Source organism: Ranitomeya variabilis, chromosome 1 (genome assembly GCF_051348905.1).
Source record: "Ranitomeya variabilis isolate aRanVar5 chromosome 1, aRanVar5.hap1, whole genome shotgun sequence".
Lineage (NCBI taxonomy): Eukaryota > Metazoa > Chordata > Amphibia > Anura > Dendrobatidae > Ranitomeya > Ranitomeya variabilis.
The window spans coordinates 1140749876-1140894054 of NC_135232.1; the positions used below are offsets into that span (position 1 = coordinate 1140749876).

The 144179-nt window shown below is 44.9% G+C and overlaps 1 protein-coding gene across 1 annotated transcript; it reads right to left on the reverse strand.

The window, feature by feature from the left end:
• Positions 1 to 23671: 23671 nt before the first annotated feature.
• LOC143800681 (vomeronasal type-2 receptor 26-like) lies at positions 23672 to 81755 on the reverse strand. The gene is made up of 4 exons (XM_077281204.1): positions 81528 to 81755; positions 36247 to 37140; positions 34755 to 34833; positions 23672 to 23781 (listed from the first exon to the last, which is right to left on the reverse strand). Exons 1-4 carry the CDS (start codon positions 81753 to 81755, stop codon positions 23672 to 23674), a joined length of 1311 nt encoding a protein of 436 aa, XP_077137319.1.
• Positions 81756 to 144179: the final 62424 nt, after the last annotated feature.

Sequence of the window (144179 nt, forward strand, 5' to 3'; positions counted from 1 at the left end):
GTCTCTAAGCTGGATACATGGCCAGAGCTAAGCCAGTATGCATTGGAGGTGCTGGCTTGCCCTGCAGCTAGTGTATTATCGGAACGCGTCTTTAGTAGGGTTGAGCGACTTTTATTTTTATAGGATCAGGTCGGTTTTCACAAAACCTGACTTTCTCTGAAGTCGGGTCGAGTGAAATCGGCCGATCCTATAAAAAAGTCGGGGTTGGGGTCGGCCGAAACACGAAACCCAATGCAGTGCAATGTGATACTATGGTTCCCAGGGTCTGAAGGAGAGGAAACTCTCCTTCAGGCCCTGGGATCCATATTAATGTGTAAAATAAAGAATTAAAATAAATAATATTGATATACTCACCTCTCCGGAGGCCCCTGCACCTTACTGCTGTTAACCGGCAGCCTCCTTTGCTTAAAATGAGCACGTTTAGGGCCTTCCATGACGTTACGGCTTCTGATTGGTCGCATGCCGCTCATGTGACCGCCACGCGACCAATCACAAGCCGTGACGTCATTCTCAGGTCCTAAATTCCTGCGCCTGTGCAGCTGCGCTGGACGAGATCCCGCCTCGCAGTGTCTTCTGATTTAATCACACTGCGGGCCTGGGATCCATGGCCATGCTGTTGTGAATTAGACTTTTTGGCTCCCCCTGTGCCGTTAGACGGTACGGGGGTTCTTGAATAATCAAGCGTGGAAACTTTGACAGGGTTTTTGCTGACCGTATAAGTCATCTTCCTATATTCTGCTATTAGTTAGTGGGCCTCTCTTTGCTAAAGCCTAGTTCATTCTTACGTTTGTCTTTTCTTCTTACCTCACCGTTATTATTTGTTGGGGGCTTGTATCCAACTTTTTGGGGTCTTTTCTCTGGAGGCAAGAAAGGTCTATCTTTTCCCTGATAGGGTTAGTTAGTTCTCCGGCTGGCGCGAGACGTCTAGAATCAACATAGGTACGTTCCCCGGCTGCTGCTATTTGTGTGCTAGGATCAGGTATACGGTCAGCCCAGTTACCACTGCCCTATGAGCTAGTTTTTATGTTTGCAGACTTGGCTATAACCTCTGAGACCCTCTGCCACTGGGGTCATAACAGTATGCCAGGCCAAGGTGAATAGTTAATGCATTGCAGAAGTGGGATTAAAAGAAAGGGAATTCTGAGTTTGTTTGTTTTTTTTTTTTCCTTCTTTCTTCCTCCCCTTAATCTCTGTGTGGCTTTGAGCTTTGCTGCAGACATGAATGTCCAGACTCTGATTACTAGTGTGGGTCAGCTTGCTGCTCGTGTGCAGGGCATTCAAGATTTTGTTACTAGTAGTCCTATGTCAGAACCTAAAATACCTATTCCTGAGCTGTTCTCTGGTGACCGATTTAAATTTAGAAATTTCAGGAATAATTGTAAATTGTTTCTATCTCTGAGACCCCGTTCGTCTGGAGACTCAGCTCAGCAAGTTAAAATTGTTATCTCCTTCTTGCGGGGCGACCCTCAGGATTGGGCCTTCTCATTGGCGCCAGGAGATCCAGCATTGGCAAACATTGATGCGTTTTTCCTGGCGCTCAGATTGCTCTATGAGGAGCCCAATCTTGAAATTCAGGCAGAAAAAGCTTTGCTGGCTATCTCTCAGGGCTAGGACGAAGCTGAAGTGTATTGCCAAAAATTTTGGAAATGGTCCGTGCTTACTCAGTGGAATGAGTGTGCTCTGGCCGCAAATTTCAGAAATGGCCTTTCTGAAGCCATTAAGAATGTGATGGTGGGTTTCTCCATTCCTACAAGTCTGAATGATTCCATGGCGCTGGCTATTCAAATTGACCGGCGTTTGCGGGAGCGCAAAGCCGCTAATCTTCTGGTGGTGTTGTCTGAACAGACACCTGATTTAATGCAATGTGATAGAATTCAGACTAGAAATGAACGGAAAAATCATAGACGTCAGAATGAGTTGTGTTTCTACTGTGGTGATTCTACACATGTTATATCAGCATGCTCTAAACGCTTAACAAAAGTGGTTAGTCCGGTCGCCATTGGTAATTTGCAGCCTAAATTTATTTTGTCTGTGACTTTAATTTGCTCATTGTCTTCCTACCCTGTCATGGCGTTTGTGGATTCAGGTGCTGCCCTGAGTCTTATGGACTTGTCGTTTGCCAAGCGCTGTGGTTTTGTTCTGGAGCCTTTGGTAAATCCTATCCCTCTGAGAGGTATTGATGCTACGCCATTGGCGGAAAATAAGCCGCAGTTTTGGACACAGGTGACCATGTGCATGTCTCCTGAACATCGGGAGGTGATTCGTTTTCTTGTTCTGCATAAAATGCATGATTTGGTCGTTTTGGGTCTGCCATGGTTACAGACCCACAATCCAGTTTTGGATTGGAAGGCAATGTCTGTGTCAAGTTGGGGCTGTCAGGGAATTCATTGCGATTCCCCGCCGGTGTCTATTGCCTCCTCTACTCCTTCAGAAGTTCCTGAGTATTTGTTTGACTATCTGGATGTATTCAATGAGTCCAGTTCCAGTGCTCTTCCTCCTCATAGGGACTGTGACTGCGCTATAGATTTGATTCAGGGTAGTAAATTTCCTAAGGGAAGGTTATTCAATCTGTCTGTACCTGAGCATGCCGCAATGCGTTATTATATCAAGGAGTCTCTGGAGAAGGGGCATATTCGTCCGTCCTCCTCCCCTCTTGGTGCGGGATTCTTTTTTGTGGCCAAGAAGGACGGATCTTTGAGACCTTGTATAGACTATCGGCTTCTGAATAAAATCACTGTTAAATTTCAGTATCCTTTGCCTCTGTTGTCGGACTTGTTTGCCCGGATTAAGGGCGCCAAGTGGTTCACCAAGATAGATCTTCGTGGTGCGTACAACCTTGTGCGCATTAAGCAGAGAGATGAATGAAAAACTGCATTTAATACGCCCGAAGGGCATTTTGAGTATTTGGTGATGCCTTTTGGGCTCTCTAATGCCCCTTCAGTGTTTCAGTCCTTTATGCATGACATCTTCCGGAAGTATCTGGATAAGTTTATGATTGTTTATCTGGATGATATTCTGTTTTTTTCGGATGATTGGGACTCTCATGTAAAGCAGGTCAGGATGGTGTTTCAGGTTTTGCGTGAGAATGCTTTGTTTGTGAAAGGCTCAAAGTGTCTCTTTGGAGTGCAGAAGGTTCCCTTTTTGGGTTTTATATTCTCCCCTTCTGCTGTGGAGATGGACCCAGTCAAGGTCCGAGCTATTCATGATTGGACTCAACCCACGTCGGTTAAGAGTCTTCAGAAGTTCTTGGGTTTTGCTAACTTCTACCGTCGTTTTATCGCTAACTTCTCTAGCATTGTTAAACCTTTGACGGATATGACCAAGAAAGGTTCTGATGTTGCTAACTGGGCTCCTGCAGCCGTGGAAGCTTTCCAGGAGCTGAAGCATCGGTTTACTTCGGCGCCGGTTTTGTGTCAGCCTGATGTCTCACTTCCCTTTCAGGTTGAAGTGGATGCTTCAGAAATCGGTGCAGGGGCAGTTTTGTCGCAGAGAGGCCTTGGTTGCTCTGTAATGAGACCATGTGCTTTTTTCTCTAGGAAATTTTCGCCTGCTGAGCGGAACTATGACGTTGGGAATCGGGAGTTGTTGGCCATGAAGTGGGCGTTTGAGGAGTGGCGTCATTGGCTCGAGGGTGCTAAGCATCGTGTGGTGGTCTTGACTGATCACAAAAATCTGATGTATCTTGAGTCTGCTAAACACCTGAATCCTAGACAGGCCCGTTGGTCATTGTTTTTCTCCCGTTTTGACTTTGTGGTCTCGTACCTGCCTGGTTCTAAGAATATGAAGGCTGATGCTCTTTCTAGGAGCTTTGTGCCTGACTCTCCTGGAGTCTCAGAGCCAGCTGGTATTCTTAAACAGGGAGTGATCTTGTCGGCCATTTCTCCTGATTTGCGACGTGTGTTGCAGAGATTTCAGGCTGGCAGACCTGACTCTTGTCCACCTGACAGACTCTTTGTTTCGGATAAATGGACCAGCAGAGTCATTTCCGAGGTTCATTCCTCGGTGTTGGCAGGGCATCTGGGAATTTTTGGCACCAGAGATTTGGTGGACAGGTCTTTTTGGTGGCCTTCCTTGTCACGGGATGTGCGGTCATTTGTGCAGTCCTGTGGGACTTGTGCTCGAGCTAAGCCTTGCTGTTCTCTTTCCAGCGGGTTGCTCTTGCCCTTGCCTGTCCCGAAGAGGCCTTGGACACACATTTCCATGGATTTCATTTCAGATCTTCCGGTGTCTCGGGGTATGTCTGTCATCTGGGTGGTATGTGATCGGTTTTCCAAGATGGTCCATTTGGTGTCCTTGCCTAAGTTGCCTTCCTCTTCCGATCTGGTTCCTCTGTTCTTTCAGAATGTGGTTCGTTTGCACGGCATTCCTGAGAATATCGTGTCTGACAGAGGATCCCAGTTTGTGTCCAGGTTCTGGCGATCCTTTTGTGCTAAGATGGTCATTGATTTGTCGTTTTCGTCTGCCTTTCATCCTCAGACTAATGGACAAACGGAGCGAACTAATCAGACTCTAGAGGCTTATTTGAGGTGTTTTGTTTCTGCAGATCAGGATGATTGGGTGACCTTCTTGCCTTTGGCTGAGTTTGCCCTTAATAATCGGGCTAGTTCCGCTACTTTGGTTTCGCCATTTTTCTGCAACTCTGGTTTCCATCCTCGTTTTTCCTCGGGACATGTGGAGCCTTCTGACTGTCCTGGGGTAGATTCTGTGGTGGATAGGTTGCAGCAGATTTGGAATCATGTGGTGGACAACTTAAAGTTGTCACAGGAGAAGGCTCAGCGTTTTGCCAACCGCCGCCGCGGTGTGGGTCCCCGACTTCGTGTTGGGGATTTGGTATGGCTGTCTTCTCGGTTTGTTCCTATGAAGGTCTCCTCTCCTAAATTCAAGCCTCGCTTCATCGGTCCTTATAAGATTTTGGAAATCCTTAATCCAGTGTCCTTTCGCTTGGATCTTCCGGTGTCGTTTGCCATTCACAACGTGTTCCATAGGTCTTTGTTGCGGCGGTACGTTGTACCTGTGGTTCCTTCTGTTCAGCCTCCTGCTCCGGTGTTGGTTGAGGGCGAGTTGGAGTACGTGGTGGAGAAGATCTTGGATTCTCGTCTCTCCAGGCGGAGGCTTCAGTATTTGGTCAAGTGGAAGGGCTATGGTCAGGAGGATAATTCCTGGGTGGTCGCCTCGGATGTGCATGCGGCCGATTTGGTTCGTGCCTTTCACGCTGCTCATCCTGATCGCCCTGGTGGTCTTCGTGAGGGTTCGGTGACCCCTTCTTAAAGGGGGGGTACTGTTGTGAATTAGACTTTTTGACTCCCTCTTGTGGTCACTAGTGATATGACTCTGGGATTGTCTTTCCCCAGCTTGGCACCCACCTGTTCGTTAGTCCAGGGGTGTTGCTATTTAAACTCCCTGGATTCTCAGTCTGGTGCCTGGCATCGTTGTAATCAGTTCCTTTCTGTTTGCTCCTGTCTGCTGGTCCTGGTTCTTTGCAAAATAAGCTAAGTCCTGCTTCCTTATTTTTTGGTTATTTGTATTGCTCTTATTTTTGTCCAGCTTGTACTAAATGTGATTCCTGATATCGCTGGAAGCTCTGGGGGGCTGATATTCTCCCCCCGTGCCGTTAGACGGTACGGGGGTTCTTGAATAATCAAGCGTGGAAACTTTGACAGGGTTTTTGCTGACCGTATAAGTCATCTTCCTATATTCTGCTATTAGTTAGTGGGCCTCTCTTTGCTAAAGCCTAGTTCATTCTTACGTTTGTCTTTTCTTCTTACCTCACCGTTATTATTTGTTGGGGGCTTGTATCCAACTTTTTGGGGTCTTTTCTCTGGAGGCAAGAAAGGTCTATCTTTTCCCTGATAGGGTTAGTTAGTTCTCCGGCTGGCGCGAGACGTCTAGAATCAACGTAGGTATGTTCCCCGGCTGCTGCTATTTGTGTGCTAGGATCAGGTATACGGTCAGCCCAGTTACCACTGCCCTATGAGCTAGTTTTTATGTTTGCAGACTTGGCTATAACCTCTGAGACCCTCTGCCACTGGGGTCATAACACCATGCACAGTGCATATCTTCACTTCCGCCTCTCACTCATCTCGCTCCACCTTCTTCAGACTGTGCGCCGTCAGGTGATCCCTAATAGCATGCCACGGCCGTGACACCGCACAGTCTGAAGAAGCTGGAGGGAGGGGAGTGAGAGGCGAGGATATGCACTGCGCATGGCCACGGATCCCAGGCCCGCGGTGGGATTACATCAGACGACACTGCGAGGCGGGATCTCGGCCAGCGCGGCCGCACAGGCACAGCCAGCCTGACACCAAATGATGTCAGTAGACGGGCACCGCAAAGTGCGCCTGGCCAAGGGATAACATAACAGCACAGGCTCTGGGACGGAATCAAACAACGCTGAGGAGGCGGCGCATGGCACCAAGGGGGTAGGAATGACGGCTGGGCTGCGTCACATTACAAAGGAAAGTCCCTCCTCCGGGATGGTTTTACGGTATCAGTGGACACACTTTAAAAGTGTTTAGTTCTGTGTTTGCAAGGAGCATAATGAAAAGAGCCACCTTTTCCTTTGGCATCCTTTGTGATGCAAAAGCTGGCTCTTTCAGCTACAAAGGCCTTTTGGAGTGGGGGTTAAAGGTTCCCTTTCGACTTGCTCCAATCAGGCTTCGGCCTAAACGGTGTTCCTCTGCACCTCCTGCTGTCCCTGGGCTCCAACACCGCTAGTTGGTGCCTGGAAGTGCTGTCCGCACAGTCCGCACAGTCAACAGTCACTCCTCTGTTATTGGGGTTCAGTAACATCAGCTGCTCCCCTGCTGTGTGTGCTGCAATACCTCCTATCTGCTCCTCCTGCTGTCCCTGGGCTCTAACACCGCCAGTTGGTGCCTGGAAGTGCTGGATGCACAGTTAACACTTACTGCCATGTTATTGGGTTTCAGTAATGTCAGCTGCTCCCCAGCTGTGTATCCGGCAATGTGTCATGCGACCGACACGCTGGCACAACTAACAGACATTTACATGCCTCCAGTGCAGGCTTCGGCCTACACTCTGCTCCTCCAGCTGTCCCTGGGCTCCAACACTGCTGTTTGCTGCCCAGAAGTGCTGTTTGCACAGAGCCAAACACCTTGCCAATGTGTTAGTGGGGTTCAGTAACGTCAGCTGCTCCCCTGCTGTGTATCCGGCAACGTGTCATGCGAACGCCACGCTGGCACAACTCAAATTTAAGGGAACCTGCCCACCCCCACCCCCCAGGTGTTTGTTACTGAAAGAGCCACTTTGTGCAGCAGTAATGCTGCAGAAGGAAAAGGTGGCTCATTTAATTATGCTCCTTTCAAAGGCTGAACTACACACTTATGAAATGTGTCTCCTCACACATCCTGGAGGTGGGACTTTCCTTTGTAATGTGATGCAGCCCAGCCGTCATTCCTACCCCCTTGGCGCTGTGCGCCACCTCCTCAGCATTGTTTTATTCTGTCCCGGAGCCTGCGCTGTTATGTCATCCCTTGGCCAGGCACAATTAGCGCTGCCTGTCTTCTGACATCATTTGGTGTCAGGCTGGCTGCGCCTGTGCAGCCGCATTGGACGAGATCCCGCCTCGCAGTGTCTTCTGATTTAATCACAGTGCGGGCCTGGGATCCATGGCCATGCGCAGTGCATATCTTCACCTCCACCTCTCACTCATCTCCCTCCACCTTCTTCAGACTGTGTGCCGTCAGCTGATCCCTAATAGCATGCCACGGCCGTGACACCGCACAGTCTGAAAAAGCCGGAGGGAGGGGAGTGAGAGGCGAGGATATGCACTACGCATGGCCACGGATCCCAGGCCCGCGGTGGGATTACATCAGACGACACTGCGAGGCGGGATCTCGGCCAGCGCGGCCGCACAGGCGCAGCCAGCCTGACACCAAATGATGTCAGAAGACGGGCACCGCAAAGTGCGCCTGGCCAAGGGATAACATAACAGCACAGGCTCTGGGATGGAATCAAACAACGCTGAGGAGGTGGCGCACGGCACCAAGGGGGTAGGAATGACAGCTGGGCTGCGTCACATTACAAAAGAAAGTCCCACCTCTGGGACTGTTTAACGGTGTGAGGGGACACATTTCATAAGTGTCTAGTTCAGCCTTTGAAAGGAGCATAATTAAAAGAGCCACCTTTTCCTTTTGCATCATTAGTGCTGTACAAGATGGCTCTTTCAGCAACAAATGCATGGGGTGGGGGTTAAAGGTTCCCTTTCAACTTGCTCCAGTGCAGACTTCGGCCTACACTCGGCTCCTCCTGCTGACCCTGGGCTCTAACACCGACAGTTAGTGCCTGGAAGTGCTGGCTGCACAGAGAAAAACACCCGCCAATGTGTCAGTGGGGTTCAGCACCGCCAGCTGTTCCCCTGCTGTGTAGCTGGCAACGTGTCCTGCAAAAGCCATGCAGACACAAAGTTGCCGCCAGTGCAGGCTTCTGCCTACACTCCGCTCCCTCTGCTCCTCCTGCTGACCCTGGGCTCTAACACCGCCAGTTGGCGCCCGGAAGTGCTAGCTGCACAGAGAAAAACACTAGCCAATGTGTCAGTGGGGTTCAGCAACACAAGCTGTTCCCCTGCTGTGTAGCCGGCATCGTGTCCTGCAAACGCCACGCAGACACAAGAACTGAAATTGAAGGGAACCTGTCCCCCCCCAGGTGTTGGCATGTATAACAGCCACCTTATACAGCAGTAATGCTGCATTTGTACAAGGTGGCTCATTAAGTTACTCTCCTTGCACACACCAAACGAAACACGTCTAAAATGTGTACCCTGAGACCATTAAACCGTCCCTGAGGTGGGACTTTCCTTTGTAATGACACGCTGCAACCCCCTTGGTAGCGCTGCCCGTCTTCTGACATCATTGGTTGGCTGGGTGCGCCTCTGCGGCCGCCCTGCCCGACATAATGCCCCTCGTTGTCTTATTTATTTTGACTGTGAGGGTGTGATTGACGGGCATGAGCAGTGCATATCTTAGCCTGTTGTCACTTATCTCCTTCCTCCTTCTTCAGACTGTATGACTTCATGGCTGTGGCATGTGATAAGGGATCAGCTGACGCCGCACAGTCTGAAGCAGGTGTAAGGACCCGAGCGAGAGGCGAACATATGTACTGCGCAAGGCCATGAATCCCAGCCCCGCAGTGTGAATAAATGAGAAGACACTGCGGGGCTGGGATTCATGGGCATCGCAAACCGCAGCAGCCGACATTAAATGATGTCAGAAGATGGGCAGCGCTAACAGCGCAAGGCCAAGGGATAACACGACAGCGCAGACTCCTGTACAGCAAATATCAACGCTCAGGACGCTGCGCCCAGCACCAAGGTGGGATTTTTGACAGCTGTGCTGCATCTAATTACGAAGGGAACTCCCGCCTCCAAGACAGTTTTGACTGCAGAAGGGCATAAATGTTGTACGTGTTTCATTCAGCGTGTGCAAGGAACAAAATTAAAAGAGCAACCTTTGACTTGGGCAGCATTACTGCTGCCCAAGGTGTGGCTCTTCTAGTTTGCAACACCTGAGGGGGGTTAAAGGTTACCTTTAAAATTGGTTCAATTAGGCTTCGGCCTACACTCTGCTCCTCCCGCAGAGCCTGGGCTCTAACACCGCCAGTTGGTGCCCGGAAGTGCTGGCTGCACAGAGAAAAACACCCGCCAATGTGTCAGTGGGGTTCAGCACCGCCAGCTGTTCCCCTGCTGTGTAGCTGGCAACGTGTCCTGCAAAAGCCACGCAGACACAAAGCTGCCGCCAGTGCAGGCTACGGCCTACACTCCGCTCCCTCTGCTCCTCCTGCTGACCCTGGGCTCTAACACCACCAGTTGGTGCCCGGAAGTACTGGCTGCACAGATCAAAACACCCGCCACTCTGTCAGTGGGGTTCAGCACCGCCAGCTGTTCCCCTGCTGTGTAGCTGGCAACGTGTCCTGCAAAAGCCACACATACACAAAGCTGCCGCCAGTGCAGGCTTCGGCCTACACTCTGCTCCCTCTCCTCCTGCTGACCCTGGGCTCTAACACCGCCAGTTGGCGCCCGGAAGTGCTAGCTGCACAGAGAAAAACACCAGCCAATGTGTCAGTGGGGTTCAGCAACGCCAGCTGTTCCCCTGCTGTGTAGCCGGCAACGTGTCCTGCAAACGCCACGCAGACACAACAGACCTAAAACTGCCTCCAGTGCAGGCTTCGGCCTACACACTGCTTCCTCTGCTCCTCCTGCTGTCCTTGGGCTCTAACACCGCCAGTTGGCACCCGGAAGTGCTGGCTGCACAGAGAAAAACACCAGCCAATGTGTCAGTGGGGTTCAGCAACGCCACGCAGACACAAGAACTGAAATTAAAGGGAACCTTTCCCCCCAGGCGTTTGTATGTATAACAGCCACCTTGTACAGCAGTAATGCGGCATTTGTACAAGGTGGCTCACTAAGTTATTCTCCTTGCACACGTCTAACCCAACACGTCTAAAATGTGTCCCCCGAGACCATTAAAACGTCCCTGAGGTGTGACTTTCCTTTGTAATGACACGCTGCAACCCCCTTGATAGCGCTGCCCATCTTCTGACATCATTGGTTGGCTGCCTGCGCCTCTGCGGCCGCCCTGCCCGACACGACGCCCCTCGGTGTCTTATTTATTTTGACTGCGGTGGTGTGATTGATGGGCATGAGCAGTCCATATCTTTGCCTGTCCCTCATCTCCTTCCGCCTTCTTCAGACTGTGCGGCTTCATGGCCGTGGCATGCGATAAGGAATCAGCTGACGCCGCACAGTCTGAAGCAGGTGTAAGGACACGATTGTGAGAGGCGAACATATTAACTGCGCAAGGCCATGAATCCCAGCCCCACAGTGTGAATTACTGAAAAGACACTGCGGGGCTGGGATTCATGGGCACTGCAAACCGCACCGGCCGACATGAAATGATGTCGGAAGCCAGGCAGCGCTAACAGCGCATGTCCAAGGGATAACACGACAGCGCAGACTCCTTTACAGCAACTAACGACGCTCAGGAGGCTGCGCCCAGCACCAAGGTGGGACTTTTGACAGCTGTGCTGCGTCTCATTACGAAGGGAACTCCCGCCTCCAAGACATTTTGACTGTATAAGGGGCTAAATGTTATATGTGTTTCTTTCAGCGTGTGCAAGGAGCAAAATTAAAAGAGCAACCTTTGACTTGTGCATCATTACTGCTGCCCAAGCTGTGGCTCTTCTAGTTTGTTACACCTGAGGGGGGATAAAGGTTACCTTTAAAATTGGTTCAATTAGGCTTCGGCCTACACTCTGCTCCTCCTGCAGAGCCTGGGCTCTAACACTGCCAGTTGGTGCCCAGAAGTGCTGGCTGCACAGAGAAAAATACTTGCCAATGTGTCAGTGGGGTTCAGCAACGCCAGCTGTGCCCCTGCTGTGTAGCCGGCAACGTGTCCTGCAAACGCCACGCAGACACAAAGCTGCCACCAGTGCAGGCTTCGACCTACACTCTGCTCCCTCTCCTCCTGCTGTCCCTGGGCTCTAACACCGTCAGTTGGTGCCCGGAAGTGCTGGCTGCACAGAGAAAAACACCAGCCAATGTGTCAGTGGGGTTCAGTAACGCCAGCTGTTCCCCTGCTGTGTAGCCGGCATCGTGTCCTGCAAACGCTACGCAGACACAAGAACTGAAATTGAAGGGAACCTGTCCCCCCCCAGGTGTTTGTATGTATAACAGCCACCTTGTACAGCAGTAATGCTGCATTTGTACAAGGTGGCTCACTAAGTTATTCTCCTTGCACACGTCAAACTCAACACGTCTAAAATGTGTCCCCCGAGACCATTAAAACGTCCCTGAGGTGTGACTTTCCTTTGTAATGACATGCTGCAACCCCCTTGGTAGCGCTGCCCATCTTTTGACATCATTGGTTGGCTGCCTGCGCCTCTGCGGCCGCCCTGCCCGACACAACGCCCCTCGGTGTCTTATTTATTTTGAATGCGAGGGTGTGATTGACGGGCATGAGCAGTGCATATCTTCGCCTGTCCCTCATCTCCTTCCGCCTTCTTCAGACTGTGCGGCTTCATGGCCGTGGCATGCGATAAGGAATCAGCTGACGCCGCACAGTCTGAAGCAGATGTAAGGACACGAGTGTGAGAGGCGAACATATTGACTGCGCAAGGCCATGAATCCCAGCCCCGCAGTGTGAATTACTGAAAAGACACTGCGGGGCTGGGATTCATGGGCATCGCGAACTGTGCCGGCCGACATGAAATAATGTCAGAAGACGGGCAGTGCTTACAGCGCAGGGCCAAGGGATAACACAACAGCGCAGACTCCTGTACAGCAAAATGTGATGATCAGGAGGCCGCGCCAAGCACCAAGGTGGTTTTTTGACAGCGGTGCTGCACCTCATTAAGAAGGGAACTCACGCCTCCAAGACAGTTTTCAGTCACGTGACCGCTCAAGCGACCAATCACAAGCCGCGACGTCATCTAAGGTCTTTCAAGCGCTCATTCTTAGGAACGGAAGCTGCCAGTTACATCGGTACGTCGGAGAGGTGACTATATCAATATCTTTATTTTACACATTAATATGGATCCCAGGGCCAGAAGGAGAGTTTCCTCTCCTTCAGACCCTGGGAACCATACAGGATACCTTCCGATACTTGGTGTCCCATTGATTTGTATTGGTATCGGGTATCAGTATCGGCGATATCCGATACTTTTCGGGTATCGGCCGATACTATCCGATACCAATACTTTCAAGTATTGGACGGTATCGCTCAACACTAGTGATCAATAGAACGTATCTGCACTAAAATGGTATCATTAAAAATGGCAGGTTGGCATGCAAAAAATAAGCCCTCACCCGACCCGAGATCCTGGAAATTGCCTTTTTTTTTTTTTTTTTTTAAGCAAAGATTGGAATTTTTTTCACCACTTTGATAAAAAAATAACCGAGACATATTTGGTGTCTATGAAGTCTATGAACTTGTAATGACCTAAAGAATAATAATGTCAGGTCAGTTTTAGCATTTATCGAACCTAGCAAAAAAGCCAAACAAATGTGGTATTGCACTTTTTTTGCAATTTCACCACACTTACAATTTTTTTCCCATTTTTTAGTACACAACATGGTAAAAGTACACCTCATCCCTCAAAAACAAGCCCTTACATGGCCATATTGATGGAAAAATAAAAAAGCTATGGCTTTGGGTAGAAGAGGAGCGACAAACGAAAACACAAAAACAAAAAAGGGCTGCGGCATGAAGGGGTTAACTTTTAGATTTTTTTATAATATTCTAATTTTGTGAGATACACCTGTAAGTACATAGAATAGATAGATATATAGATGTCAGTGACATGTACATTTTTTTGAAAAAAATGGCGTAGCTTCCACGTAATTTTCTTAAATAGCAGAGGAAAAGCCAACGGCTGGGGGCCAATGTTTACAGCCTGGGAAGGAGTTAATACCTTGGAGCTTACTAGGCTATTAATATCTGCTCACAGCTGTGTACTTAGCCTTCGCTGGCTATTAAAATGGGGGAACCCCAAAAATAATAACGTAGGGTCCTCCTATAATTAATTACTAGCAAATGTTAAGCATACAGCTGTGGGCTGATATTGGTGCATCTAATTGATGGGTGGCTGTGGGCTGCAATTTTTAGTCTGGGGGTGGTCAATATTTATGGCCCCTTACCAACTTGAGAATATCAGCCCCCAGCTGTCTGCTTTAGCAAGGCTGTTTGTCAAAAATAAGGGGAAACCCACATCATTTTTTAAAATTATTTATTTAAATAATTAAAAAACAGTGTGGGGACTGCTCTGTTCTTAATAACCAGCCTTGCTCAAGCTGACAGCTGAGGGCTGCAGGCCCCAGTTGTAAGTTTTGCCAGGCTGGTTAAAAAAACAAAGGGGAACACAAGCAGTTTTTAAATACTTGAAAATATGTCATGGGGACCATTCAGCAGGTGTAGGCTGATGGGAGTAATAGTCCCAAAAACGTTCGCCTGCTGTCATTGTTCTCACTTAAGTGCTACTCTCATTATTCTCCCCTGCTCATGCTGATCACCGGCAGAGCAGGGGAGAATGATGATGGTCGTCTTCAGCACCCAGCGCTGGGGAAGAGCACTTAATGTACTGCTGCTTCCCTGGCCCCCGCCGTGTGGTACAGATGTGGCACACAGTTGCCATACGTGTGCAACATGTATTACACACACGGACATTGACATCTCCGGTACCATTTTTTTCTGGTACTGGAAAAATCAAAAAGTGTGAAACCAGCCTTAGGATGTAAATCAGATACTAAGTGTTAAAAATCGGATTGTACTCACATGAAAAACCCATGACACTTGCATTACGCTTGTCTGACTTTGCAGGAGCAAAACTGGACCAATTTTAAAATCGCTAGTGTGACTCCAGCTATACATGTGTGTGACTTGCACCCTATTGCAAGCCTTATCTGTGTGCTCTACTCATACTGGGCAATCACTCCCTTCATGAACTGGTAGGTTGTGAGCTGTCAGTATTTTACATATGTGTTACCTCTACCTTTATTATGGGGGTTCGCTTCATCTCATCCTGTTTGTTCATTAGTTTCTGTGACTTTGGCTGACAAATACCATTGTCTTTCGTGCAATGTTTATATGCTGGGAACTGTAACTAAACATTGCACTAAAACTTCACTCAGATGTCCGTTTTTCATATAAGTGTTCCGTCTGATTTTCAAGGAGAGAAACATGTGCCCAAATAATCAATGGAGCTGTTAACATGTGCTTGTTTTTTTTACAGACTCTGTGTCTGTAACAATATCCCAAAGATATGTCTCCTTTTTTTCAAACTTATCTATACAAGTTTATGCATCTGAGAAAATTATGGATGGCACAAGGATGGCATCATTGTGCTAATCATGTGCTTATCATGTCTAATGGACTTGGGATTTCAGTATGAAGTCACTTCATGTGATTGTAGAGTTGTGAATCCTCACAGCTCGCTCATTGCACGCTATCACGATCCTCCAGTGCCGGTGACATGAGCGGGTGGTCATGTGAATGCATCCTGTAGACTGTATGCCCACAAGGATAAGGCCCTCTCCCCTCTGTACCAGTCTGTCATTGTTACTTTCTTCACCATATTTTATATTTTTACCCTGTATGTTTTTATCCTTCTCATGTACAGCACCATGGAATCATTGGTGCTCTAAAAATAAATAATAATAAATAATAATAATTGGGAAATTTGCATACTTACAGCTGCTTTTCCACTATGCAATTGCAGCCTCACTCAATTCTCTTATATTGAACGAGGCTACACATATCTAGGAGGTAAGGGACCGCAGGATGCAAATCACATTCATGCAGTCTCATTATCGCTTGCTCCCGGCACTAGCACCGGAGAATTCTGACTACAGACTCGAACACCAATCACATGACCTCTGGCTACCGGCACTGGCACCAGAAATCCTGATAGCAATCTTGAAGCTATGTCATTTGTTATATATTTATTTGAAGCAAAAAAATTGCCAATAAAAATTGATCGTAGAAATTAACAAAGTGACTAAGCAGTGATGAAATGAACAGTTTATAGAGGCCTAACAGATCAGGATATTTTCTCTATCTTGACATTCCTACGATGCATAAGATTACAAGAGATAAACTATAATCTCTAAGCTGGCTAATTTGAATCATCAGAAGTCATACAATACATCACACATGTCTATCCACATCTAAAAAATGCTGGGGATATCATAAAGAATCAAATTCAATCATACATATATTTTTGCCAGGGCTTGCAATGCCAAGTGGGCCTCTGACGTGAAGACATCCATTTGACGTTACAACATCAAAACATGGTGCCAACAAGGCCTAGTGAGTCATGATATTGGAAAAGTCACAACTAGTGATGAGCGAGTGTACTCGTTGCTCGGGTTTTCCTGAGTATTTGTTACTGCTCGGAGACTTAGTTTTCATCACCGCAGCTGGATGATTTACAGCTACTAGCAAGCTTGATTACATGTGGTGATTCTCTAGCAACCAGGCAACCCCCACATGTACTTAGCCTGGCTAGTAGCTGTAAATCGTCCAGCTGCCGCTATGAAAACGAAATCTCCGAGCAGTCATAAATACTCGGAGACCACCCGAGCATGCTCGGGAAAACCCGAGGAACGAGTACACTCGCTCATCACTAGTCACAACACATGAAGTGATCTCAAAATGAGAATCAATATATCAGAGAACACACAAAGAGCAGACCAGAGGCCAGATGTAGAAGAGATGAGGATGTAGGACTACAGCGGTGGGACCTTTGAGACACTCTGGAGCATATTTGATTCACATTTAACAACTTTGAGACAAATCAAATTTCCTTTCCAAATTCGGATCCCAGCAGATTACTTAATCACTATTAATGACACACTTGTTTGCAGCTGCTAAGACACTAATACAGTTTCTGGGTCTTTGGGTGGTATATGTAGGAAAATTCCAGACACCTAGAAACCATGAATTTCATTCATTTACAGAAGAAAGTCTAGAGAATAAAAGACTCTCATTTTTTTTTCAAAATCTTATTCTTGTTAACATTGGACAATTCAATTAAATTAATGCTTCAACTTTGAAGACTTTTGCAAACCTCAAATGAAATGGTTTTCTCATCATCTCCTTTCCTAACCATGGAGCTCAGCGCACTTCAGAATGGCTCAACATCCACATAACTTAAATGTTCAAATCTCATTCTTCACACACAGTTAAGCATCTCGCCCCCTCTTGCGAATTTCCATTAATTAACCCAAGATGATAGAATAAAACCAGCATAGATGTTTCTGCAGTAACACAACTCACCTGTGAGTATCCGAGAACACCCAATATCTGTGCTAAGGTTAAAGATATGCCTGGATTCAGATCTCCAATAACACCAACCAAGTTTCCAAACTTCTTACAAAAGTAATTAGGAATTGGATCTCCAGGACCAGACAGAATCTGTAGAACACTATATACAGCATTATTTACAGAGTTACAAGAGTCGTACACATGGTATCCCAGAGTCACATTTGGTAAAATATCAGGGTTCTTGTTAATTTCATCAATGGCAAAAATAAAGGCCATAAGATATCTGTAGAAATGAGGCAGAGGTCTGTAGAAAGTTAGAAAAAAATAAAATTTTATTAGAACGAGAAAGAGAGAAAGGAAAGAAAATGCAAACATAAATAATTTGCCATTCTAATAATTCAAGAGTGCTGCTGATGGCCTCCAATGATCAGGTTTGTCTGACAAGTGACCTTTTAATGAATTAGGCTTTGTGCTTTACCAGAAATCTAACTCTATGGTGAGCTGTGGCGTTTCTCCCCTGTCTCCCACCTGCTCTCTTCATTTTGGTGGAGATGGATGAAATTGGCGTGAAACGCAGAAAGTTGTAAAATCTCTGGGCAACCTCGAATTGCACAAAAACTTTCCAAGATGTCAAAGTATTGTATCCGACCCAAATGTTAAATCAGTGTTCATTCTGGATATGAACAAAGAATATCCACGTTCACTGACATCAAACATTGATCTTAGAATAATGGAGTTTTAGAAAGATGAACAACTCTCATTATGCAATGATTAGGATGCATTCACATAAAACCGGAAAGCTTTGTTTAATGGGAACCGTTCACAACCCAAAATGCTTTTGACTTGCAGATATAGAGCTAATTTGCAGGTACAGTAAATATCATTACCAACCTGACCTTTCTGAATGCACGGCAATTGGGAGAAACTGAACTTTTTCCATTCTAGGACCTTCTGGCTCTCAGTCAGAGAGTTGTGCCCTAAATGTCTACAGTCATTGTGAGCCATGGTTGTAATCATGCCCCGATACATCTGATCACTCAGTCTGCCATTTTCTGTCTTTGTCTATTGACTATGGCCGACCTGCCTGATGCCAACATGATCATTACCATCTTAACCTACATCTAAAAAATAAAACTGCAGCAGACAATAAGATACAAGGTACTTACATGTCACAGAAAGATAAAATATCATTTAATTTCCTATGTAAACTTTTCTTTGTAGAACTCACAGTAAATATCCCCCCGATGATCAGATCTCCATTCTGCACATATTTTGCATTAAATAAAGTCACTCTTCTCTGTATAGAACATTGGGGACTTGAGCCAGTTATTTGACACTGAGATAATGAAATGGTGATAAGATATAATATTCCTATAGCTAGAAATGTGTCCATCATCGCTGCATTAGACATATTGGATTCAGTAATTTCAAATAGAAGATCGAGCGCAGAACGTAACGTGTCTGTTCTTCAGGGAAGTGTGCAGCGTTCTACCGACTTATATAGGCAATACAAGAGAGATAGGTTTATTCATAGATTCTCTTATTGTGTTTCTATTCTTTTGTTATTTATTAATATATTGAATTGAAAACCAGATGCATATATCTGTTCAAAGCTAAAACTTGTCAGTATTTTATTTAACATTATATATATAACATAACATATATAACATTTATAACATTATAATTTTTATTAAAAAAAAAAAGTCATGTAGTAAGAGACAAATATTTCAAAGTGATGAGACATCCTGTCATTGTACCTTACATCAGCATGTTATCACTTCCTTTAAAGTATATATATTTTGTTGCTTTATAGACTAGTTAACTTTATCTTTTGATTACTCTTTGGTGCAAATGTAACAATTTTCTCTTATTCTGCCTCATGTTGTATCTAATTTCCCTTTCCTAAATGTCTAAATTGTCAACTTGTTTTTTTAATCCACCTAAAGGCTTGAAAATCATTATAATAGACTGACATACATGTAACTATGAAATCTATAAGCCATTTTAGTATTTTAATAGTTGATTGTGAATACTGAAGCAAGTCTATGACCTCCAGATTTCCCTAGAGACCCCTGATGTGAACAGGTAATTAAAGATTACCTGATGGATCACAGACCAGGCCAGCCTGACACAGAAATATGGGGATACAATAGCTGTTTGAGATTACTTAATACTAGTGATGCTTTGTAGTTTCCATTATTAAACAATGAGTGTTGTGGTTGGCGGATTGCAGTAAATAAATTTAATAGAGAAGAGCAATCGCAACACAGGGTCCACTGTGCAGAGATGTAAAACTGCAGCTAATGTGAAAAATGGCAGAACACACAGTGAGCGATTGCTTGCACTCACAGACTTAAACGTCGCTTAGTGAACAGCAGAAGCAGGTGTGTCACTCACCCACAGTAACAAAATAGATGCTCTGCAATTGAGCTGTGTCACTCGCACACAGTAACAGAATAAATGCTCTGCTATAGAGCGCTGTCACTCGTACACAGTGGTGGAATAAATGCTCTGCTATAGAGCTATGTCACTCACACACTGTAACGGAATAGATGCTCTGCTATACAGCTGTGTCACTCGCACACAGTAACAGAATAAATGCTCTGCTATAGAGCGGTGTCACTCATACACACTGGTGGAATAAATGCTCTGCTATAGAGCTATGTCACTCACACACTGTAACGGAATAGATGCTCTGCTATAGAGCTGTGTCACTTGCACCACGTAACGGGATGGGAATGATGCTAGATATGATCTCTGTTAACCTCACAGGGGATCGAAACCCGCTCATGGGGTAAGACGCAGAGAGTGGTCACACAGTCAGCAAAAGCACTCAATCAACTACTCTCCGGAGGTACTGGAATTCTAATGGCTAGACGCCAGCCCTGAATTAATTCAGGCAAACTCCTCTCTGGAGAGCCAGAATTCTGGAGAGCACATGCTGACAAAGACCACACTGTTGCAATGTCTCATGCACACAGGTAAAGTGTTTGATACTAGCGTGTCCGCGGGTGTCGTTCACAGCCTTTTATACCCAAAGCTCCACCCCCAAATGCTCAAACTGACATCCCCGTGGACCAATCTGGAACTGCCACATCACGGACATGCTCAATAGGATGATTTCTGGGCTTAGTCTCCAGAGCGTTTGCTCGTTGCTGCCTACCACTGGTTACCATAGGCTTGGCTGAAGAGCCAGCAGTAACCAGATGAACAGCACGAGCCTGAGTAAGATGCTAAGACTGACGTCTATGCTCAGCAGCACCTGCAGAGGCCAAAGATGAATGGGAGACCACTGATGCAGGCAAGACTTGAGATCTACCCTGTGCAGCAGGCGAATCACGGTGCCTAACATTACCCCCCGCTAACATCCCCTGGTGATGTTCACCATGCTTAAAAGCTGCAATTAACCGGGGAGGGTACAAATGTGCTCTATAGGCTCCCAGGTCCTGTGCTCAGGCCCATGACCCTTCCAGTCCACCCCAAAACATTTTTTGCCATGTACCACCTTGGAACCAACAATGGCATTGACCTCAAAAGTGTCTGAGGACATATCCTAGCAGCCCCTGGCAGGAGTCCCAGAAGACCGGGTCATATATATGGGTTTCAACAAAGACACATGGAAGGTGTCGGTGATATTAAGATGTGGTTGAAGTCTGAGATGGTAGACTACAGAGTTCACCTGTTCCATGACATTGAAAGGATCTCGATAGCCTGGAGCAAATTTAGTGGACTCCACATGCAGCCAAATGTTACGAGCTGAGAGCCACACAAAATCACCAGGGGTGAAGACCGGAGCAGGACAACGATGCGTGTCGGTGGAGACCCTCATTCTCTCCTTAGAAGTCCTAATGGCATCCTGCAGATGTCACAAAAATATCATTGATGAAATGTTATTGGAAGACTGTGGGAGTATTACAGAGACCGAATGGCATTACCAAGCACTCATAATGTCTGTCCCAAGTATTAAACACAGTCTTCCATTCGTCTCCCTCTCAGATATGTTTTAAGTGATAGGCGCTATGCAGATCTAATTTAGAAAATATCCTAGCACCTCACAGTCTGTCAAATAACTCAGAAATGAGTGGCAAAGGGTATTTGTTCTTAATGGTGATGGCATTCAAACCCCTGTACTCAATGCAAGGATGAAGTTCCCCGTTTTTCTGGACAAAAAAGAACCCAGCTCCATCAGTAGACACCGACTTCCTAATAAACCAGCTTGCAAGATTTTCCTTGACATGCTCTGATATAGCCTCAATCTCTGGAATGGACAAAGGGTAGACACACCCACGAGGATGCTCAGCCCCCGGAATGAGGTCTATGGGACAGTCATATGGGTGATGAGGGGGAAGAGTCTCCACGGCCTTTTTAGAAAACACGTCTGCATATAGTCAGTAGTGCTTAGGAAGAGAAGTTAGATCTGAAGTGACCTCAGAGAACTCAACCTGAACTTGGGCCCTAAAGACACTGTCCCTCACATGATCTACTCCATCCCAGTATGCTCCCAGTAACCCAATCAATGTGAATTGAGTGGCCGAAGCAACCAAGGTATGCCTAACAGTAACTTATCAATACCCTTGGGGATGACCAACAAAGAGATAATTTCCTGATGTTTTGAAGCAAATACCAGAGTAAGCGGGATAGTCTGATGAGTGACTTGAGAGGATGGTGCAGAAACATTAACCACACAGATGGTAACTGACTTAGTGAGCATCACTAGGGGTATTGCGTGCCGTTGAGTGAAGATGGATGACATAAAGTTACCCTCAGCCCCAGAATCCATGCAAGCCTCCATAGAGTGAGAGGTTGACTCATAGGACAGGGTCAACATAAAGGTCAACTTCGAGGATACCTTTGCCGTGTATAGTGAGCCTCCTTTGATAGCCACTAGACGCGGTTGTTTCCCTAATGCTTGGGACACTTACTAGTATAATGACCCATCTGCCTACAAACATAGCCGATTGGGCGTGGACAAACATAACGGGACCTAAGTTCCATTCGAGATACCTCCATGGACTCCACAGGCTCGCTAGTCTGAGACGGAGATTCCAAAAGATTGGAAAAATATGGGGCTAGATGAATCCTTTGCCTACAATGAGCTTGTTACAAACTTCGTTCGGCATGCCGAAGACCAATGCGAGTGGACACCATTATTAAGTCCTCCAGTGTAGTAGGAATCCCCCTTGTTGCCAGTGCATCCTTTACATGGTCAGCAAGGCCCCTCCAAAATACAGGGATAAGTACCTTATCTGACGGCTCCAGCTTGGTTGCTAAAGTCCGAAAATGGATGGTGAACTGGAGTGAGCCATCATGGGTAACATGAGGTCCCAGAAAGATCTGTTTCAGAGAGCTCAGAAAGTTAGAGGCATTCTGAACCACCTGGTTATTACGCTCCCACAGTGGTGTATCCCATTCCAATGCCCTGTCTGTCAATAAAAAGACCACAAATCCCACTTTGGCCGTCTCAGAGAAGAAACGTGAAGCATGTAGCTCCAACTGAGTAGCACACTGGTTCACAAATCCCCTGCAAGCCTTGCTGTCGCCCGACAACTTATCGGGTAGCAGGAAATGCGAAAAAGACAGAACAGGGGGTGCAGCAGAAATCCTATAAAACAGCCTCGCTGGCTGCTCATGCTGCTACTACGAAAAACATCCACTGCTGAAGTCGTCCGCTCAAGAGCGGACAAACTACCCTCCAGCTGCTGGATATGAAGCTGTAAATGCTGCTCATCTGCCATTGCTTTCCAGATTCAGGTGCTAGTATACTGTTAGGGTTGGCGGATTACACAAAATAAATGAAATAGAGAAGTGCAATTGCAACTCGGGGTCCACCGTGCAGAGATGTAAAACTGCAGCTAATGTGAACAATGGCGGAACACACAGTGAGCGATTGCTTGCGCTCACAGAGTTAAACGTCACTCAGTGAATAGCACTAGAAGCTGTGCCACTTAGTAACTAAATAGATGCTCTGCTATAGAGCTGTGTCACTCGCACTCTGTAACAGAATAGATGCTCTGCTATAGAGTTGTGTCACACACTGTAACAGAATAGGAATGGCGCTAGATACGATCCCTGTTAACCTCACAGGGGAAGAAAGTCCGATCATAGGGTAAGACACAGATAGTGGTCACACAGTCAGCAAAAGCACTCAATCAACTCCTCTCCGTAGGTGCCAGAATTCTAATGGCTAGATGCCAGCCCTGAATTCAGTCAGGCAAACTCCTCTCTGGAATTGTAATGGCTTAACACCAACCCTGAGCACATGCTGACAAAGACCACACTGTTACAATGTTTTATACACACAGATAAAGTGTTTGATACTAAGGTGTCCATGGGCATCACTGGGGCTTTTATACCCAAAGCTCTATTCCCAAACACTCATGCTGACATCACCCAGGGAACAATCCGGAGCTGCCACATCATGGACATGCTCAATAGGGTGTTTTCTGGACTTAGTCTCCAGAGCGTTCGCTCATCCCTGCCTACCACTGGTTACCATAGGCATGACTGAAGAGCCAGCAGTAACCAGAGAAACAGCACAAGCCTGAGCAAGATGCTGATACTGATGTCATTGCTCAGCAGCACCTGCAGCGGCCAAAGATGAATGGGAGACCACTGATGCAGGCAAAGCTTGGGATCTACCCTGTACAGCAGGAAAATGCTGCATTACCCCCCAGCTAGCATCACTCCGTGAGGTTTGCCATGCTAAAAAGCTGCTATAAGCTGGGGGGCACAAATGTGCTCTATAGGCTCCCAGGTCCTATGCTCAGGCCATGACCCTTAAGGTCCACCCAAAAAAAAAAATTGCCACATACCACCTTGGACCCAACAATGGCATCAGCCTCAAAATTGTCCAAGGATATATCCGAGCTCCTGACAGGAGTCCCACAAGACTGGGCCATTTATACGGGTTTCAACAAAGACACATGGAAGGTGTCAGTGATGTCAAGATGTGATGGAAGGCTGAGATGGTAGACTACAGGGTTCACCTGTTCCAGGACCTTCAAAGGACCTAGAGAGCGGGGAGCAATTTTAGTGGACTCCACACACAGCCAGATGTTACAAGCCAAGAGCCACACTAAATCACCAAGTGCCATGGGAGGGTCTGAGAAAAGTTTCCCAGAACTTTGCCAGTGTTCCCCTGCCTCTGCTGTATTTGAGTTGTGTCTCTCTCGCCTATACTCCTTGGTTGTCCAATAAACTGTGACTTCTGCAACCAGCGTTTTCAGATGAGATTTTTTTAAAATAATTCCTCAACCAGGGCCTTCTGGCACTGCCCAATTTTAGTAGACCTGTCCACCTCAAGAATAAGAGATAGCAAGTTCTCCTTGTAGAGTGGGTCTAGAAGTGTCACTTACCAGTAATAACTGTCACCCAAAATTTGGAGAATGCTAGGGTCACCGAAAAGGCAGCGTAACATAAACTCAGCCATGCTTGCCAGACTGCTAACAGGCAAGACTCCCGTGTCCTTAGAAAGAGGACAACTGAACTTGCTCTCCTCCTCATCCTCCCTGTCCTCATGCCATCCATGCTAAACAGATGGTATGACAGTTTTGCAGGTAGCAGCATCTATAGTGCATGAAACTAGCTCCTGTTCTTCCTCCTCCTCTTCCTCTTCCTCATTGTCACCCAATCCACATTGGGATGAGATGGGGCTGGGCTGTGTGTAATCACCCTTTATGGTTCCTTGCTCCATCTCATCGTGCTCTGCCTGCAATGCATCCTATTTGACTGTGATCAGAGAGTGTCTCAGAACACAGAGAAGTGGGATTTTGATGCTAATTATGGCATCATTGCCGCTCACCATCTTGGTGCAGTCCTCACAGTTCTGGAGGATGGTACATATGTCTTACATTCATGTCCACTCCTGAGGTCTTATGTGTGGAGTGTGAACTGAATACCATGGCGTTGTTGATGCTGGAAGTCAACAACTGCCCTCTTCTGCTCAAATACTTCCCAACATCTGCAGTGTAGAGTCCCAACACGTGGGGACATCACACAACAAACAGTGAGCCTGAAGCTGCAAACTCTGCTGAAGAACTGCAAGTGTGGTGAAAGCTGTTGCTGATTTTCTAAATTGGGCACACAGGTGCCATTTTTTCTCAAGCATATCTGGCAGCTCCGGGTAGCTTTTGAGAAACCTTTGAACAATGAGGTTAAGCGCAGGGGCCAGGCATGGTACTTGTGTGAGCTCGCCTCGCCTCAGAGCTGCCAACAGGTTCCGGCCATTGTCACATACAACCATGCCTGGCTGTAGGTTCAGCAGTATCAGTCACAGATCTGCCTGCTCTTTCAGACCTGTCCACAACTCTTCAGCATTGTGCGTTTTGTCACCTAAGCATATTAACTTCAACACAGCCTGTTGCTGCTTGGCTGAGGTAGTGCTGCAGTGCTTCCAGCTTGTGAGTGATGTGGTCATTTCAGAGATGAAGGCTGAAGAGGAAGAGGAGGAGTCGCATGAGCTGTAGACTGTGGAGCCAACGCTGATTGACATAGGGCCCGCAACCCTTGGCGTTAACAGGATGTGTTCCATCCCAAGGTCAGACTGGGTCCCAGCTTCCACTATGTTAACCCAGTGTGCCATCAGCGAGATGTACCATCCCTGCCCATAAGCAATGGTCCTCGTGTCTTTGGTTAGGTGGACTTTCCCAGTAAAAGCAATATTGAGGGCACGACTAATGTTGTCAGACACGAGCTTGTGTAATGCGGGGACGGCACAGCGGTTGAAATAGTGATGGCTGGGGACCGAGTACCTGGGGACGGCTGCCGCCATCAGGTTGGGGAAAGCTTTCATCTCCATGAGCCTGAAAGGCAACATTTCGAGCGCAAGCAGATGAGAAATGTGTGAATCTAGTAGTGTGGCTAAGACCCAGCAAAAAAAAGTTGATTGGAGCACAAAAATGCCCCAATTTTTAACCCACAAATAGATGACGTGTGTGACGAGAATACCAAACTGGCCTGTATTTTTTTTAAGCAAAATTGTGGCGCATCTTGGCACCATCCAGGTTGAAAACTCCTCCAGACATGGATTACGGCATTGGGCAGAATGATAGACAGGTATGGTATATTTTTGTTTTTTTTATTTTAGGCTTATTACAGGAGAACGAGGGCTTTGGTGGAATTAGGCATTTAAATAAAGATGGAAAACTGTGTTTAGTCTTATTTCAAATAAGGGACTTTATTCTGGCTGTGTATTTGCCATACAACTAGAGGATTATTAATAAATAGGTGTCTTATAGACGCCTCTCAATTACTAAGTCATGGGCTTGATGTCACTGGACAATACAAAGGTGACATCAACTCCACAAATATGAACCCCACTTGCCACTGCTACAGGGCAAGTGGGATGAGCTGGGCAAAGTGCAAGAATTGGCATCTCTAATAGATGTGCCTTTTCTGGGCAGTTACAGGCTGCTATTTTTAGGCTGGGGAGGTCAATATCCATGGCCCCTTACCAGCCTGAGAATACCAGCCCCCAGCTGTGAGCTTCAGCATGGCTGGTTGTCAAAAATGGGGAAGACTATGCCTTTTGTTTTAATTATTTATTTAAGTAATTAAAAAACACTTCCCACTAAAGGATGGTGGAGATGTAATTTCATCCTGTGGGAAATGATGTAAAAGAAACAGAATGTGAGTAAATCCACAGTTGGCTGTTTTGTGGCATTTTACAAGGAAGAGGGCAGACCTGCAGTTGAGAAGATGGAATCTATTTCCATATTTGCACCTAAGCTGAGTGGCAGAGCTAGTACCTATATGACTGAAACTGAAATTTTTAATTTTTTAATATACCACGATTCCAAAGTTTAGGGTCACTCAATTTTGTGTTTTCCATGAAAATGCATACTTTTATTAATCAAATGAGTTGCCAAATGAATTGAAAATCTCATCCAGACATTGACAAGGTTCGAAGAAAAGATTTTTATTTGAAATGACAATTTTCTCCTTCAAACTTTGCTTTCGTCAAAGAATGCTGCCTTTGCAGCAATTCCAGCATTTCAGACCTTTTGGAATTATAGCAGTTAATTTGCTGAGGTAATCTGGAGAAATTTCACCCCACGCTTCCAGAAGCCCCTCCCACAAGTTGGTTTGGCTTGATGGGCACTTTTTGCGCACCATACGGTCAAGCTGCTCCCACAACAGCTCATTGGGGTTGAGATCTGGTGACTGCTCTGGCCACTCAATTACAGATAGAATACCAGCTCCCTGCTTCTTCCCTAAATAGTTCTTGCTTAATTTGGAGGTATGCTTTGGGTCACTGTCCTGTTGTAGGATGAAATTGGCTCCAAGCAAGCACTGTCCACAGGGTATGGCATGGCATTGCAAAATGGAGTGATAGCCTTCCTTATTCAATATCTGTTTTACCTTGTACAATTCACCCACTTTACCAGCACCAAAGTAACCCCAGACCATCACATTACTTCCACCATTCTTGACAGATGGCGTCAGGCACTCTTTCAGCATCGTTTCAGTTGTTCTATGTCTCACAAATGTTCTTCTGTGTGATCCAAACACCCCAAACTTGGATTCATAGTCTATAACACATTTGAAAAGTCAGTCTTAAGATATTTCTTTACCCAGTCTTGACATTTTATCTTATGTTTCTTGTTCAAAGGTGGTCATTTTTCAGCCTTCCTTACCTTGGCCATGTCCCTGAGTATCAAACACCTTGTGCTTTTTGTTAATCCAGTAACGTTGCAGCTCTGAAATATGGCAAAACTGGTGTCAAATGGCATCTTGGCAGCTTCACGCTTGATTTTCCTCAATTCATGGGCAGTTATTTTGCCCTTTTTTTGCCCAACACGCTTCTTGCGACCCTGTTGGCTATTTGCCATGAAGCGCTTGTTCAGTGATCACGCTTCAAAAGTTTGGCAATTTCAAGACTGCTGCCTCCCTCTGCAAGACATCTCACAATTTTGGACTTTTCAGAGCCCGTCAAATCTCTCTTCTGACCCATTTTGCCAAAGGAAAGGAAGTTGCCTAATAATTAAGCACACCTTATATAGAGTTTTGATGTCATGAGATAACACCCCTCCTCATTAAAGAGATACACATCACCTGATTTACTTAATTGGTAGTTGGCTCTCAAGCCTGAACTGCTCGGAATAGGACAACATGTATAAAAAGTATCATGTGATCAAAATACAACTTGCCTAATAATTCTGCATACAGTGTATTTTTCAATCTGTGTGTTATCCGATCCTCACTGATTCATAGAGGAAGGTGGGATTTTTTTCTCATTAGTGGGGATAAGCAGCCCTTGGTAGTCCAGATTCTGGTACTCAACTTGAAGTTTAGTCCAAAGTTCGGTTTGAGTACCAGAACTTGACCCAAACTTGAACCTGAAACCATTGAAAACAATGGGAACCTGAACTTTGGACTTGGAAAATATTCTCTCTCTCTCCTCCCAGACTTTCCCCGGAACTCCGAACATTAAATCATATTCCCTGAAGAAGTTTATGTTTGTATTTCAGCGCCGGGCCCTAACTCTACGGTACGAACCCCAAACTTTTGAGTTCGGATTCGCTCATCTCTATTCATTAGTGAAAAAAAAATGATAACATTCTGAAGAAATATTGATAAATCTCTGATGACACATAACGGTCTGATGAAAGTCTGAAAATAACAGATGACTCGGTACTTTTTTCTCAAACATCATAAAACCTGACATATGAATGAGGTTTTCTTGAGGTAAACTATGAACTTCCCCTTTTCAATTAATTGCAGTCCTTGCTTGACACACTGAGGATAACAGTAGATGATGTCTTGCATGTGTGCCGCTAACTGGGCTATCTGGTGGAATGACATCTACCTTTACCTCTTGTCTGTCACATCCACTTACTGGGTGCTGGGCAGGGGCCTCCTAAATGTTTGCATTTCCTACCTTTTACTATACTTATTTTAATACACTGTGTTCCAAATTATTATGCAAATAATATTTCCCCATATTTTCTCTAAATTACCTATCTGAATTGCAATCATTGTTATTTTCCAGTCATCTACTATTCTAGTATAATTGCAATGTTTTGGAAAAAACTGCCTATGAAAACAGTATCTTTTTTAAAAAAATAAACACTCAAAATGCATGTTCCAAATTATTATGCACAGCAGAGTTTTCAACCTTTTTTTTTATTTTGAACAAAAAAATGGTCAATTGTGAAGTTATAAGCATTATCAGCTTATTACAAAATGAAATCAAACAGTTTTCAAGTGAAAACTTTATTCTAGGTGATGTTACATTTGCACGTATGACCCCTTGTTCAAAAGAAGCTTCTGAACTCTCTTGTCCATTGAATTTGTCAGTTTTTGGATGGTTTTTGCTTCAATTGTTTTGCATGTGGACAGAATACCCTCCCAGAGCTGTTGCTTAGATGTGAACTGCCTCCCACCATCATAGACACTCCTTTTGATGATGCTCCAGAGGTTCTCAATGGGGTTGAGGTCAGGGGAAGATGGTGGCCACACCATAAGTTTGTCCTCTTTTATGCACATAGCAGCAAGAGATGCAGATGTGTTTTTTGCAGCATAAGAAAGGTTCTTCCTCTTGAACCATGGCAGGAAGTGTTGTTTTAGAAACTCCACATAGATTATGGAGTTCATTTTTACCCCTTCAGGGATCATAAAGGGGCCGACAATCTCTCTCCCCATGATTCCAGCCCAAAACATTACTACACTTCCTCCTTGTTGGTGCCTTAGCCGTGTTTTCATGGGGTGTCCATCCTCCACTCCATCCATCTGGACCATCAAGCGTTGCACGGCACTCATCGGTGAACAAAACAGTTTGGAAGTCAGTCTTCATGTATCGTTTGGCCCACTGGAGCCGTTTCTGTTTGTTGCAGTGGATAGAGGTGGTCAACAGGATGGCTTACGCACAGCTGCAAACCTCTAAAGGACCCTGCATCTTGTTGTTCTGGGGACGTTGGAGGCACCAGGAGCTTCAAAATCTTGTCTGCTGCTATGACAAGGCATTTTTGCAGCTGCTCTTTAAACCTTATGCAATTGCCTGTTGGAAAGAGTCCTCAATTTTTCCTTATCAGCACGCACACGTGTGTGCTGGGAATCAGCTACATACTTCTTGATTGTGTGATGATCACGATGAAGTGTCTTGGCAATGTTGATTGTAGTCATGCTTTGACCTAAATACTCCACAATTTGTTGCTTCTCAGCAGCCAACACATCCTTTTTCTTTCCCATTTTGGCAAAAAATGTAGGCTGCTTAATAATGTGGAACAGCCTTCTTAAGTAGTCTTGCCTTTATTTGGACACAACTGCCAAACTAATGTGCACAGGTATCTGCAATTGCTTTCAGTGATATAAAGAGCCCTGACACACCATCAATGAGTTTAAATGACAAACAAAAAAATTGTAACCTTATCACTCCTAAACTCTATGTGCATAATAATTTGGAACACAGTGTACATATTTAAGAGAAGTAATCAGAACACCCACATGCATTGATGTATCCAGGAATTATATTTTACATAGACAAAGATAAATATACAGAGCTCTTAATTTCTAAACATTCAGTTACCTTGTGCTAATTAAGGGCCATAAATGATGACAAGCTGAGTGCTAAGACACATTATACATGAGGCCATTCAATAGAAATAAAAGGACATGTGCCTATGTGCAATAATGTTAATTGTTAGGCTGGGTGCAAGATATACAAAAATATACAGTTGATTGCAAAAATATTCACCCCTTGGAATTTTTCTTGTTTTGCTACCTCACAATCTGGAATTTCACTGTTTTTTGATGGTTTGCATTAATTCATGTAAAGAACATGTTTACAGCTGTGAACAATTAGTTTTCTTTTTATTGTGAAGCAAACAACAAATAAGACAAAATAACTAGTGTTGAGCGATACCTTCCGATATTTGAAAGTATTGGTATCGGATTGGATACCCAAAAAATATCGGATATCGCCGATACCGATACCCGATACCAATACAAGTCAATGGGACACAAATATCGGAACGTAATAGGGAGCGATCCTGGATGGTTCCCAGGGTGTGAAGGAGAGGAAACTCTCCTTCAGGCCCTGGGATCCATATTCATGTAAAAAATAAAGAATAAAAATAAAAAATATGGATATACTCACCCTCGGACGGCCCCTGGCTGTCACCGCTGCAAGCGTCTGCCTCCGTTCCTAAGAATGCAGAGTGAAGGACCTTCGATTACGTCACGGTCATGTGAGCGGTCACGCGACCAATCACAAGACCGCGACGTCATCGCAGGTCCTACACTCACTGCATTCTTAGGAACGGAGGCTGCCGGTTGCACCGCTGAGAGCCAGGGGCCGTCGGTGGGTGAGTATATCCATATTTTTTAGTTTTATTCTTTATTTTTATATGAATATGGATCCCGATTCCGATTTCCTATAACACAAAAATATCGAAACTCGGTATCGGAATTCCGATACAGCGAATATCAGCCGATACCCGATACTTGCAGTATCGGAATGCTCAACACTAAAAATAACTGAAAACGTCAGTTTGCATAACTATTCATCCCCTCGGAAGTCTGTACAGTCATGGCCAAAAATTTTGAGAATGAGACAAATATTAATTTTTCCAAAGTCTACTGCTTCATTTTTTCTAATGGCAATTTGCATATACTCCTGAATGTCAGAGTGATCAGCTTAACAGCAATTACTGTACTTGCAAAGTCAATATTTGCCCAGAAAATGAACTTTAACCCCCAAAACACATTTCAACATCATTGCAGTCCTGCCTTAAAAGGAGCAGCTAACATCGTTTTAGTGATTGATCCATTAACACAGGTGTGGGTGTTGATGAGGGCTGGCGATCAATCAGTCATGATTAAGTAAGAATGACATCACTGGACACTTTAAAAGGAGGCTGGTGCTTGGCATCATTGTTTCTCTTCAGTTAACCATGGTTATCTCTAAAGAAACACGTGCAGCCATCATTGCACTGCACAAAAATGGCCTAACAGGGAAGAGTATCGCAGCTACAAAGATTGCACCTCAGTCAACAATCTATCGCATCATCAAGAACTTCAAAGAGAGAGCATCCATTGTTGTCAAAAAGGCTCCAGGGCGCGCAAGAAAGACCAGCAAGCGCCAGGACCGTATCTTAAAACTGTTTCAGCTGCGGGTTCAGACTACCAGCAGTGCCGAGCTTGCCCAGGAATGGCAGCAGGCTGGTGTGAGTGCTTCTGCACGCACTGTGAGGCGGAGACTCTTTGAGCAAGGCCTGGTTTCAAGGAGGGCAGCAAAGAAGCCACTTCTCTCCAGAAAAAACATCAGGGACCGACTGATATTCTGCAAAAGGTACAGGGAGTGGACTGCTGAGGACTGGGGCAAAGTCATTTTCTCTGATGAATCCCCTTTTTGATTGTTTGGGACATCTGGAAAACAGCTTATTCGAAGAAGAAGAGGTGAGCGCTACCACCAGTCTTGTCTCATGCCAACTGTAAAGCATCCTGAAACCATTCATGTGTGGGGTTGCTTCTCAGCCAAGGGAATCGGCTCACTCACAGTCTTGCCTAAAAACACAGCCATGAATAAAGAATGGTACCAGAATGTCCTCCAAGAGCAACTTCTCCCAACCATCCAAGAGCAGTTTGGCGCCCAACAATGCCTTTCCCAGCATGATGGAGCACCTTGCCATAAAGCAAAGGTGATAACTAAATGGCTCATGGAACAAAACATAGAGATTCTGGGTCCATGGCCTGGAAACTCCCCAGATTTTAATCCCATTGAGAACTTGTGGTCAATCATCAAGAGACGGGTGGACAAACAAAAACCAACAAATTCAGGCAAAATGCAAGCATTGATTATGCAAGAATGGACTGCTATCAGTCAGGATTTGGTCCAGAAATTGATTGAGAGCATGCCAGGGAGAATTGCAGAGGTCTTGAAGAAGAAGGGTCAACACTGCAAATATTGACTTGCTGCATTAACTCATTCTAACTGTCAATATAACCTATTGGTACTCATAATATGATTGCAATTATATTTCTGTATGTGATATAAACATCAGACAAACACTAATAAAAACCAGAGGGCAGCAGATCATGTGAAAATATAATTTTGGTGTCATTCTCAAAAATTTTGGCTATGACTGTAGAGCCTCCATTTGTGCCAAATACAGCTGCCAGTCCCTTTGGATAGGTATCTAGGAGCTTTCCACATCTTACAACTGGGATTTTTGCTCATTCTTCAAGGTAAAACTGCTCCAGCTCCTTCAGGTTAGATGGTTTCCTCTGGTGAACTGCGATCTTTACGTTTGACCACAAATTCTCCATTGGATTAAAGTCTGGGCTTTGACTAGGCCACTTCAAAACATTTACACGTTTTCCCTTAACCCCATAAGGACAAGGGGGATTTTCGTTTTGAGTTTCCATTTTTTGATCCTCTTCTTCTCACAGATAATAACTTTTTTATTTTTCCGTCAATATGTCCATGTGAGGGCTTGATCTTTGCGGGACGAGTTGTACTTTTGAACGGCACCATTTTACCCTATCATGTAGTGGAAAACAGGAAAAAAATTCCAAATGCGATTAAATTGCAGAAAACGTGCATTCCACAATTGTTTTTTTGGATTTTTTTTGTCATGTTCACTAAATGCTAAAACTGACCTGCCATTATAAAACTCCAGTTCAATACGAGTTCACAGACACCAAACATATTTTGGTTCTTTTTTATTTAAGTGGTGAAAAAAATAAAAAATAAAAAAAAGTTGCCATTTTTCGATACCCATAGCGTCTCCATTTTTCGGAATCTGGTGCTTATTTTTTATTCGTCGAACTGACGTTTTTATTGATACCATTTGGTTATGTACACAATCTTTTGAACACCTGTTACTGCATTTTATTACAATGTAGCAGCGACCAAAAAAAAATTCAGGTGTTTCGATTTTTTTTCTGACTACACCGTTTACCGACTGGATTAATAATTTTTATATATTGATAGATTGGGTGATTCTGAAAGCGGCAATACCAAATATGTGTATATTTGATGGGTTTTTTGTTTCATTTTGAATGGGGCGAAAGGGGGGTGATTTGAACTTTTTTTTTATTTTTTATATTTTTAAAAACATTTTTGAACTTTTTACTTGCTTCAATAGTCTACATGGGAGATTAGAAGCTGCCATAATGCGATCGGTGCTGCTACATAGAGGCGATTATCAGGTCACCTGTATGTAGCAGAATACCTTACTTGCTTTGAGCACTGGGCGGCACTCATAGCTATCCGGCTATGACAACCACAGGGGTCTCCTGCTGACTCCAGGTTGTCATGCCAACCTATCAGCAACCAGCGGTCATGTGACACGGGTGCCAATGGAAGGAGGTAAAGACGCGCTTCCTGCATGTGCATGTTAAATGTCAGAGTTTGACAGCGGCATTTAACATTTTAACAACCGCGGGTGAATCACGATTCCACCCACGGCTGTGAGGTGCACATTTCAGCTGTTCAGATTGGTTGTCATGTGCCAGAAAAGGTGCGTGCTCATTGCTGAAGCCCACACCAAACAGAGGGAGACGTTCAATGAAGGACACTGCCCGTCAATGGAGATTAAGGGATTAAACCACTCGAATGTTGCTTTAGCACTTTGGGTCATTGTCTTGTTGGAAGGTGAAGCTCCATCCTAGTTTCAAATCAGTGACAGACTGGAACAGGTTTTGTGCAAAATAATAACTTTATTTTGCACCATCCATCTTCTCTTCGACTTGGACCGTTTTCTCTGTCTCTGCTGCCAAAAAACATCCCCCAGAGCATGATGCTGCCATCCCCATATTTTGCTGTGAGGATGGTGTTCTTGGGGGGATATCAGCTATGGTGTGAGGTTCTCACCACCATTCAAAGTACCCTCTGGAGTTAACTAACAAACATAGCTTCTTGGGTGTCCCAAAATATTAAAACATAACCTTTAATCAATTATTAACGGGACAAATATCACAAACAAACCAAATAAAGTGCTCGTGCAAACCAGTGCTCATTAAAAAATGGTTTGGTCTCACCACTGTTGACAGCCAAAAGATCCCGGCCTCCTTCCGGAAGTACCTCTCCGAGAAATGGATCCACACAAGAAAAAGGGGACTATATATGGGGAGAGAGACATAAGCGGTATGCAATAATTTCCTAGACTCCCTGTTGTGCCCCAGTATTGCTCCTGTCCTAACAAGAACAGGCCCCAAGTGGACCCTATAGCGATACTTCCAATGATATGGGGCTAAATACTCCCTACGCATTTCTTCCTCAATGGTGGGGATTCATCAGGGGAGTTAATATAAAGATTTGGGAAGTATGAAAAAACTAATCCTGCCCGTAAGTCAAAAAAGGCCCTGCAGTGGCAAGGTGCCAGGTAAGTGACTGCCCATGTTGCTCATATTTTTTCATACTTCCCAGAAGCTATATTTGTTCTTGGGGTGATGAGGTGTGTTGATTTGGTGACAGATATAGTGTTTACCTTGGTGGCCAAAGTTCCATTTTGGTCTCATCTGATGCCAGCACCTTCCTACATATATTTGGGGAGTCTCCCAAATGTTTTTTGGCAAACTCAAAAGCAGACTTACAATTTTTATGTGTATGCAAAAGTTTTTTTTCTGCCCACTTTTCCATCAAAGCAATCTCTATGGAGTGTACGGCTTATTATGGTTGCATGGACAAAACCGCCAGTCTCTGCTTGAGAACTCTGCAGCTCCTCCTCTGATTAATGTCCTCCTTGCCCGGGCTGAGAGTTTTGTTATGGTACCATGTTCTTTCTATCTGGTGATAATGGATTTGATGGTTCTCCAGGCGGATCATCACAAATTGTGCTTTTTTTTTTATAACCCAACCCTGACTTGTTCTTCTCAACAACATTGTCCCTGACTTATTTGGAAATCTCCTTGGTCTTTATGGAGTTTGGTCAGTGGTGCCTCTTGTTACTGGTGCTGCAGCCTCTGTGGCCTTTCAGAAAACAATTAAATTGCACAGGGGGACATCCTGTCACTAAGCATGGGACTTATGAAGGCAATTGTTTGCACCTGAAATATTTAGGAGCTTCATTACAAATAGAGGTGAATACATATACAGATGCCAATTATTATTTTTTATCCCAAAAATGTATTTTATTCCTATATATTTCTCACTTCATCAACTTAGACTATTTAGTGCATTACACACAAATCGGATAACAAAATATTTAAACCCAGGTTGTAAATAATGTAACAAAATAGGTAAAAGCCTAGGGAGGTGGAAATGTTCACAAGCTACTGCATATATGTTATGTATATCTATCATCTATATCTATAGAATTCATTGCTGTGCAAAAACAATGGACAAAAGCAAGTGAAAAACATATGCAAAGCCGCATCTCAAAGGAATAAAAAAAGCTGTGTTTTTCCTGTCAAGAGATGGAGGAATGGTGCAGAAATTTTTGCATCCAAATACTCAAAGTGTGCACATACCCTTGGTGTTTGCTTTTATTTGCCTGGATAAACTACATTTTGAGTTTAACTCTGGTCTCACCAGTATGATGTAACATTTAGGGAGGAATATGCAGCCTAAAATGCCAAAACTTGAACTTATTACAGCAAATATTTCTACAAGAACAGTATTTTTCCCCGTAACACTCATGTAGGATGGGATGAAAGCCACCCAAACACTGCAGACCACCAGCATGCTGAATGTGATGTTCTTAGCTTCATTGAAACTATCAGGTAAATTTCTGGCCAAGAAAGCAACAGTGAAACTGATGGCAGCAAGTAGTCCCATATAACCCAGGAGCATGGAAAAGGCCAACATTGACCCTTCATTACACTGAAATATGATCTTGTCCTCATAAAAGTCAGTGTTCATCTCTGGGAATGGAGGAGAAGTAGATAACCAAATGATACTGAGCAAAACTTGTATAAATGAGCAGAAGAAGACCACACAGTTTGTAATCCTCACACCAATCAATTGTCTCCAAGAAGTCCCAGGTTTGGTGGCCTTGAAGGCCATGTAGACCATGATGGTTTTAGCCAGAATAGAAGATATGGCTACAGAGAAGATGATCCCAAATGAAGTCTGACGAAGCATGCAGGTGACATGCGTAGGACGACCCAAAAACAAAAATACACAGAGGAAACTCAACATGATGGAAACCAGGAGAATTAAACTCATGGTTTTATTATTTGCTTGAACAACTGGAGTATCTTGAAAAATAATAAAAATTCCCAAAATTACAGATGTTTTAAGAAAACATAAGACAGAAATTACAGAAATTACAAGAACTGCAGGGTCATTTTTGTAGGACAAATATTCAATAGATTTCGGTACACATTGATTGAAGTCATTTGGCCACTGATCTTCTGGACATTTTTGGCATGATACACTGTCTAAAAAAACAACAACAAACAAACAGTAAACCTTAACCAACCCCTATAGGACTACTCTATTGAAGAGTTTTATGACAAAGACATATTTTACAACTCAGGTAATTCAGCAAAACACAACTCACTAATGGCTTCAGGTATCCAAGTAATTATGTGTGACACATAAGGAAACACATCTTGTTTCATTTATGAAGGAGGGACTCTTGAAGTCACAAAGCCTATTTTTAGAGGGGCATCAGGAGGTATTAATATTGTTAAAAGGCCATTTTTAAATAGTCGGTCTCCTATGCTTTTATTGCCTATGAAGTGAGTGGCTGGGCTGCCAACAATTACAATGCACCCCAATATCCCTTTCACGAGAGGTACAGGAGGGCTTCCTGAGAAAATGTTCATTGAATGCAAGGCCTGCCCTGCTATGAAATTATATGCACCCCAATAAGCCTTTGAACCCATGTACTACATGGCCACAGGAAAAGACACTTCACATTCCTCAGTTGGTCCTGCAATACTGTTTTCTTATGTATTACCTGCAAGGCCTGCCCTGCTATCAAGTCAAATGCACCGCAATAAGCCTTTGAACCCAGGTACTGGATGGCCACAGGAAAACCCACTTCACATTCTTCAGTTAGTCTTGCCATACTGTTTCCTTATGCATTGAATGCAAGTTCCGCCTTTACCCAAATTTGCATGGACTCCAATACCCTTTGGGAGAAACATGGAGGAGGGCCTCATAAATAAGCTGTCCCATTACAAAGGAGTGTCTCTCCTAGACTTGTGATGCCCAGCAGACAAACATATCCCCATGGGGGTTACATTTTTAAACAATTATTTATGGGGATCATAGACGCCCTTGGCCAAAAATTGAATGGCTGTAGCAGCACAGAACACGTTCACTATGGTGTTTTAGTGGCGGAGAATGATGATATGTATGTGGAGTTAGTCATTATTAAAAACTAGGCCCAATGTTAAGGAGCGTGTCTCCTTGACTTGTAATGCCCATACACTAAGTGTATGGGCTGACAAACATTTCCCCATGTTGGATACATTTGTGAAAGAATATTTAATTGGGATCACAGACACCCTTGAAAAAAAATTGACCGTTTGTAGCAGCACGGAACACGTGAACCCTGGTGATCTAGTGGTGAAAAATGATGAGATGGAGGAAGGCTTCATTAAAAACTAGGCCCAATGATAAGGAGTGGGTCTACTAGGCTTGTAACAACCATACATGAATTTTATGGGCTAACAAACATTTCCCCAATGGGGTAAATAAAAAAAAAATATACTGTGGCATCATAGACACCCTTGCCAACAAATTGACTGTCTGTAGCAGCACAGAAGACGTTAAGCCTGCTGATCTAGTGGTCGAGAATGAAGAGATATTTCTGAAGGCCTCATGAAAAACTAAGCCCAATGTAAAGGAGTGGGTCTCCTAGACCTGTAATGACCATACATGCAGTGCATGGGCTGACAAACATTTCCCCAATGGGGGAAATTATTTTTTTAAATATACTATGGGCATCATAGACACCCTTGCCAAAAAAAAATTGACTGTCTGTAGCAGCACAGAAGATGTTAAGCCTGGTGATCTAATGGTGGAGAATGAGGAGACATAAAGATAAATCATAATAAAATAAAGTAAATAAATACAAAATGTGAATACACCTATGAACATAAATAACAAAATGGAGGGGCAAACACTGGTTCATAGATTTGAAGCCAGAATGTGTTCAATGATATAAGTTTGTCCCTAGCAAAAGCTCAGAGACAGCGCTATAAATAAAAATATAATATAAAAGTCTTTGAATTATTTCCGATTGAAGAGGTATACACTACCTCATTAGAGGACTGTTCAGAGTTAGGGAAAATGGAAAATATAAGAATAAATGGGAATAATAGATGTACATCTTTTTTTTCATGACATTTCTCCCTGTGGGAGTAACATTTGTTTTAGTTTCCAATTAGTAACGGGCATCATAAAAACACCTTTGCACAAAAAAATTGTGACTTTGGCATCACAGAATCCGTTCACCTTGGTGTAGGGTTGAGCGACTTTCATTTTTTTAATATCGAGTCGGGTTTTGCGAAACCCTACTTTGTGCAAAGTCGAGTCGAGTGAAGTCGGCCGATTATCGCAAAAAGTCGGGGATCGACCGAAACATGAAACCCAATGCAAGTCAATGGGGATGCATAGTCGGCAGTGAGTGGAGGCCAGGAAAACACCTACAGTGCTCATTTTAATGCAAAAAACATCCATTCTTGTTTCTGAAGCTTGTTAATCTTAATTAACTTTATAATAATAGTTGGGCATTGGAAATTGGGGGTCATTGGGCAAAAGTTGTGGGGGTAGGGCTGGTTCAAGGTTTTAGTGGGCCCAGGAAACGTGGACTACGTCACGGCGGTGGAGCAGTGAGAGGTAAGTATTTCAACTTTGCAAGTGCTGTGATCCTGAGCAAGCAGGGAGGCCCACTCGTTCGCATTGGCATTGGCACAGGCCCCTCAAAGTACGGCGGTGTGTTTGCATGGCGGGGGCGCCTCCCACCGGCAGCGACACTTTTGCGTACCCTGATGGGCCCTGTGCCTGTGACGTCGCCAACGAGTATGCCCCCCTACCTGTTGAAGAAACCTGCACTTTCATCTGCACCTTCCTCTTTGTCCCTGTGTAAAGTGGTATAGTATGCGGGAAGGGGAACCAACGTTTCAGCAGGGTCAGATTGTGGCTGTGTAGCGTGCAAGGGGAATGTAGTGGTCTGGGTCAAAATACCACAAGACTCATCTAGCACCGGCTGGGCAATGGGCAGGATGAGGAGGAAACACTGATATAGGCCCAAATAATAAAGTGGGCTAAATGCAGTTCAAAATTGGTAACAGGACTAACCAGGCGGCATTGCTTAGTTCACTGGAGGACAACTGAAATGAGAGGCAGACACAGTTAGTAGGCCCAAATAATAAAGTGAGCAAAATAAAGTTCAAAATTGGTAGCAGGAGTAAACAGGCGGCACTGCTTTGTTCAGTGGAGGAGAACACCTTTGAGCGGCAGACACCATTAGTAGGCCCCAACCACCAATTTTTTTAAAAATAGCACTTAATGAGAGCCAGAAGGTTGAAGCTCAGATTTATTCAGTTGAGGACAACACCAGGGAGCGTCAGACACCGTTAGTAGGCCCCAACCACCAATTTTTTTTTAAAAAGCACTTAATGAGAGCCAGAAGGTTGAAGCTCAGATTTATTCAGTTGAGGACAACACCAGGGAGCGGCAAACAGAGTTATTAGGCCCCAACCACCAATTTTTTTAAAAAAAAGCACTTAATGAGAGCCAGAAGGTTGAAGCTCAGATTTATTCAGTTGAGGACAACACCAGGGAGCGTCAGACACCGTTAGTAGGCCCCAACCACCAATTTTTTTTAAAAAAGCACTTAATGAGAGCCAGAAGGTTGAAGCTCAGATTTATTCAGTTGAGGACAACACCAGGGAGCGTCAGACACCGTTAGTAGGCCCCAACCACCAATTTAAAAAAAAAACCAACTTAATGAGAGCCAGAAGGTTGAAGCTCAGATTTATACAGTGGAGAACAATTTGAATTAGGGACTGCAGACAGACTTAGTAGGCTGTCCCCTGTGGACCATGCATCCACCACATTAACCCATTGCGCCGTAATGGACACATAACCTTCCGTGGCCAGGCCTACAGGTCCATGCGTCTGTTGTCAGGTGTACCTTTGTACTCACAGATTGACAGAGTGCATGGACAATGCGGTCTTTTACATGCTGGTGGAGGGTTGGGATGGCTTTTCTCGCAAAAGAAGTGTCAACTGGGTAGCTCATAGCGTGGTACAGCGTAGTCCATCATGGCTTTATTAATATTAAATAAAATAAAAAGATAGGCTCTATGCATTTTAAAATAGGTTCCAGGGGTACACGGGCAGCATTGGTGTGGTCAGTGGAGGAGGATTGCAAGGAGGGACCGCAGACAGGCTTACTAGGCCTAAAATAACTAAAAATAGGCTCAAGGCACTTAGAGTTATCTCGCAGGGGTACACGGGCAGCATTGTTGTGGTCAGTGGAGGAGAATTGCAAGCAGGGACCGCAGACAGGCTTACTAGGCCTAAAATAACTAAAAATAGGCTCAAGGCAGTTTTAAATAGGTTACATGGGTACACAGGCAGCATTGTTGTGGTCAGTGGAGGAGGATTGCAAGGAGGGACCGCAGACAGGCTTACTAGGCCTAAAATAACTAAAAATAGGCTCAAGGCAGTTTTAAATAGGTTACATGGGTACACAGGCAGCATTGTTGTGGTCAGTAGAGGAGGATTGCAAGGAGGCACCGCAGACAGGCTTACTAGGCCTAAAATAACTAAAAATAGGCTCAAGGCAGTTTTAAATAGGTTACATGGGTACACAGGCAGCATTGTTGTGGTCAGTGGAGGAGGATTGCAAGGAGGGACCGCAGACAGGCTTACTAGGCCTAAAATAACTAAAAATAGGCTCAAGGCAGTTTTAAATAGGTTACATAGGTACACAGGCAGCATTGTTGTGGTCAGTGGAGGAGGATTGCAAGGAGGCACCGCAGACAGGCTTACTAGGCCTAAAATAACTAAAAATAGGCTCAAGGCACTTAGAGTTATCTCGCAGGGGAACACAAGCAGCATTGTTGTGGTCAGTGGAGGAGGATTGCAAGGAGGCACCGCAGACAGGCTTACTAGGCCTAAAATAACTAAAAATAGGCTCAAGGCACTTAGAGTTATCTCGCAGGGGCACACAGGCAGCATTGTTGTGGTCAGTGGAGGAGGATTGCAAGGAGGCACCGCATACAGGCTTACTAGGCCTAAAATAACTAAAAATAGGCTCAAGGCAGTTTTAAATAGGTTACATGGGTACACATGCAGCATTGTTGTGGTCAGTGGAGGAGGATTGCAAGGAAGCACCGCAGACAGGCTTACTAGGCCTAAAATAACTAAAAATAGGCTCAAGGCAGTTTTAAATAGGTTACATGGGTACACAGGCAGCATTGTTGTGGTCAGTGGAGGAGGATTGCAAGGAGGCACCGCAGACAGGCTTACTAGGCCTAAAACAACTAAAAATAGGCTTAAGGCACTTAGAGTTATCGCGCAGGGGTACACAGGCAGCATTGGTGTGGTCAGCGGAGGACGATTGCAAGGAGTGTCTGACACAGTTAGTGCTCACAAAAAATAAATAGATGTTAATGTCTCGCAAACCCCCACCCCCAAAAAAAAAAAAAGTGTGGCATACTTAGCTACAGGGGTGGGCTCATCTGCTGAGTTTCTGACATAGTAATTTGGCAGTAAGTATTTACTGGTGTCAATATAGGACACTGACCCAGACTACTTTAACTAGCATCATAGATGTCAACAAATTGGTATTGTCAGTGCCAGGCATTTTTATGATGTCAGCGCATAGACCAAACATTGGTGGAGTTGTGCAAGATAATTTTGCACGTGGTAGAGCACAGTTTGAGCTGGGGGGGTGAACTGTCTTGTGGCGGGCGGTACCGCCCCAGGGCCCCTCAACTGCCTGCCCGTGTATCCTCCCACAAATACATAACAGCACGCCTCTGTTCGCACAGTCTCTGAAGCATGTGCAGTGTGGAGTTCCACCTTGTTGCAACGTCGATGATTAGGTGATGCTGGGGAAGGTTCAAAGACCACTGATAGTTCTGCATACGGCTGGAGTGTACGGGCGAACGGCGGATATGCGAGCAAAGTCTGCGCACTTTGAGGAGCAGGTCGAGTAACCCCGGATAACTTTTCAGGAAGCACTGCACCACCAGGTTTAAGGTCTGAGCCAGGCAAGGAATGTGTTTCAGTTGGGAAAGGGCTATGGCAGCCATGAAATTCCTTCCGTTATCACTCACTATCTTGCCTGCCTCAAGATGTACAGTGCCCAGCCATGACTGAGTTTCTTTCTGCAAGAACTCTGACAGAACTTCCGCGGTGTGTCTGTTGTCGCCCAAACACTTCATTGCCAATACAGCCTGCTGACGCTTGCCACTAGCAGTCCCATAATGGCACACCTGGTGTGCAACAGTGGCAGCTGCGGATGGAGTGGATGGGTGACAGCGGTCTGTGGACGAGCTCTCGCTTCTGCAGGAGGAGGAAGAGGAGGAGGGGGGGCGAACGCCTACAGCCAACTCTTTCCTTGACCGTGGGCTAGGCAGAACTGTCCCAATATTGCTGTCGCCTGTGGACCCTGCATCCACCACATTCACCCAGTGTGCCGTGATGGACACATAACGTCCCTGGCCATGCCTACTGGTCCATGCATCTGTTGTCAGGTGCACCTTTGTAGTCACAGAATGCCTGTGTGCATTGAAGATGCGGTCTTTAACATGATGTTGGAGGGCTGGGATGGCTTTTCTAGAAAAGAAGTGTCGACTGGGTAGCTCGTAGCGTGGTACAGCGTAGTCCATCAGTGCTTTGAAAGCTTCACTTTCAGCTAACCGGTAGGGCATCATCTCTAATGAGATTAGTCTAGCAATGTGGGCATTCAAACCCTGTGTACCCGGATGCGAGGATGAGTTCTTCCTTTTCCTAACAAGAGTCTCATGTAGGGTGAGCTAGACTGGAGAGCTGGAGATCGTGGAACTAGCGGTGGTGCCGGTGGACATGGCAGACTGAGAGAGGTTTGGAGATAGTATTCTTGCTGGTGCCCTACAAGCAGTGTTTGCTACTATGAACCTGGTGATTCCCTGACTGCTTTGGCCTCGAGACAAAAGCTGCACAGATACTGCAAGTGTTGCGGGAAATGGTGGGCTTACAGGGAGGGAAGGGATGTAGCGTTGCTGACTAGCTTCATTGGCCGAGGGTGCTGCAACCTTTAGGGACGTTTGGTAGTTAGTCCAGGCTTGCAAATGCATGGTGGTTAAATGTCTATGCATGCAACTTGTATTTAGACTTTTAAGATTCTGACCTCTGCTTAAGGTAGTTGAACATTTTTGACAGATGACTTTGCGCTGATCATTTGGATTTTGTATAAAAAAAATGCCAGACTGCACTCTTTCTACTATCGGATACCTTTTCAGGCATTGCAGACTGAGCTTCTTTAACCGGATGGCCACGCTGTCCTCCAACTGGTTTTGGTTTTGCCACGTGTTTTTGGCCAGATACGGGCCCGGCAGATGGAACCTGTTGTGATTTTGATGCCTGCTGCGGCTCCTCCTCCTCCTCCTCCACTTCATAACTACTGCCGCCTGCACCCTGTTCCCCTAATGGCTGCCAATCGGGGTCAACAACTGGGTCATTTTTTTGCCTTCCTCTGGATCAACATGTTAGGGCATGTTAGGTTAGGCTATGGGTTGAACTAGATGGACTTACAGTCTTCCTTCAACCTTAATAACTATGACTATGACTATGACTATGACTATCTATGACCTCCTCTTTTATCTCGTGTGCAACTTTGTCTGTGTCACCGTGTAAGCCGGTGGCATAGCGTTCATGAAGGGGCACCTTAGTCTCAGCTGTGTTTGATTCTGGCTCAGTACACTTCGAGGGCAATGTTCTGGTCTGAGTCAAATGAACAGCATAGTAATCTGGCTGTGGCTGTGCATCAGTGCACTCCATGTCCGATTCAACTTCTAATGGGCATGGCCTGTTAACTGTTTCACTGTCTAACCCAGGAATGGTATGTGTAAAGAGCTCCATGGAGTAACCCGTTGTGTCTCCTGACGCATCCTTCTCTTTTGTTCTGGGTGAATAAGACAAGGAAGCGACTTGTCCCTGACAGTGAACATCCACTAACGACGCGCTGCTTTTACATTTTGCACTTTCAGAAGAGGAGGCAAAAGAGCTAGAGGCTGAGTCAGCAAGGAAAGCCAAAACTTGTTCTTGCTGCTCCGGCTTTAAAAGCAGTTTTCCTACTCCCAGAAAAGGTAGCGTTCGAGGCCTTGTGTAGGCAGACGACGTTTTTGGCTCAACAACTCGAGACTTAGGTGCTGTACTGCTTTTACCATGACCACCTGATGCTCCACCACCACTACCATCATTACCAGCTGACAATGACCGCCCACGGCCACGACCTCTTCCACCAGACTTCCTCATTGTTTGCAAAACGTAACCAAAGTAACGGTATTTGTTACTGTAAAACAACTTATAAGGTGAACTCTAAATTCGGTAGGATTTAGGCTGGTTTCACACTTGCGTTTTTGTAAGCTGCGTTTTAGCGCTAAAAAACGCAAAAAAACGCATGCGTTTTTTTCCCCTATACTTAACATTAAAAACACATGCGTTTTTTTCGCATGCGTTTTGACGCGTTTTCGGCAACGCATGCGTTTTTTGACGCGTGCGTTCATTTGCAGAAATGCTACCTGTAGTATTTTCTTGCGGCATTTTTTTGCCGTGAAAAAATGCATGAGTTTTTTCGCGGCAAAAAAATGCATTGCTGTCTATGTAAACGCATGCGTTTTTAAGCACATGCGTTTGTTTGCGTTAAAAACGCATGCGTTTTTATAGAAAAACACAAGGAAACACAAAAAAACAAGAAAACCCCAACCCCAACCCTACCCCTAACCTCACCCCTAACCGTTTAATGAACATTTTCTGACAGTCATAGTGCCACGTATTTCAGTGCCACGTATTTAAGTGCCACGTACTATAAATACTATAACTACGTGGTTATATGTGGCACTGAAATATCGTGGCACGTAAATACGTGGCACTTAAATGCGTGGCACTGAAATACGTGGCACTGAAATATCGTGGCATTTACGTGAAATACGTGGCACTTATATACGTGGCACTTAAATACGTGTAATACGTAGCACTTATATACATGGCACTTAAATACGTGGCACTTAAATATCGTGGCACTTATATACGTGGCATTAAATAAGTGGCACTTAAATACGTGTAATACGTGGCACTTATATACGTGGCACTTATATAAGTGGCACTTAAATACGTGGCACTTAAATATCGTGGCACTTAAATACGTGGCACTTAAATACATGTAATACGTGGCACTTATATACGTGGCACTTAAATACGTGGCACTTAAATATTGTGGCATTTACGTGAAATACGTGGCACTTAAATACGTGGCACTTATATGCGTGGCACTTAAATACGTGGCACGTAAATACGTGGCACGTAAATACGTGGCACTTAAATATGTGGCCACTGAAATATCGTGGCACTTATATACGTATATACGTATATAAACGTATTTCAGTGCCACATATTTCAGTGCCACATATTTCAGGTTAGGGTTAGGGGTGGGGTTAGGGTTAGGGGTAGGGTTAGGGGTAGGGTTAGGGTTTGGATCCCTTTATCACCTTGATGGTGGGGGTGGTTTAGGGGTAGGGTTAGGGGTAGGGGTAGGGTTAGGGGTAGGGTTAGGGTTAGGGGTAGGGTTAGGGGTAGGGTTAGGGGTAGGGTTAGGGTTTGGATCCCTTTATCACCTTGATGGTGGGGGGTGGCTTAGGGTTAGGGGTAGGGTTAGGGGTAGGGTTAGGGTTTGGATCCCTTTATCACCTTGATGGTGGGGGGTGGCTTATCAGTGACCTGGTGACCAGGACATTCTAATAAAAAGCTACCCCTAACCCTAACCCTAGGGATCCTAACCCTAACCCTAGCTAATTCTATTAATAGTGTGTTTTCTAGTTGATTTTGATGTTTGGCAGCTGTCACACACTTCTCAGCATGGGCTTCAAAAACGCAAACGCGGGAAAAAACGCATGTAAACGCGGGAAAACGCTGTGTTTTGCCGCAAATTTTTTTGGGCGCAAAAACGCATGCGTTAAAAAACCACGGTGTTTTGCCGCTTTTACATGCGTTTTTTCACCACATGCGTTTTTTTAAAAAACGCTGCAGATCAAAACGCAAGTGTGAAACCAGCCTTATATACACCTTTATAGGTGGCTGACACTGAAAGGAAAACCAGGCCCAATGTTACACACTAGGTTTTCTGTGCCACAATAATTTGAGACAGATGGCACACACACGACCGGCACTCAAACAGAAATGCCAATCTTAATCTTCCACTATTTTTTGTTTTCAGGGAGGATTAAAAAAAAAATAAATTAACAGTATGACACACTAGGTTTTCTGTGCCCCAATAATTTGAGACAGATGCCACACACAGCAATGGCACAGAAGCAGACTTGCCAATCTTTATCTCTCACTATTTATTTATTTTTTTTCAGGGAGAATTTACCCCCCCAAAAAAAATGGCCCAGTATTACACACTGGTTTTCTGTGGCACACAATGAGATACAGATGCCACACACAGCAATGGCACAAAGGCAGACTTGCCAATCTTTATCTCCCACTATTTATTTATTTTTTTTCAGGGAGAATTTACCCCCCCCCAAAAAAATGGCCCAGTATTACACACTGGTTTTCTGTGGCACACAATGAGACACAGATGCCACACACAGCAATGGCACAGAGGCAGACTTGCCAATCTTTATCTCCCACTATTATTTTTTTTTTTTCAGGGAGAATTTACCAAGAAAAAAAAAAAAGGCCCAGTATTACACACTGGTTTTCTGTGGCACACAGTGAGAGACAGATGCCACACACAGCAATTGCACAGAGGCAGACTTGCCAATCTTTATCTCCCTGCAGTAATCTCAGAAAAGTATGGCAGGCAGCTATAAAAAGGACTGCTGCACACAAAAGTGTGGACAAACACACAAGATAGCTGTGCAGAAAGGAAGGAACAACAGGATTTGTGCTTTGAAAAAAGCAGTTGGTTTGCACAGCGGCGTACACACACAGCAACGCAGCTATCAGGGTCAGGGAGCCTTCTAGGGCAGCCCAATGAGCTACAGCGCTGAGGAAAAAAAAATGTAGCTTCCATTGTCCCTGCAAACCAAAGGTGGTGTTGGACAGTGGAAATCGCTACAGCACAAGCGGTTTGTGGCTTTATGTACCCTGCCTGACACTATCCCTGCTTCTGACGAAGCGGCACCTCTCCCTACGCTCAGATCAGCAGCAGTAAGATGGCGGTCGGCGGGAACGCCCCTTTATAGCCCCTGTGATGCGGCAGAAAGCAAGCCAATCACTGCAATGCCCTTCTCTAAGATGGTGGGGACTGAGATCTATGTCATCACGCTGTCCACACTCTGCGTCCACCTTCACTGGCTGAGAAATGGTGCTTTTAGCGTCATTGAAACGCGACTTTGGCGCGAAAGTCGCGTACTACATGGCCGAACCCACACAGGAATCAGATCGGGTTTCATGAGACGCTGACCCTACCTTGGTGTTCTAGTGGTTGCGGATGAGGATAAGGAGGAGAGTAACAACAAACAGACCAAATCTGGAAGCGAATACCCATGTGTGGTTTTGAAGAGGTGCATGAGAATACACTTCCCCAAAAAAGAGAATGTATTAGAGGTTATGTTTTGCTGTTTTCACTTGGTAGTGTTCAGAAGTCTTTCCCAATCCAGCCCTTGTTCATTTTTATAAGCATTTTCAGTTGACAGGCCGATGCGCTTATCTGTTATAAATTCACCTGCGGCACTAAAAACCCACTCTGACAGAACTCTAGCTGTAGGGCAGACCAGCATCTCCAAGGTGTAGAGAGACAGTTCATGTCACGTGTCCAACTTGGATACCCAATAATTAAAAGGCACAGAGGAATCCCGGAGGATGTTTGCACAATCTCCAAGGTACTCAGTCACCATCTTCTCAAGCATTGCACTTCTTGTGACAGCACCCCTTGCCTCTGTGCCGGCACGATTTGAGGGCCTGAGAAACCTCCTGCTCCTGCACCATCCTCCTGCTCCTCTTTCATTGCCTACCAATCCACATTGGGAAGATATGAGGTTGGGCTGAGTGTAAAACCCCTGTATGGTTCCTTGATCCATGTCCTCGTGCTCTGCTTGCAATTCATCCTCTTTAATTGTGATCAGAGAGGATGGTGATGCTAATTATGGCATCATCGTTGCTCACCATCTTGGCGCAGTCCTCAAAGTTTTGTTGGATGGTACATATGTCTGACATCCATGTCCACTCCTGAGGTCTTATGTGTGGAGTCTGACCTGGATATGAACGACCTTGTTGATGTTGCCCTCTTCTACTCACAAATCTTTTCCAACATATGTAGAGTAGACTTCCAGGGTGTGGGGACCTCACACACCAGTCATTGAGCCGGAAGCTGCAAATGCTGGTGAAGCCTGGCAAGGGCGGCTGAAGCTGGAGCTGACTCTCTAAAATGGGCAGACAGACGGCTTACTGTCATGTCGGACGCTGTTCAGACCAGGTCGTCCGACAGACAGCGGTAGTTCCGCTTTTGACCACTATTTGCTCATTGGCGTCGGCTAGATTTTGTCTAGCTGTTCCGGGGTTAATTTACCTGATCCTCGGATTGGAAGCTGGGCCATGCCCATTGCCTTTAAATAGTTCTCCTGATCATTGGGTGTTGCCGATTATAGCTTCTGTCTTGTGCGTTGTTATTTCGGTCTGGAGTGGAGAGCTGGTTGTTGGAGAATCGTTGCTGGTGGTGTATTTTCCTTTGTCTTATTTACTCCTTCCTATATTTGTATTAATTTTGCCCTGCACATTTATAGTGAATTCCTGAGTGACTGCGGCGTGGTGTATATTTTCCTTTATCCTTGTCTGTGCTAACTGTGGGTATTGGTGTATTGCATTCACTGGGTGGAGGGTGGAGGTTTTCAGCTTAGGGTTGAAACAAAAGGCAGGGTGAGGTTCGAGGCCTGGACATGCACACCATCAGTGTAAACTTCAGGTAGAGGGTCAGTCAGTATTTCCCTAGTCTGAGGGAAATTGCAGAGGCCCGGGTTATTAGCTCTCGCCCACCTAGTCTCCCCGTGACATTATAATCGGCCCAACAAAAAAAAAAAAAAAGGGGGTCTCTATTTTTTTTGTGTTTTGTCATGGATCCCATGACTTCCATAACCCACCAGTTGGAGGTGCTGTCCCTACAGGTCACTGAGTGTAGGGGGGCAGTACAGCAACAGGGATTAGCAGTATCTAATGTGCAAGCTGGAGCGACAGGAAGAGTTGCTGAGCCTAAATTTCCTTTGCCTGAAAAATTTGCTGGGGAACGCTGTAAATTTGTTTCTTTTCATGAAGCTTGCAAACTATATTTCCGTATGCACCCGATCTCCTCGGGTAATGAGGCTCAGCATGTGGGCATGGTGTTGTCATTGTTAAGCGGGGATCCCCAAGCATGGGCGTTTTCTTTGCCATCTGATTCTGCTGCATTTGACTCTGTGGAGAGTTTTTTTTCTTCTCTTGGGAAAATCTAAGATGAACCTGACAGAATGGCTCTGGCAGAATCAAAGATATGCTCTATTCGCCAGGGGGAGTGAGTTGCAGAGGATTACAGTTCTGAATTTCGCCGCTGGGCGATCGATACACAATGGAATGATCCAGCATTGTGGAGTCAGTTTATTCATGGGGTTTCTGGAAGGGTTAAAACAGCCCTTCTGATGTACGAGACTCCTGCTTCTCTAGATTCTGCTATGAGTCTGGTTGTCCGCATTGATCACTGTTTGCGTCAGGGGGAGCATGAGACACCGCCTATGGGAGACGATTTAGGTTCACGTGAGGTTGCTGTAGGTGAGCCCACAGAGCCTATGCAAATCGCAGGGGTGTCACATATGAAGCGTCGAGCCCCTGAGCTCAGGAAGCAGGGAGCCTGTTTTAACTGTGGTAAAATTGGTCATTTTATTAACATCTGTCCTCTGCTGACTAAGAAAAATGCAACGGCGGAAAACTTCTAAGCTCAGAGGGTGTGGAGGAGACCAATCTGAGCTTATGTATATCCTCCATGGTGGTTTCTCAATGCATGCTCCCTGCTAAGGTTTTTATCGCTGGCAGTGAGCTGCCAATTACTGTTTTTGTGGATAGTGGTTCAGCCACAAATTTCATTGATGAGGAGTTTGCGCGCACAGCAGGTTTTAGGATTGAAAAACTGCCTCATCCTATCTGCGTGGTCACCATCAATGCAGCTCCTCTCTCTCAGGGGGAGATTACTGAATTTGTGGCTGAGGTGAAACTCCACATTGGGGTTCTACATTCCGAGCAGGTTACATGTAAGGTGCTCAGGAATCTTCCTGCTCAGGTGGTTTTGGGTTTTCCATGGTTGTCTATGCACAACCCGGTAATTGACTGGAAAACTCAGGACATAATTCAGTGGAGCTAGTTCTGCCAGGAGAATTGCCTGGCCACATGTGTGTCTGCTGTTACTTCAAGCGTTCCGGAGTCACTTCTGGATTTTGTGGATGTGTTCTCTGAGAAGGGTTGTTCAGAGTTGCCACCACATCGTCCCTATGACTGTACTATCAGGTTTAAGCCAGAGGCCAAATTGCCTAAAGCAAGGATGTTTAACATCTCCGGTCCGGAGAGACAAGCGTTAAAGGATTACATTGCTGAAAGTTTGAGCAAAAGGCACATCAGGCCTTAATCCTCGCCTGTGGCAGCAGGGTTTTTCTTCGTGAAGAAGAAAGATGGCGGATTACGCCCGTGTTTGGATTTCAGGGAATTGAACCAGATTACGGTTCGTGATCCATACCCTATGCCACTGATACCAGATTTGTTCAACCAGGTGGCAGGTGCTAAGTGGTTTACCAAGCTTGACCTCAGGGGAGGCATACAAACTCATAAGAGTCCGTCAAGGTGATGAGTGGAAGACGGCTTTTAATACCCCTGAGGGTCATTTTGAAAATTTGGTGATGCCATTTGGGTTGACTAACGCACCTGCAGTGTTCCAACATTTCATTAATGATGTGTTTTCACATGTTTTGGGGAAATTCGTTATCGTGTAACTAGATGACATTCTCATATATTCTTGTGACCGTGATACTCATTTAGATCATGTCAGGCAGGTGTTACAGCTTCTCAGAGTATAAGCTAAATATGCTAAACTTGAGAAATGTGTATTTTCTGTTCAAGAGTTGCCTTTCTTGGGTTATATTGTGTCTGCTTCGGGTTTTAAAATGGACGCCGCTAAGGTGCAAGCGGTGCTGCGTTGGGAACGGCCTGATAACCTGAAAGCACTTCAGCGGTTCCTTGGGTTTTTTAACTACTATAGGAAATTTATCAAGGATTTTTCCATCATTGCTAAACTGCTAACTGACATGACTAAAAAGGGTACCAATTTCTCCATTTGGCCTGAGGCTGCTGTGCGCGCATTTGAATTTCTTAAGAACAGTTTTGTTACAGCCCCCATTCTTGAGCAGCCAGACATATCAAAACCTTTTGTTGTGGAAGTCGATGCGTCTGAGGTTGGTGTGGGGGCGGTACTATCACAAGGCTCATCTTTGAGTGATTTGATTCCATGCGCCTATTTTTCCAAGAAACTGTCGTCCGCCAAACGTAACTACGATATCAGCAACAGGGAGTTGTTGGCAATCAAGTTGGCCTTTGAGGAATGGTGACACTTCTTGGAGGGGTCGGTTCATCAGGTTACTGTTATTACCGATCATAAGAATCTGCTGTATTTGGAGTCAGCCAAGCGTCTGTCCCCCAGGCAGGCTCGCTGGGCATTGTTTTTCACGCAGTTCAATTTTGTGGTCACTTACAGTCCGGGGTCTAAAAACACTAAGGTGAATGCTCTGTCCAGGTGTTTTCCGGGGGGAGAACCTCGGGAGGATCCAGGACCCATCCTCCAAAAGGGTGTTGTGGTTTCGGCTCTCACTACCGAGGTTGAGGCTGAGATTGCCGAGGCTCAGGAGGAGGTACCATCTGAGCTTCCCATCAACAAATCTTTTGTACCGCTTCATCTCCGCTTAAAGGTTTTGGCGGAGCATCATGATGCTGTCATGGTTGGCCACCGAGGGGATAGAGGTACCTTGGAGTTGATGTCATGTCGGTTTTGGTGACCCAGGATCTGATAGGATGTGGTCTCAAATGTGTCAGCTTGTACCACGTGCGCTAGGGCTAAGAGGCCCCATTCCCATCCTGTTGGCACACTACTTCCTCTTGAGGTACCTAGTAAGCCATGGACGGAAATCTCCATGGATTTCATCACTGATTTGCCCTCCTCAGCTGGGAACACGGTCATCTTGGTGATTGTTGATCGGTTTTCAAAAATGTCGCACTTTGTGTCTTTGCCTTCATTGCCTAACGCTAAGACTCTGGCTCAGGTATTTGTGCAGGAGGTGGTCAGACTTCATGGGGTTCCGTCTGACATCGTGTCTGATAGGGGTACTCAGTTTGTGGCAAAATTTTGGAAAGCCTTTTGCTCACGGCTGGGGATCAAGTTGTCTCATTCTGCGGCGTTTCATCCTCAGTCAAACGGTCAGACTGAGCGTATGAACCAAAATTTGGAACAGTACTTACGCTGCTTTGTCTCTGATAACCAGGAGGAGTGGTCTACGTTCCTTCCTTTGGCTGAGTTTGCCATCAATAATCACCGCCAGGAGTCGTCTGGGGAGTCTCCATTTTTTGTGTTTATGGGCTACATCCTCAATTTTGTACTTTGAGTCAGAGGGGCTCTTCCGGCATTCCGGAGGAAGACCAGTTAGGAGCACAATTGTCATCAGTCTGGAGGAGAGTTAAACAGCACCTGTTGAGTGTTGGTGCTAGGTACAAACGTGTGACAGTAGGCGTGTGCCAGGTCCGGACCTGAGAGTGGATGACTGGGTGTGGTTATCCACAAAAATCATAAGACTCAGGATACCATCCCTTAAGTTGGGTCCAAGGTTTATTGGTCCATTTAGGGTCACCGCCGTCATTAACCCTGTAGCGTACCGATTGGAGCTTCCTACGGTGTATAAGATACACAACGTGTTCCACAGATCGTTGCTAAAAAAGACGGTGGGTCTTGTGGACGCGACACCTATGCCTTCTCCAGTCATGGTGGATGGTAATTTGGAATTTGAAGTCTCCAAGGTGGTTGACTCTCATGTAGTGCGCCTCACTTTACAGTACTTGGTACACTGGCGTGGTTATGGGCCTGAGGAAAGGTCCTGGGTACCAGCCTCGGATGTTCATGCGGACCGGCTGGTCAGTATGTTTCACTGGCATCATCCGGACAAGCCGGGTCCTATTACAGCCATGAGGGCCCTGGGGTCCCTCGTAGAAGGTGGGGTACTGTCATGTCGCATGCTGTTCATACCAGGGCATTTGACAGACAGCGGTAATTCCGCTTTTGTCCACTATGTGCTCAGTGGCTTCGGCTAGATTTTATCTAGCTGGTCCGGGGTTAATTTAGCTGGTGCTCGGATTGGTAGCTGGGCCACGCCCACTGCCTTTAAATAGTTCTTCTATCGTCTATCGTCACCGATTATAGCTTCTGTCTAGTGCTTGGTTATCTCGGTCTGGAGTGGTGAGCTAGCAGTTGGAGCATTGTATCTGGTGGTGTATTTCCCTTTGTCTTATTTACTCCTTCCTATATTTGTATTTATTTTGCCCTGCGCATTTATAGTGTATTCCTGACTGTGGCGTGGTATATTTTCCGTTATCCTTGTCTGTGCTAACTGTCGGTATTGGTGTATGATCTTTTCACTGGGTGGTGTGCGATGGTTTCAGCCTAGGGTTGAAACAGGAGACAGGGCGAGGGTCGAGGCCTAGACATGCACACCGTCAGTGTAAACTCTAGGTAGAGGGTCAGTCAGGATTTCCCTAGTCTGAGGGAAATTGCAGGGGCCCGGTTTATTAGCTATTGCTCACCTAGTCTTCCCGTGACAGTGTATATAAAATTGTTGAGAATTTAAATCTCCCTTTTTTGGGGGGAGACAGAACCAAAACTCAGGCCCAGTGTATAACACAACACAATGTAACTGGCAGAAAGTGGCTGGCTGACATACGACAAACTAACAGAACTGACGTACATCCACTTTGTGACAATTTGAATCTCCCTTTTTTTTGGGGGGAGACTGAACCCAAACTCAGGCCCAGTGTATAAAACAACGCAATGTGAGTGTCAGCAAGTGGCTGGCTCATTCACGACAAACTAACAGGACAGAAATATATCCACTTTCTGAGAATTTCAATCTCCCTTTTTTTGGAGGGGACTGAACCACAACTGAGGCCCAGTGTATAAAACAACGCACTGTGAGTGGCAGCAAGTGGCTGGCTGATACACGATAAACTAACAGGATGGAAATATATCCACTTTCTGAGAATTTCAATATCACTTTTTTTGGACACTGAACCAAAACTCAGGCACAGTGTATAAAACAACACAGTGGAAGTGGCAGAAAGTGGCTGGCTGATATATGACAAACTAAGGCTAGTTTCACATTTGCATTTAAATCCGCAGCGTTTAACGCATCCGAAAGTGGTGGAAAAAATGCATATAAACGCAGCGGTTTTTAGACGCATGCGGTTAGAAAAAGCCACGTTTGTACGCGTTTACATGCATTTTTTCCTGCATTTGCGTTTCTGGTGCGCATGATGAGAAATTTCACAAGAGAAAAATCAAGATAACCAGACACCGCCAATGAGACCACAGAGGGCTTGTATTATGGGATCTCTATATATAGACCCTAGGGCTACTGAAATTTTAACAGTTTGCTACTGTATCCTGTGTCATAATGGATCTTCGCATGAAGAGCTTTTATTTCAACCTGGATTTCAGCTTCAAGCTGTTTCTTGCCTGTGCTTTTGCTTGGGAGCAAGACAGAAATCGCGAAAGATGGAGATGGAGACAACGTAGGCGTTTTTGGAGGCATCCCATTATCGAACTACGTGAGAGCCGTGGAGCCTATCACACGCTCTGTGCCGAGCTTAATGCCAACCCGGAGAAATTCCAGGAATACACATGAATGTTGCAAAACTCGTTTCGGGATTTGCTTGCTCGTGTCCAAGGAGCCATACAGAGACAGGACACCCAGCTCCGTAGAGCGATTCCACCCGAGAAACGTCTGCTGGTTACATTAAGGTACGTTCAAAATCTTAACCAATGACAGTCCAAAGTTAGTGTTTTCTGACATGTGTTTTTTGGGTATTTTCCTTTCTTAAGCGTAACCACACCATAAAAAGAATAGAAAAGAAAAATAATAGATTGTAATGTTTTTTTGTTTTTCTTCCAGATTTCTGGCCACCGGAGAGAGGTTATCATCCCTCCACTTCCAATACTTGGCTTGGAATATCCACCCTGTCCGGAATAGTTGCGGACACCTGCCGGGCTTTGTGGAATGTACTCCGTGATGAGTTTATACCCCTACCCACCTTGAACATGTGGCTTGAAATTGCGGAAAAAGTCTGGAGTGTGTGTGATTTCCCCAACTGTTTAGGAGCGGTGGATGGAAAGCACATTCGCATTATCAAACCAGCCAGAACAGGATCGGAGTACTTCAATTACAAAAAATATTTTTCTGATGTACTCATGGCAATACCCGAAGCGAACTGTCGCTTCATCGCTGTGGACATTGGAGCTTTTGGCCGTGGCAACGATTCCAAGACTTTCAAGAACTCGGATACGGGCCGCCGTGTTTATGGCAAAAGTTTCAATTTTCCACCGCCACAACCTCTCCCCAACACTCAAGGTCCACCGATGCCATTTGTTATGGTTGGGGATGAGGCCTTTCAGATGTGTGAAAACCTACTGAAGCCCTATTCCAGTCGGGACTTGAACCACACTAGAAGGATCTTTAACTACAGACTGACCAGGGCCCGAAGAACAGTAGAGTGTACCTTTGGCATTCTGGTCGCTAAATGGCGCATTCTTGCATCAGCCATAAATCTAAAAGTGGAAACAGTCGACGAGGTGGTCAAAGCCTGTGTGGTTCTGCACAATTATATAATGGTTAAGGAGCAACCCAACATTGAACTGGATGAACCAGTTGCACACCCGCTGCCCGATTTCCAGCATCACCCGCTGCGGTCAACTGCAGCCGTTGGTCACATGCAGGACCAATTTGCTGCCTTTTTTGATTCAGATATTGGACGTGTGTCATGGCAGGACAATGTTGTGTAAATGTCCTGTTGTAATTACATCTGTACCAGTAATTTTCTACAATGATAATAATGTTTCGCAATAATAAACTTTAGTTTTGGTTGTGTTGACCATGTCTCCTATCTTTTTCCTCTCCAAACCAAGGCGGTCCTAAAACTGGCAGTATTTGATCTGTATTTAATATCAGTTTTTGTAAACCAAAACCAGGAGTGGGTGATAAAAGCATAGGTGCTAGTTATTATGTTAATATCATAATTTACCTCTGATTGTTCCACTCCTTGTTTTGGCTTACAAATACTGTTATACAACACTGGCCACATACTGCTAGTAATGGCAGCCATGTTGCTTTATTGGTAAGCTTGTTGACTCATTGCGTTATGATTCTCTTCTCCTGTTTCCATTGGACACAAACTGAAGAGACAATCACTGTCACACTATCTATACTCATCAAGTCAGGTGTCAGAAATAATGAATTCATGATAAACATATACAGGCTCATGAATTCACTATTTCTGACACCTGTGCAGGTGAGCATAGATATGTAGTGTGTGACCACCATTGTCCCCTCAATTTGTGTGTAATAGATTATTTATAAAGAAGAGAAAATGGTGGGTATACGAGGCAGTTCTCTACTCAACAGGTCAGGTGTCATAACTAATGAGTTTTTTGACACCTGACCTGTTCAGTAGAGGTCTGTACTGTATTTCCACCATTTTCTCTTCAGACTGCCACACTAGGCACAGACAAAAAGAGATTATGGAGATACATGTAATATTTTTTGGGCCACCTCATATCTGTATATTAAAAACACACAAAGCTGCAGTCTTTTTATTTTTAACTAGTGGAGATATGATGTGGCCCAAAAAGTAAGTGTGTGGCAAAGTTTCTTGGCGCACGGTGTGTGTTGCCGGTGGCAGAAGACACAATAAACCAAACATAATTGTGGCAAATCAAACTTTTTTATTTTGTTCACAACTCAAAAAATTATTTTTTACTGCGCCGGCTTGGGGTAGAGTGATGTAAATGGGGGGAGTGAATAACTGAGGCCTGGCTAACCGTGGACATTGCAGAGGTGGCAGGAGAAGGGGCAATGAAACTAGAAGGGTCTGGAAGTTCGGGGATGGGGCTTGACACTTGAGAGGCTTAAGACGCATTGGAAGGGTGAGACAAACCTGACATTACAGACACATTGGGAGGTGAAGGGGGAGGAATGCTAAGAGTCCTCTGTTTTTTTTTCTGTTGTTTTTTTTGGTTTGCCTGGTTGGGGGAGGTCTTGGTGGGCTCATATGGTGTGGTGTGGTGGTGGGTGACCTGTCAGGGTACGGCTGCACTGTGTCAGAGTCCATAGTGCTCGTAGATCGTGCAGCCATGCCAGAGTCCATAGTGCTCGTAGAGCGTGCAGCCATGCCAGAGTCCATAGTGCTCATAGAGCATGCAGCCATGCCAGAGTCCATAGCGCTCGTAGAGAGTGCAGCCATGCCAGAGTCCATAGTGCTTGTAGAGCAGAAGGCCATGCCAGGGTCCATAGTGCTCGTAGAGTGTGCAGCCATGCCAGAGTCCATAGTGCTCGTAGAGCATGCAGCCATGCCAGAGTCCATAACGCTTGTAGAGCGGAAGGCCATGCCAGGGTCCTGCTGCATCGTGGCGGTGGTGGTACGGAAGGCCATGCCAGGGTCCTGCTGCATCGTGGTGTCAGTGGAGGAGGTCCAAGCAGGAGCAGCGGATGTCATGGTGGTGGCGGTGGGATGTCCAACTGCACTCGGCATGGTGGTGCTGTAGTGGTGTCCTGTTGTGGAAGGAATTGAGATTGGCCGTGCAGTGGGATGCAGCAGAGGTCAGCATTGAGGACAATCGTGACAGTGAAGGCACAGGTGGATATGCCCCCACTGTCTGCTGGAAATACCAACTCTGCTGCATAGCCTGCACATAAGCAGCATTGCAGGCCTGCATGACACTCAGCTGGAGATCAGGACTAAGTTGTTCTGACATGCCCTGCTCAATTTGATAAAAAAAATGATGTGCTGGCCTCTGGAGGTCGGCTTTCACTTTGATCAAGGCTTTTGCTGACCTCCTGGATACGTGCATTCAAGAGGTTATGTGAAACATCCATTCGGTCACCCAAAGCCTTGATTGCGTCGTGTAAAACCGAGCTCAAGGGCAAAAACTCGGGCATGAGTGACCTGTCCGAAGCCCTCTGCTGCTGCCGGGAGGAGCCCAGAAAAAAGGGGGCAGTGGAAGAGGACTGCGAAAGGGGAAGACCTGATGGACCAGCTCCCTGGTCTCCAGTTAGTGTGGAAGTCCCACTTGCTGCTGCGCTGCTTGATGGCTGGGACGGTTCCATGGCTGTCGGATGAAGGACCGCTCCAGAACCTCGGCCAACAGTAGTACTGTATGTGCTGTGAAAAAAGGAAAAAGAAAATTACTATCAAAAATTTATCAGGCGCAAATTCCTGTGGAATGTAAAAATACAGATTATGGCAATACAATACAACCTAATGCACGTGATAAATACTTACGTTCTCTGGGCAAGGACCGGTCTTAAAAATGACAGTATTCGATGGTATTTGTAGCGTCTGATCCTTGCTCCTGAACCAATGGGAACACGGCTCTCTTGACGCAGGTCCTTGTTGAAGCGGTCCTTCATCGAACGCAAACATGTTTTGACTTTAGATACTGTTAAAAAAAATTTGGGTCAGAAAAAGGACTTTCGGCCGTGCTCACACAACTGTGTGTGATGAGAGAAACTCCTGAGAGTTTCTTTCATCACACACAGTCGAGTGAGCACGGCCAAGGTCTTTGCTGCTTCACACTGCAGTGCAATACTTACCAAATGCAGCTCGGACCCGTGTCGGGGTGTTGTCCCAGCCATCCCACATCGCTTGGGCCACCTCATTCCATAACCACCGGATCGTGATGTTGTCCGAGTGCAGTGGTTCCCGGGTGTCCCACAATGGGACTCGCTCCTGGACCAGGGTGATAAGGAGGTCATTCTCGATTAGGTCATCCTCCCGTTGTGAAACCTAAAAATTAAAGAAAGTCATTAAAGTTTGCTCAATTAACATAAGGAAAAGAAAGAAAAAAGATGCTGAGAAATGGCATGAATAGGAAAGTCAACATACAATAGGATTCCTGAAGAAAAAAGTAAAGAAATACGAGTGGAAAGAAAGGAAGATTCAAGAATATTATACTGAGGACAGTCAGCCTTGTATACGTTACCCGCTGCCGTCTTGCCACCGGACGTTGACTCCGCTGCTCCTGCCCTGTCTCTGCCGCAGTAAAAGAGCTCTAAAAAAAGAAGAAAAAACTGTCACATGTGTCGATGTGACAGTGAATACTTACCAATCTGACGAGGCAAGTACTCGCCTCACTGACATGCTCCACTTCCGACTGTCCTGGCCAAAACTCCTCACCAGATGAATAATCCGAAGAAGACATTCTGATGCATGTAGAAAGAAAGAAATGGCAGAAATTAGGACATGTAGAGACAGAAAATAGAAAATAAAGGCATTGGCTAGGATATACTCACATTGTTCAGGGTCTTGTTTTCCTCCAAGATGTAGCCTGTCTGTGTCCCGTCTGCTTCAGAGTCTGGTGAGAAGTGACCTGCAACTGTCCACACCCTCCCTTTTATCACCTTGATGGTGGGGGGTGGCTTATCTGTGTCTAGACATGGTTTTCTCAATTGAAACACATGTGTTCAAAAATGCAACCGAACGCAAGTGCTTAAAAACGCATGCGTTTACATAGACAGCAATGCGTTTTTTTTGTCGCAATCCTTGGGCAATCGACCGCATGCGTTTCCTGGCGGCAAATAGATGCCACTAGAAATTACTACATGTTGTATTTCCGTGCCAAGCCGCAAACATCGAGACGACGCATGCGTCGTCAAACGCGGCAAAACTCAAACAAAAAAAAACCACATGCGTTTTTAAATATAGGAATACACGACGCACGCGTTTATATGCGGTACAAACGCTGCGGCAACAAACGCAAATGTGAAACCAGCCTAAGAGGACTGAGGTATATCCACTTTGTGAGAATTTGAATCTCACTTTTTTGGGGGGGAGACTGAACCCAAACTCATGCCCAGTGTATAAAACAATGCAATGTGAGTGGCAGCAAGTGGCTGGCTGATACACGACAAACTACCAGGACTGAAATATATCAACTTTGTGAGAATTTCAATCTCACTTTTTTTTTTGGGACACTGAACCAAACTCAGGCACAGTGTATAAAACAACACAATGGAAGTGGCAGAATGTGGCTGGCTGATATACGACAAATTAAGAGGACTGAGGTATATCCAGTTTGTGAGAATTTAAATCTCACTTTTTTGGGGGGAGACTGAACCCAAACTCAGGCCCAGTGTATAAAACAATGCAATGTGAGTGGCAGCAAGTGGCTGGCTGATATACGACAAACTAAGAGGACTGAGGTATATCCACTTTGCGAGAATTTGAATCTCACTTTTTTTCGGGGGGAGACAGAACCCAAACTCAGGCACAGTGTGTAAAACAACACAATGTAAGTGGCAGAAAGTGGCTGGAAGATATATGAAAAAATACAAGGACTGTAGTACAATTTCAATCTCCCTACAATGATCTCAGGACAAGTATGGCAGCAATAAAAAGGACTGCTGCACACAAAAGTGTGGAGTCTGTGGACAAATAAGCAAAATAACTGTGCAGAAAGGAGCAAAATGATTTTTGCTTTTAAAAAAGCAGTTAGTTTGCACAGCAGCGGTGCAAACAGCAATGCAGCTGTCAGGGAGCCTTACAAGGCAGCCCAATAAGCTACAGAGCTGATGCACAAAGATATAGCCTCCACTATCCCTGCAAAAAAAGGTGGTGCTGGACAGTGGAAATCGCTACAGCACAAGCGGTTTGGGGGTTAATCTTCCTTCCCTAACTATGTCCCTTCTTCTGACAAAGCTGCAGCAACCTCTCCCTATGCTAAGATCGGCAGAAGTAAAATGGCGGTCAGCGTGCATGCCCCTTTATAGCCCCTGTGATGCCGCAGAAAGCAAGCCATTCACTGTCATGCCCTTCTCTAAGATGGTGGGGACCGAGACCTATGTCATCACGCTGCCCACATTCTGGGTCCTCCTTCATTGGCTGAGAAATGGTGCTGAACATGTCATATGAAACGCGACTTTGGCACGAAGATCGCCAACCTCATGGCCGGTCCCACATTAGGATTGGGTCGGGTTTCATGAAACCCATCTTTGCCGAAAGTCGGCAATTTTTGAATTTGCCCGATCCATTTCGCTCAACCCTACTGCCTACAACACCTGGGCATGCTCCTGAATAGACGGTGGATGTCTCCTGAGGTATCTCGTACCAGACCTGATTAAAAACATCAGTGAACTCTTGGCCAATCTGTGGTGCAACATGGCATTGGTGGCTGGAATGAGATATGGTCTTCCAGATGTGCTTGATTGGATTCAGGTTTGGGGAATGGGCAGGCCAGTCCATAGTATCAATGCCTTCATCATGCAGGAACTGCTGACACACTTTAGCCACATGAGGTCTAGCATTGTCATGCATCAGAAGGATCCCAGCGTCACGCCATTTTGTTTGTATCTGGTTTTCGGAGTGACAATGCATGCCTTTGCTTTAACCCTTTGCTCTTTTACCCTAATTGAGCTGGGATACTTTTGGCTTTTACCTGTATGGAGCCTTCTCAGTTCCCTGCTCTGCTGCGTAGCCATACATGGGTGGTTAGGTCTCTGCTCTGCTGCATGACCATCCGCACGTGCGGTCCCTGGTTGCCACTGTGGAAGCTGCCAGGGGTTGCGAGGTCCTCTGCAGCTGGTGCATGATCTTCCACATGTGTTCAGGCTAGCAGTTGCTGCCAGGTGCCCTAAGCCACAGTTCCTGCACTGATTGCGCTGTAATGGTTTCTGTTTGTGCTAAGGGCGTGCCTGGCCACACCTCCCCTGCTTTTATCAGGGTTGGTGTGTATACTTGAAATGCTGTCCCCAGCCAATTGCTGAGAGGCAGACCCTATATAAAGATACCCTGCCCTATGGGTGGGGCCTGAGCTACTCACAAAGCTCCTGAACTTTGCTATGTGTGGTTTGTGTTCCTGCACCTCTCCTGTCTATGTTTTGGTACCAAACTCCTTGCCTTGATTTCTGTTCTGGCACCTGTCCTGGAGGCAGTATATCCAGGCCTGAATCCTTTATTCTGTACATGTCCTGTACCTGACCCTGTCTGAACTGTGTCTGTTGGTTTATGTTCCTGGAATCCCTCTGCACCTGGAGCCTCCCACCCAGTGACTTTTAGTTTCTTGTAACCAGTGTTTCTGCTGAGCATCTACTACTCTGTGCTCTGGCTACCATGCGGTGCTAGCTCCTGGCAGGCCCAGCAATCCTGCGGTTCTAGCACCTTCCCACTTGAGTTCCTTCCTAGGTCCGATGCCCAGAGCCTGACGACCGTAGTCTGAAACCTAATGACCCCTGTATGGAGCTTGGAGCCTGATGACTGTAGTGGTGCCTGTAGGTCATGTCAGATGTCCAGAACCAAATGACTCCTGTCTGATGTGTGCCGGTGACCCTGGGTCCAGATGTCCTTATGTCTTGTCTGTGTCCTGATGTCCTGCCTACATCCTGATGACCTCATCTACCCTGATGTCCTGATGACCTCATGTACACTGATGTCCCGATGACCCCGTGTGCCTTGATGTTCTGATTACCTCGTGTACCCTGATGTCCTGATGACCTCATGTACCCTGATGTCTTACCTGTGTCCTAATGACCTCATGTACTCTGATGTCCTGACGTGCTCGTGTGTCATGATGTCTTGCCTGTTTCCTGTTGTCCTCATGTACCCTGATATCCTGTCTGTGTCCTGATGTCCAACCTATGTGTGCCTCGGTGATCCGTTGGTGCCTTGGGGTCTACTGGGTGGTACCCTTCTGGGAGGTGTGGAATCAGGAGCCTGGCATAGTCATGTTTGGCTTATGTACTGTGTGACTTTACTTTAGTAAACTTTACTTTATCTATACCTGAAGTTGTGTGGTGTAATCAAGTCCTACGTGTCTCTTTCCTTGTCCACATGCTCAGCTGCCACAGAACCCGTCTCTGCCCTCTCCTAGTTCGGGTAGGCCTAGGTCCCTGTCTGTGGTATAAAGGGTCCACACCCTCATGGTTGGTCAGCGTGGGGGCATCTATGGGCTGGGCCACATCAGCGGTTGCACCTGACCGTAACACCCAGGGCCCACTGCACCTTCATATGGTTTCACAATGGGTCTGAGGATCTCATCCCGGTACCTAATGGCAGTCAGGATACCTTTGGTTAGCACACAGATGGCTGTGCGGCCCTCCAAAGAAATGCCACCCCACACCATGACTGACCCACTTCCAAACCGGTCATGCTGAAGGATTTTGCAGGCAACAGATGGCTCTCCACGGCATCTCCAGACTATGTCACATCTGTTACCTTTGTTCAGTGTGAACCTGCTTTCATCTGTGAAGAGCACAGGGCACCAGTGGCGAATTTGCCAATCCCGGTGTTCTGTGACAAATGCCAAGTGTCCTGCATGGTGTTGGGCTGTGAGCACAACCCCCATCTGTGGACGTCGGGCACTCAAACCATCCTCATGGAGTCAGTTTCTAACCATTTGTGCAGACACATGCACATTTGTGGCCTGCTGGAGGTCATTTTGCAGGGCTCTGGCAGTGCTCCTCCTGTTCCTCCTTGCACAATGGCTGAGGTAGGGGTCCTGCTGCTGTTTCTTGGTCCTATGGCCCCCTCCACATCTCCTGGTGTACTGGCCTATCTCCTGGTAGCGCTTCCAGCCTCTGGACACTATGCTGACAGACCAGACACAACAAACCTTCTTGCACAGCTTGCGTTGATGTGCCATCCTGGATGAGCTGCACTACCTGAGCCACTTGTGTGGGTTGTAAAGTCCATTGCATGCTACCACGAGTGTGAAAGCACAACCAACATTCAAAAGTGACCAAAACATCAGCCAGAAAGCATTGGTACTGAGATGTGGTCTGTGGTCCCCACCTGCAGAACCACTCCTTTATTGAGTGTGTCTTGATAATTGCCAATAATTTCCATCTGTTGTCTATTCCATTTGCACAACAGCATGTGAAATTGATTGTCAAACAGTGTTGCTTCCTAAGTGGACAGTTTGATTTTACAGAAGTTTTATTTACTTGGAGTTATATTCTGTTGTTTAAGTGTTCCCTTTATTTTTTTGAGCAGTGTATTTTTATGACTGTTTTCATTTTCTTCCAAGTCTAATTGATTGATTTTGGCTTAGGAAACAGGTCCTGGCTGAATGTTTGCATTTTAAATATTCTGTTTGTTTTGTCTAGATTTATAATTTTGCTTTACAATTAAGATGCATATAGTTGAAATTTTACAAAAACAATCAATCTTTTGTACATGTCTTTCCTATTTTCTAAGCAATCACAACGTTGCCTCAATTACATTTTTTCAATTTATGTTAAGACTTTAAACATTTAAACATGGCATCATAACTCCTTTAGTTAAAAAGCCATCCCTGGACCAGAACTGTGCTGCAAACTACAGACCTGTCTCTAACCTTTCCTTCATCTCTAAACTCCTGGAACGCTTGGTACACTCCCGTCTAATCCGTTCTCTCTCGGATAACTCTCTTCTTGACCCCTTACAATCTGGTTTCCGCTCTTTACACTCCACTGAAACTGCCCTCACTAAAGTCTCTAATGATCTAATAACAGCCAAATCCAAAGGTCATTGCTCTCTGCTGATTCTCCTGGATCTATCTGCCGCATTCGACACTGTGGATCACCAGTTCCTTCTCACTATGCTCCGCTCCTTAGGCCTCAAGGACACAGCCCTCTCCTGGTTCTCCTCCTACCTCTCTGACCGATCCTTCACTGCATCTTTTGCCGGCTCCTCTTCCTCTCCTCGTCCCCTTACTATCGGGGTTCCGCAAGGCTCAGTCCTAGGCCCCCTCCTCTTCTCTCTTTACATGGCCCCTATGGACAAACAATCAGCAGATTTGGGTTCCAGTATCATCTCTATGCTGATGACACCCAATTATACACTTCTTCCCCTGACATCGCCCCTATCCTAAATCAAAATTCCAAGGATTGTCTGTCTGTTGTCTATAACATCATGTCCTCCCTCTGCCTGAAACTAAATCTCTCCAAAACGGAACTTCTTGTGTTTCTCCCTTCTACTGACCTCACTCTACCCAACATCAAAATTACCCTGGAGGGTTCAACCATAACTCCCAAGCAGCATGCCCGCTGTCTTGGGGTCATATTCGACTCCGAACTTTCCTTTACTCCCTATATCCGATCACTCACTCGCTCTTGTCACCTGCATCTTAAAAACATCTCCAGAATCCGACCTTTTCTCACCTTTGAAACGGTAAGACTCTTACTGTCGCTCTTATTCATTCTCGTCTGGACTACTGCAACTCTCTTCTAATCGGCCTTCCTCTTACCAAACTTTCTCCTCTCCAATCCATCTTGAATGCTGCAGCCAGAGTCATATTTCTGTCCAGCTGCTTCACCGATGCCTCCATCTTGTGCCAGTCATTACACTGGCTACCCATTCGCTACAGGGTCCAGTATAAACTCATCTCTCTCACCCACAAAGCTCTCCACAGTTCTGCACCACCTTACATCTCCTCTCTCATCTCTGTTTTTCACCCTATACATGCCCTCCGTTCTACAAATGACCTAAGGCTAACATCCCCCATAATCCGAACCTCGCACTTCCATCTCCAAGACTTCTTTCGTGCTGCGCCAGCTCTCTGGAATGCACTTCCCCAGATGATCAGACTGATACCTAGCCCCGACCTATTCAAGTGACCAAGAAAAACCCATCTCTTCAAACAAGCCTACCACATCTACTACTCAGTAAACTAACTTTGCCCTATTCCCTCTTTCCAAATATTACTCTGAATCTGCAGCCTACTATTCATCTGTCTTCGCACACTCCATGCACATGACTGCACTTGATACTTGACTATTGCACTTAAACACACGGGCTGATGACCGGATCATGCAGCTTTGTATGAAAATCCCTATTTATTCTAATTGCCAGACCTGAAATAACAAGCACTTTTCACCTATTGCATCCCCCCATTTCCTTGTAGATTGTAAGCTTGCGAGCAGGGACCTCACCCCTAATGTCACTGTTTAAATTGTCTTAACTCGTACTGAATTTACTGTTTGTACGTGTCCCCACTTAATTGTAAAGTGCTGCAGAATATGTTGGTGCTATATAAATAAAAATTATTATTATTAAGACTTTTTACCTGTTCCATCGGATATTTCTCCGTCTGAGCATTTCATACATTCAAAGCAGCATTTATATGGTCCTGGCTTTAGAGTTCTTGTGTAACCCAGAGGACACTTTTCAGAGCAAGAGGATACGGGAACCTATTACAGTGCAAATCAGAGAAAGAAGATGTGGCAGTAAAATCACTATTGATAATGTACATACTGATTATTTAAAATCTTTGTACAAAATTATGAATATTTATCTTTGATTACATGATGTTCACTTTATACGGGCGTAGAGGCAACTGCAATGTAGTTCAGAAATAGTAAAAATAAGTGTAGTCTTGGACATGCTATTGTCCAAGACAGATGTAGGGAAAACCGGCTCTGGAATTTGGGTTTTGAAATTGACTGCAGTATGTTAGTGGTGCAGTCCGTTTCATTTCTGGCCCAGGTTTTCCATATGGCTGAAGGCAAAAGATTTCTATGTAAGGCCAGTTTCACACTAGCATTTTGAGGAGCTGCGGAGGGCTGCGGACTTCCCCTGCCGCTAGCTCCGCATACTTCTGCATGCGGCCTGCGTACCTATCTTTAACATTAGGTACGCATGTCGTGCAGCTGTATGCGGATACTTCCGCATGCGTCATTTTGACGATGCGGTCAAAAAAAGAAATTGCTGCCAACTGCGTCCAACGCTGGTCGCCGCATCGTCAAAGCATTCGCGTACAGCCGCACGACCTGCATAACTAATCTTAAAGATAGGTACACAGGCCGCATGCAGAAGTAGGTAGAGCTAGCGGCGGAGGTGCGGCCGAGGGCGGGGCTTCACGGAGGAATTCCGCAGCCCTCTGCAGCTCCTCAAAATGCTAATGTGAAACCGGCCTTAAAATATTTGCAGGAAAGAGTATGGGGGTTTCAGGTGTAACATCAGAGTCAGTCTGGTGCTTGTTACTGTGCAAAGCAGGTGGTGTTGCTGAGCATGGTCTGTGAGCGGAGCTAATATGACTGGCACCCGCAGCATACACAGCGATGCAATTCGTCTACAGTAACTGGACTCTGATGTGGATGTCCTGTGCCTGGAGGTGAACCAGTGTGCTTTGAGGCTGCAAAGGAAAGATGGAGTGTGATATATATATATATATATATGTATATAGTGCTGTGTTTATGTGAACTGAACATTACACTGTGTTCCAAATTATTATGCAAATTGGATTTAAGTGTCATAAAGATTTAATTGCTTTGTTTTTCAAATAAACTCGTGGATGGTATTGTGTCTCAGGGCTCAATGAATCACTGAAATCAATCTTAAACACATGTGATAATTAGTTTTCCAGGTGATTCTAATTAAAGGAAAACTACTCAAAAATGATGTTCCACATTATTATGCAGGTCACAGGTTTCAAGCAATATGGGAAATAAAAAGGATCTCTCTGCTGCCGAAAAGCGTTAAATAGTGCAATGCCTTGGACAAGGTATGAAACAATTAGATATTTCACGAAAACTTAAGAGTGATCATCATACTCTGATGAGATTTGTGACTGAAACAGAGCACAGACAGAGTTCATGCAAATAAAGGCATAATGAGGAAGTTTTCTGCCAAACAAATTCATTGGATTAAGAGAGCAGCTGCCAAAATACCATTATAAAGCAGCAAACAGTTATCTGAAGCTGCTGGTGTGTCTGGAGTCCCTCAAACCTCAAGGTGTAGGATCCTTCAAAGGCTTGCTGTGGTGCATAAACCTACTATTCGGCCACTCCTAAACAGTGTTCACAAGCAGAAACGGTTGCAGTGGGCCCAGACATACATGAAGACTAATTTTCTAACAGTCTTGTTTACTGATGACTGTCGAGCAACCCTGGATGGTCCAGATGGATGGAGTAGTGGATGGTTGGTGGATGGCCACCATGTCCAAACAAGTCTGTGACGTCAGCAAGGAGGTGGAGGAGTCATGTTTTGGGCTGGAATAATGGGGAACCAGCTGGTAGGGCCCTTTAAGGTTCCTGTGTGAAAATTGTCCTGACCAAAGTAAATAGAGTTTCTGACTGACAACTTTCTTCCATGGTCTAAAAAGCAGAAACGTGCCTTCAGGAGCAAAATCATCTTCATGCATGACAATGAATACCTCTGAGTAATTGGCTGCTATGGGCATAAAAGGAGATAAACTCATGGTGTGGCCACCATCTTCCCTGTTATGATCCTAGTGGCAAGGATCGCAAGTCTGACTAGCTAAGTAACTAAACAGATGACTAGCTCTGGGGAAGTGGTAACTGGATAGACCGCAACCTGATCCTATCCGCACACAACTATAGGTAGCCATGGAACATTACCTGGAAATCCTAGATGTCTCTTCACGGCCTGAGAAAGTGACTATTCCTAGAGGGAAAGTAAAGTCCTCACTTGCCTCAGAGAAATGACCCCATAGATATAGAAAAGCCCCCACAAATATTAATGGTGAGTTAAGGGGAAAGCACAAATGCAGAGATGAAATAGATTTAGCAAATGAGGCCCGCTAACAATAGATAGCAGAAAATAGGAAGGGAACTGAGCGGTCAATAGAAAACCCTATACAAAATATCCACGCAGAGATTGCTCGAGCCCCCGCACCAACTAACGGTGCGGTGGAAGCAACTTCGTACCCCAGAGCTTACCAGCAGCAAGAAATCACATATTAGCAAGCTGGACTAAACTCATCATACACAGAAATCATATTGCAGACTGATGAGCAAAAAATAATCAAACAGAAACTTAGCTTCTCATGAAGAGACTGAAAACGAAGATAGTTAGGAGTAATCAGAGTAGCACTGAATACATCGACAGCCGGCAACAAGTGAAGGTGTAGCAGAGCTAAATAGGAACCTCCCTAGTGAATAATGAGGCAGCTGATCCAGCCACAGACCCGCAGGATAACAAACAAAGCCACCAGGGGGAGCCCAAAAACAAAACTCACACAATACCACCTGTGACCACAAGAGGGAGCCCGAAAACAGAGTTCACAACAGTACCCCCCCCTTGAGGAGGGGTCACCGAACCCTCATCAAAAAACCCCAGGGCGATCAGGGTGAGCCACATGGAAGGCACGAACCAAATCGGCCGCATGAACATCAGAGGCGACAACCCAGGAATTATCCTCCTGACCATAGCCCTTCCACTTAACCAAATACTGAAGCCTCCGTCTAGAAATACGAGAATCCAAGATCTTCTCCACCACGTATTCCAATTCTCCCTCAACCAGCACAGGGGCAGGAGACTCAACCGAAGGAACCACAAGCACCACATACCTCCGCAACAACGATCGATGGAACACATTATGAATAGCAAACGATGCTGGGAGGTCCAGACGAAATGACACAGAGCCAAGGACTTCCAAAATCCTATAAGGACCAATAAACCGAGGCTTGAACTTAGGAGAGGAGACCTTAATAGGAACGAAGCGAGAAGACAACCACACCAAGTCCCCAACGCGAAGTCGGGGACCCACACAGCGACGGCGGTTGGCAAAGAGCTGAGCCTTCTCTTGTGACAGCTTCAAATTGTCCACCACATGATTCCAAATCTGATGCAACCTATCCACCACAAAATCCACTCCAGGACAGTCAGAAGGCTCCACCTGACCCGAGGAAAAATGAGGATGAAACCCCGAATTACAAAAAAAGGCGAAACCAAAGTAGCAGAACTAGCCTGATTATTAAGGGCAAACTCGGCCAATGGCAAAAAAGTCACCCAGTCGTCCTGATCAGCAGAAACAAAACATCTTAAATAGGTTTCCAAGGTCTGATTAGTTCGCTCGGTTTGGCCATTCATCTGAGGATGGAAGGCCGATGAAAAAGACAAATCAATGCCCATCTTAGCACAAAAGGTCCGTCAAAATCTAGACACAAACTGGGATCCTCTGTCGGAAACAATATTTTCAGGAATCCCGTGCAAACGAACCACATTTTGAAAAAACAGCGGAACCAACTCGGAGGAGGAAGGCAACTTAGGCAAGGGCACCAAATGGACCATCTTAGAAAAACGATCACAAACCACCCAGATGATAGACATTCTCTGAGAGACAGGGAGATCTGAAATAAAATCCATGGAAATGTGCATCCAAGGCCTCTTCAGAACAGGCAAAGGTAACAGCAAACCACTGGCACGAGAACAGCAAGGCTTAGCCCGAGCACAAATTCCACAAGACTGCACAAAGGAACGCACATCCCGCGACAAGGAAGGCCACCAAAAGGACCTGGCCACCAAATCTCTGGTACCAAATATTCCAGGATGGCCCGCCAACACCGAAGAATGAACCTCGGAAATAACTCTGCTGGTCCATCTATCTGGGACAAACAGTCTCTCCGGTGGACAACGGTCAGGTCTATCCGCCTGAAATTCTTGCAGCACTCGTCGCAAATCTGGGGAGATGGCAGACAAAATCACCCCCTCTCTGAGGATACCAGCCGGCTCTGAATCTCCAGGAGAGTCAGGCACAAAACTCCTAGAAAGAGCATCAGCCTTCACATTCTTCAAACCAGGCAGGTACGAGACCACAAAATCAAAACGAGAGAAAAACAACGACCAACGAGCCTGTCTAGGATTCAGCCGCTTGGCAGACTCGAGATAAAACAGATTTTTGTGATCAGTCAAGACCACCACACGATGCTTGGCTCCCTCGAACCAATGTCACCACTCCTCAAATGCCCACTTCATAGCCAACAACTCCCGATTACTAACATCATAATTCCGCTCGGCAGGCGAAAACTTTCTTGAAAAGAAAGCACATGGCTTCATCACAGAGCCATCAGAGCTTTTCTGCGACAAAACAGCCCCCGCTCCAATCTCAGAAGCATCAACCTCGACCTGGAAAGGAAGAGAGACATCTGGCTGACATAAGACCAGAGCCGAAGAAAACCGGCGCTTCAGCTCCCGAAAGGCCTCCACAGCCACAGGAGACCAATTAGTAACATCAGAACCCTTCTTGGTCAAATCCGTCAAAGGCTTAACAACACCAGAAAAATTAGCGATGAAGCGACGGTAAAAATTAGCAAAACCCAAGAACTTCTGAAGACTCTTAACAGATGTAGGCTGAGTCCAGTCATGAATAGCCTGAACCTTGACTGGGTCCATCTCAATAGTAGAAGGAGAAAAAATGAAACCCAAAAAAGAAACCTTCTGGACTCCAAAAAGACATTTTGAGCACTTCACAAATAAAGTATTGGCACGCAGGACCTGAAACACCATCCTGACCTGCTTAACATGGGACTCCCAATCATCAGAAAAAAACAGAATATCATCCAGATACACAATCATAAATGTATCCAGATATTCGCGGAAGATGTCGTGCATGAAGGACTGAAAGACAGAAGGAGCGTTAGAAAGTCCAAAAGGCATCACCAAGTACTCAAAATGGCCTTCGGGCGTATTAAATGCAGTATTCCATTCATCACCCTGCTTAATACGCACAAGGTTATACGCACCACGAAGATCTATCTTGGTGAACCAACTAGACCCCCTAATGCGAGCAAACAGATCAGATAACAATGGCAAAGGATACTGAAATTTGACCGTGATTTTATTTAGAAGGCGATAATCAATACAAGGTCTCAGGGAACCATCCTTTTTAGCCACAACCCCGCACCAAGAGGGGAGGAGGAGGGGCGAATAAGTCCTTTCTCCAAAGACTCCTTTATATAACTCCAAGGACTTCCCCTTGAGAAAGCAGCGTCTGAGCGCTGCGAAACGTGCGTTGGGGCACCTCCACCGGTGGGACCCTCGCCTGTCTACCTCCTTCCATTGTGGTAAGCATGGCACCCCTTTTGGTTATTGCTGTGTGGCGGGACTTTGTATAATTATACAGGGCACTGGCCCTTTGACTGTTTCCCTGTATGACCGCACGGCAACCTTGTTACACTATGTGCTTCATGCTTCCCATTTTTTCAGTACTCTGCACTATATTGGCACTTATTATTTTGTAATTTTTATCTGTACCCATCTACAGTCATCATATTTAGTGCTTTTTGGGGGGGCTGACAGGTAGAGGGGTTCCCCATCTCCCCTCCATGTGTTGTCATCATATCTCCAGCATTTTTGTTCTCGCTTCATGTCCTTATCTTTTAATAATAAACTATTTTTGTACATTTGTACTTCTGGCTCCCTGTTTCTCCTTATTATATAATGTTATTGGAGCAATGATTTAAGCGCCCGGGTTATTATTAATTATCACACTTGTGCTTCTTTTTTCCCGGGTTTGGCTCATTATGGTTTCTGTTCTTTGGTTTATATAACTCCGCATAGCAGCATGCTCCGGCTCAGACAAATTGAAAAGTCATCCCTTAGGAAACTTACTTCCAGGAATCAAATTTATAGCACAATCACAATCCCTATGAGGAGGTAGAGAACTGAGTTTGGGCTCATCAAATACATCCTGGTAGTCCGACAAAAACGAAGGGACTTCAGAAGGACTGGATGAAGCAATTGACACCACAGGAGCGTCGCCATGAATTCCCTGGCAACCCCAACCTGACACAGACATTGCTTTCCAATCCAGGACTGGATTATGAGTCTGCAACCATGGCAGACCCAACACGACAACATCATGCAAATTATGCAGTTCAAGAAAGCAAATCACCTCCTGATGAACAGGAGTCATGCACATGGTCACTTGCGTCCAGTACTGAGGTTTATTCATAGCCAATGGTGTAGCATCAATTCCCCTTAGTGGAATAGGGAATTTTAAAGGCTCCAAAACAAAACCACAGCGCCTGGCAAATGACAAATCCATCAGACTCAGGGCAGCACCTGAATCTACAAAAGCCATAACCGGGTAAGATGACAGGGAACAAATAAGGGTAACAGACAAAATGAACTTAGGCTGTAAAGTACCGATGGTGACAGATTTATCAATCTTTTTTGTGCGCTTAGAGCATGCTGAGATAACATGAGCTGAGTCACCACAGTAAAAGCACAACCCATTTTGCCGTCTATAATTTTGCCATTCACTTCTGGTCAGAATTCTATCACATTGCATAGGCTCAGGTGTCTGTTCAGAAGACACCGCCAAATGGTGCGCAGGTTTGCGCTCCCGCAAACGCCGATCAATCTGAATGGCCAGAGTCATTGACTCATTCAGACCTGCAGGCGTAGGGAACCCCACCATGACATTCTTAATGGTTTCAGAAAGACCTTTTCTGAAATTTGCAGCTAGGGCACACTCATTCCATTGAGTAAGCATCGACCATTTCCGAAATTTCTGGCAATACACCTCTGCTTCATCTTGCCCCTGAGAGAGGGCCAGCAAAGCTTTTTCAGCCTGGTTCTCAAGATTAGGTTCGTCATAGAGCAATCCAAGGGCCAGAAAAAATGCATCCACACTGAGCAATGCAGGATCCCCTGGCGCCAATGCGAAGGCCCAATCTTGAGGGTCGCCACGCAAGAAAGAAATAATAATTTTAACTTGTTGAACGGAATCACCAGAGGAACGAGGTTTCAAAGAAAGAAACAATTTGCAATTGTACTTAAAATTCAGGAACCTAGATCTATCTCCAGAAAACAACTCCGGAATAGGTATTCTAGGCTCTGACATAGGACTGTGAACAACAAAATCCTGAATACTTTGTACCCTTGCAGCAAGATGATCTAAACTGGAAGCCAAACTCTGGATATCCATGTCAGCAGCTGAACTCAGAGCCACACCAAGATTAAGAGGAGGAGAGAAGCTAGACACACAGCAGCTAAACACACGACAGCAAAAGGAAAAAAAAAATTTCTCAAGGCTTCTCTTCTCCTGCTTCTGCCATGCAATTAACACTTTATGGGCCGGCTGTACTGTTATGATCCTAGTGGCAAGGATCGCAAGTCTGACTAGCTAAGTAACTAAACAGATGACTAGCTCTGGGGAAGTGGTAACTGGATTGACCGCAACCTTATCCTATCCGCACACAACTATAGGTAGCCGTGGAACGTTACCTGGAAATCCTAGACATCTCTTCATGGCCTGAGAAACTGACTATTCCTAGAGGGAAAGTAAAGTCCTCACTTGCCTCAGAGAAATGACCCCAAAGATATAGAAAAGCCCCCACAAATATTAATGGTGAGTTAAGGGGAAAGCACAAACGCAGAGATGAAATAGATTTAGCAAATGAGGCCCGCTAACACTAGATAGCAGAAAATAGGAAGGGAACTGAGCGGTCAATAGAAAACCCTATACAAAATATCCATGCAGAGATTGCTCGAGCCCCCGCACCAACTAACGGTGCGGGGGAAGCAACTCCGTACCCCAGAGCTTACCAGCAGCAAGAAATCACATATTAGCAAGCTGGACTAAACTCATCATACACAGAAATCATATTGCAGACTGATGAGCAAAAAATAATCAAACAGAAACTTAGCTTCTCATGAAGAGACTGAAAACGAAGATAGTCAGGAGTAATCAGAGTAGCACTGAATACATCGACAGCCGGCAACAAGTGAAGGTGTAGCAGAGCTAAATCGGAACCTCCCTAGTGAATAATGAGGCAGCTGATCCAGCCACAGACCCGCAGGATAACAAACAAAGCCACCAGGGGGAGCCCAAAAACAAAACTCACACAATACCACCTGTGACCACAAGAGGGAGCCCTAAAACAGAGTTCACAACACTTCCCCTGACCTCAACCCTATAGAGAACCTTTGGAGTATCATCAAACAAAAGATCTATGAGGGTGGGAGGCAGTTCACATCAAAACAGCAGCTCTGGGAGGCTATTCTGACTTCATGCAAAGAAATACAAGCAGAAACTCTCCAAAAACTCACAAGTCCAATGGAGGCGAGAATTGTGAAGGTGATAACAAAGAAGGGTTCCTATGTTAACATGTAACTTGGCCTGTTAGGATGTTTTGGAGTTAAATAGCTTTTTTGTTCAGTGAATGTGACCTCCTAATGCTGCAAATTCCACAAATGAGCATTTTCAGTTCTTTATATCAAATGTTTAGAAATTCTACTGTGCCTAATAATTTGGAACAGTGCATTTTGAGTTTTTATTCATTTGGAGATTATACTGTTATCATTGGGAGGTTTCTTCAATAAAATTCAATGTATACTCTAACGGGTGATGACTTTTATTACACTGACTGTCATTTGCACCGACCATTTAGGAAAATCTGAGAAAAATGTCATTTGCATAATAATTTGGAACATAGTGTAATATGACACACTGAATATATGCACATGTGTGGATTTGAGTCTTTATGTGTGAAGTAACACATTAAAAAACACTTTTGTGTTTGAACTTTTTGGGTCACTGCCTATTCACTGCTTACAGTGCTACCGCTGCATCGGGCCTTCTTTTTTTAGTTAGTTTTTAAAGATGCACTCCTAATAATATTTTTATCTTCCCAATATATTGCAGACATCATATTATATATTATTGTTTACATACAATTTCTCATTTGGCTTTCTACCCAGCTATTTCTGCAGTTTTCAATTAGGTCTATGACATCCCATGTTTAAAAACGGACTAGCTGATTCATTCTAAGCATCATGCAAAAAATAGGTCAATTTTCACTGTATGTCTCATTAGTCACTGCAAAAGTTCCTGGCAGAGGGGAGGAGGGAGAATCTGGGTCAAAAGTTGGAGAAGGCAATGACTCAGGCAGGAAAAAAGAGACTTCCTGTAACTACATAGTGCAGAGAAAGAAGAATTAGCTGGGCAGAAAGGCAAAATAAGCAATTGTAATTACACAGTGCTGTATAATTTGATGATTGCAATATATTAAGCTAAAAACTAATAAGTGAGTGCTTCTTTAACTATTGAAACATTTAAATAACTCTTAGCAAAGACCAAACTACAATACTGATGACTAGGGTTGAGCGAAACGGGTCGTCCATTTTCAGAAGTCGCCTTACTTTTGGCTAAGTCGGGTTTCAAGAAACCCGACCCGACCCCTGTGTGTGGTCAGCCATGAGGTCGGCGATCTTCTGAATCTGGTATCGGAATTCCGATACCGAGTTCCGATATGTTTGCGATATCGGGAATCGGTATCGGAATCCATCTTTAAGTGTAAAATAAAGAATCAAAATAAAAAATATTGATATACTCACCCTCGGACGCGCCCTGGTACTAACTGGCAGCCTTCCTTCCTAAGAATGAGCGCGTGAATGACCTGCGGTGACGTCGCAGCGGTCACATGGGCGGTCACGACCAATCACAAGCCGCGACATCATCTAAGGTCCTTCACGCGCTCATTCTTAGGAAAGAAGGCTGCCAGAAAGAAGCAGGGCGCGTTCGAGGGTGAGTATATACCTAATAGGAATGTACTCACCCTCGGACGCTCCCTGCTTCTTTCCGGCAGCCTTCCTTCCTAAGAATGAGCGCGTGAAGGACCTTAGATGACGTCGCGGCTTGTGATTGGTCGCGACCGCCCTTGTGACCGCCGCGACGTCACCGCAGGTCATTCACGCGCTCATTCTTAGGAAGGAAGGCTGCCAGTTAGTACCGGGGCGCGTCCGAGGGTGAGTATATCAATATTTTTTATTTTGATTCTTTATTTTACACTTAAATATGGATCACAGGGCCTGAAGGAGAGTTTCCTCTCCTTCAGACCCTGGGAACCATAGTTGTTGTGAATTCTGTTTTTGGCTCCCTCTGGTGGCTACTGGTGGTACTGGCTTACTTTTGTCTTTTATTTCCAGTGCACCTGTTCCCATCAGGAATTGGGAGTTTCCTATTTAGTCTGGCTTTTCAGTAATTCTAGTGCCGGCAATCAATGTTACCAGAGTACCTCTGTTGCTTGCTACCTGCTCCAAGTCTGCAATTCAGCTAAGTTGAATCTTCTGCATTTTTTGTGTTTGTTTGTCCAGCACGCATTTATATACTCTTGCTGCTGGAAGCTCTAGTGATCTGAAATTACTACTCCGGTGTCATGAGTTGATATCGGAGTTAAAGTAATTTCAGGATGGCTTGTTAGGGTTTTGAGGTGACCGCGAAGTCCTCTTTTGTATTTTCTGCTATCTAGTCAGAGGGCCTCTCTTTGCTGAACCTATATTCATACTACGTATGTGTTTTCCTCTTACCTACCCGTTATTATATGTGGGGGGCTACTATCACTTTTGGGGTTTCCCTGGAGGCAAGCCAGGTCTGTGTATTCCTCTACCAGGGGTAGCTAGATCTCCGGCTGGTGCGAGACGTCTAGGGATAAAATGTAGGTACGCCCCCCAGCTACTATTAGTTGTGTGTTAGGTTCAGTATTGCGGTCATCTGAGATTCCATCATCCTAGAGCTAGTCCGTTTTTGCCTAAGTCCCTGCCATTGGGAATCATGACACATAGTATCCCATTGCACTGCATTGGGTTTCGTGTTTCGGCTGACCCCGACCCCAACTTTTTTATAGGATCGGCTGATTTCACTCGACCCGACTTTTGAGAAAGTCGGGTTTCGTGAAACCAGACCCGATCCTATAAAAATAAAAGTCGCTCAACCCTACTGATGACAAAGTAAATGTATAGCTAAACTATTAATCATCCAAAGCCCAGACTCTGTATGTTTTTCCTATTCATAAAAATAATGTTATGTGTTATACATAAAAATAATGCCTTTCTGGAAACAATAATAGAAAGGCAATTCTTAACACATAAATATGCTGTTGCACACATACAATGGCATGTAAACGTCTGTGCACCCCTGGTCAAAAATTACTGTTATTGTGAACAGTTAAGCAAGTTGAAGATGAAATGATCTCTAAAAGGCGTAAAGTTAAAGATGACACATTTCCTTTGTATTTTAGACAAATAAAATTATATTTTCACCTCTTGCATTTTAAAACTTGCAAAAAGTAAAATAGCATAATGTAAAAGTTTGGAAACTCTACACGGCTAGTACCTAGTAGCACCCCCTTTTTTAAGTATCACTGCTTGCAAATGCTTTTTATTGCCAGCCACAAGTCTTTCAGTTCTTGTTTGAGGGATTTTCACCCATTCTTCCTCTGAAAATGTTTCCAGTTACAGTTAAGTCCATATATATTTGGACAGAGACAACTTTTTTCTAATTTTGGTTATAGACAATACCACAATGAATTTTAAACAAAACAATTCAGATGCAGTTGAAGTTCAGACTTTCAGCTTTCATTTGAGGGTATCCACATTATAATTGGATGAAGGGTTTAGGAGTTTCAGCTCCTTAACATGTGCCACCCTGTTTTTAAAGGGATCAAAATTAATTGGACAATTGACTCCAGGGCTATTTCATGGACAGGTGTGGGCAATCCTTTTGTTATGTCATTTAAGTTATTCAATTAAGCAGATAAAAGGCCTGGTGTTGATTTGAGGTGTGGTGCTTGCATTTAGAAGGTTTTGCTATGAAGTAAACATGCGGTCAAAGGAGCTCTCTATGCAGGTGAAACAAGCCATCCTTAAGGTGCGAAAACAGAAAAAACCCATCCGAGAAATTGCTACAATATTAGAAGTGGAAAAATCTATAGTTTGGTACATCCTGAGAAAGAAAGAAAGCACTGGTGAACTCATCAATGCAAAAAGACCTGGGAACCCAAGGAAGACAACAGTGGTGGTTGATCGCAGAATAATCTCCATGGTGAATAGAAACCCCTTCACAACAGCCAATCAAGTGAACAACACTCTCCAGGAGGTCGGCGTATCAATACCCAAATCTACCATAAAGAGAAGACTGCATGAAAGTAAATACAGAGGGTTCACTGCACGGTGCAAGCCACTCATAAGCATCAAGAAGAAAAAGGCTAAAAACATCTAAAAAAGCCAGCACAGTTCTGGAAGAACATTCTTTGGCCAGATGAAACCAAGACTAACCTCTACCAGAATGATCAAAAGAGAAAGTATGGGGAAGGTGTGGTACAGCTCATGATCCAAAGCATACCACGTCATCTGTAACACCCGGCGGAGGCAGTGTGATGGATTGGGCATGCATGGCTGCCAGTGGCCCTGGGTCACTAGTGTTTATTGATGAGGTGACACAGGAATGAATTCTGAGGTATTCAGAGCCATACTGTGTGCTCAGATCCAGCCAAATGCCGCCAAACTGATTGGTCGTCGTTTCATACTACAGATGGACAATAACCCAAAATATAAAGCCAAAGCAACCCAGGAGTTTATTAAAGCAAAGAAGTCGAATATTCTTGAATGGCCAAGTCAGTCACCTGATCTCAACCCAATTGAGCAGCATTTCACTTGTTAAAGACTAAACTTCAGACAGAAAGGCCCACAAACAAACAGCAACTGAAAACCACCGCAGTGAAGGCCTGGCAGAGCATCAAAAAGGAGGAAACACAGTGTCAGGTGAGGTCCATGAGGTCAAGACTTCAGGCCGTCATTGCCAACAAAGGGTTTTCAACCAAGTACTAGAAATGAACATTTTATTTAACCCTCCGTCAGGAACAATATTTGCACTAATGTGCCTGTCATGTGCAGGCTAGAAAAATGCCTAGAATATCTAATTTTCTCAATTTCAGTGATCTAAAAGACCTTCATAGGGATGTAGTAAAAGAGACTACACATTATCAGGTGCAAAACAAACCCATTTGCTCAACATAAAAGTAATAACTTTGATATACACAAATTTCAAAACTCCCACCAAATAGCCCCCAATGATATCAAGTAACGGTTATTAAAAAGAGAAAATTTTGGCACAAAAACATTTTCTAGGCACCTAGAATAATATTACACACATAATTAATCTGAATTAGATCCTGAAGGTTCCCCAGAAAAAACACATTTGCAAAGCAAAGTGCAAGAATTGCAATCCATTTTTGCATGTGTCAGGCAGATTGCATGATGACATTTGAGGCATTCATAATTAGAAAGCCTTCTGTTCCCGCTTTCCATGGTGCAGGTGGTGCATCTCCTTCTTTTGGGAGGTGGTACAGGTGTTGGATTTTCAGTATCAATATCTGGGCTGAATCTTTTGAGCCTAACTTGAAGGCCAGAGGGGATACCGATGGTTTTCATACTTCTCCTGCGTAGCTCTCCAAGCATTAGTTCATGGGCCAATTTTTTCAGGTACAATCGTCTACGGAGTGGTTCAAGCTGATTTTCAAGGTAAATGATTTGTGAATTTAAACCACCCAAATTTAGCATAGCGAAAAATATGACCATTGGCCAGCGCTTGGTGTTTCTGCTGACGCTGAAAGTTGAGCACATCTGATCAGCTGTATCAACACCCCCTTTGGTTTCATTATAAAATGTAATAATCTCTGGTTTTTGTTGTGCTTCAGATTTAGGATCGACGGCATCATCATTTTGAAGCGTTGAGAGAAGAAGTACATTTTTTTATTGCGTGGAACATAGGAACCTAAAACCTTTCCATCATGGAATGCAAACATACTGCTGTACTGTTTTCTCCCTGTCACAGTAACAAGCTGTGGCGGCAATTCTTTTTTATTTTTTCTTACAGTTCCGACATATGAAAGCTTCTGCCTTTTTAGATAATCAATTAGATCACAATTTGAAAACCAATTATCAGCAGTTATATTGCGACCTGATCCAAATAAGAGCTCAGACATTCTTTTCACAACATCAGTGGGTTTGTTGCTGACACAGTAAGGACCATCTGGCTGTTTTCCAGCATAAATTTCAATGTTGTATGTGTAGGTCTTACTGGCATTAACAAGGGCATACATTTTTATTCCGTTTTTGCTAGGTTTTGATGGTATGTATTGACGAAATGTGCATCTGCCACGAAAACCAGGGAGCATTTCGTCAATTGTGACATTTGCTCCAGGGCGATAGTTTATCTTACAGTTTTCCACAAATTTTTGGAATACATCGTGAATTGTTACATAGTTACATAGTTATTAAGGTTGAAGGAAGACTTTAAGTCCATCTAGTTCAACCCATAGCCTAACCTAACATGCCCTAACATGTTGATCCAGAGGAAGGCAAAAAAAACCTATGTGGCAAAGAGTAAGCTGTGGGGAAAAAATTCCTTCCTGACTCCACATGCGGCAATCAGACTAGTTCCCTGGATCAACGCCCTATCAAGGAATCTAGTGTATATACCCTGTAACATTATACTTTTCCAGAAAGGTATCCAGTCCCCTCTTAAATTTAATTAATGAATCACTCATTACAACATCATACGGCAGAGAGTTCCATAGTCTCACTGCTCTTACAGTAAAGAATCCGCGTCTGTTATTATGCTTAAACCTTCTTTCCTCCAGACGTAGAGGATGCCCCCTTGTCCCTGTCTCAGGTCTATGATTAAAAAGATCATCAGAAAGGTCTTTGTACTGTCCCCTCATGTATTTATACATTAAAATAAGATCACCCCTTAGTTTTCGTTTTTCCAAACTAAATAGCCCCAAGTGTAATAACCTATCTTGGTATTGCAGACCCCCCAGTCCTCTAATAACCTTGGTCGCTCTTCTTTGCACCCGCTCTAGTTCAGCTATGTCTTTCTTATACACCGGAGACCAGAACTGTGCACAGTATTCTAAGTGTGGTCGCACTAGTGACTTGTATAGAGGTAAAATTATGTTCTCCTCATGAGCATCTATGCCTCTTTTAATGCATCCCATTATTTTATTTGCCTTTGTAGCAGCTGCCTGACACTGGCCACTGAATATAAGTTTGTCATCCACCCATACACCCAGGTCTTTTTCATTGACGGTTTTACCCAGAGTTTTAGAATTAAGCACATAGTTATACATCTTATTACTTCTACCCAAGTGCATGACCTTACATTTATCCCCATTAAAGCTCATTTGCCATTTATCAGCCCAAGCTTCTAGACATAACAAGGCTAAATTTTTCAATTCCATCACTTTTTATACCCCAAAGTTCCTCCAAACTTTGCCGATTTGCCCTATAAGCTCCTGCAAGGTATAATAATCCAAAAAATGCACGCAGTTCGATTTCATCCGTGGGCTTCAGGATTCTGTCACAGATGAACTTGTGCTTTATATTGTCTATATATTGATTAGTGTATATGACAATAGAGTCCAGGATGTCATCTGTGAAGAAAGTATTCCAGCATTCAGCTGCAGTTTTTGCATTACGTGCTGTTCCCATAACTGCAAGAAGGTGAGTGATAATGTTATGAGGTTCCATAAGTTTTTTTATGGGTGGATTCTTGTTCCATTTGTTTTTTTTATCTTTTCCCATATAATAAGATTCTATATCTTCTTCCTCCTCCTTATCGCTGTCACCATCTTGCTCTGTTTCAGAATTTAGTTCACAGACTTCCACCTCATCATGCGAGTCAATCTCACTTTCTTCACAATCCTCATTCATTCATTGTGGGGTCTGCATCATCATCATCATCATCATCATCATCATCATCATCATCATCATCATCATCTAACAGCATGTTTCTCACTTCCTCAACATGATGGGGTTTTGAAAGATCATACATTTTCTTCTCCATTTGAGAAGATAATCTGAAGCAAGAGAGAGAATATGCATTAGGGAGCAATGTGCCTGAGAAGCACGCTTTCATTTGTAATAAAATCTGCCTTATGTATATGAAATATCCACAAACCTTTCTCTATCCATTCATAAAACAAGCTAAATAAACAATAGTAATGACTAAAAACTTTACATACCAACCTTATAAAGTGTGATGTGTTCAGGACCAATGAGCCTGAGAAGCCAGCACAGCTATATCTTCCTTCCTGAAGCTCTGCAGACCAACTGTGGTATCAGGTTTCACACAGCAGCTAGAGCCAGGAGACTATCTAGAGGGAGGGGGTTTCCTGAAAATCTGGTGAGAAGGGAGAAATGAAAGTAGAAGAGCTGCGCCTGTCAGATCCATTGTTCCTGACGGAGGGTTAAAATTATTTAATATGTCCAATTACTTTTGGTCCCTTTAAAAACAGGGTGGCACATGTTAAGTAGCTGAAACTCCTAAACCCTTCGTCCAATTTTAATTTGGATACCCTCAAATGAAAGCTGAAAGTCTGAACTTCAACTGCATCTGAATTGTTTTGTTTAAAATTCATTGTGGTAATGTCTATAAGCAAAATTAGAAAAATGTTGTCTCTGTGCAAATATATATGGACTTTGAGATTCCTGGATTGTCTTCCATCCTCTGCTATTTTAAAGGCTAGCCTCGAAAAAAGAAAGTCTCAAGGTGTGGAAGGGGTTAAAAGACAAAGAAAAAATGACATTCATTACTTAGTAATATAACAATGAAAAATAATTACATCTAAATTTTTCCAAACTATCCTGTCACTATACATCATCAGCTGATTTCCTTTAGGTGATGCAATGACTTTTCCAACAAAAAGTGAACACATGTTTCCATCGGGGACATCTGCAAAATTAATGATGTGATAGATTGAAGTCATTTCTCCTTTCTCATTAAAATTAACATCTTCTCCTAAAGGATCTGTAAATTGCAGTCTTCTAAGATACTAGGAGAATGAACAACATGGTAATTTGCAAAACATCATTTGCATAACAGAACAGGTCAGTAGTAATGTTACATAAAAAAGGCAAAAGCATAACAGTGTCTTATCAAAGTAGTAAAGATAAAACAAAAGGGTGGGCATGCTCACTTTATAGGTTTGTGATACAGAAGCACTAGAGTATAGAATATTGGAGAAATATACCTATGTGCCAAGGGCTACCGAAGTATCCTGCACAGCGGATAGAAGGACAAGTCACATTGAAGTCAAGAAATTCTAATTTAATGTCAATGCATTTCGGAGTCACTCTGACTTCTTATTCAGGACAACCTTCAGGACATCCTCTTGAAGAAGGAGTCGGAGTGACTCTGAAATGTGTTGACATTAAACCATCTTCTCAGCGAGGCTTGTCATTCAATCAGCAGCGCAGAATACTTTCATCTTCCTTTACACAAATGTAGCAATGTTGTATCATACTTTTATAGTAGTTTGAATTGATAATTCTATACTGTGGGCCAGAGTAGCGGTATTGATGGTCCCATTTCTAATAAAGGAACACTCTGAACCTCTTCCGACAAGCCTACTGTTAGGGCTAACGGAACGCACCAAATAATATAGAGGAAGATATTAGGTGTGTTCCCAGCCCGGGGTCCACCATGCAGAGATGGTACCTGCTACTGAGTAATGGCGGAGGGACACTTGCTCACATGTGGGTTAGACTTCACCCAGTGTGAATATTAGAAAAACTCTGTTGCTTCATGGAGCTGCCATAATACGCTGCGCCCTGTTAAAAGTCACAGGGTGCAGCTGCAAGACACTAGTGGGATCCCTAAGAATCACCCCCACTAATCTGGTGATTGCACTCGCTCTGACCCTCGGTGGCTTTTGAGCCCGCACCTGAGGATGCTCCGAGTCAGATGCAGAGTCCAAGCGGGAATTCCCAACCTACACTGACAGGCTGTCAGGAAAGCGCACTGATTGCACACGGTGATGTTTAAGTGGGCACTGCAAAAGGCACTATAACGTGTGCTAGGTGTGCAGGTAGCGCGCGTGTCCAGTCTCCCGTGACGTCACGGCTTGTGATTGGTCACGTCGCCCATGTGATTGCGACGCGACCAATCACAAAGCCGGAATGTAATTTTAAAATCCTGAAGGACCTAAAATTACGTCACGGCTTGCTGTGATTGGTCGCTTCGCGGCCACATGGGCGGCACGCGACCAATCAGAAGCCGTGACGTCACGGAAGGAAGGAAAAGCGCGTATTTTAAGTAAAGAACGCTGCCGGTTCCCTCGGTGAGGTCCAGGCTGCGTCGGACAGGTGAGTATAGCAATATTTTTTATTTCAATTCTTTCTTTTACACATTAATGTTGTTTTGATACCGATACCCGATACCACAAAAGTATCGGATCTCGGTATCGGAATTCCGATACAGCAAATATCGGCCGATACCCGATACTTGCGGTATCGGAATGCTCAACACTACTCGTGACATATTATATTTTTTGATAGTGGTAAAACTTCTTCGATATGACTTGTGAAAAAAATGGAAATTTGGTGAAAATTGTGAAAATTTGGCAATTTTCCAAATTTTAGTTTTTATGCCCTGAAAATAGAGAGTTATATCACATAATATAGTTAATAAACAACATTTCCCACATGTCTGCTTTACATCAGCACAATTTTGGAAAAAATTTACTTCAGGTCCAATTTGTTTTATTTTTCCACAGTAACATGAGAAATTGAACCCCAAACGTTGTTTTGCACTTTGTTCTGAGTATGCTGATACCCCATATGTGGGGGTAAACCACTGTTTGGGCGCATGGCAGAGCTCTGAAGGGAAGGAGCGCCATTTGACTTTTCAATGCAAAATTGACTGGAATTGAGATGGGACGCCATGTCGCATTTGGAGAGCCCCTGATGTGCCTAAACATTGAAACCCCCCACAAGTGACACCATTTTGGAATTAGACACCCTAAGGAACTTATCTAGGTGTTTGGTGAGCACTTTTACCCATCAAGTGCTTCACAGAAGTTTATAATGTAGAGCCATAAAAATAAAAAAAAAATTTCCACAAAAAATTTTTTTTTACCACCAGTTTTGCATTTTCCCAAGCTTATCAGAAGAAATTGGACCTCAAAAGTTGTTGTCCAATTTGTCCTGAGTACGCATATACCCCACATGTGGGGGGAACCACCGTTTGGGTGCACGGCAGAGCTCGGAATGGAATGAACGTCGTTTGGAATGCAGACTTAGATGGATTGGTCGGCAGTGGTCACGTGGTGTTTGCAGAGCCCCTGATGCAACTAAACAGTAGAAACCCCCCACAAGTGACCCCATATTGGAAAATAGACCCCCCAAGGAACTTATCTAGATATGTTGTGAGTAGTAATGAGCGAACGTGCTCGCCACTACTCATTACTCTCCCAAGTATCAGTGTACTCAGTGTATTCGGCGAGCACCGAGCATTTCCGGGATTATTTGGCGGTAACTGGTGTCTCCACCCAGCATTTTTGGTGGCCTTTAGAGACCCAATCATGCTGCAGGGATTGTCTGCCAGGCCATGAAATGCAACAACCATCTTTGTTGTGGTCGTGCAGTGATTGGCTTGGCCATACAGCATCATCCCGAGTATAAGAGACCTGGCGCCGCCCTGCTCGCTGCATTCTGCTCCTGTTTCAGCGAGAGCAGGGAGAGCTGCTGCCGAGATAGGGTCAGAATCGTGATTTTTAGAGTTAGTGTAGGTCTGCAACTCTTACATCCACAACTCCTGAGAAACCAACAGTCCTTTTTAGGGCTAATTTGTGGGTACCGATATTGCAGCGCTAGGTAGGCAGGGCACAGCATATCTACATCAGTGCAAGGCATGCAGGCACTGTATGTGAGTACATAGCTTCCACTGCATCCCTCCCAAAGCTCCATAACTGTCTGCTGCTGCTGCAGCTTCTTTACTATATATCTAGTTGCAAATTGTTTTTTTCCCAAAAATGAATCCCCCCCAAAAAATATACAGTCTGTTCTGTCAGACAGAGGCCTGCTTAAAAATCATAGTTTTTCAAGCATACGTAGCATAGTTGTGTGCGCTAGCCTCGTTCTACTATTTTTTTACTAAATTCACAGAAAAAGGCCTCATATATCTGTAAGTTTGGCGATTTTAGGACGTTTTGCCACTGTTTTTCCTGTCTGTTACTCTAATTTTATACAGCACTATTTGGCATTTAAAAAAAAAAAAAACAGGCCACATACAGTATTTGGCAGTGTGGTATTTCCATGACAGCCCTCATATATCTGCGTGTTCCAAGTTTGGCCATTGTAGGCCAGTTTTCCACTTTTTTCCTGTCTGTTACTCTATATACAGCTCTATTTTGCATTTAAAAAAATGCAGGCCACATATTTGGCAGTGTGTTATCGCTGTCAGACGTCTAATGTATTTGTGGCCTACAAATTGTGGAAATTCAGGCCTACATTCAGCTTTATTTATTGTCTGTTACCTTAGTTCGGTACACTATTTTAGTTTAAAAATAAAAAAATACAAGCCACATATCGAACAGTGTGGTATCTTGTTAAAAATACTTCTCTTTCCAGTTGTTATGGCTGCTTCATGACTGTCATAAATGCTTCAACTACTACAACCACCACCATCATCTTCTGCCTAGAGGCAGTCACTGCGCACATAGAAAGTCTGAGGACCAGAGTGTGAACGCTTGGGCGGTGTTGTACTCTGTCTCTGTATTACGAAGGTGTGTGCTCCTGCCAATAGAAGCGGTACTGCCAGAAAGTGAGGAGCCATGTTCACAGTGACCGCCAGAGAGCGAGGCACCGTGCGTTCTATGACCGTGAGTACAGAGCACGTTCGCAGTAGAGAGAGACAATTCATGCTCTGTGTTCAGCTTTGCAAAACAATAATGAAAAGGCACAGAGAAATGACAGAGGATGTTGTTACGGTCAGCAAGGTACTCCCTCAGCATTTTCCCAAACAAAGCACTCCTTGTGAGAGTCCCCCACGCCTCAGGGCCAGGGCGATAGGTGGGTCTGAGAAAACTCTCCCCAAACTTTGTCAGTGTTTCACTGCCTCTGCTGGATTGGAGTTGTGTCTCTCTCACCTGTACTCCTTACTTGGCCAAAGAACTGAGATATCTTCTGCCAGCATTTTCAGATGGGAATTTTTTAAATAATTCAGCAAGAAGGGTCCTATGGTCCTCCAGCATTGTAGAACACCTGTCTGCCACTGGAATAAGAGATATAAAGTTCTCCTTGTAGCATGGGTCTAGAAATGTCACCAATCAGAATTGCCTGTCACCGAAAATTTTGAGAACGCTAGGGTGACGGGAAAGGCAGCGTAACATAAACTCATCCATGCGTGCAAGACTGCTAACAGTCGATACTTCTGTGTCATCACCAAGAGGACAACTGACCATGGGCTCTCCTCCTCCCTGTCTTCATGCCTCCACGACTTTTGACAAACCTCAGTAATATCATTGTAAATACATCATTGTAAGTACATTCCCCTGTAGTTTTTTTCTCCCCCACCTCATTGTATATTGTAAGCTGTCACGAACAGGGTAGTTTGATTTCTGTTTAATTATTGTATTGTTATTGTTGTTACTTAGTACTGTTGTGTTTGAAGCTGTAAATATGTTGACGCTATATAAATAACTATAAATATTAATATAAGAACACAGAGAAGCAGGATAGAGATGTTAATTACAGCATCATTGCCGATCACAATCTTGGTGAATTCCTCAAAGTTTTGGAGGATGGTACATATATCTGACATACATGTTCACTCCAATCTTATGCGTGAAGTCAGAACTCTATTTACAGAAGAAAATTCCATGGCAGACAATATGATCAGTGATAACTAGGGTTGAGCGAAACTGATCGGACAAATTCAAAAATCGCTGACTTTCTGCAAAGTCGGATTTCATGAAACCCGCCCCGATCCTAGTGTGGGATCGGCCATGTAGTCGGCGATGAGCACGCCAAAGTCGCGTTTCATATGACGCTTTCAGCGCCATTTTTTAGCCAATGAAGGAGGACGCAGAGTGTGGGCAGCGTGATGACATAGGTCTCGGTCCCCACCATCTTAGAGAAGGGCATGACAGTGATTGGCTTGCTTTCTGCGGCGTCACAGGGGCTATAAAGGGGCATGTACACCGACCGCCATCTTACTTCTGCCGATCGTAGCATAGGGAGAGGTTGCTGCCGCTTCGTCAGAAGAAGGGATATGGTTAGAGAGGAAAGATTAAACCCCAAACCGCTTGTGCTGTAGCGATTTCCACTGTGTAACACCACCTTTTTTTGCAGGGACAGTGGAGCCTATATTTTTGTGCATCAGCTCTGTAGCTTATTAGGCTGCCTTATAAGGCTCCCTGATAGCTGCATTGCTGTTTGCATGCTGCTGTGCAAACCAACTGCTTTTTTAAAAGCAAAAATCCTGTTGCTCCTTTCTGCAGTTATCTTGTGTATTTGTCCACACTTTTGTGTGCAGCAGTCCTTTTTATTGCTGCCATACTTGTCCTGAGATCATTGTAGGGAGATTGAAATTGTACTACAGTCCTTGTATTTTCTCTTATATCTTCCAGCCACTTGCTGCCACTTACATTGCGTTGTTTTACACACTGTGCCTGAGTTTGGGTTCTGGGTCCCCCCGAAAAAAAGTGAGATTCAAATTCTCACAAAGTGGATATGTTTCAGTCCTGTTTGTTTGTCGTATATCAGCCAGCCACTTTCTGCCACTTAGCTTGCGTTGTTCTATACACTGGGCCTGAGTTTTGGTTCAGTCTCCCAAAAAACCAAAAGGGAGATTCAAATTCTCACAAAGTGGATATATTTCAGTCCTGTTAGTTTGTCGTATATCAGCCAGCCACTTTTTGCCACTTAAATTGCATTATTTTATACACTGGGCCTGAGTTTTGGTTCAGTCTCCAAAAAAAGGGAGATTTAAATTCTCAAAAAGTTTATATAAACCTTCTACCTTATTTTACAGTACAATATAACGGTTGTTATTTTGGTTAGATTTTCCAAAAAATGAGGAAGTTTGGTGGAAGAGCTCGTGGGCATAGGTTGCCAGCTGGTACTGATGGTGGTGGTGGTGGTGGTGCATCTGGTGGAAGTGGCAAAAGCACAATAACACCTAAGGCTGGAAGTGTTGAGCCAGCATCATCATCTGGCTACACAAGGCCTCGAAGGCTCCCTTATCTGGGAGTAGGAAAACAGCGTTTAAAGCCAGAGCAGCAGGAAAAAGTTTTGGCTTTCCTTGTTGACTCAGCCTCTAGCTCTTTCGCCTCCTCTTCAGAAAGTTCAAAATATAAAAGCAGCGAGTCGTCAGTGGATGCTCCCGGTCAGGAACAAGACGTTTCCTTGTGTCCTTCACCCAAACCAAAAGTGAAGGATGCGTCAGGAGACACTACAGGTTACAACATGGAGCTCTTTACACATACCATGCCTGGGTTAGAAAGGGAAATTATTAACTGCCCATTACAAGATGAATCGGACATGGAGTGCACTGATTCACAGCCACAGCTAGATTATTATGCTGTTCCATTGACTCAGATCACTACATTGCCCTTGCCTGAATCTGACCCTGATGAGACTACGGTGCCCCATCCCGAACGCTATAGCACCTTACACGGTGACACAGTGGAAGGTGCACATGACATTGAAGAGGAGGTGATAGATGACCCGGTTGTTGACCCAGATTGGCAGCCATTGGGAAAAAGGGTGCCGCTGCCAGTAGTCATGAATGAAGGTAGTCAGCAACGCTACATTGCTTCTCTCACTGTAAGCCCACCGGTTAGGACATCACCAGCAGCAAATGTGGAGGTATCGTCGCAAGGCCAAAGCAATCAGAAAATCACAAGGTTATTGGCAGGAAACACTATATGTAGGACAACATCAAGAATACCATCACCAACCCTCTCTCAATCCGCCATGTTCACCACCACCACCACCGCTAGTACCACCATATGCAGCTCTCCAGTCCAGCTCACCCTACAGGAGACTCTCGTTAGGAAAATAAAGTACTCATCCTCTCATCCGCGTACACAGGGTTTGAACGCCCACATTGCTATACTAATCTCATTAGAGATGATGCCCTACCGGTTGGTTGGTTGAAAGTGAAGCTTTCAAAGACCTGATGGCCTACCAGTGCCACACTATGACCTACCCAGTCGGCACTTCTTTGCAAGAAAAGCCCTCCCAGCCCTCCACCAGCATGTCAAAGACCGCATTGTCCATGCACTGAGGCAATCAGTCAGTGGAAAGGTGCACCTCACAACAGATGCATGGACCAGTAGGCATGGCCAGGGACACTACGTGTCCATCACGGCCCACTGAGTTAATGTGGTGGATGCAGGGTCCACAGGGGACAGCCAAAGTGGGACAGTTCTGCCTAGCCCACGGTCTAGGAAACAGATGGCTGTAGGCGTTCGCCACCCCTCCTCCTCCAGAAGCGAAAGCTCGTCCACAGAGAGCAGTCACACGACCACTCCATCCGCAGCTGCCAGTGTTGCACACGAGGTGTCCCATTATTGAACAACTAGTGGTAAGCATCAGCAGGCTGTGTTACAAATGAAGTGTTTGGGCGACAACAGACACACCGTGGAAGTACTGGCCGAGTACTTGCAGCAACAAACTCAGTCATGGCTGGGCAGTGTACATCATGAGGCAAGCAAGGTAGTCAGCGATAACGGAAGGAATTTTATGGCTGCCATAGCCCTTTCAGAACTGAAACACATACCTTTCCTGGCTCACACCTTTAACCTGGTGGTGCAGTGCTTCCTCAAAAATTATACGGAGTTACCAGCCCTGCTCCTGAAGGTGCGAAGACTTTGCTCACACATCCGCCGGTCGCCCGTACACTCCAGCCATATGCAGAACCATCAGCGATAGCTGAATCTTCCCAAGCACTGCCTAATAATCGAAGTTGCAACAAGGTGGAACTCCACACTGTGCATGGTTCAGAGGCTGTGCGAACAGAGGCATGCTGTAATTAATTTGGCAGGATACACATACACGGGCAGGCACTTGGATGGCAGACATGGAGTTGTCTGGTGTGCAGTGGTCAAAGCTACAAGACCTCTGTCAAGTCCTTCAGTGTTTTGAGGAATGCACATGGCTGGTCAGTGCGGACGACGCCATCATAAGCATGAGCATTCCACTAATGCGTCTGCTGATGCAAAGTTTGACGCACATTAAGGAGCGGGCTTCTGCAGCTGAGGAGGAGGGAAGCCTTGATGACAGTCAGCCATTGTCTGCTCAGGGAACTCTCCTGGACAAGGTGGCTGACAAAGAGGAGGAGGAGGATGATGGGGATGAATATTTATGAAAGGAGGATGTTTCTGAGGAAGCAATAGAATCTGGTGGCGTTGCAAGGTAAGGTACAGGGTTTTTGAGGGACACAAGTGATGTTGATTTGCAAGAAAGTGCTCCTCAACCCAGCACAAGCAGTGAATTGGCCCACATGGCTGAGTATGCCTTTTGTATCCTAAAAAGGGACCCCCACATTATCAAAATGATGACCGATGACGGTTACTGGTTGGCCTGCCTCCTGGATCCACGATATAAAGGAAAATTACAAAATATCATGCCACATGAGAACCTTGAACAAATATTGGCTACCAAACAAGCAACTCTTGTAGACCATTTGGTTTAGGCATTCCCAGCACACAGCGGCGGTGATGGTTCTCACACGAGCCGTAGGGGGCAACATGGCAGAGGTCTTAGAGGTGCACAAATCCGAAGTGGCGTTGGACAGAGGGGTTTTATGACCAGGTTGTGGAGTGATTTTGCAATGACCGCTGACACGACAGGTACTGCTGCATCGATTCAAAGTGACAGGAGACAGCACTTGTTCTGTATAGTTACGAACTACTTTTCCTCCCTTGTCGATGTTCTCCCTCATAGGTAGTGTTGAGCATTCCGATACCGCAAGTATCGGGTATCGGCCGATACTTACGGTATCGGAATTCTGATACCGAGTTCCGATACTTTTGTGATATCGGAAATCGGAATCGGATCCATATTCATGTAAAAAATAAAGAATTAAAATAAAAAATATGGATATACTCACCTCTCCGGAGGCCCCTGGACCTTACCGCTGTAACCAGCAGCCTCCGTTCCTAAGAATGAGCGCGTGAAGGACCTGCGATGACGTCGCGGCTTGACAAACGGAGGCTGCCGGTTACAGCGGTAAGGTCCAGGGGCCGCCGGAGAGGTGAGTATATCCATATTTTTTGTTTTAATTCTTTATTTTTTACATGACTATGGATCCCAGGGCCTGAAGGAGAGTTTCTTCTCCTTCCGACCCTGGGAACTATCCTGGATACCTTCCGATACTTGTGTCCCATTGACTTGCATTGATATCGGGTATCGGTATCGGCGATATCCGATACTTTTTGGATATCGGCCGATACCATCCGATACCAATACCTTTGAGTATCGGAAGGTATCGCTCAACACTACTCATAGGTCATTCCCCTTTGATTACTGGGCATCTAAAATAGACACCTGGCCTGAATTGGCAGAATATGCATTACAGGAGCTTGCTTGCCCTGCTGCTAGTGTGCTATCAGAAAGAGTCTTCACTGCTGATGGTTCAATACTGACTGAAAAAAGGACACGTCTGGCTACCCGAAATGTTGATGATCTAACCATCATTAAAATGAACCAATCATGGATTTCAAATTATTTTGCCCCACCTTCCCCTGCTGACACATAGCTTGCCTGAAAAAGTCTTGCTTTTGGCCTCCTCTTACTGACTTCTCCAATTCCTCCATTTGCAGCTGCTGAATGTCCACCATAGGCCATTTTTATACCTCCCTAAATGGGCTGACTCCCCCAAAAGGGCAGTGGTCACCACCTGGCGCAAGCACCCGTGCGAGTGCCGTTTGCCTGGACAGGTGGGTGTGCCCACTCTTGGGGACAGCGCTGGCACAGAGTCCCTCATAGTACAATAAAGTGTCTCTGACGGTGGTGGTGCACAACCAACGTCAGACACACCATCGTAATATGAGGGGCCCTGTGCCAGTACTACCGCCCACGAGAGAGTGTTCCCCCCAGCTCAATCAGTGCTCTACCACTTGCAATACTTACCTCTCCCTGCTCCACAGTTGTCCTCCACTGAACAAAGCAATACTGCCTGTTTAGTCCTGTTACCAATTTTGAACTGCATTTAGCCTACTTTATTATTTGGGCCTACTAACTGTGTCTGCCACTCATTACAGTTGTCCTCCACTGAACAAAGCAATGCACGTCTGTTTAGTCCTGTTACCAATTTTGAACTGCATCGAGGCTACTTTATTATTTGGGCCTACTAACTGTGTCTGTCACTCATTACAGTTGTCCTCCACTGAACAAAGCAATGCCGCCTGCTTAGTCCTGTTACCAATTTTGAACTGCATTTAGGCTACTTTATTATTTGGGCCTACTAACTGTGTTTGCCGCTCATTACAGTTGTCCTCCACTGAACAAAGCAATGCCGCCTGTTTAGTCCTGTTATCAATTTTGAACTGCATTTAGGTTACTTTATTATTTGGGCCTACTACTGTGTCTGCCACTCATTACAGTTGTTCTCCACTGAACAAAGCAATGCCGCCTGTTAAGTCTTGTTACCAATTTTGAACTGCATTTAGCCTACTTTATTATTTGGGCCTACTAACTGTGTCTGCCACTTATTACAGTTGTCCTCCGCTGAACAAAGCAATGCCGCCTGTTTAATCCTGTTACCAATTTTGAACTGCATTTAGCCTACTTTATTATTTGGGCCTACTAACTGTGCCTGCCAATAATTACAGTTGTCCTCCACTGAACAAAGCAATGCCCCCTGTTTAGTCCTGTTACCGCATTTGAACTGCATTTAGCCACTTTATTATTTGGGCCTATATCTGTGTTTCCTCCTCATCCTGCCCATTGCCCAGCCACTGCTACATGAGTCTGCTGGTACATTGACCCAGACCACTACATTCCCCTTGCACTCTACACAGTCAGAATCTGACCCTGCTGAAAGTCAGGTTCCCCTGCCTGCATACTATACCACCTTACACGGGGACAAAGAGGAAGGTGCAGATGAAAGTGCAGGTTCCTTCATCAGGTGGGGGGCATACTCGTTGGCGACATCACTGGCACAGGGCCCCTCATAGTACGCAAAAGTGTCTCTGCCGGTGGGAGGTGCTACCCACCATCAAACATACCGCCGTACTAGGAGGGGCCCTGTGCCAGTGCCAATGCCAACGAGTGGGCCCCCCTTGCTTGCTCAGGATCACAGCACTTGCAAAGTTGAAATACTTACCTCTCTCTGCTCCACCGCAGTGATGTACTCCGCGTTTCCTGGGCCCACGAAAATCTTGAGCCAGCCCTACCCCCCCACAACTTTAGCCAAATGACCCCCAGTTTTCAATGCCTAACTATTATTATAAAGTAAATTAAGATTGACAAGCTTCAGTCATAAGAATTGATGTTTTTGGCATTAAAATGGGCACTCTAGGTGTTTTCCTTTCTTCCACTCACTGCCGATTTTGATTCCCCATTGACTTGCATTGGGTTTTGTGTTTTAGTCGGCCCTCGACTTTTCGCAATAATCGGCCAATTTCACCCAACCCGACTTTCGCAAAACCCGACTCGATCCGAAAAAAGTAAAAGTCGCTCAACTCTAGTGATAACAAAAATTCCCCATTAAGTGTCACCTGCTTAACCCAGCAGGAAGTATGGCAGCATCTAAAAATCAGTAAAATTTACAAATCTCAGGGCCCGGGTGGGATACACCCCCGAGTACTGCAGGAATTAAGTACAGTCATTGATAGACCATTATTTTTAATCTTTAAAGACTCCATAATAGGGTTGAGCGAAACGGGTCGGCAATTTTCAGAAGTCGCCGACTTTTGGCAAAGTCGGGTTTCATGAAACCCGACCCGACCCCTGTGTGGGGTCGGCCATGAGGTCGGCGATCTTCTGAATCTGGAATCGGAATTCCGATACCGATTCCCGATATGTTTAAGATATCGGGAATTGGTATCGGAATTCAGATTTAAGTGTAAAATAAAGAATTAAAATAAAAAATATCGCTATACTTACACTCTGACGGGCCCTGGTACTAACCGGGAACCTTCCTTCCTTAGAATCAGCCTTCCAAGACCTTGCGGTGACGTTGCGGTGACGTCACGGCTTGTGATTGGTCGCGCGGCCCCCATGTGACCGCTCGCGCGACCAATCACAAGCCGCGACGTCACCGTGACGTCACCGAAGGCCCTGGAAGGGCTGATTCTTAGGAAGGAAGGCTGTCGGAAAGAAGCAGGGCGTGTCCGAGTGTGAGTATATACCTAATAGGAATATACTCACCCTCGGCTTCGTTCCGGCAGCCTTCCTTCCTAAGAATCAGCCCTTCCAGGGCCTTCGGTGACGTCACGGTGACGTCGCGGCTTGTGATTGGTCGCGCAAGTGGTCACATGGGGGCCGCGCGACCAATCACAAGCCGCGACGTCACCGTGACGTCACCGCAAGGTCTTGGAAGGCTGATTCTAAGGAAGGAAGGTTCCCGGTTAGTACCAGGGCCCGTCAGAGTGTAAGTATAGCGATATTTTTTATTTTAATTCTTTATTTTACACTTAAATATGGATCCCAGGGCCTGAAGGAGAGTTTCCGCTCCTTCAGACCCTGGGAACCATTGGAAACCCAATGCACTGCATTGGGTTTCGAGTTTCGGCCGACCCAGACTTTTTTATAGGATCGGCCAATTTCACTCGACCCGACTTTTGAAAAAGTCGGGTTTCGTGAAACCCGACCCGATCCTATAAAAGTAAAGGTCGCTCAACCCTACTCCATAATAACAGGGTCTGTACCACAGGACTGGCGTATAGCAAATGTGCCAATATTCAAAAAGGGGACAAAAATTGAACTCGAAAATGATAGGCCAGTAAGCTTAACCTCTACTGTGGGTAAAATCCTGGAGGGCATTCTAAGAGATGCTATGCTGGAGTATCTGAAGAGGAATAACCTCATAACCCAATACAAACATGGGTTTACTAGGGACTGTTCCTGTCAGACTAATTTGATCAATTTGTATTAAGAGGTAAGTTCCGGACTGGTCCAAGGGAACCCAGTGGACGTAGTGTATATGGACTTTTCAAAAGCTTTTGATACAGTGCCACACAAAAGGTTGATACATAAAATGAGAATAATGGGGAAAGGGGAAAATATGTGTAAATGGATTAAGAGCTGGCTCAGGGATAGAAAACAAAGGGTGGTTATTAATGCAGCACACTCGGACTGGGTTGCAGTTACCAGTGGGGTACCACAGGGGTCAGTATTGGGCCCTCTTCTTTTTAATATATTTATTAATGATTTTGTAGAGTAGAATTTCAATATTTGCAGAATACACTAAACTCTGCAGGGTAATCAATACAGAGGAGGCCAATTTTACATTACAGGATGATTTATGTAAACTAAAAGCTTGGGCTGATAAATTGCAAATGAGCTTTAAAGGGGATAAATGTAAGGTCATGCACTTGGGTAGAAGTAATAAGATGTATAACTATGTGCTTAATTCTAAAACTCTGGGCAAAACCATCAATGAAAAATACCTGGTATTACGGGTGGATGACAAACTCACATTTAGTGGCCAGTGTCAGGCAGCTGCTACAAAGGCAAATAAAATAATGGGATGTATTAAAAGAGGCATAGATGCTCATGAGGAGAACATAGTTTTACCTCTATACAAGTCACTAGTTCGACCACACTTAGAATACTGTGCACAGTTCTGGTCTCCGGTGTATAAGAAAGACATAGCTGAACTAGAGCGGGTGCAGAGAAGAGCGACCAAGGTTATTAGAGGACTGGGGGGTCTGCAATACAAAGATAGGGTATTACACTTGGGGCTGTTTAGTTTGGAAAAACAAAGGCTAAGGGGTGATCTTATTTTAATGTATAAATATATGAGGGGACAGTACAAAGACCTTTCTGATGATCTTTTTAATCATAGACCTGAGACAGGGACAAGGGGGCATCCTCTACGTCTGGAGGAAAGAAGGTTTAAGCATAATAACAGGCATGAATTCTTTACTGTAAGAGCAGTGAGACTATGGAACTCTCTGCCATATGATGTTGTAATGAGTGATTCATTACTTAAATTTAAGAGGGGACTGGATGCCTTTCTTGAAAAGTACAATGTTACAGGTTATATATACTAGATTCCTTGATAGGGTGTTGATCCAGGGAACTAGTCTAAGAATTTTTTTCCCCAATGTGGAGCTTACTCTTTGCCACATGGGTTTTTTTGCCTTCCTCTAGATCAACATGTTAGGTTAGGCTATGGGTTGAACTAGATGGACTTAAAGTCTGCCCTCAACCTTAATAACTATGTTACTATGTTACCATGAATACCGACGGCCTTGTTGATGCTGGTAGTCTACAAATGTCTTCTTCTGCTCACAAATCCTTTCCAAAATATGCAGTGTAGAGTTCAAATGCATGGGGATGACATGACACATCAGTCAGTAAGCCAGAAGCTGCAAGTACTGCAGAATCATGGCAAGGGCAGATTAAACTCTAGCTGACTTTCTAAAATGGGTACGTCAAGCCTCATATTTTTCCTAGCAGATCTGGCACCTCCGTGTCACTTTTCTGAAAACATTCAACAATGAGGTTAAGCACATGGGCCAGGCAGGGCACGTGTGTGAGCTTGCCTCGACACAGAGCAGCCACCAGGTTCCAGCCATTGTTACACATGACCATGCCAGGCTGTAGGCTGAGCGGTGTCAGCCACAGATCTGCCTGCTTTTTCAGAGCTTCCACAACTTTTCATCGTTGTGCGACTTGTCCAGGCATATTACCTTCAGCACAGCTGGTTGCCTCTTGGCTGAGGAAGTGCTGCAGTACTTCCAGCTTGTGACTGATGTGTTACTTTCGGAGATGGAGGCTGAAGAGGGCACGAAGGAGGAGGAGGTGTAGGAGCTGTAGACTGTGGGGACAACCCAGATTGGCATGGGGCCTGCAATACTCAGGGTTTGGAGGACGTGCACCATCCCAAGGTAGGATTGGGTCCGGGCTTCCACTATATTAATCCAGTGTGCCGTTAGTGAGATGTACTGTCCATGACCACAAGCACTTGTCCACGTGTCTGTGGTTAGGTGGACTTTCCCAATAACAGCATTGTGGAGGGCACCAGTAACGAAGTGGGACAATTGCTTGCTTGTGTGTTGTCTTGACGGCAGACCGGGAAAAATTCTGGTGGCTGGGAAACGAGTACCTTGTGATGGTCACCGCCATCAGGTTGCGGAAAGCTTACATTGCTCACAGGCCTAAAATGCAACATTTCCAGCGCAACCAGATGACAAATGTGTGAATTTAGTACTGTGGCATTGGCTGCGTATTTCGGCTTGCGTTCCAAGGACTGGGGTATGGACAATTGAACGCTGCGCTGGAATAAGGACTTGGACGTGTTTGTTGATGGTGCTGTTTTAGTTTGTGTGCAACTACAGATGAAGGACATGAGGCATCTTAAAATGCACCATGAACAGTGGATTGGCTTGCATGCACAACATTCGAAGAAGCAGTGGTATCACCTGCAAAAACTGTTCATGGAGCCTTGTGTTCAACCAACAAATTCAGGTGCTTTGCTGCCATGTGCCTGATCATGCTTGTGGTGGTTAGGATGGGATTTTTGCTACCGCTGCTGCTGCAGGTATGGCCAGTAGCGCAAATGGCCTTTTTGGGTTTATAGGCAGAGTCTGTAGAAAACGACCATGCTGTTACGGGGACATTCAGTATCTCCCTCTCCCACACCACCTTCTCACTTCGACCCCGGTCATTCCTGGTTCCCCAAGGCTCAGTTCTAGGACCCCTACTCTTCTCCATCTACACCTTTGGCCTGGGACAGCTGATGCAATGGCACAGTTTGCTATATCATCAGTACGCCGATGACATGCAGATCTACCTATCTGTACCTGACATCACCTCTTTAGTGACCAAAATCACATGTCTTCACACTATTTCATCTTTCTTTTCTGCTCGCTTTCAAAAAGTGGACATGGACCAAACAGAATACATAATCTTTCAAACATCTCAAGCTAAATAGACATGAGAGCTGTGTATGCATCATTCGGTACCAATTTAGTAAGAGGGAAAGTTTGCCCAAGAGAAACTCATTTTCCAGACATTTCCGGCCTTTTTTGCACATGTTTTGAAGCCGTGATCTTCATCTTCTTGATGTGGATGTCTTAAATTTCAAAGTCGTCATCAATACCATCATCGTCCATATCTTCTAAAGAGTAAATCTGGTGTTTCCCAGGGTAGTGGTTATCTACGTTAAGTGGCATTAACAGTGTTCGTTACACTGTAACAAATAATTTTCGACTGAGATTTGGATATTAATGGTAATATGTATGGGAGAAGATGAAGTAGCTTGTGCCACGGGTGTGTTTATAGATAAGGACGGTGCACTCCTCTTTAAACTTATTTTTTCACAAGCATCCATCAGTTTGCATGGTTTTCCTCCAACACTGATCTGCTTTCACTAATTCAGCATCTCATGAACATGTTGCACTTTGTACTTTAAACAGACACGTGCATCTTTGGCAGCATGTTTTTTGACAGGCATTTTTTAGGCCTAGTCCAACATGTGCATCTTTTACACCTATTTTCTGATGGGCATGAATCACGTTCTGGTAATTGGTGGTGGCTAAACGACTAATCATTGTAGGCTGTATCCTGGATCTCATACCTCCCATAGCCACCGCTGTTATTAATCATGTACATTCCCATTCCTGTCATCACCATGCCCCTTTTCCTGATCACTTCATCCAACGATTCGTCCGCCATTTTTTTAAACAAAAAAATGCGCCTTCCCAGCAGCAACTGTGTGGGAAACCACTTTACAGTTTTGCAAGGTGTTTATGATGCCAGTAAATTATTACTTTTTTTTAAATAACCCCCCATGGGGAAATGTTTGACAGCCCATGCACTTAGTGTATGGGCATTACAAGTCAAGGAAACCCGCTCATTGACATTAGGCCTACTTTTTAATGAGGGCTTCCTCCACCTCTCATCATTTTCCACCACTAGATCACCAGGGTTCATGTGTTCCGTGCTGCTACAGACAGTCAATTTTTTGGCAAGGGTGTCTAGGATGGCCATACTATGTTTTTAATAAATGTATCCCCCCTGGGGAAATGTTTGTCATCCTATACACTTACTATATGGGTATTACAAGTGCAAGAGACACAATCCCTTACATTGGGCCTAGGTTTTAATGAGGCCTTCAGCAATGTCTCCTCATTCTCCACCACTAGATCACCAGGTTTCACGTGTTCTGTGCTGCTACAGACAGTCTTTTTTTTAGAAACGGTGTCTATGATCCACATGAAATGTTTTTTAAAAACTTACCCTCCATGAGCAAATGATTGTCAGGCCAGGCACTCCATTACAAGTGTCAGAGACCCGCACCCCTACATTGGGCCTACTTCTCCTGCAATGTTTTTTCTTTACTTGTCACTAGATGACCAGGATGAAAGTGCTCTGTACTGTTATAGGTCAATGAATTTTGGACAAGAGGGCTGTGATTGCACTATTTTATTTAGTAAAAAAAGGACCACACATTGGTGAATTGGGCATTACATTACATTGGGCCTACTTTTTAACTCTGTCTCCTGCAATGTGTCCATTAACTGCCACTAGATCACCAGGGTGAACATGCTCTGTATGGTGAAGTTTGGGCAAGGGGGCTGTGATGACACTATTTTATTTAGTAAAAAAAGGACCCTACATTGCAGAATTGGGCATTACATTACATTGGGCCTACTTCTTAACTCTGTCTCCTGCAATGTGTCCATTAACTGCCACTAGATCACCAGGGTGAACGTGCTCTGTATGGTGAAGTTTGAGCAAGAGGGCTGTGATGGCACTATTTTATTTAGTAAACAAAAGGACCCCACATTGAGGAATTGTGCATTACATTACATTGGGCCTACTTCTTAACCCTGTCTCCTGCAATGTTTCCATTAACTGCCAATAGATGACCAGGGTGAACGTGCTCTGCATGGTGAATTTTGGGTAAGGGGGCTGTGATGGCACTATTTTATTTAGTAAAAAATTGACCACACATTGCGGAATTGTTTGTCAGCTCATGCCCTCCATTACAAGCCTCTGAATCCCACACCCCTACATTGGGCCTACTACTTAACTCTGTTTTCCTGCAATGTCTCTTCCTTATCTCCGACGACATGACCTGGGTGAACGTTATCTGTACTTTTATAGGCCCCAGAATTTTGAGCAAGGGGTCTGTGATGGCAATAGTATATTTTTAAAATAGGTACCCTGTTATGATCCTAATGGTAGAGGATCTCAGGAGATCCAGCTAAGTCTGCAAACACAAAAAAAAACAGCTCATAGGGAAGTGGTAACTTGGCTGACCGTATACCTGATCCTAGCACAACAACTAGAAGCAGCCGGGGAATGTACCTACGTTGATTCTAGACGTCTCGCGCCAGCCGGAGAACTAACTAACCCTTTCAGAGAAAATAAGACCTCTCTTGCCTCAAGAGAAAAGACCCCAAAGTTATAATACAAGCCCCCAACAAATAATAACGGTGAGGTAAGAAGAAATGACAAACATAAGAATGAACTAGATTTAGCAAAGAGAGGCCCACTGACTAATAGCAAAAAATAGGAAGATGACTTATGCGGTCAGCAAAAAACCCTACAAAATATCCACACTGAATATCCAAGAACCCCCGCACCGACTAAGGTGTGGGGGGAGAATAACAGCCCCCTAGAGCTTCCAGCAAAATAAGGAATCACATTTTAAACAAGCTGGAACAAAATAAGAGTAATTCAAATGCACAAAAATAAGAAAGCAGAACTTAGCTTATCTTGCAAAATCAGGAGACCAGGAGACAGGAGAAAACAGACATGGTCTGATAACAACGATTCCAGGCACTATACAGAGTATCCAGGAAGTTTATATAGGCACACCCAAGGCCAAACGAACCAGGTGAGTGCCAACCTGGGGAAAGACAATCCAAGTGCCATACCACTAATGACCACAAGAGGGAGCCAAGAAATATAGTTCACAACAGTACCCCCATTGGTGAAACCACATCCTTGTTGGCAATGACTTCATAACATTTGTGTACCTTAAAGAGCTCACTTGAAAGCCTCCTTTTTGTGTTGCCTGGTTGCTCACATTGGACACAATACACTTCATATAAATTTGGTAAAGCAATGCTGTTACTTTGCCTCAGTAGTTCCTTACAAATATTCCTGTCGACTATATTAGTTTCTCTCCTTGAGAGTCATAACTTTGGTTGCCTCAAATGTACAAATGGCGAATATACAAATGGCAATTTGGAATCCAGATTAAAATACTGTAAAACGAATGCATTCAGAGAATTACATAGTGGCATTTCTTATAAACCATTTACAGATGTGACAGACAATGCTCATAGTGTCACAATCTTGAGAAATGTTTGTTTATTCACTTCACAGACAGTTCTAAGCCTCTATATGTTTGCTGTTTGTCAATGTAAAACATTAAGCTTTACTGAAACTCTGCCTGTGGTGGTTTGATCTAAATCCTTGTGGCTTTTATTTTCTAAGTTTTTATGGCCCCTCGACTGATGACTCCATGATATCTCAGTTTCATCTGACCTTAAAAGCTGGCCATTTGAAGGGCTCGGTGAAACTAGAGTTACTACATAATGTAAATCACTATATAAGACTAGAGAAACATGACTAAGACAGATGCCAAAACTGGTGTACCCATACATGTACAGTGTGCTGATACCTGCATAATTGGGGACGCGCATGCAGTGTAGGTAATCTTCCAGGGGTTCTCTGTCTTGGTGTTGCTTCTCTGATATTCCAGACGGATTATGTTTAAAAGCCTCTTGTGGATGATGTAAGCATACTTTATTTAGTTAATCTTTATATAAACGTAATCATTATATGTATTTAATCCTTATATGTGCTTATTAACCTTTTTATGTTAACATATACAAAAGTGTACGCACGCACACTACTCAATCATACTATTCCATGAATTTTGTAGTTTACAGTAACATTGTGATGTATTGCAAGTATTACCCTTATTTAAAGCCGTATCTGAACCTTAGTGTTAAAAACATGGCAAATAAAATTGCCAAATTCTCCTGTAAATAATTCTGCAAAGTGTGATCCATCATACCATTAAAAAATACAAGTGGATTTTCATGAGCCCATCCAGTATGTGGGTTCCAAGGCGTAATGGGGTGCATATGACTATGCAGCAGGGCTCGCCTTGCTGCCAATTTGTGAAACAAAGGAGTATGGGAGGACAAAATGAATATTGTTAAGAGGATTTTCATGGGCCCATCCAGTATGTGGGTTCCAAGACATAATGGGGTGCATATGACTGACTAAGCAGCAGGGCTCGCCTTCCTGCCAATATATAAAACAGAGCAGTATGGAGCACAAAATGCATATTGTGAAGTGGATTTTCATGGGCCCATCCAGTATTTGGGTTCCAAGGTGTAATGGGGTGCATATGACTGAGCAGCAGGGCTGGCTTTGCTGCCAATGTGTAAAACAAAGGAGTACGGAAGTGCAGAATGCATATTGTGAAGTGGATTTGCATGGGTCCATCCAGTAAGTGGGTTCAAAGTCTTATTGGTGTGCATATGAATTGGTAGCAGATCCAGTCCTTGTATTCAATGCAAAAAAATTTCTGGAGGCCCTCCTGGACATCTTATAAAGGGGTATTGTGGTGCGTCGTAATTCTTGGCAGCCCATCCACTCACAGCATAGGCTACTACAGCCTAGGAGACCCACTGTTTAATAATAGACCTTTAAGAAGATTAATGCCGCCTGATGCACCAGTAAAAATAGGCTCTGTGACTTTAAGAGTCCCTCATTCATAACTGAAACAAGATGTGTCACACCACATGGCCACCTTGGGTTGTTAAATGTTACAATGACATTTCCCAGTGAATGCATTTGTAGTGGTTGAAAGCAATGATAAAGTTGAAAAATGCTTCAACAATGCTGCATCTGAACTAAGCTTAAGTGGCGGAGGAAATTTTCAGTCTGGGGTTAAATATTTGGCCTTACAGGCAAGTCATTAACCTGGAAAGAGATGTACCTTAACATATTTCTCAGCGTTTTGGTTTACTTTTAGTGTGTTTTTTGTTGCACTGGGAAAAATGTCATGAATCTCGGAAGCATTCCTGACTCCTAGTTCACAGCTGTAAACGGCGATCCCAATGATGTCCCTGTGTCATATGTTGTGAATTAGACTTTTTGGCTCCCTCTTGTGGTCACTAGTGATATGACTCTGGGATTGTCTTTTTTCTGTTTGGCATTCACCTGGGCCATTAGTGAAGGGGTGTTGCTATATTAACTTCCTGGATCCTTAGTCCAGTGCCTGGCATCGTTGTAATCAGAGCCTTCTGTTTGCTCCTGTCCGCTGGTCCTGGATTTTGCAAAATTAAGCTAAGTCCTGCATCTTGGTTATTTTGGTTATTTGCTTTGCTTCTATTTTTGTCCAGCTTGTACTAAATGTGATTTCTGCCCTTGCTGGAAGCTCTAGGGGTGCTGGTGTTCTCCCCCCGGCCGTTAGACGGTTCGGGGGTTCTTGAATATCCAGCGTGGATATTTTAATAGGGTTTTTGCTGACCATATAAGTCATCTTGCTATATTCTGCTATTAGCTAGTGGGCCTCTCTTTGCTAAATACCTAGCTCATTCTTATGTTTGTCTTTTCCTCTTACCTCACCGTTATTATTTGTTGGGGGCTTGTATCCAACTTTTGGGGTCTTTTCTCTGGAGGCAAGAAAGGTCTTTCTTTTCCCTTCTAGGGTTAGTTAGTTCTCCGGCTGGCGCGAGACGTCTATAACCAACGTAGGCACGTTCCCCGGCTGCTGGTAGTTGTGGTGCTAGGATTAGTTATATGGTCAGCCCAGTTACCACTGCCCTATGAGCTGGTTTTTAATGTTTGCAGACTTGGTATTTAATTCTGAGACCCTCTGCCATTGGGGTCATAACAGTATGCCAGGCCCACAGTGAATGTTTAATGCATTGCAGAAGTGGGATAATAAGAAAGGAAATTCTGAGTTTTTTTTTTTTTCTTTCTTTCCTCTCTTCCTCCCCTTTACCTCTGAGTGGCTTGAGCTTGCTGCAGACATGAATGTCCAGACCTTGATTACAAATGTAGACCAGCTTGCTACTCGTGTGCAAGGCATTCAAGATTTTGTTACCAGTAGTCCTATGTCTGAACCTAAAATACCTATTCCTGAACTGTTCTCTGGAGACCAATTTAAGTTTAGGAATTTCAGGAATAATTGTAAATTGTTTCTATCTCTGAGACCCCGTTCATCTGGAGACCCAGCTCAGCAAGTTAAAATTGTTATCTCTTTTTTACGGGGCGACCCTCAGGATTGGGCCTTCTCGCTAGCGCCAGGAGATCCGGCATTGGCAAATATTGATGCGTTTTTTCTGGCGCTCGGATTGCTTTACAAGGAACCCAATCTTGAGGTTCAGGCAGAAAAAGCCTTGCTGGCTATTTCTCAGGGCCAGGATGAAGCTGAAGTGTATTGCCAAAAATTTCGGAAGTGGTCTGTGCTTACTCAGTGGAATGAGTGTGCTCTGGCCGCAAATTTCAGAAATGGCCTTTCTGAAGCTATTATGAATGTGATGGTGGGTTTCCCCATTCCTACAACTCTGAATGATTCCATGGCGCTGGCTATTCAAATTGACCGGCGTTTGCGGGAGCGCAAAACCGCTAATCCTCGGGTGGTGTTGTCTGAACGAGCACCTGATTTGATGCAATGTGATAGAATTCAGACCAGAAATGAGCGGAAAAATCATAGACGTCAGAATGGGTTGTGTTTTTACTGTGGTGATTCTACACATGTTATATCAGCATGCTCTAAACGCCTAACAAGGGTTGTTAGTCCTGTCGCCATTGGTAATTTGCAACCTAAATTTATTTTGTCTGTGACTTTAATTTGCTCATTGTCCTCTTACCCTGTTATGGCGTTTGTGGATTCAGGTGCTGCCCTGAGTCTTATGGATCTGTCATTCGCCAAGCGCTGTGGTTTTGTTCTTGAGCCGTTGGTAAATCCTATCCCTCTGAGGGGTATTGATGCTACGCCATTGGCGGAAAATAAACTGCAGTTTTGGACACAGGTTACCATGTGCATGACTCCTGAGCATCGGGAGGTGATTCGTTTTCTTGTTCTACATAAAATGCATGATTTGGTCGTTTTGGGTTTGCCATGGTTACAGACTCATAATCCAGTCTTGGATTGGAGGGCAATGTCTGTGTCAAGTTGGGGCTGTCAGGGTATTCATGGTGATTCCCCCCCGGTGTCTATTGCTTCCTCTACTCCTTTGGAAGTTCCTGAGTATTTGTCTGATTATCAGGATGTGTTCAGCGAGTCCAGGTCCAGTGCTTTGCCTCCTCATAGGGACTGTGACTGTGCCATAGATTTGATTCCAGGTAGCAAATTTACTAAGGGAAGACTATTTAATCTGTCTGTACCTGAGCACACCGCAATGCGTTCGTATATCAAGGAATCTCTGGAGAAGGGGCATATCCGTCCATCCTCTTCCCCTCTTGGTGCGGGATTCTTTTTTGTGGCCAAGAAGGACGGATCTTTGAGACCTTGTATTGACTATCGGCTTTTGAATAAAATCACTGTTAAATTTCAGTATCCTTTGCCTCTGTTGTCAGACTTGTTTGCCCGAATTAAAGGTGCCAAGTGGTTCACCAAGATAGATCTTCGCGGTGCGTACAACCTTGTGCGCATTAAGCGAGGAGATGAATGGAAAACCGCGTTTAATACGCCCGAAGGTCATTTTGAGTACTTGGTAATGCCTTTTGGGCTCTCTAATGCTCCTTCAGTGTTTCAGTCCTTTATGCATGATATTTTCCGGAAGTATCTGGATACATTTATGATCGTTTATCTGGACGATATTCTGTTTTTTTCTGATGACTGGGACTCGCATGTAGAGCAGGTCAGGATGGTGTTTCAGGTTTTGCGTGAGAATGCTTTGTTTGTTAAGGGGGCTCAAAGTGTCTCTTTGGAGTACAGAAGGTTCCCTTTTTGGGGTTTATTTTTTCCCCTTCTGCGGTGGAGTTGGACCCAGTCAAGGTCCGAGCTATTCATGATTGGCCTCAGCCCACGTCAGTTAAGAGTCTTCAGAAGTTCTTGGGTTTTGCTAACTTCTACCGTCGTTTTATTGCTAATTTTTCTAGCATTGTTAAACCTTTGACGGATATGACCAAGAAAGGTTCTGATGTTGCTAACTGGGCTCCTGCAGCCGTGGAGGCTTTCCAGGAGTTGGCACCAGAGATCTGGTGGCTAGGTCCTTTTGGTGGCCTTCCTTGTCACGGGATATGCGGTCGTTTGTGCAGTCCTGTGGGACTTGTGCTCGAGCTAAGCCTTGCTGTTCTCGTGCCAGCGGGTTGCTCTTGCCCTTGCCTGTCCCGAAGAGGCCTTGGACTCACATTTCTATGGATTTCATTTCAGATCTTCCGGTGTCTCGGGGTATGTCTGTCATCTGGGTGGTATGTGATCGGTTTTCCAAAATGGTCCATTTGGTTTCCTTGCCTAAGTTGCCTTTCTCTTCCGATCTGGTTCCTCTGTTCTTTCAGAATGTGGTTCGTTTGCACGGCATTCCTGAGAATATCGTGTCGGACAGAGGATCCCAGTTTGTGTCCAGGTTCTGGCGATCCTTTTGTGCTAAGATGGGCATTGATTTGTCGTTTTCGTCTGCCTTTCATCCTCAGACTAATGGACAAACGGAGCGAACTAATCAGACTCTGGAGGCTTATTTGAGGTGTTTTGTTTCTGCGGATCAGGATGATTGGGTGACCTTCTTGCCGTTGGCTGAATTTGCCCTTAATAATCGGGCTAGTTCCGCTACATTGGTTTCGCCATTTTTCTGCAACTCTGGCTTCCATCCTCGTTTTTCCTCGGGACATGTGGAGCCTTCTGACTGTCCTGGGGTAGATTCTGTGGTGGATAGGTTGCAGCGGATCTGGAATCATGTGGTGGACAACTTAAAGTTGTCACAGGAGAAGGCTCAGCGTTTTGCCAACCGCCGCCGCGGTGTGGGTCCCCGACTTCGTGTTGGGGATTTGGTATGGCTGTCTTCTCGATTTGTTCCTATGAAGGTCTCCTCTCCTAAATTTAAGCCTCGCTTCATCGGTCCTTACAAGATATTGGAAATCCTTAATCCAGTGTCCTTTCGCTTGGATCTTCCGGTGTCATTTGCCATTCACAACGTGTTCCATAGGTCTTTGTTGCGGCGGTACGTTGTACCTGTGGTTCCTTCTGTTGAGCCTCCTGCTCCGGTGTTGGTTGAGGGCGAGTTGGAGTACGTGGTGGAGAAGATCTTGGATTCTCGTCTCTCCAGGCGGAGGCTTCAGTATCTGGTCAAGTGGAAGGACTATGGTCAGGAGGATAATTCCTGGGTGGTTGCCTCTGATGTGCATGCGGCCGATTTAGTTCGTGCCTTTCACACTGCTCATTTTGATCGCCCTGGTGGTCTTGGTGAGGGTTCGGTGACCCCTCCTTAAGGGGGGGGTACTGTTGTGAATTAGACTTTTTGGCTCCCTCTTGTGGTCACTAGTGATATGACTCTGGGATTGTCTTTTTTCTGTTTGGCATTCACCTGGGCCGTTAGTCCAGGGGTGTTGCTATATTAACTTCCTGGATCCTTAGTCCAGTGCCTGGCATCATTGTAATCAGAGCCTTCTATTTGCTCCTGTCCGCTGGTCCTGGATTTTGCAAAATTAAGCTAAGTCCTGCATCTTGGTTATTTTGGTTATTTGCTTTGCTTCTATTTTTGTCCAGCTTGTACTAAATGTGATTTCTGCCCTTGCTGGAAGCTCTAGGGGTGCTGGTGTTCTCCCCCCGGCCGTTAGACGGTTCGGGGGTTCTTGAATATCCAGCATGGATATTTTAATAGGGTTTTTGCTGACCATATACGTCATCTTGCTATATTCTGCTATTAGCTAGTGGGCCTCTCTTTGCTAAATACCTAGCTCATTCTTATGTTTGTCTTTTCCTCTTACCTCACCGTTATTATTTGTTGGGGGCTTGTATCCAACTTTTGGGGTCTTTTCTCTGGAGGCAAGAAAGGTCTTTCTTTTCCCTTCTAGGGTTAGTTAGTTCTCCGGCTGGCGCGAGACGTCTAGAACCAACGTAGGCACGTTCCCCGGCTACTGTTTAGTTGTGGTGCTAGGATTAGATATATGGTCAGCCCAGTTACCACTGCCCTATGAGCTGGTTTTTAATGTTTGCAGACTTGGTATTTAATTCTGAGACCCTCTGCCATTGGGGTCATAACAGTAATATGAGCAGTGTTTTCATAATTTTTAGATGGTTTTAGACCTTAAAAGTACCCCCGGGGGGATCGCGGTAAAAATACTCGAGTCTCCCATAGACTTACATTGGGCCGAGTACCCGAGCATACCAGTCTGCTCAACCAGAGAAATGAGCACCTGAGCATTTTAGTGCTCGCTCGTCACTAGTTGTGAGAACTTTGAACCCCCAAGTGTTTCACTACAGTTTATACCGCAGAGCCTTGAAAATAAAAAATCTTTTTTTTTCCACAAAAATTATTTTTTAGCCCCCAGTTTTGTATTTTTTCAAGGGTAACAGTTGAAATTAGACCCCAAAAGCTGTTGTCCAATTTATCCTGAGTACCCTGATACCCCATATGTGAGGGGAACCACCGTTTGGGCGCACGGCAGAGCTCAGAAGGGAAGGAGCACCGTTTAGAATGCAGAATTGGATGGAATGGTCTGCGGGCGTCACGTTGAGTTTGCAGAGACACTGATGTACCTAAACAGTAGAAACCCCCACAAGTGACCCCATATTGGAAACTAGACCCCCCAAGGAACTTATCTAGATATGTTGTGAGAACTTTGAATCACCAAGTGATTCACTAAAGTTTATAACGCAGAGCCGTGAAAATAAAAAATCATTTTTTTTCCCAAAAAAATGATTTTTAGCCCCCCAAATTTTTATTTTCCCAAGGGTAACAAGAGAAATTGGACCACAAAAGTTGTTGTCCAATTTGTCTTGAGTACGCCAATACCCCATATGTTGGGATGAACCCCTGTTTGGGCGCATGGGAGAGCTCGGAAGTGAAGGAGCATGTTTTTAATGCAGAATTGGCTGGAATGGAGATTGGACGCCATGTTGCATTTGGAGAGCCTCTGATGTGCCTAAACAGTGGAATCCCCCCAATTCTAACTGAAACACTAAGCCAAACACACCCCTAACCATCATCCCAACTTTAACTACAACCCGAACCACACCCCTAACCTGAACACACCCCGAACTCTAATCCCAACCCTAACCACACCCCTAACTCCAACACACCCCTAACCCTAATCCCAACCATAACCCTAACCACACCCCTATCCCTAATCCCAACCCTAATCCCAACCGTAAATATTATCCAAACCCTAACCCTAATTTTTAGCACCAACCCTAACCCTACCTTTAGTCCCAACCCTAACCCTAACTTTGGCACTAACCCTAACTGTAGCCCCCAACCCTAACTTTAGCCCTAACCCTAACCTTAAACCTAATGGGAAAATAGAAATAAATACTTTTTTTATTTTATTATTTTTCACTAACTAAGGCGGTGATATAGGGCGGTTTGATTTATTATTCATAGCTGGTTTTATAGCGAGTTTTTATGTTTGGCAGCTGTCACACACTAAAAGACGCTTTGAACTGCAAAAAATAGTTGTTGCGTATCCACATTTTGTGCGCTATACTTTTTCCATATTTTGGTCCACAGAGTCATGTGAGGTCTTGTTTTTTGTGAGACGACTTGATGTTTTTATTGGTACCATTTTCGGGCACGTGACATTTTTTGATCGCTTTTTATTCCAATTCTTGTGAGGCAGAATGAACAAAAACCAGCTATTCATGAAATTCCTTTTGGGGGGGGGCATTTATACCGTTCCGCATTTGGTAAAACTGATAAATCAGTTTTATTCTTCGGGTCAGTACAATTACAGCAATACCTCATTTATATCATTTTTTATATTTTGGCGCTTTTATACAAAAAAAAACTATTTTATATAAAAAAATAACTATTTTTGCATCGCTTTATTCTGAGGGCTATAACTTTTTTATTTTTTCGCTGATGGCGCTATATGGCAGCTTGTTATTTGCGGGACAAGATGACGTTTTGAGCAGTACCATGTTTATTTATATTCATCTTTTTGATCATGTGTTGTTCCACTTTTTGTTTGGCAGTATAATAATCCTTCTTACAGACATAGCTTCCCTTCATGACACAGATGCTGCTGTCACTTTTTATAACACCACAATAACAGCTAAACTTGATTCGGCCACCCCTCTCATGCATAACAAAACTCATGCAATCAACAGAGAGCCCTGGCTGACCAGCCTGACCAAAGAACTGAGATAGTCTTCCAGGGTCGCTGAGCAGAGATGGAAGAGATCCCACTCTGCCGAGCACTTCATCACATGCAAGCAGTCCCTCACCAGCTTACAAGTCCACGCTCACTGCCACAAAACAAACTTATTTCTCATCTCTCATATCCTCCCTCTCACAACCCTTAACAGCTTTTCAACACTTTCAGTTCTCTACTCCATCCCACAGCACCTCCTCCCTCCCCCCTCATTTCTGCTGAAGACTTTGCCTTTTTCTTTAAACACAAGATTGATACAATCAGAGAAAGCTTTAGCCGGCAGTGCCCAATGCCCCTCTTAGCTGCTCAACCCTGTTCCTCCAAAACCAGCTTCTCCACCGTGACAGAAGATCAGCTCTCCATCGACTTGTATAGATCACATCGCACCACTTGCACACTTGATCCACTTCCATCCCACCTCATCCCTATCCTCACCACAGTCTTCCTCCCAACCCTAACACACCTCTTCAACCACTCACTCACAACTGGTGTTTTCCCCTCATCCTTCAAAAATGCCAAGATCCCACCAATCCTTAAAAGGCCCTCCCTCGACCCATCCTCTGTGTCTAGATAACACTCATTATCTCTTCTCCCTTATGCCTCAAAACTACTGGAACAGCATGTCCATCTTAAATTGTCCTCTCACCTCTCCTCCTGCTCCCTCTTTGACTGGTTACAATATGGCTTCTGAGCCCCATCACTCAACTCAAACTGCTCTAACTAAAGTCACCAATGACCTACTAACCGCCAAGAACAAGTGACACTACTCTGTCCTCCTTCTCCTGGACCAATCTTCTGCTTTTGAAACTGTGGACCATTCGCTCCTGCTAAAGATTCTATCATCTCTTGGCATCTCAGACTTGGCCCTATCTGTTGTGAATTCCATTCTCAAACTCCCTCCTGTGGTCATGAATGGTACTTCGGCGAGTTCTGTCTGTGGACTCCCTCTGGTGGCTGTGAGTGGAGCTACTAGTGCTTGAGGTTACTTCTCAGCTGTCCTCGTTTGTGGCTAGATTGGCTGCTCTATTTAACTCCACTCAGATCGTTAGTCCATGCCAGCTGTCGATGTCTTAGTATTGGTTCAGTTCTCTCTTGGATCTTGCAGATGACCTGTCTACTCCAGCAGAAGCTAAGTCCTGCTAATTCATTTGCTGTTCATTTTGTACTTGCTATTTTCTAGTCCAGCTTGCTATTATGATATTACTTTGCTAGCTGGAAGCTCTGGGGGTGCAGAGTGGCACCACCGCACCGTGAGTCGGTGCGGGGGTCTTTTTGCACACTCTGCATGGTATTTTGTAGTTTTTTGTGTTGACCGCAAAGATCCCTTTCTATCCTCAATCTGTTTAGTTAGTCTGGCCTCCTTTGCTAAAACCTATTTCATTCCTGTGTTTGTAATTTCCTCTTAACTCACAGTCAATACTTGTGGGGGGCTGCCTTTTCCTTTGGGGAATCTCTCTGAGGCAAGATGAGGCTTTATTTCCTATCTTTAGGGGTAGTTAGCTCTTCGGCTGTGAAGAGGCGTCTAGGCAGAGTTAGGCACGCTCCACGGCTAGTTCTAGTGTGTGTGATAGAAGTAGGGTTTGCGGTCAGCAGAGTTCCCACTTCCCCAGAGCTTGTCCCGATTCTGAGATTAACTATCAGGTCATTCCGGGTGCACCTAACCACCAGGTCCATAACAGTACAGCTGGCCCAAAAGTGTTAATGCATCTCAATAGAGGGATAAGAGAAGTTCTGAGACCATTTTGTTTTCTCTGCATTGTGTTTTGTCTTTCTTTTCCCCTTAACCTCTGGGTGGTTCAGGACTCAGGTGCAGATATGGACATTCAAGGTCTGTCCTCTAGTGTGGATCAACTCACTGCAAGGGTACAAGGCATTCAAAATTATATAGTTCAGAATCCTATGTTAGAGCCTAGAATTCCAATTCCTGATTTGTTTTTGGGAATAGATCTAGGTTTCTGAATTTCAAAAAAAATTGTAAACTGTTTCTTGCTCTGAAACCCCGCTCTTCTGGTGACCCCATTCAGCAAGTAAAAATCGTTATTTCTTTGTTACGTGGCGACCCTAAAGACTGGGCATTTTCCCTGGCGCCAGGAGATCCTGCATTGCGTAATGTAGATGTGTTTTTTTCTGGCGCTGGGATTGCTTTCTGATGAACTGAATTCTGTGGATCAGGCAGAGAAAATTTTGCTGGCTTTGTGTCAGGGTCAAGATGAAGCGGAGGTATATTGTCAGAAGTTCAGAAAGTGGTCTGTGCTTACTCAATGGAATGAGTGTGCCCTGGCAGCAATTTTCAGAAAGGGTCTTTCTGAAGCCCTTAAGGATGTTATGGTGGGGTTCCCCACGCCTGCTGGTCTGAATGAATCAATGTCCTTGGCCATACAGATTGATCGGCGCTTGCGTGAGCGCAAAACTGTGCACTATTTGGCTGTATCCTCTGAGCAGAGGCCTGAGCCTATGCAATGTGATAGGACTTTGACCAGAGCTGAACGGCAAGAACACAGACGTCAGAATGGGCTGTGTTTTTACTGTGTTGACTCCACTCATGCTATCTCTGATTGTCCTAAACGCACTAAGCGGTTCGCTAGGTCCGTCACCATTGGTACTGTACAGCCTAAATTTATTTTGTCCGTTACTCTGATTTGCTCTTTGTCGTCCTACTCTGTTGTGGATTCAGGCGCTGCCCTGAATTTGATGGACTTGGAGTTTGCCAGGCGCTGTGGGTTTTTTTTGGAGCTCTTGCAGCATCCTATTCCATTGAGGGGAATTGATGCTACGCCTTTGGCCAAGAATAAGCCTCAGTACTGGACTCAGTTGACCATGTGCATGGCTCCTGCACATCAGGAAGATATTTGCTTTTTTTGTGTTGCACAATCTGCATGATGTGGTCGTGTTGGGTTTGCCATGGCTGCAGGTCCACAATCCAGTATGTGGACTGCCACTTACAAAAACTATGTCCCAAACTCCCGTCTTATTTAAAGGACAGCTCACATGTTTACGTAAATTGCAAACTATCCAGTGGCAGGAGCATTATATAATGGGTACCCTGGACATCACTTCCCTGTATACCGTGATTCAACATCAGAAAGGATGTGAAGCAGCAAAATATTTTTTATCTAAAGACGGAATAATACCAGGTGATCAAATTTCTTTTATTATAGATTGTATACATTTTATACTTACCCACAACTATTTTCGTTTTGGCAGGGACTACTACTCCCAGCAGTGGGGCACTGCCATGGGTACCAGGTTCGCCCCCAGTTATGCCAACCTTTATGTTGGTAAGTGGGAGGAGGACCATATTTATAAAGATGGACTCCTACGGGCGGGCCTGGTCCTATGGCAGCGTTTTATCGATGATATTGTTTTTATATGGTCTGGAGGCCCTATTTTACTAAGTGATTTTATTGAGAAATTAAATAAAAATATTTATTTTTTAAAATTCACGGCCAACACAAGCAATAAAGAAATAAACTTTTTAGATTTAAGAATTTTTATTGAGAATATTAGTATTCAAACGAGCCTATACCATAAACCCACAGACTCCAAGAACTATATTGCACTTAATAGTTGTCATTTACCCAGCTGGCTTTTAAACGTCCCCAAAAGTCAGTTTATAAGAACTCATAGAAATTGTTCCAAACCAGAGGATTATGATAAAGAAACGGATATCCTAATAGAAAAATTCAGCCAAAAAGGATATGATAAAGAAGTCCTGGCATATACCAAAGAACAGGTTGGAAAGAAACCAAGGATAAAATTACTTAAACAGAAAAAGAAAAAAGATAAAAGCATGGCAGTAGAGGATATTCCTATTATAACCCCATATAATTCCAATAGTCACATTTTAAAGAAAATTGTGAGAAAATATTGGAATATTCTGAGGGAGGACAAAATAATTGGAGAATCATTAGTGGAATATCCCAGATTTGTTTATAAAAGAGCAAATAACCTGGGGAACATCATAGCTCCCACAATCCGCAAACCTTCTTCTCCAAGACTGTTGTACAAACTAAATACCTTGTCTGGTTTCTTTCCATGCGGGAAATGCTTACCGTGCAGAAAACTACATACAAAAAAACAACTGAATATTATCAATCAAGATGGAGGAACAATAATAATTAAGGATTTCATAAGCTGTTCAACTCAGGGGGTAATATATGGCATTCAGTGCCCGTGCGGGAAATGGTATATAGGGCGGACTATAAGATCAATGAGTGTGCGCATCGGAGAGCATTTGCGAAACATTAATAATAAATTTGAAGGTCATCCCCTTTCACAGCACTTTTTGAAATATCATGGGGGATCAATAAAAGACACTACTGTTACGGGTATTAAAGTAGTAAAGAAAAGTTGTCGGAAAGGAAACTTTATACATCAAATGTCAAGAGAGGAAAGCAGATGGATATTTGAGATGAATACGCTCATTCCGAATGGTCTGAACAGTGAAATTAAACTTTTTGCGTTTAATCAGTGAACATAACGCTTCTATTTGCAACACTATATAAATCCTTCTGTTACGCACCATACCATCCCTGAGGAAGGAGTCTGCTGACTCCGAAACGCGTCGGATGAACTTTGGTCTATGGTGCGGTCTGTACTAACTTTGTAGCCGATCACGTGAGGCTTCACGTGCTTGTGACGTCACGTGAGGTCCTGCAGCTTCACTGCACCTCGCCGGCAAGTTGCTATTGTAAGCGTGTGCTACTGTTCAGTGAGCGAGTGAACTATCCATAATAGAACAGAGGTGCCTGTCACCGGCCGGGACAGGTTAATACCTCATCACTTATGTTCTGGAAGTTCTGCGGATCGATCTAAGTACAGTTTGGACATTTTAATACAGCCATCTGAAAACGACAAGGATCTTCGACAACGCTCTATGAAAACTGCTACTACCACACTAAAGAAAGGTAAAAGTGTGTGTAAGGAATATTATATGGTACCTCTTGGTACAAATCTTTGTGCTATTCTGAATCATTGTTGTTATCATTTGGAACTTTAGGGGGAATTTGTATTATACCCGCAGCGCAAATATTTATACTTATAGACTATACACAATCCAGTATTGGATTGGAAATTAATGTCTGTGTCCAGTTGGGGTTGTCAAGGGGTACATGGTGATGTTCCATCATTGTCAATTTCTCCCTCTACTCCTTCTGAAGTCCCTGAGTTTTTGTCGGATTACCGGGATGTGTTTGATGAGCCCAAGTCCAGTGCCCTACCTCCTCATAGGGATTGTGATTGTGCTATTAATTTGATTCCTGGTAGCAAGTTCCCTAAGGGACGACTTTTCAATTTATCTGTGCCAGAACACACCACTATGCAGAGTTATATAAAGGAGTCCTTGGAGAAAGGGCATATTCGCCCGTCGTCGTCACCATTGGGAGCAGGGTTCTTTTTTGTGGCCAAGAAGGATGGTTCTCTGACACCTTGTATAGATTACCGCCTTCTCAATAAAATCACGGTCAAATTTCAGTACCCTTTGCCACCACTGTCTGATTTGTTTGCTCGGATTAAGGGGGCTAGTTGGTTCACCAAGATAGATCTTCGAGGGGCGTATAATCTTGTGTGTATTAAACAGGGCGATGAATGGAAAACAGCATTTAATACGCCCGAGGGCCATTTTGAGTACCTGGTGATGCCATTCGGGCTTTCTAATGCTCCATCTGTGTTTCAGTCCTTTATGCATGACATCTTCCGAAAGTATCTGGATAGATTCATGATTGTATATTTGGATGATATTTTGGTCTTTTCGGATGATTGGGAGTCTCATGTGAAGCAGGTCAGAATGGTGTTTCAGGTCCTTCGTGCTAATTCCTTGTTTGTGAAGGGATCTAAATGTCTCTTTGGAGTTCAGAAGGTTTCCTTTTTGGGCTTCATTTTTTCCCCTTCTACTATCGAGATGGATCCTGTTAAAGTTCAGGCCATTTATGATTGGACTCGGCCTACATCTGTAAAGAGCCTTCAGGAATTCCTGGGCTTTGCTAATTTTTACCGTCGCTTCATCGCTAATTTTTCTAGTGTTGTTAAACCATTGACTGATTTGACCAAGAAAGGTGCTGATGTGGTGAATTGGTCCTCTGCGGCCGTTGAGGCCTTTCAGGAGTTGAAACGTCATTTCTCTTCGGCTCCTGTGTTGTGTCAGCCAGATGTTTTGCTCCCTTTTCAGGTCGAGGTTGATGCTTCTGAGATTGGAGAGGGGCTGTTTTGTCTCAGAGAAGTTCTGATGGCTCTGTGATGAAGCCATGTGCTTTCTTTACTAGAAAATTTTCGCCTGCTGAGCGATGTTGGCAATCGGGAGTTGTTGGCAATCGGGAGTTGTTGGCTATGAAGTGGGCATTCGAGGAGTGGTGACTGTTGTGAATTAGACTTTTTTGGCTCCCTCTTATGGTCACTAGTGATATGACTCTGGGATTGTCTTTCCCCAGTTTGGCACCCACCTGGGTCGTTAGTCCAGGTGTGTTGCTATATAAACTTCCTGAATTCTCAGTCTGGTGCCTGGCATCGTTGTAATCAGTTCCTTTCTGTTTGCTCCTGTCTGCTGGTCCTGTTTTTTTGCAAAATAAGCTAAGTCCTGCTCCCTTATTTTTTGGTTATTTGCATTGCTCTTATTTTTGTCCAGCTTGTACTAAATGTGATTCCTGATATTGCTGGAAGCTCTAGGGGGCTGATATTCTCCCCCCGTGCCGTTAGATGGTTCGGGGGTTCTTGAATATTCAGCGTGGAAATTATTGATAGGGTTTTTGCTGACCGTATAAGTCATCTTCCTATATTCTGCTATTAGTTAGTGGGCCTCTCTTTGCTAAAACCTAGTTCATTCTTATGTTTGTCTTTTCCTTCTTACCTCACCGTTATTATTTGTTGGGGGCTTGTATCCAACTTTTTGGGGTCTTTTCTCTGGAGGCAAGAAAGGTCTATCTTTTCCCTGATAGGGTTAGTTAGTTCTCTGGCTGGCGCGAGACATCTAGAATCAACGTAGGTACGTTCCCCGGCTGCTGCTATTTGTGTGCTAGGATCAGGTATACGGTCAGCCCAGTTACCACTGCCCTATGAGCTGGGTTTTATGTTTGCAGACTTGGCTATAACCTCTGAGACCCTCTGCCATTGGGGTCATAACAGTATGCCAGGCCTAAGTGAATAGCTAATGCATTGCAGAAGTGGGATTAAAAGAAAGGAAATTTTGAGTTTTTTTTTTTTTTTCCTCTTTCTTCCTCCACTTTATCTCCGAGTGGCTTTGAGCTTTGCTGCAGACATGAATGTCCAGACTCTGATTACTACTGTGGATCAGCTTGCTGCTCGTGTGCAGGGCATTCAGGATTTTGTTACAAGTAGTCCTATGTCAGAACCTAAAATACCTATTCCTGAGCTGTTCTCTGGAGACCGATTTAAATTTAGGAATTTCAGGAATAATTGTAAATTGTTTCTATCTCTGAGACCTCGTTCGTCTGGAGACTCAGCTCAGCAAGTTAAAATTGTTATCTCCTTCTTGTGGGGCGACCCTCAGGATTGGGCCTTCTCATTGGCGCCAGGAGATCCGGCATTGGCAAATATTGATGCGTTTTTCCTGGCGCTCGGATTGCTTTATGAGGAGCCCAATCTTGAAATTCAGGCAGAAAAAGCTTTGCTGGCTATCTCTCAGGGCCAGGACGAAGCCGAAGTGTATTGCCAAAAATTTCGGAAGTGGTCCGTGCTTACTCAGTGGAATGAGTGTGCTCTGGCCGCAAATTTCAGAAATGGCCTTTCTGAAGCCATTAAAAATGTGATGGTGGGTTTCTCCATTCCTACAAGTCTGAATGATTCCATGGCGCTGGCTATTCAAATTGACCGGCGTTTGCGGGAGCGCAAAGCCGCTAATCCTCTGGTGGTGTTGTCTGAACAAACACCTGATTTAATGCAATGTGGTAGAATTCAGACTAGAAATGAACGGAAAAATCATAGACGTCTGAATGGGTTGTGTTTCTACTGTGGGGATTCTACACATGTTATATCAGCATGCTCTAAACGCTTAACAAAGGTGGTTAGTCCGGTCGCCATTGGTAATTTGCAACCTAAATTTATTTTGTCTGTGACTTTAATTTGCTCATTGTCTTCCTACCCTGTCATGGCGTTTGTGGATTCAGGTGCTGCCCTGAGTCTTATGGACTTGTCGTTTGCCAAGCGCTGTGGTTTTGTTTTAGAGCCGTTGGTAAATCCAATCCCTCTGAGAGGTATTGATGCTACGCCATTGGCGGAAAATAAGCCGCAGTTTTGGACACAGGTGACCATGTGCATGTCTCCTGAACATCGGGAGGTGATTTGTTTTCTTGTTTTGCATAAAATGCATGATTTAGTCGTTTTGGGTCTGCCATGGTTACAAACCCACAATCCAGTTTTGGATTGGAAGGCAATGTCTGTGTCAAGTTGGGGCTGTCGGGGAATTCATTGCGATTCCCCGCCGGTGTCTATTGCCTCCTCTACTCCTTCAGAATTTCCTGAGTATTTGTTTGACTATCAGGATGTATTCAATGAGTCCAGTTCCAGTGCTCTTCCTCCTCATAGGGACTGTGACTGCGCTATAGAGTTGATTCCGGGTAGTAAATTTCCTAAGGGAAGGTTATTCAATCTGTCTGTACCTGAGCATGCCGCAATGCGTTCTTATATCAAGGAGTCTCTGGAGAAGGGGCATATTCGTCCGTCCTCCTCCCCTCTTGGTGCGGGATTCTTTTTTGTGGCCAAGAAGGACGGATCTTTGAGACCTTGTATAGACTATCGACTTCTGAATAAAATCACTGTTAAGTTTCAGTATCCTTTGCCTCTGTTGTCGGACTTGTTTGCCCGGATTAAGGGTGCCAAGTGGTTCACCAAGATTGATCTTCGTGGTGCGTACAACCTTGTGCGCATTAAGCAGGGAGATGAATGGAAAACTGCATTTAATACGCCCGAAGGTCATTTTGAGTACTTGGTGATGCCTTTTGGGCTCTCTAATGCCCCTTCAGTGTTTCAGTCCTTTATGCATGACATCTTCCAGAAGTATCTGGATAAATTTATGATTGTTTATCTGGATGATATACTGGTTTTTTTGGATGATTGGGACTCTCATGTTAAGCAGGTCAGGATGGTGTTTCAGGTTTTGCGTGAGAATGCTTTGTTTGTGAAGGGCTCAAAGTGTCTCTTTGGAGTGCAGAAGGTTCCCTTATTGGGTTTTATTTTTTCCCCTTCTGCTGTGGAGATGGACCCAGTCAAGGTCCGAGCTATTCATGATTGGACTCAACCTACGTCGGTTAAGAGTCTACAGAAGTTCTTGGGTTTTGCTAACTTCTACCGTCGCTTTATCGCTAACTTCTCTAGCGTTGTTAAACCGTTGACGGATATGACCAAGAAAGGTTCTGATGTTGCTAACTGCGCTCCTGCAGCCGTGGAAGCCTTCCAGGAGCTGAAGCGTCGGTTTACTTCGGCGCCTGTTCTGTGTCAGCCTGATGTCGCACTTCCCTTTCAGGTTGAAGTGGATGCTTCTGAGATCGGTGCGGGGGCTGTTTTGTCGCAAAGGGGCCCTGGTTGCTCTGTAATGAGACCATGTGCTTTTTTTTCTAGGAAGTTTTCACCTGCTGAGCGGAACTATGACGTTGGGAATCGGGAGTTTTTTGGCCATGAAGTGGGCATTTGAGGAGTGGCGTCATTGGCTCGAGGGTGCTAAGCATCGTGTGGTGGTCTTGACTGATCACAAAAATCTGATGTATCTCGAGTCTGCTAAACGCCTGAATCCTAGACAGGCCCGTTGGTCATTGTTTTTCCCCCGTTTTGACTTTGTGGTCTCGTACCTACCTGGTTCTAAGAATGTAAAGGCTGATGCCCTTTCTAGGAGCTTTGTGCCTGACTCTCCTGGAGTCTCAGAGCCGGCTGGTATTCTTAAAGAGGGAGTGATCTTGTCGGCTATTTCTCCTGATTTGCGACGTGTGTTGCAGAGATTTCAGGCTGGTAGACCTGACGCTTGTCCACCTGACAGACTCTTTGTTCCTGATAAATGGACCAGCAGAGTCATTTCAAAGGTTCATTCCTCGGTGTTGGCAGGGCATCCGGGAATTTTTGGCACCAGAGATTTGGTGGCTAGGTCCTTTTGGTGGCCTTCCTTGTCACGGGATGTGCGGTCATTTGTGCAGTCCTGTGGGACTTGTGCTCGAGCTAAGCCTTGCTGTTCTCGTTCCAGCGGGTTGCTCTTGCCCTTGCCTGTCCCGAAGAGGCCTTGGACTCACATTTCTATGGATTTCATTTCAGATCTTCCGGTGTCTCGGGGTATGTCTGTCATCTGGGTGGTATGTGATCGGTTTTCCAAAATGGTTCATTTGGTTTCCTTGCCTAAGTTGCCTTCCTCTTCCGATCTGGTTCCTCTGTTCTTTCAGAATGTGGTTCGTTTGCACGGCATTCCTGAGAATATCGTGTCGGACAGAGGATCCCAGTTTGTGTCCAGGTTCTGGCGATCCTTTTGTGCTAAGATGGGCATTGATTTGTCGTTTTCGTCTGCCTTTCATCCTCAGACTAATGGACAAACGGAGCGAACTAATCAGACTCTTGAGGCTTATTTGAGGTGTTTTGTTTCTGCAGATCAGGATGATTGGGTGACCTTCTTGCCGTTGGCTGAGTTTGCCCTTACTAATCGGGCTAGTTCCGCTACTTTGGTTTCGCCATTTTTCTGCAACTCTGGTTTCCATCCTCGTTTTTCCTCGGGACATGTGGAGCCTTCTGACTGTCCTGGGGTAGATTCTGTGGTGGATAGGTTGCAGCAGATTTGGAATCATGTGGTGGACAACTTAAAGTTGTCACAGGAGAAGGCTCAGCGTTTTGCCAACCGCCGCCGCGGTGTGGGTCCCCGACTTCGTGTTGGGGATTTGGTATGGCTGTCTTCTCGATTTGTTCCTATGAAGGTCTCCTCTCCTAAATTCAAGCCTCGCTTCATCGGTCCTTACAAGATATTGGAAATCCTTAATCCTGTGTCCTTTTGCTTGGATCTTCCGGTGTCGTTTGCCATTCACAACGTGTTCCATAGGTCTTTGTTGCGGCGGTACGTTGTACCTGTGGTTCCTTCTGTTGAGCCTCCTGCTCCGGTGTTGGTTGAGAGCGAGTTGGAGTACGTGGTGGAGAAGATCTTGGATTCTCGTCTCTCCAGGCGGAGGCTTCAGTATCTGGTCAAGTGGAAGGGCTATGGTCAGGAAGATAATTCCTGGGTGGTTGCCTCTGATGTGCATGCGGCCGATTTAGTTCGTGCCTTTCACGCTGCTCATCCTGATCGCCATGGTGGTCTTGGTGAGGGTTCGGTGACCCCTCCTTAAAGGGGGGGTACTGTTGTGAATTAGACTTTTTTGGCTCCCTCTTGTGGTCACTAGTGATATGACTCTGGGATTGTCTTTCCCCAGTTTGGCATCCACCTGGGTCGTTAGTCCAGGGGTGTTGCTATATAAACTTCCTGAATTCTCAGTCTGGTGCCTGGCATCGTTGTAATCAGTTCCTTTCTGTTTTCTCCTGTCTGCTAGTCCTGGTTCTTTGCAAAATAAGCTAAGTCCTGCTCCCTTATTTTTTGGTTATTTGCATTGCTCTTATTTTTGTCCAGCTTGTACTAAATGTGATTCCTGATATTGCTGGAAGCTCTAGGGGGCTGATATTCTCCCCCCGTGCCGTTATACGGTTCGGGGGTTCTTGAATATTCAGCGTGGAAATTATTGATAGGGTTTTTGCTGACCGTATAAGTCATCTTCCTATATTCTGCTATTAGTTAGTGGTAGGGTTGAGCGAAACGGGTCGATCATTTTCAAAAGTCGCCGACTTTTGGCTAAGTCGGCGTCTCATGAAACCCGATCCGACCCCTGTGCTTGTCGGCCATGCGGTACGCGACTTTCGCGCCAAAGTCGCGTTTCAATGACGCGAAAAGCGCCATTTCTCAGCCAATGAAGGTGAACGCAGAGTGTGGGCAGCGTGATGACATAGATCCTGGTCCCCACCATCTTAGAGAAGGGCATTGCAGTGATTGGCTTGCTGTCTGCGGCGTCACAGGGGCTATAAAGGGGCGTTCCCGCCGACCGCCATCTTACTGCTGCTGATCTGAGCTTAGGGACAGGTTGCTGCCGCTTCGTCAGAAGCAGGGAGAGCGTTAGGCAGGGTCCACTAACCACCAAACCGCTTGTGCTGCAGCGATTTCCACTGTCCAACACCACCTTCGGTGTGCAGGGACTGTGGAAGCTATTTTTTTTTTTTTTTCCCCTCAGCGCTGTAGCTCATTGGGCTGCCCTAGAAGGCTCCGTGATAGCTGTATTGCTGTGTGTACGCCACTGTGGAAACCAACTGCTTTTTTCAAAGCACATATCCTCTTGTTCCTTCCTTTCTGCACAGCTATCTTTTTTGTTTGTCCACACTTTTTATTTAATTTGTGCATCAGTCCACTCCTATTGCTGCCTGCCATACCTGGCTTACATTACTGCAGGGAGATAGTAATTGTAGGACAGTTTTTTTTTTTGTTTTTTTTTGTGGGAGATTAAGATTGGCATTTCTGCTACAGTGCCATCCCTGTGTGTGCCATCTCTCACTGAGTGGGCCATAGAAAGCCTATTTATTTTTTCCGTGATTTGTGTTCTAAAATCTACCTCAACACAAAAACACTACATCAATCAGTGGGAGAAAAATATTGGCCTCAGTCAGGGCTTGTGTGCCACTGCTGTGTGTGCTATCTCTCATTCAGTGGGCTATAGCAAGCCTATTTTTTTTTTTTTTTTTTAATATTATTTGGTTTCTAAAGTCTCCCTGAAAAAAAAAAAAAACCTAAAAAAACAGTGGGAGAGTAATATTGCCCTTTCAGCTTGTGTGCCAGTCTTGACTCCTGGGTGTGCCACCTCTCTCCCTCTCATTCAGTGGGCCATAGAAAGCCTTTTTTTTTTTTGTTTTTTTTAATATTATTTGGCTTCTAAAGTCTCCCTGAAAAAAACAAAAAAAACATAAAAAACAGTGGGAGAGTAATATTGCCCTTTCAGCTTGTGCGCCAGTCTTGACTCCTGGTTGTGCCACCTCTCTCTCTCTAATTGTGGGCCATAGAAAGCCTTTTTTTTTTTTTTTTTTTAATATTATTTGGTTTCTAAAGTCTCCCTGAAAAAAAAAAAAAAACCTAAAAAAACAGTGGGAGAGTAATATTGCCCTTTCAGCTTGTGTGCCAGTCTTGACTCCTGGGTGTGCCACCTCTCTCCCTCTCATTCAGTGGGCCATAGAAAGCCTATTTATTTTTTTTTTTTAATATTATTTGGTTTCTAATTCTCCCTGAAAAAAAAAAAAAAACCTAAAAAAACAGTGGGAGAATAATATTGCCCTTTCAGCTTGTGTGCCAGTCTTGACTCCTGGGTGTGCCACCTCTCTCCCTCTCATTCAGTGGGCCATAGAAAGCCTATTTATTTTTTTTTTAAAATATTATTTGGTTTCTAAAGTCTCCCTGAAAAAACAAAAAATACATAAAAAAACAGTGGGAGAGTAATATTGCCCTTTCAGCTTGTGTGCCAGTCTTGACTCCTGGGTGTGCCACCTCTCTCCCTTTCATTCAGTGGGCCATAGAAAGCCTATTTATTTTTTCCGTGATTTGTGTTCTAAATTCTACCTCAACACAAAAACACTACATCAATCAGTGGGAGAAAAATATTGGCCTCAGTCAGGGCTTGTGTGCCACTGCTGTGTGTGCTATCTCTCATTCAGTGGGCTATAGCAAGCCTATTTTTTTTTTTTTTTTTTTTTTTTTTTAATATTATTTGGTTTCTAAAGTCTCCCTGAAAAAAAAAAAAAACCTAAAAAAACAGTGGGAGAGTAATATTGCCCTTTCAGCTTGTGTGCCAGTCTTGACTCCTGGGTGTGCCACCTCTCTCCCTCTCATTCAGTGGGCCATAGAAAGCCTATTTATTTTTTTTTTTTAATATTATTTGGTTTCTAATTCTCCCTGAAAAAAAAAAAAAAACCTAAAAAAACAGTGGGAGAATAATATTGCCCTTTCAGCTTGTGTGCCAGTCTTGACTCCTGGGTGTGCCACCTCTCTCCCTCTCATTCAGTGGGCCATAGAAAGCCTATTTATTTTTTTTTTAAAATATTATTGGGTTTCTAAAGTCTCCCTGAAAAAACAAAAAATACATAAAAAAACAGTGGGAGAGTAATATTGCCCTTTCAGCTTGTGTGCCAGTCTTGACTCCTGGGTGTGCCACCTCTCTCCCTTTCATTCAGTGGGGCATAGAAAGCCTATTTATTTTTTCCGTGATTTGTGTTCTAAATTCTACCTCAACACAAAAACACTACATCAATCAGTGGGAGAAAAATATTGGCCTCAGTCAGGGCTTGTGTGCCACTGCTGTGTGTGCTATCTCTCATTCAGTGGGCTATAGCAAGCCTATTTTTTTTTTTTTTTTTTTTTTTTTTTAATATTATTTGGTTTCTAAAGTCTCCCTGAAAAAAAAAAAAAAACCTAAAAAAACAGTGGGAGAGTAATATTGCCCTTTCAGCTTGTGTGCCAGTCTTGACTCCTGGGTGTGCCACCTCTCTCCCTCTCATTCAGTGGGCCATAGAAAGCCTTTTTTTTTTTTGGTTTTTTTAATATTATTTGGCTTCTAAAGTCTCCCTGAAAAAAACAAAAAAAACATAAAAAACAGTGGGAGAGTAATATTGCCCTTTCAGCTTGTGCGCCAGTCTTGACTCCTGGTTGTGCCGCCTCTCTCTCTCTAATTGTGGGCCATAGAAAGCCTTTTTTTTTTTTTTTTTTTAATATTATTTGGTTTCTAAAGTCTCCCTGAGAAAAAAAAAAAAATAAATTAGGTGGGAGATTAATATTGACATTAGTGCTTGAGTGACAGTCCTGCGTGTGTGTCATCTCTGTGATTTTGTGCCACAGAAAACAGAGTGTGTAACATTGTGCCTGATTTTCCTTGTGGTCTCACCAACCTGTTAAGGGATATTGAAATCATACTGAAGTTATAGCTCACCGTGTAAGTTGTTTGACAGCAACAAATAAAGTTACTTTGGTTAAGATTTTAAAACAATGAGGAAGTCTGGTGCAAGAGGTCGTCGTGGGCGTTCATTGTCAGCTGGTAATGATGGTAGTGGTAGTGGAGCATCAGGTGGTCGTGGGGATAAAAATATTCCACCTAAGTCTGGAGCTGTGGAGCCAGTTTCGTCGTCAGGCTACACAAGGCCTCGAACGCTCTCTTTTCTGGGAGTAGGAAAACCGCTTTTAAAGGCGGAGCAGCAACAGCAAGTTTTGGCTTACATTGCAGACTCAGCCTCTAGCTCTTTTGCCTCCTCTTCCGAAACTGGTAAATGTAAAAGCAGCGCGTCGCTTGTGGATGTTCACGGTCAGGGACAAGTCGCTTCCTTGTCCTCCTCAGCAAAAACTACAACAAGAGAGAAGGATGCAGCAGGCGACACAACGGGTCACTCCATGGAGCTCTTTACACATACCGTCCCTGGCTTAGAAAGTGAAACATTTAACAGGCCATGCCCATTACAAGTATATTCTGACATGGAGTGCACTGATGCACAGCCACAGCCAGAGTACTATGCTGCTCCTTTGACTCAGACCACCACATTGCCCTCTCAGGGTACAGATCCACAATCAGACCCTGATGAGACTATGTTGCCCCGCCACGAACGCTATACCACCGACCGACACAGTGACACAGACGAAGTTGCACACGAGCTCGAAGAGGAGGTAATAGATGACCCAGTTATTGACCCCGATTGGCAGCCATTGGGGGAACAGGGTGCAGGCGGCAGTAGTTCAGAAGCGGAGGTGGAGGAGGGGCCGCAGCAGGCATCAACATCGCAACAGGTTCCATCTGCCGGGCCCGTATCTGGACCAAAACGCGTGTCAAAGCCAAAACCTGTTGGAGCACAGCGTTGCCATCCGGTTAAAGCTCAGTCTGCAATCCCTGAAAAGGGATCCGAGTCTAGGAAGAGTGCAGTCTGGCATTTTTTTAAACAACATCCAACTGATCAGCGCAAAGTCATCTGTCAAAAATGTTCAACTAGCTTAAGCAGAGGTCAGAATCTGAAAAGTCTAAATACTAGTTGCATGCATAGACACTTAACCACCATGCATTTTCAAGCCTGGACTAACTACCAAACGTCCCTCAAGGTTGTAGCACCCTCGGCCAATGAAGCTAGTCAGCAACGCAACATCCCTTCCGTCACTGTAAGGCCACCATTTTCCGCACCACCGGCAGTATCTGTGCAGGTTTCTTTGCCAGCCAAAAGCAGTCAGGGTCAGGGAATCACCAGTTTTGTAGGAGGAAATATTGCATCTAGGGCACCGGCGGAAACAATACCGTCTCCAACCGTCTCTCAGTCTGCCATGTACACCGGCACACCCGAAAGTTCCACGATCTCCAGCTCTCCAGTCCAGCTCACCCTACATGAGACTCTGGTTAGAAAAAGGAAGTACTTATCCTCGCATCCGCGTACACAGGGTTTTAACGCCCACATAGCTAGACTAATCTCGTTAGAGATGATGCCCTACCGGTTAGTTGAAAGCGAAGCTTTCAAAGCCCTGATGGAGTACGCTGAACCACGATACGAGCTACCCAGTCGACACTTTTTTTCCAGAAAAGCCATCCCAGCCCTGCACCAGCATGTTAAACAGCGCATCGTCCATGCACTCAGGCAATCTGTGAGTACAAAGGTGCACCTGACTACAGATGCATGGACCAGTAGGCATGGCCAGGGACGTTATGTGTCCATCACGGCACACTGGGTGAATGTGGTGGATGCAGGGTCCACAGGCGACATCAATTTAGGGACAGTTGTGCCTAGCCCACGGTCTAGGAAACAGTTGGCTGTAGGCGTTCGCACCCCCTCCTCCTCCTCCTCCTCGTCCTCCTGCAGAAGCTACAGCTCTTCCACAGAACGCAGTCTGCCAACCACTCCATCGGCAGATGACACTGTTGCACACCAGTTGTCCCATTATGGGCCAGCTACTGCCAAGCGTCAGCAGGCTGTATTGGCTATGAAGTGCTTGGGCGACAATAGACACACCGCGGAAGTTCTGTCCGAGTTCTTGCAACAAGAAACGCAGTCGTGGCTGGGCACAGTAGATCTTGAGGCAGGCAAGGTAGTGAGTGATAACGGAAGGAATTTCATGGCTGCCATCTCCCTTTCCCAACTGAAACACATTCCTTGCCTGGCTCACACCTTAAACCTGGTGGTGCAGTGCTTATTGAAAACTTATCCTGGGTTCTCCGACCTGCTCCTCAAAGTGCGTGCACTTTGCTCACATATCCGACGTTCGCCTGTACACGCCAGCCGTATGCAGACCTATCAGCGGTCTTTGAACCTTCCCCAGCATCGCCTAATCATAGACGTTGCAACAAGGTGGAACTCAACACTGCACATGCTTCAGAGACTGTGCGAACAGAGGCGTGCTGTTATTTATTTGTGGGAGGATACACGGGCAGGCAGTAGGATGGCAGACATGGAGTTGTCAGGTGTGCAGTGGTCTAAGATACAAGACATGTGTCAAGTCCTTCAGTGCTTTGAGGAATGCACATGGCTGGTTAGTGCAGACAACGCCGTAATAAGCATGAGCATCCCCCTAATGCGTCTGCTGATGCAAAGTTTGACGCACATAAAGGAGCAGGCGTCTGCACCAGAGGAAGAGGAAAGCCTTGATGACAGTCAGCCATTGTCTGGTCAGGGCAGTGTACAGGACGAGGTAGCGGGCGAAGAGGAGGTGGAGGACGAGGAGGATGATGGGGATGAGTATATTTTTAATGCCGAACCTTTCCCGGGGGCACAGGAATTTGGTTGCGTGTCACGGCCGGGTTCTGGTTTTTTGAGGGACACAAGTGACGTAGATTTGCCTGCAACTGCCCCTCAACCAATCACAACCGGAGATTTGACAACTGGAACTTTGGCCCACATGGCGGATTATGCCTTACGTATCCTAAAAAGGGACACACGCATTACGAAAATGATGAACGATGACGATTACTGGTTGGCCTGCCTCCTTGATCCACGCTATAAAGGCAAATTGCAAAATATTATGCCACATGAGAACTTGGAACTAATATTAGCAACCAAACAATCAACTCTTGTTGACCGTTTGCTTCAGGCATTCCCAGCACACAGCGCACGTGATCGTTCTCACACGAGCTCCAGGGGGCAGCAGACTAGGAGTGTTAGGGGTGCACACATCAGAAGTGGCGTTGGACAGAGGGGTTTTCTGACCAGGTTGTGGAGTGATTTTGCTATGACCGCAGACAGGACAGGTACTGCTGCATCAATTGAAAGTGACAGGAGACAACATTTGTCCAGTATGGTTACTAACTATTTTTCATCCCTTATCGATGTTCTCCCTCAACCGTCATTCCCATTTGATTACTGGGCCTCCAAATTAGACACCTGGCCAGAATTGGCAGAATATGCATTGCAGGAGCTTGCTTGCCCGGCAGCAAGTGTCCTATCAGAAAGAGTATTCAGTGCTGCAGGTTCAATATTAACCGAAAAAAGGACTCGTCTGGCTACCCAAAATGTTGACGATCTAACATTCATTAAAATGAACCACAACTGGATTTCGAAATCTTTTGCCCCACCTTGCCCGGCCGACACCTAGCTTTCCTATGAAAAGCTCTTGCCTGTGAATTACTTTTCTAATGTCTAATTTGCTGCAGCTGATTGTACAGCATACGACATGTTTACACCTCCCTAAATGGCAAAACTCCCCACACGGGGCCGTGGTATCGCGACTTGGCGCAAGCACCCGTGAGACTGCTGTTTGTCTGAAGAGGTGGGTGTGCTCGCTTTTGGTTGACGGCATTGCTACTGGGTCCCTCATAGTACAATGTAGTGTCTCTGGCGGTGGTGGTGCGCACCCAACGTCAGACACACCGTTGTAACATGAGGGGCCCTGGGGCGGTCCCGCCGGCCTCAAGAGAGTTCCCCCCTACCCCAGCTCAAAATGTGCTCTACCACGTGCAAAATTATGTCGCACAGCTCCACCAATCTTTAGTCTATTCGCTGACATCATTCAATGTCTGGCACTGACAATACAAATTTGTAGACATCTATGATGCAACTTAAAGTAGTCTGTGTCTGTGTCCTATATTGGCACCATTAAATAGTTACTGCCAAATTACTATGTCAGAAACTCAGTAGATGAGCCCACCCCTGTACCTAAGTATGCCACCTTTTTTTTTTGTTTTGGTTGTTTTGCGAGACATTAACATCTATTTATATTTTGGGAGTACTGGGACAGACACTCCTTGCACTACTCCTCCACTCACCACCAAGCTGCCTGTGTATCCATGTAACCGCTGTAAAACTGCCATGAGCCTATTGTTTGTTATTTTAGGCCTTTGATAGCCTGTCTGCGGCCCCTACTTGCAATACTCCTCCACTGACCACCAAGCTGCCTGCCCGTGTATCCATGTAACCGCTGTAAAACTGCCATGAGCCTATTGTTTGTTATTTTAGGCCTTTGATAGCCTGTCTGCGGTCCCTACTTTAAATACTCCTCCACTGACCACCAAGCTGCCTGCCCGTGTATCCATGTAACCGCTGTGAAACTGCCATGAGCCTATTGTTTGTTATGTTAGGCCTTTGATAGCCTGTCTGCGGTCCCTACTTTAAATACTCCTCCACTGACCACCAAGCTGCCTGCCCGTGTATCCATGTAACCGCTGTAAAACTGCCATGAGCCTATTGTTTGTTATTTTAGGCCTTTGATAGCCTGTCTGCGGTCCCTACTTTAAATACTCCTCCACTGACCACCAAGCTGCCTGCCCGTGTATCCATGTAACCGCTGTGAAACTGCCATGAGCCTATTGTTTGTTATGTTAGGCCTTTGATAGCCTGTCTGCGGTCCCTACTTTAAATACTCCTCCACTGACCAGACCACTGCTGCCCGTGTACCCCTGGAACCAATTATAAAGTGCCTACAGCCAGCCCATTTTCTTATGTTAGGCCTTTGAAGCCTGTCTGCGGTCCCTACTTTAAATACTCCTCCACTCACCACCACCAAGCTGCCTGCCCGTGTATCCATGTAACCGCTGTGAAACTGCCATGAGCCTATTGTTTGTTATGTTAGGCCTTTGATAGCCTGTCTGCGGTCCCTACTTTAAATACTCCTCCACTGACCAGACCACTGCTGCCCGTGTACCCCTGGAACCAATTATAAAGTGCCTACAGCCAGCCCATTTTCTTATGTTAGGCCTTTGAAGCCTGTCTGCGGTCCCTACTTTAAATACTCCTCCACTGACCAGACCACTGCTGCCCGTGTACCCCTGGAACCAATTATAAAGTGCCTACAGCCAGCCCATTTTCTTATGTTAGGCCTTTGAAGCCTGTCTGCGGTCCCTACTTTAAATACTCCTCCACTCACCACCACCAAGCTGCCTGCCCGTGTATCCATGTAACCGCTGTGAAACTGCCATGAGCCTATTGTTTGTTATTTTAAGCCTTTGATAGCCTGTCTGCGGCCCCTACTTGCAATACTCCTCCACTGACCACAATGCTGCCTGGAGTGCCTGCCTGTGTATCCATGTAACCGATGTAAAACTGCCATGACTGCCTACTGTTTGTTATTTTAGGCCTTTGATAGCCTGTCTGCAGCCCCTACTTGCAATACTCCTCCACTGACCACACCAATGCTGCCCGTGTACCCCTGGAACCTATTTAAAAGTTCATAGAGCCTAGTTATATATTTTATTTACTATTAATAAGGCCATGATGGACTACGCTGTACCACGCTACAAGCTAACCAGTCGACACTTCTTTTGCGAGAAAAGCCATCCCAACCCTCCACCAGCATGTAGAAGACCGCATTGTCCATGCACTCTGGCAATCTGTGAGTACAAAGGTGCACCTGACAACAGACGCATGGACCTGTAGGCATGGCCACGGAAGATTACGTGTCCATTACGGCGCAATGGGTTAATGTGGTGGATGCATGGTCCACAGGGGACAGCCTACTAAGTCTGTCTGCAGTCCCTAATTCAAATTGTCCTCCACTGTCTAAATCGGAACTTCCACCTTCTGGCTTTCGGCCTATAGTATCAGAAATTAAACTGCATTTGGCCTTCAACTTTGGTTAGGGCCTACTAACGGCTTCTGCCCCTCCCTGGTGTTGCCCTCAACTAAATAAAGCTGAGCTTCAACCTTCTGCTCCAAATTACCATTTTGAAAAATGCAATAGGCTTTTCAGGCCTACTAAAGGTGTCTGTCTGTGTGCCCCTGCCTGGTGTTGTCCTCAACTAAATAAAGCTGAGCTTCAACCTTCCGGCTCTCATTAAGTGCTTTTAAAAAAAAAAATGGTGGTTAGGGCCTACTAACGGCTTCTGCCCCTCCCTGGTGTTGTCCTCAACTAAATAAAGCTGAGCTTCAACCTTCCGGCTCTCATTATGTGGTTTTAAAAAAAAAAAATGGTGGTTAGGGCCTACTAACGGCTTCTGCCCCTCCCTGGTGTTGCCCTCAACTAAATAAAGCTGAGCTTCAACCTTCTGCTCCAAATTACCATTTTGAAAAATGCAATAGGCTTTTCAGGCCTACAAAAGGTGTCTGTCTGTGTGCCCCTCCCTGGTGTTGCCCTCAACTAAATAAAGCTGAGCTTCAACCTTCTGCTCCAAATTACCATTTTGAAAAATGCAATAGGCTTTTCAGGCCTACTAAAGGTGTCTGTCTGTGTGCCCCTCCCTGGTGTTGTCCTCAACTAAATAAAGCTGAGCTTCAACCTTCCGGCTCTCATTATGTGGTTTTAAAAAAAAAAATGGTGGTTAGGGCCTACTAACGGCTTCTGCCCCTCCCTGGTGTTGTCCTCAACTAAATAAAGCTGAGCTTCAACCTTCCGGCTCTCATTATGTGGTTTTAAAAAAAAAAATGGTGGTTAGGGCCTACTAACGGCTTCTGCCCCTCCCTGGTGTTGCCCTCAACTAAATAAAGCTGAGCTTCAACCTTCTGCTCCAAATTACCATTTTAAAAAATGCAATAGGCTTTTCCGGCCTACTAAAGGTGTCTGTCTGTGTGCCCCTGCCTGGTGTTGTCCTCAACTAAATAAAGCTGAGCTTCAACCTTCTGCTCCAAATTACCATTTTAAAAAATGCAATAGGCTTTTCCGGCCTACTAAAGGTGTCTGTCTGTGTGCCCCTGCCTGGTGTTGTCCTCAACTAAATAAAGCTGAGCTTCAACCTTCCGGCTCTCATTAAGTGGTTTTAAAAAAAAAAAATGGTGGTTAGGGCCTACTAACGGCTTCTGCCCCTCCCTGGTGTTGCCCTCAACTAAATAAAGCTGAGCTTCAACCTTCTGCTCCAAATTACCATTTTGAAAAATGCAATAGGCTTTTCAGGCCTACAAAAGGTGTCTGTCTGTGTGCCCCTCCCTGGTGTTGTCCTCAACTAAATAAAGCTGAGCTTCAACCTTCCGGCTCTCATTATGTGGTTTTAAAAAAAAAAATGGTGGTTAGGGCCTACTAACGGCTTCTGCCCCTCCCTGGTGTTGTCCTCAACTAAATAAAGCTGAGCTTCAACCTTCCGGCTCTCATTATGTGGTTTTAAAAAAAAAAATGGTGGTTAGGGCCTACTAACGGCTTCTGCCCCTCCCTGGTGTTGTCCTCAACTAAATAAAGCTGAGCTTCAACCTTCCGGCTCTCATTATGTGGTTTTAAAAAAAAAAATGGTGGTTAGGGCCTACTAACGGCTTCTGCCCCTCCCTGGTGTTGCCCTCAACTAAATAAAGCTGAGCTTCAACCTTCTGCTCCAAATTACCATTTTGAAAAATGCAATAGGCTTTTCAGGCCTACAAAAGGTGTCTGTCTGTGTGCCCCTCCCTGGTGTTGTCCTCAACTAAATAAAGCTGAGCTTCAACCTTCCGGCTCTCATTATGTGGTTTTAAAAAAAAAAATGGTGGTTAGGGCCTACTAACGGCTTCTGCCCCTCCCTGGTGTTGTCCTCAACTAAATAAAGCTGAGCTTCAACCTTCCGGCTCTCATTATGTGGTTTTAAAAAAAAAAATGGTGGTTAGGGCCTACTAACGGCTTCTGCCCCTCCCTGGTGTTGCCCTCAACTAAATAAAGCTGAGCTTCAACCTTCTGCTCCAAATTACCATTTTGAAAAATGCAATAGGCTTTTCAGGCCTACTAAAGGTGTCTGTCTGTGTGCCCCTCCCTGGTGTTGTCCTCAACTAAATAAAGCTGAGCTTCAACCTTCCGGCTCTCATTATGTGGTTTTAAAAAAAAAAATGGTGGTTAGGGCCTACTAACGGCTTCTGCCCCTCCCTGGTGTTGCCCTCAACTAAATAAAGCTGAGCTTCAACCTTCTGCTCCAAATTACCATTTTGAAAAATGCAATAGGCTTTTCAGGCCTACAAAAGGTGTCTGTCTGTGTGCCCCTCCCTGGTGTTGCCCTCAACTAAATAAAGCTGAGCTTCAACCTTCTGCTCCAAATTACCATTTTGAAAAATGCAATAGGCTTTTCAGGCCTACTAAAGGTGTCTGTCTGTGTGCCCCTCCCTGGTGTTGTCCTCAACTAAATAAAGCTGAGCTTCAACCTTCCGGCTCTCATTATGTGGTTTTAAAAAAAAAAATGGTGGTTAGGGCCTACTAACGGCTTCTGCCCCTCCCTGGTGTTGTCCTCAACTAAATAAAGCTGAGCTTCAACCTTCCGGCTCTCATTATGTGGTTTTAAAAAAAAAAATGGTGGTTAGGGCCTACTAACGGCTTCTGCCCCTCCCTGGTGTTGCCCTCAACTAAATAAAGCTGAGCTTCAACCTTCTGCTCCAAATTACCATTTTAAAAAATGCAATAGGCTTTTCCGGCCTACTAAAGGTGTCTGTCTGTGTGCCCCTGCCTGGTGTTGTCCTCAACTAAATAAAGCTGAGCTTCAACCTTCTGCTCCAAATTACCATTTTAAAAAATGCAATAGGCTTTTCCAGCCTACTAAAGGTGTCTGTCTGTGTGCCCCTGCCTGGTGTTGTCCTCAACTAAATAAAGCTGAGCTTCAACCTTCCGGCTCTCATTAAGTGGTTTTAAAAAAAAAAAATGGTGGTTAGGGCCTACTAACGGCTTCTGCCCCTCCCTGGTGTTGCCCTCAACTAAATAAAGCTGAGCTTCAACCTTCTGCTCCAAATTACCATTTTGAAAAATGCAATAGGCTTTTCAGGCCTACAAAAGGTGTCTGTCTGTGTGCCCCTCCCTGGTGTTGTCCTCAACTAAATAAAGCTGAGCTTCAACCTTCCGGCTCTCATTATGTGGTTTTAAAAAAAAAAATGGTGGTTAGGGCCTACTAACGGCTTCTGCCCCTCCCTGGTGTTGTCCTCAACTAAATAAAGCTGAGCTTCAACCTTCCGGCTCTCATTATGTGGTTTTAAAAAAAAAAATGGTGGTTAGGGCCTACTAACGGCTTCTGCCCCTCCCTGGTGTTGTCCTCAACTAAATAAAGCTGAGCTTCAACCTTCCGGCTCTCATTATGTGGTTTTAAAAAAAAAAATGGTGGTTAGGGCCTACTAACGGCTTCTGCCCCTCCCTGGTGTTGCCCTCAACTAAATAAAGCTGAGCTTCAACCTTCTGCTCCAAATTACCATTTTGAAAAATGCAATAGGCTTTTCAGGCCTACAAAAGGTGTCTGTCTGTGTGCCCCTCCCTGGTGTTGTCCTCAACTAAATAAAGCTGAGCTTCAACCTTCCGGCTCTCATTATGTGGTTTTAAAAAAAAAAATGGTGGTTAGGGCCTACTAACGGCTTCTGCCCCTCCCTGGTGTTGTCCTCAACTAAATAAAGCTGAGCTTCAACCTTCCGGCTCTCATTATGTGGTTTTAAAAAAAAAAATGGTGGTTAGGGCCTACTAACGGCTTCTGCCCCTCCCTGGTGTTGCCCTCAACTAAATAAAGCTGAGCTTCAACCTTCTGCTCCAAATTACCATTTTGAAAAATGCAATAGGCTTTTCAGGCCTACTAAAGGTGTCTGTCTGTGTGCCCCTCCCTGGTGTTGTCCTCAACTAAATAAAGCTGAGCTTCAACCTTCCGGCTCTCATTATGTGGTTTTAAAAAAAAAAATGGTGGTTAGGGCCTACTAACGGCTTCTGCCCCTCCCTGGTGTTGCCCTCAACTAAATAAAGCTGAGCTTCAACCTTCTGCTCCAAATTACCATTTTGAAAAATGCAATAGGCTTTTCAGGCCTACTAAAGGTGTCTGTCTGTGTGCCCCTCCCTGGTGTTGTCCTCAACTAAATAAAGCTGAGCTTCAACCTTCCGGCTCTCATTATGTGGTTTTAAAAAAAAAAATGGTGGTTAGGGCCTACTAACGGCTTCTGCCCCTCCCTGGTGTTGTCCTCAACTAAATAAAGCTGAGCTTCAACCTTCCGGCTCTCATTATGTGGTTTTAAAAAAAAAAATGGTGGTTAGGGCCTACTAACGGCTTCTGCCCCTCCCTGGTGTTGCCCTCAACTAAATAAAGCTGAGCTTCAACCTTCTGCTCCAAATTACCATTTTGAAAAATGCAATAGGCTTTTCAGGCCTACTAAAGGTGTCTGTCTGTGTGCCCCTCCCTGGTGTTGTCCTCAACTAAATAAAGCTGAGCTTCAACCTTCCGGCTCTCATTATGTGGTTTTAAAAAAAAAAATGGTGGTTAGGGCCTACTAACGGCTTCTGCCCCTCCCTGGTGTTGCCCTCAACTAAATAAAGCTGAGCTTCAACCTTCCGGCTCTCATTATGTGGTTTTAAAAAAAAAAATGGTGGTTAGGGCCTACTAACGGCTTCTGCCCCTCCCTGGTGTTGCCCTCAACTAAATAAAGCTGAGCTTCAACCTTCTGCTCCAAATTACCATTTTGAAAAATGCAATAGGCTTTTCAGGCCTACTAAAGGTGTCTGTCTGTGTGCCCCTCCCTGGTGTTGTCCTCAACTAAATAAAGCTGAGCTTCAACCTTCCGGCTCTCATTATGTGGTTTTAAAAAAAAAAATGGTGGTTAGGGCCTACTAACGGCTTCTGCCCCTCCCTGGTGTTGTCCTCAACTAAATAAAGCTGAGCTTCAACCTTCCGGCTCTCATTATGTGGTTTTAAAAAAAAAAATGGTGGTTAGGGCCTACTAACGGCTTCTGCCCCTCCCTGGTGTTGCCCTCAACTAAATAAAGCTGAGCTTCAACCTTCTGCTCCAAATTACCATTTTGAAAAATGCAATAGGCTTTTCAGGCCTACAAAAGGTGTCTGTCTGTGTGCCCCTCCCTGGTGTTGTCCTCAACTAAATAAAGCTGAGCTTCAACCTTCCGGCTCTCATTATGTGGTTTTAAAAAAAAAAATGGTGGTTAGGGCCTACTAACGGCTTCTGCCCCTCCCTGGTGTTGTCCTCAACTAAATAAAGCTGAGCTTCAACCTTCCGGCTCTCATTATGTGGTTTTAAAAAAAAAAATGGTGGTTAGGGCCTACTAACGGCTTCTGCCCCTCCCTGGTGTTGCCCTCAACTAAATAAAGCTGAGCTTCAACCTTCTGCTCCAAATTACCATTTTGAAAAATGCAATAGGCTTTTCAGGCCTACTAAAGGTGTCTGTCTGTGTGCCCCTCCCTGGTGTTGTCCTCAACTAAATAAAGCTGAGCTTCAACCTTCCGGCTCTCATTATGTGGTTTTAAAAAAAAAAATGGTGGTTAGGGCCTACTAACGGCTTCTGCCCCTCCCTGGTGTTGCCCTCAACTAAATAAAGCTGAGCTTCAACCTTCTGCTCCAAATTACCATTTTGAAAAATGCAATAGGCTTTTCAGGCCTACTAAAGGTGTCTGTCTGTGTGCCCCTCCCTGGTGTTGTCCTCAACTAAATAAAGCTGAGCTTCAACCTTCCGGCTCTCATTATGTGGTTTTAAAAAAAAAAATGGTGGTTAGGGCCTACTAACGGCTTCTGCCCCTCCCTGGTGTTGTCCTCAACTAAATAAAGCTGAGCTTCAACCTTCCGGCTCTCATTATGTGGTTTTAAAAAAAAAAATGGTGGTTAGGGCCTACTAACGGCTTCTGCCCCTCCCTGGTGTTGCCCTCAACTAAATAAAGCTGAGCTTCAACCTTCTGCTCCAAATTACCATTTTGAAAAATGCAATAGGCTTTTCAGGCCTACTAAAGGTGTCTGTCTGTGTGCCCCTCCCTGGTGTTGTCCTCAACTAAATAAAGCTGAGCTTCAACCTTCCGGCTCTCATTATGTGGTTTTAAAAAAAAAAATGGTGGTTAGGGCCTACTAACGGCTTCTGCCCCTCCCTGGTGTTGCCCTCAACTAAATAAAGCTGAGCTTCAACCTTCCGGCTCTCATTATGTGGTTTTAAAAAAAAAAATGGTGGTTAGGGCCTACTAACGGCTTCTGCCCCTCCCTGGTGTTGCCCTCAACTAAATAAAGCTGAGCTTCAACCTTCTGCTCCAAATTACCATTTTGAAAAATGCAATAGGCTTTTCAGGCCTACTAAAGGTGTCTGTCTGTGTGCCCCTCCCTGGTGTTGTCCTCAACTAAATAAAGCTGAGCTTCAACCTTCTGGCTCTCATTAAGTGGTTTTAAAAAAAAAATGGTGGTTAGGGCCTACTAACGGCTTCTGCCCCTCCCTGGTGTTGCCCTCAACTAAATAAAGCTGAGCTTCAACCTTCTGCTCCAAATTACCATTTTGAAAAATGCAATAGGCTTTTCCGGCCTACTAAAGGTGTCTGTCTGTGTGCCCCTGCCTGGTGTTGCCCTCAACTAAATAAAGCTGAGCTTCAACCTTCTGCTCCAAATTACCATTTTAAAAAATGCAATAGGCTTTTCCGGCCTACTAAAGGTGTCTGCCCCTCCCTGGTGTTGTCCTCAACTGAACAAAGCTGAGCTTCCACATTCTGGCTTTCGCCCTATACTATCAGATATTAAACTGCATTTGGCCTACTAGTGTGGTTAGGCCCTTGAAACAGTGTCTGCTGCTCTTGGGTTTGCTACTCCACTGAACAAAGCAATGCCGCCTGTTTAGTCCTGTTACCAATTTTGAACTGCATGTAGCCTACTTTATTCTTTGGCCCTATATCTGTTTCCTCCTCATCCTGCCCATTGCCCAGCCACTGCTAAATTAGTCTGCTGGTACATTGACCTAGACCACTACATTCCCCTTGTACTCTACACAGCCAGAATCTGTCCCTGCTGAAAGTAAGGTTCCCCTTCCCGCATGTTATACCACCTTACACAGGGACAAAGAGGAAGGTGCAGATGAAAGTGCAGGTTCCTTCATCAGGTGGGGGGGCATACTCGTTGGCGACGTCACTGGCACAGGGCCCCTCAGAGTACGCAAAAGTGTCGCTGCTGGTGGGAGGCGCCCCCGCCATGCAAACACACCGCCGTACTTTGAGGGGCCCTGTGCCAGTGGCAATGCGAACGAGTGGGCCCCCCCCCCCCTGCTTGCTCAGGATCACAGCACTTGCAACTTTTAAATACTTACCTTTCCCTGCAACACCGCCGTGACGTAGTCCGCATTTCCTGGGCCCACGAAAAACTTGAGCCAGCCCTACTCCCCCCACAACTTTCCCCCAATTCCCTATGCCCAACTATTATTATACAGTTAATTAAGATTGGCAAGCTTCAGAAACAAGAATGGATGTTTTTGGCATTAAAATGGGCACTGTAGGTGTTTTCCTGGCCTCCACTCACTGCCGACTATGCTTCCCCATTGACTTGCATTGGGTTTCGTGTTTCGGTCGATCCCCGACTTTTAGCGATAATCGGCCGACTGCACTCGACTCGACTCTGGACAAAATCGGGTTTCCCAAAACCCTACTCGATTTTAAAAAAATGAAAGTCGCTCAACCCTAGTTAGTGGGCCTCTCTTTGCTAAAACCTAGTTCATTCTTATGTTTGTCTTTTCCTTCTTACCTCACCGTTATTATTTGTTGGGGGCTTGTATCCAACTTTTTGGGGTCTTTTCTCTGGAGGCAAGAAAGGTCTATCTTTTCCCTGATAGGGTTAGTTAGTTCTCCGGCTGGCGCGAGACGTCTAGAATCAACGTAGGTACGTTCCCCGGCTCCCGCTATTTGTGTGCTAGGATCAGGTATACGGTCAGCCCAGTTACCACTGCCCTATGAGCTGGGTTTTATGTTTGCAGACTTGGCTATAACCTCTGAGACCCTCTGCCATTGGGTTCATAACAGGTGACATTGGCTTGAAGGTGGTCTTAACGGATCACAAGAATCTGACTTATCTCGAGTCTGCCAAGCATTTGAATCCTAGACAGGCTTGATGGTCGCTGTTTTTCTCCCGTTTCGATTTTGTGGTTTCATACCTTCCGGGTTCTAAGAATGTGAAGGCTGATGCCCTTTCAAGGAATTTTGTGCCTGATTCGCCTGGAGTTCTTGAGCCGGCTGGTATTCTCAAAGAGGGGGTAATTTTGTCTGCCATCTCCCCTGATTTGCGGTGGGTGCTGCAGGAGTTCCAGGCTGATAGACCTGACCGTTGTCCAGCGGAGAAACTGTTTGTTCCTGATAGATGGACTAATAGAGTTATCTGTGAGGTTCATTGTTCGGTGTTGGCTGGTCATCCTGGGATTTTTGGTACCAGAGATTTGGTGGCTAGGTCCTTCTGGTGGCCTTCCTTGTTGCGGAATGTGCGTTCTTTTGTGCAGTCATGTGGGACCTGTGCTCGGGCTAAGCCCTGCTGTTCTCGTGCCAGTGGGTTGCTTTTGCCCTTGCCGGTTCCGAAAAGGCCCTGGACGCATGTTTCCATGGATTTTATTTCAGATCTCCCTGTTTCTCAAGGGATGTCGGTCATCTGGGTGGTCTGTGATCTCTTCTCTAAAATGGTCCATTTGGTACCCTTGCCTAAGTTGCCTTCCTCCTCTGATTTGGTTCCATTATTTTTCCAGCATGTGGTTCGTTTGCATGGCATTCCGGAGAACATCGTGTCGGACAGAGGTTCCCAGTTTGTTTCGAGGTTTTGGCGGTCCTTTTGTGCTAAGATGGGCATTGATTTGTCTTTTTCTTCGGCTTTCCATCCTCAGACAAATAGCCAAACCGAACGAACCAATCAGACTTTGGAAACATATCTGAGATGCTTTGTTTCTGCGGATCAGGATGATTGGGTGACCTTCTTGCCATTGGCTGAGTTCGCCCTTAATAATCGGGCCAGTTCGGCTACTTTGGTTTCGCCTTTTTTTTGTAATTCTGGTTTTCATCCTCATTTTTCTTCAGGGCAGGTTGAGCCTTCGGACTGTCCTGGTGTAGATTCTGTGGTGGACAGGTTGCAGCAAATTTGGACTCATGTAGTGGACAATTTGATATTGTCCCAGGAGAAGGATCAACGTTTCGCTAACCGCTGTCGCTGTGTTGGTCCCCGACTTCGTGTTGGGGACTTGGTTTGGTTGTCGTCTCATTATGTTCCTATGAAGGTTTTGTCTCCTAAGTTTAAGCCCCGTTTCATTGGTCCTTATAGGATTTCTGAAATTCTTAATCCTGTGTCATTTCGTTTGGCCCTTCCAGCTTCTTTTGCCATCCATAATGTGTTCCATAGGTCGTTGCTGCTGAGATATGTGGCGCCTATGGTTCCCTCCGTTGATCCTCCTGCTCCGGTGTTGGTCGAGGGGGAGTTGGAGTATGTGGTGGAGAAGATTTTAGATTCTCGTGTTTCGAGACGGAAACTTCAGTACCTGGTCAAATGGAAGGGCTATGGTAAGGAGGATAATTCCTGGGTTGTTGCCTCTGATGTCCATGCTGCTGATTTGGTTTGTGCCTTTCATTTGGCTCGTCCAGATCGGCCTGGGGGCTCTGGTGAGGGTTTGGTGACCCCTCCTCAAGGGGGGGTACTGTTGTGAATTCCGTTCTCGAACTCCCTCCTGTGGTCATGAATGGTACTTCGGCGAGTTCTGTCTGTGGACTCCCTCTGGTGGCTGTGAGTGGAGCTACTAGTGCTTGAGGTTACTTCTCAGCTGTCCTCGTTTGTGGCTAGACTGGCTGCTCTATTTAACTCCACTCAGATCGTTAGTCCATGCCAGCTGTCAATGTCTTAGTATTGGTTCAGTTCTCTCTTGGATCTTGCAGATGACCTGTCTACTCCAGCAGAAGCTAAGTCCTGCTAATTCATTTGCTGTTCATTTTGTACTTGCTATTTTCTAGTCCAGCTTGCTATTATGATATTGCTTTGCTAGCTGGAAGCTCTGGGGGTGCAGAATGGCACCACCGCACCGTGAGTCGGTGCTGGGGTCTTTTTGCACACTCTGCGTGGTATTTTGTAGTTTTTTGTGTTGACCGCAAAGATCCCTTTCTATCCTCAATCTGTTCAGTTAGTCTGGCCTCCTTTGCTAAAACTTATTTCATTCCTGTGTTTGTAATTTCCTCTTA

Excerpts from the sequence above, each read along its gene's own strand:
- LOC143800681 (XM_077281204.1), bottom strand. The coding sequence starts at position 81,755 with ATGTATGCCCTTGTTAATGCCAGTAAGACCTACACATACAACATTGAA. Across the intron at positions 34,834-36,246 it reads CTAAATGTTACATCATACTG|TCCCCTTTTTCTTGTGTGGA; the intron begins GTGAGACCAGAG and ends CCCCATATATAG. Across the intron at positions 23,782-34,754 it reads TCTTTTGGCTGTCAACAGTG|GTCCTTTGAAGGTCCTGGAA; the intron begins GTGAGACCAAAC and ends CCCGCTCTCTAG.